At 50.4% G+C, this 144,179-nt stretch overlaps 3 protein-coding genes, 1 long non-coding RNA gene and 1 pseudogene across 11 annotated transcripts; 3 read left to right on the top strand and 2 right to left on the bottom strand.

Moving 5' to 3' along the window:
- The first annotated feature begins 33,077 nt into the window (after positions 1-33,077).
- On the top strand, positions 33,078-82,493 carry DENND3 (DENN domain containing 3). Of its 7 annotated transcripts, none has more exons than XM_061569284.1 (28): positions 33,078-33,299; positions 45,137-45,253; positions 48,690-48,835; positions 52,830-52,999; positions 53,994-54,109; positions 56,496-56,650; positions 57,607-57,718; positions 60,565-60,684; positions 62,060-62,278; positions 63,190-63,305; positions 64,090-64,245; positions 64,530-64,626; positions 65,674-65,777; positions 66,435-66,610; positions 68,790-68,948; positions 69,400-69,761; positions 70,315-70,480; positions 72,008-72,144; positions 72,526-72,648; positions 73,191-73,367; positions 74,417-74,546; positions 75,747-75,854; positions 76,211-76,353; positions 77,025-77,185; positions 78,192-78,328; positions 78,698-78,804; positions 79,811-79,948; positions 81,376-82,493. In XM_061569284.1, exons 2-28 carry the CDS (start codon positions 45,164-45,166, stop codon positions 81,580-81,582), a joined length of 4,032 nt encoding a protein of 1,343 aa, XP_061425268.1. In that variant the 5' UTR covers positions 33,078-33,299; positions 45,137-45,163; the 3' UTR covers positions 81,583-82,493. The 7 variants fall into 7 exon arrangements, with proteins under 7 accessions (XP_061425268.1, XP_061425266.1, XP_061425265.1 ...); XM_061569282.1 differs by lacking the exon at positions 33,078-33,299 and adding an exon at positions 40,837-40,959 and having other exon boundaries at positions 70,318-70,480; XM_061569281.1 differs by lacking the exon at positions 33,078-33,299 and adding an exon at positions 40,837-40,959.
- On the bottom strand, positions 39,873-40,960 carry LOC133353214 (uncharacterized). Its single transcript, XR_009756349.1, has 3 exons — positions 40,894-40,960; positions 40,358-40,403; positions 39,873-39,989 (listed from the first exon to the last, which is right to left on the bottom strand). It is a non-coding gene; the product is annotated as an uncharacterized LOC133353214 (long non-coding RNA).
- A 6,984-nt stretch (positions 82,494-89,477) lies between the features above and the next one.
- LOC133353224 (elongation factor 1-alpha 1-like) lies at positions 89,478-100,057 on the top strand. The gene is given in 8 exon segments (XM_061569305.1): positions 89,478-89,621; positions 90,660-90,839; positions 94,499-94,678; positions 94,680-94,796; positions 95,538-95,688; positions 98,922-99,187; positions 99,189-99,406; positions 99,925-100,057. Coding segments are annotated over 8 exon segments (1,389 nt in total).
- A 2,640-nt stretch (positions 100,058-102,697) lies between these two features.
- Positions 102,698-110,105, bottom strand: LOC133353258 (D-beta-hydroxybutyrate dehydrogenase, mitochondrial-like; annotated as a pseudogene).
- A 7,556-nt stretch (positions 110,106-117,661) lies between these two features.
- On the top strand, positions 117,662-142,059 carry VCPIP1 (valosin containing protein interacting protein 1). 2 transcript variants are annotated; one of them, XM_061569650.1, is made up of 10 exons: positions 117,662-117,951; positions 126,704-127,021; positions 128,038-128,190; positions 128,648-128,891; positions 130,829-132,461; positions 133,470-133,771; positions 135,150-135,236; positions 136,178-136,370; positions 137,451-137,728; positions 138,168-142,059. In XM_061569650.1, exons 1-10 carry the CDS (start codon positions 117,772-117,774, stop codon positions 138,875-138,877), a joined length of 4,098 nt encoding a protein of 1,365 aa, XP_061425634.1. In that variant the 5' UTR covers positions 117,662-117,771; the 3' UTR covers positions 138,878-142,059. The 2 variants fall into 2 exon arrangements, with proteins under 2 accessions (XP_061425634.1, XP_061425633.1); XM_061569649.1 differs by having other exon boundaries at positions 126,701-127,021.
- The last annotated feature ends 2,120 nt before the right edge of the window (positions 142,060-144,179 follow it).

The raw sequence follows: 144,179 nt of genomic DNA, 5'->3' as shown, positions 1-144,179 counted from the left end.
CGCAGGAGACGAACAATAAATAATAATAAAATAAATATACCGTCCTTTTTTATTTAAAATGTTTTTGATTGCATTGGAAGGCAAGTGTGAATAGGCGCGTCTTGCACAGACCACGGAATTTGTAGATGCTCGACGCATTTCGGATGCCCCGGTGGCAGGCAGGCGGGGCAGCACTAGAGAAGGCTCGTCTACGGGCAAAGAGAGTTTGCAATTAAGTGCGCACCATTACGTACCGCAAGTATGCAATTCCACAGCGGTCTCTCTCTCTCTCGCTTCTATTTGTCTTCACGCTTGCTCAGCTCTCTGCCTCGCTGGTAGACCTCCGCTTGCAGAAGAGAAATGAAGGCAGCAGAACAGGAAGGCAGCTTTCGTGCGGTCAAAGTATTAGACAATTCTTGAATCATGAGACTAAAAAATACTGCCCGTCAATATGTCCGTGAATGTTCGCTCGTTTTTCGTCATTTGTTCGGTTTGTTCATTACTGTGAGAGTCGCAGTTGCGCTCTGAAAACCGGCAACAACCTGAGTTTGATCCCCAGCCACGGCTCACATCAGTGGGAGGAGGGATTTCTGAACCCATCCAGGGATTTCCAACTTCACCAGCCGACGCTGACGAGTGTGGTGAAGTATGGTCATTACATTATGAGACCTCCTTTGCCAGTATCAAGATATAGTAATAGGTGTTTACCCTTTTATCTGGCACCAACACTGACACCTTTATACAAGGGATTATGTTTGCAATAACCACAACACAAGCAGTCAAAATGCAAACGAAAAGAGGCAACTCTGATAATGATATGCACTGTCCTTGAAGTTGATTGGTCCACACCCGAGACGGCTTTTCTTAGAGCCTAGTCTCCACTGCTATTACTATTTCTTGCTACTGGCAAAGGAGGTCTCATAATGTAAATGCTTACCCCGAGCTCTCAATACTCTGATTGTGCGCTGTTTTTGAGTTGTACGCCTTTTGGCGTCATCTGGTCCAACACCAGTGGAGACTAGGCTCTAAGAAAAGCCGTCTCGGGTGTGGACCAATCAATTTCAAGGACAGTGCATATCATTATCAGAGTTGTTTCTTTTTGTTTGCATTTTGACTGCTTGTGTTGTGGTTATTGCAAACATGATCCCTTGAATAAAGGTGTCAGTTTTGGTGCCAGATAAAAGGATAAAACCTATTACTGAAGTATGGTCAACCAACCCCCATGACTGACAATACTTGGCAAGGCCTTTATCCAGTAGTGAGTGGATTTATATAGAGCTGTAAATGCTTATTATTCATTACTAACACTACTGCCATTTACAACAGGAAATCTTCATTGAGTCAAAATACTCTTAGCAGGTTATTGCATTGGTGTTGTTGTTTGGCAAATTCAATGATAGGAGCATCGCTTCGTGTGGGTAGAAACCGGAGACCCTGGATAAAACCGCCACGCAAACAAAGGGGTCAAGCTCAAGGGGTCAAGGTCAAGGGGTCAAACTCAAGGTCACCGCTTCCTGGCCACACCTCCCAGCATCCCGCACGCCTACACCCAATTAATCACGTTCTAATTGGCAACAACAAAATAGACCATTCTCTTTCTATTTGTACTTGCTCAGCTCTCCGTTGCGTTCATCTTTACGTAATGACTCATTCATTATTTATTCCCCCCACACATTTTGGCAATCCCCACCGTGCCATTAATCCGCGTCGTTTTCATCCCCTTGATTTTGTTGACACGGCGGCGGTGGTCGCTTGCCCGTACGAGCTCACGGGTGACTCATCGAGTCGATGCCACTGATTTGGCTGCATTGATACAAGAGAGAGAGCAGGTTCGCAATAATTGTTTGCACAATTACAGCATGAGTCACTCAGTCGCAATGGGGGGGGAGCCTTGTCTGGTATTTATATAATCAGCAGCATGGAGGCTGTTTGAAAAAATAGGTGCAGCTTTGTTTTACTTAATGCCAGTTCCTATGTTTGTCCATTAAAACAAATATCGACATTTTCCTACGAAACGTTTCGTTCGACTGTTTGTACCCTGCACCTTTTATATTTCACTGCCCAAATGTCTAAATAGTACTTGACTGCGGTCCGTGGTACATCGCAGCTGTGAAATGCTCGTGAAGTCTGTTTCCTCCGTTTACTACGAGCATCTCGCAAATGTGTGCGTTCATTTATATTCGTACACTGTTGAAAATATGCCCACAACGCCTGGGCATTGGAATATTAAGATATATATATTTTTCTCGCTAGCAAAAATAACGTCAGCTCCCCGAGTTCTCCCACAGAACAGCGTACGAAGAATGTTCGTTTTGGCATCCGTTCACAATTGTCTGTATATAAGTTGTCAATGCTGGTAAACTCACAAGCCTTTCGTCGAGTCTGAGTCGGACGTTCCAAAGTCTAGCCGCTGCACCCACTTGGCTGATTTTAAAATTAACGAACGTCGAATGCATATTTACGTGGTAGACATGCGTTCGCTCACTCACTGCTCACTGTGCCATGTCATTTGTGTCTGATTCGATATTTTTCACTCGAGCTGCCGTGGTCCCCACATTGCACGATAGTCACGGGAAATGCCTCGCGTTGACATTTCATGTTTTGCTTTGCTTGACGGGACGGTAATTTATTGAGCTGGCTTAGCGGTGATTAAATGCCACATGGGCCGACCGACGTTTCGCTTCTGAAAACGCGCGGAGCTCCGTCGCCTCTCCCCTGAAAAGCCCTCTGTACCAGCGTGGACGGAACCCTCGTGTTCACCTTCTCAATCGCTCGCTCGTCACCGTGGCGTGCGCGATGACCACCCACCACCACGTGACTTTCCTTTCGTGTTGTGCTCGCTGCATTTAGCACCACAGCGCGTGGATTTATAGCGTTTATTTATTTGCAGGTGACTTTGTGTATTTCATATCGGAATCGCCTCCAGTGCTGTTGCTGCTGGCGGCAATAAAATTGTTTAATAGTCAAAGTCTGTGCTCGTCGAGATCGAAGTGAAATGTTGTGCCACACGAATCAGAGATCGTGGTGGGACATCTTGAATACGCGCGTGGCCCGGACGAGAAATCTGCGAGTTAAACACGGCTCGGACAGACCCACTAGAAAGTGTATACGTTGTGGTTTTACTCTCCCACACGCCGTTGTGCTGTACTAGTGACGAATTGGCACGTTTTGTTAGCGTGACAACCCTTACTAATTGGGCTATGTCGCGTGGTGGCGGGTTTAACGACGTATTTATATTCACGCGCTCTAATACAAGAAACGTTTATTATGAATAATATTGGTCGCGAAAGCCTACTACGTGTTAAACCCACCCAAAGAGTGAGCCTCTTATAAGCAACCTCGTGGTTTAACTACGGGTCCATGTAAATGCGGTGCAGGTGGTTTTTGCTTCGGTGCGATATTTCTTGGAGTTACATCAGAGTTATTTGAATGTAACAACCACGCTGTTCTGCCAAGGGTTGGAAATTATATCATCATTAGCAAACACTCCATTTGAAACTGCAAGATACACAAAACGGACATTTCTAATGACGACAACGGTTGATTGTATTCAGCCGTGCCTTCCTACACCACTGCCAATAACGGTTTGATGAAATGCTATTTAGATTTGGTAATTATGTTATTTTATAAAGCTTCATTGGAGCAAATTGCATCTCAAAATCGTTGAACACTGCGAGCGGGCATATTAGTGTAAGGACAGTACTGGGGTGATGTAGGACAGTACGGCTCCCCGTAGCAATGGTTACTAATATATATTTAAACTGTTTTTTTGGTACTGTCCGCTAACATTGCATAAATGTGTAATGACGACTTGACACACTTCTCTTGAGATGGCTCTTTACTGAAGACACGTTCACTTGACATCAGGCAGAGACCCCCACTGCAACAGCCCCGAGTCTCCCGCGCATCTCTCTTTTATATACCGACACGAGGCCACGCCCCCCTTCCCGAACCTTCTCACTGACTCTGGACGCTCGCTCCACTGGCAGACTCCACCGTCCTCTTCCGTCACCTGACCATGCTCCCTTCTCGATCATTCCCGTAGCCACCAGTCCCTTCACACTCACAACTGACTCTCCTGTCATTACCTCCCGTAGCCACCAGGCCCTTCGCACTCACAGCTGACACCCCTGTAATTACCTCCCATGGTCACCAGTCCCTTCACACTCACAACTGACTCCCCTGTCATTACCTCCCATAGCCACCAGTCCCTTCGTACTCACAGCTGACACCCCTGCCATTACCTCCCGTGGCCACTAGTCCATTCGCACTGCAGGCGAACTCCCCTATCATTACCTCCCGTGGCCACCACTAGTCCACTCACACCGTAGGCTGACTCCCCTGTCATTACCTCCCGTGGCCACCAGTGCATTCGCACTGTAGGCTGACTCCCCTGTCATTACCTCTCGTGGCCACTAGTCCACTCACGCCGCAGGTAGACTCTACTGTCATTACAAATGGAACATGCATTCTAGAATAAAGTGACTGTGATGATGAAAATCATCAACATTACGCTTATGAGAACAATGATGATGTTGATGCAAAAAGTTGGAACGTATTTATTATATCCTTGACATCGTAAACAGTTCCACGAACCACGTGTGAAACAAAACCAAGCGCATTTGGCATGTGTGCATGTCGATCGGTCATTGACGAATCGTCCAGTTAACAACCAGGTGCCAGCCCCAAAGAAGACCATCACAGAGTTTCCATTGAGAAGCCGGAGAAGTCAACCAACCACCTCGAATCTCAATGACCACATATTCATTTTAATAAGCCGAGCAACCAAACAGCTCCTTCAAGACGGAATTGCTTCTCTTTGAACAGCCACGACCGCCCGTGTGTGATCTGAATAATGTGTTGTTTATATAGTTGGTGTATGTGTGTGTGTTTTTTTACCTTCGTTTTACCGTATTGTTTTACGGTATTATAATCGCTGTTATTGGACAGAATCTTTTATCCTACAGCGATCACCACACTCAATAATGCTAATTAATTATTAAGTAATAGTGTTTACAATTGATTGTGAAATAGAGATGTGCAATGACAAAATGTAACCTTATGTGGGTATGTGGGTATACTTGGGCTGTTTTTATATATAGTATAAATTGATTATCTTTCATTTAATTTTATTTTTATTTTCTTGTTTTATTTAATTTAAATTTATGAATGATGCCCTGACTGGTGAGCATTTTAAATTTCGTTGTACTGGTGACAATGACAATAAACGATCTATCTATCTATCTACTTGGACGTAATATCCATTTACCACAACCTCAATGCGCTTATTAAACAACGTAAACAACGCACACATTATAAAGCTGTTGGAGATAATGATATGTTTTTTTTTAATATAGCAGAGCGTATGCAGCCGTATCCATGGGGATGAAAAATAAGAAAAGGTTTGACCCTTTCTGGTGATAAAACAGGAGGTGTGAGGATGTTGGAAACGCCAATAAATACCTTCTGCAAGGTATCAAGTCTGCGTTAATCACACATACTTGTGGCAAAAACGTGCCTTTAGGCGTTCTCTGGTCTAACACTGGTGAGACTAGGCCATAAAGAAGGCTGTCTCTGATGTAGGACAATCAGTTTCAAAGACAATGCATATATTATGAGTGGTGTTTGGTTGCATGTTTTGCCACATGTACCTGTGGTTAATGCAGACTTGATGCCTTGCAAAAGGTTCCTATTTGGTGTTTGACCATCTAAATACCTTCTGTTTAATTCCTATAAAGGGCAAGCCTTTTCTTATTTTTTTATCATCTTGGATACTGGCAACAAAAAAAAGGTCCCATAGCCGTATATCCGTCTGATTCATATTCAAATACATGACGCTTATTTTTTTTAAATAAACCATCGAATTAATAACTCGGCGCGTACGTTGCTTTTCATGGCAAAAAAAACAACGATTGCAAACGCGTGTGTCTACAAATACGCACCACTTCTTCGCACGCCTCCATCCGTGCTTGGGGCATGAATGCTGCGGCATTCATGCAGATTCCGTCTTGCCCTCAGTAGTGCATGGGGTTTTTTTGGTTGTTGTTGTTGTTATGATTTGTCTCCCACGTTTTTCTTGTGCGGCAGAGTTAAACGTTTTGACATAATTCTTACATTCTCATGTTCTGTTTGATTTTAAGGCAACGTCGGGGAGGGGGGGGGGGTGTCTCTCTGTGCACCGACAAACATCCACGGTCCTGTGCGCATCTTCATTCGCGGCCCTGGGACCCGGTGGTGGAGATTCCACATTCCGTTGGTCAGGGCCAATCTACCTTTAACATGACCACTGTTTGCTTTACATAATCGAGCTAATAATAATAATAAATAATGGTGATACGCTTAATGCCCATGATGTTTCCAAAGGATAAAATACCGTGACTCTGAGATGCGAGGCCAAGTTCAATGTCACTGATAAGCCAGGCGAAATCGGTCGGGGGCTTTAAATGTCTCTTAAAAGTCAGCGCGAATTGAATGTTGCTGCGCCTGTACAGCAGCAGCAGTAGCTCCGGCGCGGGCGCGAATGGACTTCAGACGGTGGAGGCAGCAACGGAGAAACGATACACGGCAGTGATGATCCTTGGTCTTTCGTGCAGAGAGGAAGGAAGTTGTGAGCAGCTGCTGCAGCTGTTGCGAAGAGTTTTACCGTGGGGGCTGTACGTGACCATCTGTGTCGGGTTACCTCTATAATCTTGTACGGGGGATGCGGGGCTGGGAGACACCGCGGCGGGAGCGTTCCACTCGTGGCACTCACGGAAGGGAAGACGGATTTCGTGAGTTTAATTCGCATTTTTTTTTCGGATTTCTTCCTGTGTGTCAGAGCAGCACGTGCAAGGTGATAGCACACAGCTACTTCTGAGATCTCGGGCGCTGCACTTTCCACGTGCAAAACAAGGTTTCATCGTGTGGAGTGTAAACTGATGTTTTTCATTCTCAGCTTTGGAATGTTGACAAGATAAGTGTAAATACGAACTTAGCACGGTGCAAACTTAATTTGGCAGATTTCGTGACTGCAGGAATTACTCTTTGGTTCTTTCGGTAAAGTCACGTATAAAGAGAAAATAATAAATTAAATACTACCATACGACGTTTCGATTGCAACACAAGCAATCATCATCAGGTATAAATGAAATAGAAACGCAAATATAGTATACTTCGAAATGTAATGTAATACAACAGAGAGTCGGATAACATAACAGTCAACAACCTACCTGGTTGATTACGTTCTTCCCGAGAATGCTAAATTTGAGAGAGAGATAAAACACAGAACCAGAGACATATAGACAGACATATAAGCAGCACGGTGCGTTTTTTGTGTGTGTGTGTGCAGTTATTGGTTCACTGGACAGAGTCCGCTCATATAAGCAGCGCGTTGCAGTCTACGTTGATGCATCCATGGCTCGGGAATTGGACACCAAGCAAACGCGTTGTTCCTCATCAGGCCATGCACACGAGCCAGCAGTTGTAGGGATTCATGCTCGGGGACCTCACTTCAGAGATGGCCCAATCGAAGACTGTGGGTGGGGGGGGGGGTGGAGGAATTGAGCAGTGCGGTGTGGGCCGATGTGGAGTCTATTGGTCACCGTGGCAGATATGTGAAAGCTTGCGTACTTGACCACGCGTCGCTGTACTCATTGACATGTTAATTTTTTCTATAACCCCTCCCTCTCTCCGCCTCCGCCCCTATGTCTATTTAAGGCCTCGCCACAGAGACGATCTCTCTCTCTGTGCCTATGTGTTACTCTCTCTCTCTATGTATCTTGGTGATATCTGTCTGCTTATATGTCTGTCTATAGTTTTCTGGTTAGATTTTTGTTGCTATTTCATTTATAACCTGATGATGATTGCTTGTGTTGCAATCGAAACGTCGTATGCTATTATTTAATTTATTATTTTATCTTTATACGTGACTTTACCGAAAAAACCAAAGAGTAATTTTGATTAAGGACTGTCACGTAACCCACCCGTGGTCCTCGCTTCGTCAAGTCGTCTAGTTATCTCCACCAACCGCGTGATACTGAAGGCGACAACAACACGAACAACAACAACAACAGCTCGACATCAATAGTCCCCGAGTGCTGGTTTGTGTTTGTTTTAGCCGGTCTCTTTTCTCATTACGATCACGGCGGGAGGAGAGAGGACCCACAGGACGAGGCGAATGCACCCCGGCCGTGGGAATTTCAACACCGAGGTCACTTACCCGGGTAGCCCCTGGAAAAAAAGAGAATTGAACTCACAACAACCTTCTTCCGCTGCCGAACGCGTCACCCACCCGTACACCCCCCCCCCACACCTTCCGTCCGTGCCTTTATATATTTATATATGTCAATACATTTGCCGCGGCCGAGAGCGGACGGAGGTCACGGCTAGGCCACGTTAAGTGCGCCGCAGGTGGAGCAGTTCTCACTCAGGATGTGTCACCACGGACCCCACCGCTCCCCCCCCACACACAGTGGCGCGTGACGCAAATCACGCCGGCTCCGTCAAGGGTGGGTGGGCTGGCGGACGGGCGGTTCGGCACGTTCCAACGTACATCATCGAGAGACCGGAAACTCGCGGGGATTGGGGCACCTGCCAGTGCCCTCGGCGCTCGTGCGGACGGGCGGCATACGAACGAACGAACGGGTGGGCGAGCGAGTGAGCGAGTGAGCAAGGGAGCGAGCGAGCGGACGGGTGGTTCGGTACGATCCACCCGACATCATCGAGAGGCCGGACGCTCGCGGAGAGCAGGGCACCTGCCAGTCTCCTCGGCAGCCGTGCGATTTAATGCTTTTGCGTGGCGCCTCACATGGACCATCGCGCTGTGAGGGAACGTGGTATTGATACTGCTGATGAATAGTGAGGTCGTGGTGGTGCCAGTGGCCCTGGAGGTCAGAATTCTGACCGCTTAGTGCAGAATTCAATGGGGTCAACTGCATCCACCTCAGCCTGCATCCCATCCGTCCTGCTCTGCCGCACCCCCCCCCCAACTCCCCTACACTCGCAATGAGCTGCGAGGGCATCGTTTTTTTATTTCTCCCTGTGTGTCATGGAGCAGCACATGGAAGGTGATATCACACGCCTACTTCTCAGATCTAGGGCGCTGAACTTTCCACGCGCAAAAAAAGGTTAATCGTCTGGAAATTAAACTGATATTTTTCATTCTCAGCTTTGGAATGTTGACAAAATAAATGTAAATTCTAACTTAGCACGGTGCGGTTTACTGTGTGTGTGTGTGCAGTTGTTGGTTTACTGGACAGAGTCCATTCACCCAAGGCACTTGGGAAACCCATGTTTAATCTAAGCTGCAACTTAGATTCGAACCTAGCTCAGAGTTCCTATCGTTGAGCTGCCTGGCAACCCCCAAGGGCATCGTTATAAATCATCAAAAGCGCCGAATGATAGATTGTGTCAAATGATCAACGATGTAAACAAAAAATACACAGAGCTGTGCCATAGACCTTGGAAAGCTTTCCACAGTGCGTTCAATAAATCATGCGCATAAGCACCGCGCATTGTTTCCTGATGCTCGACTTAATACCCACGCTGAGCTGTGGCAGATAAGGCTCCTGTAGACTAAACTGCCTCCGGGAAATACCTGGTTTATGAATCATGAATTTCTATGGAACGAGAATGCCTAGTTTTGAGCACCTGCAAATGTAGTTTAATTTATTTGGCCTTTTCTTCCGAAGTTGTTTGCATTGTGCCATCGGCATTACGTCGCGAGACAAGAATCGGCATATAAATCATGGAGAAGTAGTGCACATTCTTCTATGTCAGAGAAATGTCTACAGAAGAGATTTTACAAAGGACTTCTCCGCAAAAAGTTGTCCTATTATCCTTAAGGCAGTCGGAGTCACTGACAAACTTTAATTACAGGAGCAGTGTTATTTGTAATTCTCAGAACTGGAGTTCCACCAAATTAACTAGAGGTGATGAGTTGTGTGTGTGTGTGACCAAGCTGAGACCACCGTCAATTTGCTACTATTGGGAACACCGGAGCTGTCTCTGGGGCAAAACCGTAGAAAATAATTCGACAGCCTGAAATCTTCGGATGGTGGGGTTTGGGAATGGTGGGGGGAGGGATTGGGAGTTGAAGATTGAGGGCCCCCCCATCAAATATTCCATGGCAAATCAAGGCCGATCTACAAGTCAACCCAAATCGCTGCTTCAAGCATCTGGTTGGTCCCGGTTTTCCAATTCCCCTAATTTTGAATCATCGCTGCTTTGTCGACTATGGTTACCCCCTTTGGACTGGTACTGGTACTGGTAGGAAACTCCTGGCTACACCAGCCCACAGGGGTTTATTGTGTCCGTCCGTCGTGCAGGGAGGGGTTGGGTGGGGAGGGAGGGGCTGGGTGGGGAGGGGAGGGTGGGGAATGGCTGGGTGGGGAGGGTGGGGAGGGGCTGGGTGGGGAGGGTGGGGAGGGGCTGGGTGGGGAGGGTGGAGCTGGGTGGGGTAGGACTGGTACTGGAGGAACCTCCTGGTTACACTAGCCCACAGGGGATTATTGTGTCAGTCCGTCGTGCAGTGAGGGGCTGGGTGGGGAGGGAGGGGCTGGGTGGGGTGGGGAGGGTGGGGAGGGGCTGGGTGGGGAGGGTGGGGAAGGGCTGGGTGGGGAGGGTGGGGAGGGGCTGGGTGGGGAGGGTGGAGCTGGGTGGGGTAGGACTGGTACTGGTAGGAATCTCCTGGTTACACTAGCCCACAGGGGATTATTGTGTCCGTCCGTCGTGCAGGGAGGGGTTGGGTAGGGAGGGAGGGGCTGGGTGGGGAGGGGAGGGTGGGGAGGGGCTGGGTGTGGAGGGTGGGGAAGGGCTGGGTGGGGAGGGTGGGGAGGGGCTGGGTGGGGAGGGTGGAGCTGGGTGGGGTAGGACTGGTACTGGAGGAACCTCCTGGTTACACCAGCCCACAGGGGATTATTGTGTCAGTCCGTCGTGCAGTGAGGGGCTGGGTGGGGAGGGAGGGGCTGGGTGGGGAGGGGAGGGTGGGGAATGGCTGGGTGGGGAGGGTGGGGAGGGGCTGGGTGGGGAGGGTGGGGAGGGGCTGGGTGGGGAGGGTGGAGCTGGGTGGGGTAGGACTGGTACTGGAGGAACCTCCTGGTTACACTAGCCCACAGGGGATTATTGTGTCCGTCCGTCGTGCAGGGAGGGGCTGGGTGGGGAGGGGAGATGGGGAGGGGCTGAGTGGGGAGGGTGGGGCTGGGTGGGGGGTGGGAGGGGTGGGGCTGGGTGGGGAGGGGCTGGTCACCCCGTGGTGCCCTTATAAAACTCAACGTTTAACCTACTCACGCCGGCTTGTGCCCGCCCTCACAGTCGGGCATATTTGAGGAATACACCACGCCGCCGTTGGCCCTGGCCATTGACCGAGCACCCAACGTTTCTACCAGCTCCCTCCGCAGGAATGTGTTTATCTGCCACTGTCTCTGAAGAGGCATATGTGTCGGACTAATCTTTGTCTTTGATGCAGTTATAAGTACATTACCGATGAGTCAACGCATCCTTGCTCTCTCTCAACGCAAAGTGGGCGCCACGGTGGCGAGATGTTAACTGCCTCGCCTGGTACACAGGAGGCCGTGGGTTCTATACCAACCCCGACGCCTGCTGTATATTTGGAGTTTGCGTGTCTCTCTCTCTGTGGTCGCGTGGATTTTTCTCCGGGTATTCCGGTGTTTCCCTCCTCGTTTAGAAACACGCGTTTAGAGTATTTGGCTGCTGTAAATTTCCACATCATAATCCACTTTGTTGAGCTATCATTTGTGGCCAGGTCGCTTCTGAAAAATAACTATATAGCTCAGTGGGTATTAGCCGGTAAAATAAAAAAAATTTGTTTAGTTTTTAAATCTACATAGCTCGAGACGTAAACTATCATGCCAAGTTTCCTACAAAAATGATAAATTATGAAATATATACTTCAAGCACTCGCCCAAGTGTCTCAGCGGTCGAGCTGGCGGCTCTCAATCGGAATGTCGAGAGTTCACATCCCTGGATGTGGGGGGAGGTTGGGGGGGATTGTGCTCAGCCCCACAATCTTTGTGGTTGTCCTATGGATACACTCGTCCCCGTCATAGCAATGTGGAATTGCTACGACAGGCTCAGAGCTGCAAACGGGAAGTGAGCACTGCCACAATGTTTATTTTTAACCAAATATTATTTTGATATCATATTAGAAGATTTTCCTTACGAAGGCACACGATATTGCGTCTGGGATACACTTTAAAACCCGTACCGTCAGCGTCAGTTTTTAACGCACGCCAATGTACTGACGACTCTGACGGTGCGAATATAAATGCTTTTACAATTTCCTTAGCCACATTTTTATTTTGTAAGTTATAATAATACCGTTATTTATTCTTCCCATTTTTAATTGTGACATATTGCTGCCGGTCTAAATTGTTATGCGTCATTCCCGTTTTTTGTATTGTTCAACACTGATCGTGCCACTGGTTTAATGTGAGCGATGTCGAATAATTCTAGATTTGAAGCTTTCGTGACTGCACGGATTCATACTCTTAGTTCTTTCGGTAAAGTCACGTAGGTAAAAAATGAAATTAATAAAAAATAAAACAATAAAAATTACGACGCTTCGGAGGCAACACAAGTCTCCGTCCAGCCAGATTTGCTGCATCAAGGCTGTGACGGTCCCACCTGATGACGGAGACTTGTGTTGCCTCCGAAGCGTCGTGATTTTTATTGTTTTATTTTTTATTAATTTCATTTTTTACCTACGTGACTTTACCGAAAGAACTAAGATGTCGAATAACTTTTCTTTGTCACCGTTTAGATGTTTCCGTTTCGAGCGCGTGATTGAGTTCGTCCATTTCCCCGATCTACTTCGTAATTGGCACTGAGATTCTCAATGGGCTCTTACCTGGGTTAGCGAACGGACAATCAGTTACTCTCTCTCTCTCTCGTCTATTTGTATCACCCTAGGCGTTATGTTTCCCCTCTATGCCACTGATATAGTCCACGCTTAGATGCTCAATGAATCCAAAATCTGTTTACAGCCCTGAGCCCTCCCCGTCATCATCATCATCAGCCAGGGTCAATCCACTGCTGGATGAAGTCCCCCCCCTGCCCCCGCCCCCCATCAAGCCGCTGCCACTTCTCAAGATCCCACGATGTAAAGATCCACCCAGCGGTCGCACACAAACTAATTTCATGAGTACGACGTTTCGCCAGTAGCTAGTTGTAATTACTGTACTGGCGAAACGTCGTACTCGGATTGTATATGTCGTGGCTTGGCTCTCCAACACACCGGTGATGCTGTACTAGTGATGAATTGGCCACGTTTTGTTTACGTGATAACCCTCTCAAGACGCTCTTCGCCCCCTCCATCCCAGCTTAAATAGTCGCTCCAAGCCTGGGGCTTGTCTTTCAGACTCTGTCTCCTCGACAGACCTGTTCTCCACCTGAGGACGGCTGCTTGCGTTGTGGCCGAAACGTCGTGAGAATTATTTTATTATGTTTTATTTGTATTATTTTATTATTTCCATTCTACGTGACTTTACCGAAAGAACCAAGAAGTTGAACCCTGACTAGTTGGCTGTGTCGGGTGGTGGCGGGTTTTAACGACACATTCATATATTTACGCGATCTAACCCCAAAAAAAACCTCTATTATGGATCATTGTGCTAATTTGTCTGCCTCTCAGTGCAATTCCAGTGTACAATTCCAAGCACGCAGCTCTCCACGCTTCTTTGTGCCGGTGTTTGAAATTCCACATTCCTATGGCAGGGGTTGAGAAGGGAAATACTAAATTCCTCTTGATATGCAAATTATTTTGTCAAGTCGCCCTTTCCCCCCCCCCCTTCCAACCCAGCTTATATATATATGCTCCAAGCACGTGTGCTGTTTCATTCAGACACTGTCGCCTCGACAGACCTGGTTTTCACCTGAGGACGGCTGCTTGCGTTGTGGCCGAAACGTCGTGATAATTATTTTTTTATGTTTTATTTTTATTATTTTATTACTTCCCTTCTACGTGACTTTACCGAAAGAACCAAGAAGAAAAAAAAACCGGCACTATTTGGAAACATATATAGGATGGGAAACAGGAGGCAAATTTAATGTTTGCTTTTCAGAAAAACGGAAGGAACCGGAAAAAGAGGAAAGACCTCACAGAGAGAATGGCTTGACAACGACATCGTAAGAGATTGGTGCCGGAAAGACGTAGCCACTACTCGAGCCATATCGGCACACAAGACAGAGAGTGAAGTGGAAACAAAGTGACGAACTGTGCAGCGGACACCTATGGGGCTATCTGCCCCATGGATCGTGATGATGATGGCAGGGGTAAGTAGATCGATAGCACACCCAACTGAGATGAATTCCCACAAAGTGTCGCTCGTGCGTTGTGGGCTGTGCACAGCCTACGGGTTTAGCGGTGCGTGGATTAGTGATACACAATACAACCAGTATATATACAAGGACTGTTTTCTTGGAATTTCTCTTACTTGATACATCTATCGTGCTGTGACGGTTCCATCTGAAGACGGAAGCTTGTGTTGCCTCCGAAACGTCGTGATTTTTATTTTATTTTACTTTTATTAATTAACATTTTTTTATCTACGTGACTTTACCGAAAAAACCTAAGAATATGAATAGCATTTAGGAGATGAATGGCATTCCGTCGAGTAGCATCATCCGTACCCTGAGTTGGCGAAGTGAATGCGTGTCCCTGGACCGGCTCAGATGTCACCTCGCCACTCACATTGGGTGGTCAGGTTTATTGTTTCAGCTCGGTTTAAACCGTGTGTGTATGTTGAACTTGCTTTGCACCGTACATAACCAACCGTGCTAATCGAAGGAGCGGGGGGATGGACAACAAAACTGAACACAAAATAATAATAATAGTTCAATTTGTAACGCGCGCAAATTTGCAGACGTAGTGGCCGCAACTCAGAGGCGCGGATTTCAAAGTGCATCGCTCCAGTGTATTCCTAATATTCGAAGGGAAATCGTTCAGATATTACATCACAGCTCACATTGGCTGTGGCCGGAATCAAACTCGATTGCTCGGGTTTAATCTGCAGCGCGGCTCGACACTGAGCTGCAGCTCCCCACCGGAATAACACTGAATGGGATTGGAAGCAGAGAGTTATAAATGAATCAAATACGATATGGCTTTGCTAATTTTCCATTTCAAGTGGTGCAGGCGAAGGTGCCAATAATAATATAAAGGATTGAAAATTCATCTCACGCTGAATTGACTTGATTTTAATATCCTCCCCACCTGCTCGGTGAATATTTTGAGGTGTTCCTTTATGGAATATTTTAATCGCGGCTTTAATAAGTCACTTCAAACGGAATATAAAATTGCGTTTATTGAGCCATCAAACCGTACTATGTTTTGTTCGTATATCATGAATGTGCCTTCTGATACCGTGACTCGATTGCGTCTTGAGCGTTTGCGCAGAATTGCGTCTGTGTACATACGGAGCCATGGCGTGGTGGTTAGCGCGCTGCGCTACGAACCCGGCCACCTAAGTTAGACTATGGCCGTGGCCAACAATGACTTAGCCTCATATTCGTTGGGTCTTTCGATAAAGTCACGTAGATGGTTCAAAGTAAATAAATAAAAAACTACGACGTTTCGATCACAACACGATCGCTTGTGTTGTGATCGAAACGCCGTAGTTTTTTGTTTGTTATTTTCTTTGAACAATCTACGTGACTTTACCGAAAGACCCAAAGAATATGAATTCCTGCAGTCACGAAAGCTTTAAGTCAAGATGATTTTAGCCTCCCCGAGGTCGATTCGGCCTCAACTTAGGACTTGGTTGTGGTGTGTCAACATCAGCACTGGAGAGACAAAGACGGCCGGGCGTGGTGCTGCGCTCACCACCCCCCTCGTGTGCCGTGCCGGCCTTCGCAGGCGCTCGCTACTCGCTATACGGGGGGGTGGAGGCGTTTTTGTCATTGTCTCCGTTCGTGTGCGCGCTCAAGATCGACGGACGGTGCATTCCTCAAACGAGCGGCCGCATGGCGCCAGCAAAACGTCCGCACGTCGGGATTCGCACGTAGCATGCTTCCCCAGCCTTCGAGGCGACTACGGCGGGCGACATCTGGCCCGTCGTCTCGTTCGGCGAGCCGAGAGCTGCCCGCTTCTGAAATCACGGGAGCCTGCAGAAAGCCACGCCGGGTGGCGTTGCATGTCGCGAGCACGCGTGGCCTGCAAAACTTTGTTCTCCAGTGACACGAGGTTTTTATTTCATCGCGGCTGAGATGCAGTTGGCTCCAATGATTTTGCGGGCGAAAGGAATTCGCTCGCTCGACGACGGCACTGGGTGCACGTGGCCAAGTGTGAGCGAATGTTTTTAGACGCGTATTGAACTTATTTCGCAACTGTACGTAGCCAATTGTGCTCACCGGAGGTTGCGGGGGAAGGAAGACAAACTAAACGCAACAAGCAGTTCTAAAGGAATTCGTTTTCATTCTAGGTTTTACAGTGCACAGCTCCAGTAATATAGGAAGGAAGAGCGTTCCAGACGGCCCCAGAAGCGAATCTGAAAGCACGCCATGCAGTAACCGTCTGTGTTAGATTGTTTGCAAATGCCGCTGCAAGGATGACCGGAGTTCGCGTGATGGTGTATGCTCCGTGACGAGGTTAACGAGGTGTTGTGGTTCGTGTGTTGCATGCGCTCTGTGTGTAATGAGCGCAGCCTTACAGCGTGTTCGTTCGGCACCCAGAAGCCATTGCGGCTTGGCGAGCACCGGGCGGACACGGTCGGTCGGACCTTGCAGTGCACGTCACGACACGCGCCAGAGAATTGTGTTACACGCTGCAGCTTAATACATATTAGATTGTTTAAAATAACACAAAGACAGGATAGAAGGGACACTTAAGCAATGAAGAATACAATAATTAGACGGCGCGATGAACCTAGTAACCTGAGTTCAATTCCTGGCCATGGCATAACATCAGCAGAGAGCGATATCTAACACCAGTCCTGGGTTGGACCGGTTCAAATACCTGACCTCGCCACTCATGTTAGAGGCGGCTTGAAATGGGACTCGGGTCACCGGGTTTACAGCGCGGTGTGCTCACCACTGCACCACCACTCGGTACAGAGAAACAATTCAATTGCGTTTAAAACGTAATAAAACAGTAGCTCAGCGTGTTCATATTAAAACAGGACAACCATGAGTTACATCACTTTCCGCATTTCTCCTACTGTGGAGTGGAAACCCAACGTCTGCCAGATTCAATGCTCCCCCGACAACAGGAAAATCGTACACCTAAGGCATCTAGGAACTGATTTACATCTGGGCCAAATATCCAAAACACATTGGCCTGGCGACGAGCCCTATCGGGGTTTTTTTTTTTTACCGGAGGCATCGGCACGGCTCAAGCCAAGATGTGGAGCACCACGTGCGTGAGCCGACACGCGTGTCCGGCCGTGTCAGTGTTCATCTGGGCAACATGCACAACAAGCCACTTGTTTCGAGGCTGAGTTGATCCAGGCGGATGCCCTTAATGTGTTTATTTCCAATGTCCTGCGGATGTTAGCCGTGGCCGGGAATCGAACTCGCTTCGCAAGGTTTCAATATTTCACAATTAAAACGTGTGGCCGTTTTAATCGCGTTTGCGGGCTACTCTTTCATCACAGATCTTGTGATGGCGCGTTGACAGCAAGCACACAGAGCAAGACACTCAGCACATTCGACCCGGATTGATCATCATCAGCAGCCATGCTCAATCTACTGCTGGACGAAGGCCTACCCAATCGAGAACAATCTCTCGATGCAGCGATCCATCTAGCTCCTGCACACACGTCGAGTTCCTTGCTGGGATTCATTGCTCCATCTCCGCAGTGAATGTCCTCTATAGCCAGTTTCCCCCTGCAAGGAAGGCTTTGGCTCCCTGTCACTATTGAAGTCCCAGGCTCAAAACTTCCCTTTTCTCTTGCACCCATGACTGTCGGTCCCTTTCGCCACGACACCCACAACCACTGTCTTGTGCAGCATCTCCGAATCCAGTTGCATTTCGATTCCTCAAGGATCCGAATGGTGTATTGTATTGCACTGCACTGATGTGCACGAGACGATACAGTTTGGTAATTCCCAGCATAATGAATTGCTTGGAAATGCATTCTCGTTTTTTTCTCTCAACAATAAATCATAAAAATGCCTCTTGCCACCCACCCATCAATAGCCTGAAAAAACAACGTCAGTTCGTCCCGATGGGACAACATCTACTTACACCCAATCTCACGGGGTCGCCGCAATGACCTGCTATTACCATTCGTCAGAAACAGCCAGAGAGCCAAAGCAATTCTTTTTGAGCGGAACAGAGGAGTTCTCAAATTGCTCCCGTTTTTTGACAGCCTCTTCCCCCGACTGGAAGAAACTCAAAGGAAACGATCACCAGGGCAAACCCCTTCCGACACAAGCACCAGATCAACAAAACAAAAATCAATTCGCAGCAGAAGCTCAGCGCTGCTGCCCGCTCACTAATGAAACGACAAAGCCGGGCCGGCGCTCACATGGACACAATGATCGTTTGGTGGGCCACGTTGATATTCACTTTTCGGATGTGAACGTGACGTTTGTGTCGTTGGGGGGTGGTGGTGGTGGTGGTGGGGGAGTCTCTGCAAGAGCAAGATCTCCACTTCGCACTGCATTACTTCTACATTTGAAGCTTTCGTGACTGCAAGGATTCATGCATTACTGCCTCGGTTTCCTCCTCCGTTCGTCGATGCGACGTTTTGACTTTGCCGAACGACATTGAGGCGCTCGTGCGATTTAACATCTCTAGCCCGAGCGACGCACACAATATGCGTTTATACCCACGTGACGGTGCTCAGATTAACAAGCTCGACGTCAGCATTATTCCCTTTGGGATTTTTCTCCGGCACGGCGTCCGTTAAAATGGAATACCTCATGCAATCACCGGGAAGTGCCCCTCGGCAGACACTTCCTTCAATCGGTCAGGATCTATATGGGCCCCATCAGTGGCGTCTTTTTTTTTCAACTCGCTTTGACGCGCCCCTCGCTCTCTCTCTCTCTCTTTCTTTTTTTGACGGCTGCCCCGCGCTCGGGACGGGAGAAGGCTCCGGTCGGATCGACGGCTGGGACATAAATCGGCCGCTCTGCGCTTGAAAGTTAGAGAGACGCACGGCCAACCGGGCATGGGAGGCTCAGGAAACATTTCAATTTAAAAGGGGAGGGTTGGAGGGCTGGCAAGAGCTAAAACAGTCGTTGTCGAGAAGAAAGTGATTCTTGCGGACGTGGAGACAAAACATACAGAAAAACCTGAAACTCAAGATAAACCCCCCCTCCCCCAGGTGGATGAATGGCTGAGACGGATTAATGTTTCAATCTTTTTTTTTTGTTTAATTTAACTCCCAGTACCGGCTCCTTATCACACTTTTCCTTTACATTCTCTGCGCCCCCAGCTGATAAAAAAAAAAACTTTTCTTCTACCCCGCCCCGCTCCCCACACTGACACCATCTTCACCTTGGCTTTGTTCTTCAGACAGGACTTTGTTTTTAACGAGTCATTAAATTAATATGTATGATATCTGTCTTCTCATCGCACCATCAATCACTCAAGGGGATGCACACATTTTTTTTCGTCCATTGATCCATTTATTTAGCTAGTCATTGATTCACGAGGCTCGCACACATTTGGACAGCATCGTCATTAACAAACGCTGCCTTTTAACCTCGGCATAATGTGCACCGCGCTATGCCAACATTAAGGGCAGTGGCTATTGATTCATGCAATGCATCGTGGGCTCACATGCACCCGTAGGTTACGTTATTATTTTCATGCAAATATATTTTAGATGCAGAACCCTCCTCCACCGCTCTTAAGCGCAAGGTCACCCTGTGCACCTGCGAAGCCTTGGCAAGTTGGCCAACATTCGTACATTTTGGGGCAGTCGTTCAAAAAAAATCACACTCATGCACAACGCGATTTAGAACATGCGTCGACATTAGACATACACGTCCGCGAAATTTCCGCGAGAGTCCCTTCTGAGAATGCGTTACACAGGCAATCACAGTATGCAGCTCGATCACGTGGACGATCTGACTCCGTGTACACATCACCACGTGCCACGCATGCCTAAAACAATCTGTACATGTGTTGCGTCCCCGTTTATCTTCATTGCTTTCGCACACTCTCCGCTACGCTGGTGAGATGTTAAATACCTCGCTTGGTATACAGGAAGACGTGGGTTCGACCCCGACCTTAACGCCTGTATATTTAAAGTCTGCACATTCTCCCAGTGGTGGCGCAGATTTTTCTTCGGGTCCTCCGGTTTTTCCCTCCACATTTAGAATCAACGTGCGTTTAGAGTCCTGGATATCGCTGCAAGCGTCTGGTTCGGCCGCAATCCTTCCACATGTGAATGCAAAGACGCCTTCTCGGCGTCCGATGGTTCATCTTTATCAGAAACGCCACTGTTGCATCTGCGACTGACTCTATCCTCTCGGCGATAGCGAGGCTCAGTCCGAGGGAGACGGCTGCCACTTTGACCAGTCTCGAAGCGCAAACTCCGGCAAACCGCCCACTCCAGTTGGCGCGTCGACGATCGAAGTGGACGACTGCGACACCCTCTGAAGACCGGCGCCGCCTCCGCTGTCGCCCCCGTGACGCGTGGGTCAACCGCATCGCTCGAAGACACCAGTACTGGATGGCAGCGAGGGCAGTTCGTGCGAATGCCGTCGCGAGAGGTCACACGTTTGGCGCAACGGTCCTTCGCTCACGGTCCGTGATGAATGAATGTATGAATGGGTCAGAGCTTCGAGTTTTGTCTGAGCCCGGCACTCGTTCGATGCTGAGTCCACCTTAAGCAGGACGATGCATCTCGACCAAGCTCTGACTTTCACCTTTCTTTTACCACAAAAGAAAATGCACGCGGTAGAGTTTTCCACATTCTCTTGCGCCATTGTTTCTGACGGCTGTCAGTGCGCGCCGAGTAGACGGTTGTTTGTTTTTTATTTGAACCTGGCGCAGGGGCCCAGGACAGGTTCGCTTCAGAATTGCGTCGCATCGCCCAGTGATTGAACCCGGGGATTGAACCCAGAGATTGAACCCAGTCCAACGCGGCGAGCACACACACACAACGCCTCCTTTGGGGGAGGGGGGGAATGAAAGCTTTGAGGGTTGGGTTACCCATGCTCGCCAGTATGTCGTAATAAGCACGCTGCATGCATGTTATTGCAAATGTCACGTTATGCCCTCGTTCCTATTCATCACGTCTAACATTGCTCTGGTAAACGCCGCTCAGTAATAAAGATGAAGCTCCAGGCATCACGGCGAGTTTCGCCGTGTCGCCAATCCTTAAGAGGCAATTATCCATTTACATCCGCGCACTCAGAAATCAACGCCTACGATCTACGATCTCATTGCCCAGTGACACATTATATCCACAAATTACAGTCAATCCACTGCTGGGGATGTTTGAGCACACCCCCGCCACAATGGTGAGTTTTTGTTGGCTCAGAACCCATTCAGGTATCACTTTCCACTGGTGCTGGCTATGGCTGGGATTTGAACTCATGTCTCACTGGGTTCACAGTGAAGGCTGCACGGTCCCAACTACTACCCTCCCACCTCTCCTATATTCCCACCTCCCCTCCCCCTCATCCACTTCCCAAATTAGCCAAAGCTACGCACATTTATTTTCCTTTTTGTAAAGTGAACACTCATTAAATTTGGATCTCTATCATTTTTTGGGTGTCATTTTACGTGAATTAGCAACGTGTAGATTACTCTCTAATTTAGCCATATACACGGAACTTTTTCTAAAGAATTCTCTTCCAACGGTTCTTGTAATTGTTTTGGAAACACATAGCACCCGTGGGACCCCATTATAAGAAGTGGGTTATTTTTGGCACAGTCTGCAAGGTTTTTCAAGGGCCTTGCACTGGGAGAGTGGCATAAACTGTGTGGAAGAAATCTTTTATATTACGACTGATACAATTAAATTTTAGCATTGATAGACAAATGGATGAAAGATGTATGTATGGATAGATAGATAGGTAGATGGATGAATGATGAATTTATGGTGGTTGGGTGGATGAATTGATGGTTAAATGCATGGATGAGTGGGGCGGTAAATGCTTGTATGAGATATTAATTGATGGATTGATAGATACATGGGAGGATGGATTGATGGGTAGCTAGATGAATGGATTAATAGATGTATGGGTGGATAAGTGATCAGATAATGGATGGGAGGATGGATTACGGAATGATGGGTGGGTAGATTGATTGAATGGATTAATGAAGAGATGGATGGATGAATGGATGGATTAGTGTACAGATGATGGACAGGTGGATGGTTGATAGGTGGGTGGATAAGTGAATGAATGATGGATATATTAATTAAAAGTGGATTGATGAATGAGTAACGTGGGTGGTTTGGTGGGTGGATGTATGGGTGAATGGAGGTAAGTATACATTCATGGGTTCGTTAGTTGGGTGGATTGGTGGGTGCGACAATGATTGGGCCGTTGGGTAGATGGACAGATGGATGAGTGAGCGGTTGGGTAGATTAATGCCATATATGGCCAGGCAAAGGCCCCTTTTAGACCATATATTTTTAATCAAGCAAATGAACCTGAGTCGTCGGGTCTTCTTCCCCCGTATCACTGCGATTGGCAGCCAGCGCAGAATCTGTCTCCTGGGGTATCGCCACAGACCCATAGGGCAACGGAGGCCTCGTTAGTCGGGGCGGGCACGCCGTCCTCCTGCCTCCGTCTCCACAGCACCGTCACAATTTTCGTCGGCAGTTTGGGTTCCAAATCTCGTGGGCCCTTGCAGTGCCCCCGCCCCCCCGGTGTGCCAGCGTGCCCAGCGGCCGCCTTCTTCCGGTCCACTACGCCACTCGGTGGCCAGGACCTTACCTCTTGCAGTGCTGCCCCGGTCTACGACGGTCGCCTGTTCACCAACTGCGAGAGGCTACGCAGGTGATAGCGACAATTTTACTATTTATGTATAAACATTTTTTTAAATGTATTTTACCGGGTAAGGCCCACTGAGCTATGTGGCTCTTTTTTCAGAAGCGAGCTGGCCACAAATGATAGCCCAACGAAGTGGCTTATCCACGGGGAAATTTAGAGCAGCCAAATACTTTCAATGTGGAGGTCAAATAAACTGGAGGATACGGAGAAAAATCCACCCGATGACGGGAAGAACATGAAAACTCCAAATGTACAGGTATAACGGTCGGGATTAAACCCACGACCTCCTGTATACCAGGCAATGTAGTTAACATCGCCCGTGGTGCCCTCAAGCGATGAGAAGGATGATGGGATGATGGTGATGACAATGATGTTGGGATGATGATGGATGAGTACGATGGTGATAGTAGAACAATGGTGGTAATGAGAACGATGATGACTATGGTGATGACGATCATGAAGACGACGTTGACTTTGACATTATTAAAGTTGCCGGCATTAATGCGGCACAATGAGTGCGAGGCGTGTTACTGAGTCACACGGAGCCTGGCGCGATGACGCATGCCTTATTAATCTCGCCTAGTAGCCCATTTCTGCCTCGGCTGTGGACGGCTGGGATTAATCATTCCTCGGGATGAATTCTCACACAGACCGACAGAGCAGCGCCTGGGCACGCATCTATTAGTGCTGCTGCATGGGAAGCCAGCAGTGGACACGCACTTCAATCATATTTAGGATCCCATGCGCACCGTTCTCGTCGATGGAAATGCTCAGACGGGTGGGATGTTTCATGAAGGTGTCGGCGCAGCGGACACTTTGAGACGAAGGTTAATGACGCGTATCCAAATTCATAAAAGTGCCTCCAAATGTGGTTCACACCGCGAGTGCGTTAATGGGGAGTGGCAGCGCTGCACTGCGCGAGGAATCCGGCGACCCGGGTTCGATTCCCGCTCACGGCCAACACCATTGACGAATATCTGAACCGGTCCCGGGCCTCTCCTAGGTCGATTCCGTCTCAAATGAGTACCTGGTGCGGTGTGTAAACATTTCCACTGCGGAGACAAAGGCGGTCGGGCGTGTTGCTGGTCACCCACCCCCTCGTGTGCCGTGCCGGCCTTCATAGGTGCTGGCTAACAGCACTTGCCCCAACAGTCTGTTACAGGCTATACGGGGGGGATATTTGCCTTTGTTTTGTACTAACCGTAAAAATATGCGACCGTCTGTTTAAAGAATCCGATGACGCCATTCGCGAGTGTAGGCCATCGTGTGCCGGTGTCATTGTCCAAAGTTGAGACGGGAAATACTCAGTTGGAATCAGACACGGCAATCGTCGCCCCCTGCTACCACACTAATCGATGTATGCTGTACGTATGTTCAACTTCTTTCGCACCGTACGTAGCCAACCGTGCCAATCGGAGGCGTCCACTCGCAGGCCGGCGCTGTCACCTTGTGCCACGCGGTGCCCATAAAATGTTGGTGACGAGATGTGATGTAATAATATTAATAATGCAATTGATAACGCGCGCAAATTTGCGAACGCAACGGCCGCAACTCAGAGGCGCGGAGCCAAGCTCAGAGTCGCTCGAAAGAACGTGATTGTAGAGGTGAGTTTTTAAGTCTCTCTTGAAGGAGGCGATTGAGGTGATGCTGCGAATGTGCAGAGGGATATCGTTCCAGACTGTTGGGGCTGCCACCGAGAAGCGGCGCATAGACACGATGACCATCCTGGATCTTGGTATCAAGAGGAGGTGGTGAGTCGCGCTGCGCAGGCATCTGCCGTGTGCTGAGCTGCAAGTCGTCAATAATGAAGAAAGTTACGGCGGACAGGTGAGGCGGTAACACCAAATACATTATCGTAGAGTCTGTTCACGTACAACACGTGGTGTTTTCACTACGCGAATTAGAATGTTAGGCGATGAATGCATTGGGCAACACGGTTTGTGTCACTGAGGATGCGAATTGGATATAACGCGACTGAGTGAACGGAGCGACCTCGCGCGAGCCGTACGGCAGCCTCGGCGAAGCATCGTGGCACAAGGGGGGGGGGGGGGGGATGCTGCTGGATGCTTCTGGATGACACCCACGCGCCTCAGTCTTTGTTCGGCCAGCGTTCGCCGATCGCGTGTGTATCGTGGACTGTGCTTTACCCCCGTATATTATATATCACGACGTGATTTTTCCACAATGCGGTGTTGTTCAGGAAGGCAACTACCGCGTTACAGGGGGACGGACTTGCGTTCATTCGTAACATTTCCTTTTATTTCAACCAGGCGAGAGCTCGCTGAGATTGCAAGGTCTCTTTTTTTAAAGCACGCCTGGGATGACGCGGTGAAAATTACACATTCAGATGGCGAGGTCCAGTTCATACAAACAAAGGGAAATTACTATTTACCCTAACCCACAAAGCGATACTTAGTTTATTGATCCTGGAGGGCCGATGGGTTGATTTGACCCCTAACCTAGCCGGACCTTCGTATCGTGACTCAAAGACAGTGATCACACGTGTGGCCTTAACAGACTGCCGGGGCAAGCGCTGACAGCGATCGCCTATGATCGGCACGGCACACGAGGGGGTGGGTGGTCAGCACCACACCCGATCGCCTTTGTCTCCCCGGTGGCGATGTTTACATACTGCAACAGGTACTCATTCGAGGCTGAGTCGACCTAGGGGATGCCCAGGAACTCTCCAGGCAATCGTCACCGGTGTTGGTAGCCGTGAGTAGGAATCGAATTTCTCAGGTCGCTGGGTTCGTAGCGCCGCGCTAACCACGACACGACCACTCGGGCACTGTGACATAACACACCACTTGGCCAGGCATAGACATTTTAAAGAATGCATGTACAATAATTTTCAGCGGGGGCGAAGAAGTACCCTATTTATATCTGCGTTGTCCGTTCAGACGAACAACCACGCGGTTCAATAGCGTTCACTCTGTGCCGCATGCAAAAATCATCACATTTCCTCGATATAATGAATCGGTTTCACTTGACGCGGGGAAGCCCAAAACAAATTAATGCGAATGATGTTTCGTGTCTCGCCGCGCGCATAAATCAATCGCGAGCAAGCTGTGTGAAGGGGAAAGCGTGTTTTGCATGCCGCCGTAAAGCAATCGGCGGAACTGCTGCGGTGGTAACGCACGTGTCTGCTCGTAACCCAACACTCCGGAGGCAGCGAGGGCTGATGGTGGATCACCGCCTCAAATGTTGTGACATTTGAGGCACCATTTCCTGATTCGAGTTGCCATACCTCCATACCCCGTGGCTTGCCAGGAGAATGCAGTACGGCAAAGTGCGGACAAATATACTCTGTTCTGTAAGTATGGGGATCGAGTGTGGCTCCCTCGCACACGCGGATTGTCTTCGGGTTCTCCGGGTTCAAACAAGTGATAAATAAGCATAAACACAAACTTGCGTTTCGATTTAAAGCTTTCGTGACTGCAGGGATTCATATTCTTGGTTCTTTAGGTAAAGTCACGTAGAAGGGAAATAATAAAATAATCAAAATAAAACATAATAAAATGAAATTCTCACGATGTTTCAGCCACAACGCAAGCAGCCGTCCTCATGTGAAGAAACAGAGCTGTCGGAAAGACAGCTGTCTTCATTGTATTATGTTTTATTTTTATTATTTTATTATTTCCCTTCTACGTGACTTTACCGAAAGAACCAAGACTACAAACTTGCGTCTTTGCTATAAACTAACGGTTATCCAGCATGTTCTTTCATTCTGTTGCGTTGGATTTTTCTTGTCAATTATAGATGTGATGCTCCGGCTTCAACTCCTGCAAGTATACACATCTTAATATATAGAGGACCACAGACCTTGGGCAATTGTTGGTAGTGCCGGCTCACAAGCCTGACTGCCGCCTTCCCGCTGCTTTATGGCTACTCAGCGATTGTGAACGATGCAATTTTCATGAACGACACTATTGTATGCCACTAAAACATACCCACGTGTATATATATATTAGCTTCCAAGAGGGTGAGATTGTTGGGAATTTGTAGAGAGGGTGAAAAAAACCCGAAACGCAATCCCATCGAGCTCACAGAAAAACACAAACTGATTTCCCAACAGACCTCCCCGTGATAACCGCAATTTCGAATTTGCGACGGGCGCTGTCAGGATGCCCGACCTTGCGGACGTCTTGAAAACGTTGCGATTCGATTTTTCCTGGCGAAAAATAAAAGCGTGGAAAACCTCGCGATTGCCTGGCTCACGATCGGCGTTCACAACGGGGACTATGTCGCTTGCGAGGCGGACGCAGCACGCTCGTCGCTCGCTACCATGGCCACGGACATCACCGTCAATCCACTATTAGACGAAGGCCTCCACGAACTGCTGCTGCCTTCGCTCACCGTTTTGTTTTTGCAATGATGCAACAATCCTGCGATTGCTCGGTGGGGGTGACGCACACGTCTGTAATCCGGCGGATCGCAACAAATGTTGGGGACCTCCCGTCTTTCCGTGGGCGTTGGGTTGCCGTGCCCTGGCTCGCCAGGAGAAGGCGGTACAGCAAATGTGGACTCCAGCTGTTCCGTCTGTATGGGATAGAGCGTTGCGCCCTCGCACGCGTAGCGTTCCTCCGGGCGCTCGGATTTCCTCCAATATATAAACATTCATTAATAGGCTGAAAACATCGTAATATATAGGGGACAGCGGAGCTTGGGAAATTTTTTTGGCACCGGCTCATCGCCTGTCTGCCTTCCTACTTGTCTGTGATTCCTCATGCCTCTGAGTCATGCGCGTTTCAAGAGTATGTATGCACATATATGTTCAACTTCTTTCGCACCGTACGTAGCCAACCATGCTCGTCGGAGGTGCGCGGGTAGGACAACGAGCCAAACACAAAAAAACACTTCTAAGGAAATGAGTTTTCCATTTAGATTTAAAAGTGCACATCTCCAGCGGCTTCCTAAGATCGGAAGCAAGAGCGTTCCAGACGGCCGCGGAAGCGCGCCGGAAAGCGCGCGGTGCGGCGACCCCTTTGGTTCGATGGCCAGCCCAGCGTGAGCGAATACCGTGCAGCGCGCTACGAGTTGAAATGTTTTTTTGTTAGCCGCCTCGCTCCTGCGCACGAACAGATCACAGCGCTCCATCTCTGCGCCGGTCGTCTCCTTCTGCGTGTTCCCCCGCTGCCATTCCGTTCACATCCATGAGCCACCATCCCTTCTCGTGACGAGTCAAGCCGATTTGCTTTTCTTAAGTCGACATGACGTCCACATTTGCATTTGTATCCCCTGATAGATCGGTACAGGTTCATTTAAGGTAAACAAATAAGTGTTAACCGGCTATAACGTTGATTTATACTTTTAATTTGCAAGAGTTGTATGGCCTCGTAAGCGTAATGTAGCCATTCAGAGACGCGCACGTGTCCGTAATTTATGAGTTATCGTTGAATATTCACCCCGCCCAGTCCACCGTCGTAAATTGCTGCGAGAATGAACACAAACGCATCATCTGTTTCTGGGGGGGGGGGGGGGGGTAATGGAAAGGCTCTTTTGTCTTCTCGCACATCTTCTTTGTGCAATAATTCATGCAGGCTTCCTTCCACAAGCCGCGCGACGCGTGTGGGTTTGTTTTCTGACGAGGACTCAGTTTATACATTCGTTTAAACAAATATATACCCACCGTTCCATATTACTCGAAGGACGGAGCAGATGGCATGACAAATAAACAACCCGTTTTCGACAGTTGTCCATTTTGCTGTCGTCTCGTGTTTCCGTGGACTGGGGTTGTGTTAAGAAAGAGACAGAGATCGAAAAATAAAAATAAAAGCGGAGAACATATTCACAGTTGGGAGACGTTGCTGACGACGTGATCATTAGAACAACACATTAATGATTACGGTTCAGGAAGTTATTGAAGAACCTAATAAGGAAGGGCGCAAAGTTTGGGCTCAAGATACATTTGAGCGGAACAAGAGTATTGGACAAAAATGGTCAAACACATCAGGATATATTTAGAGTGCAATCGTTGTGGAGAGCATAAATGACAAATAGATACGCAGTCGATGTCTCGTTAGAAAAACAAATATCCCACTTATAAACAAAGTAATCAATCATTATAAAAGTTTGCGGCCTTTGGTATGTACACTGTCGGATGATGGTCTTCCCATGCCATACCTCACCATGCTAGTCAGCGTGGGTTGGTGAATGTGACGGTGGGGAAGAGGGGTGGTCAGGATTGATTTAGATGCTAACTACCTCACCTGGTGTGCGGGAGGTCGTGGATTCGATCCCGACCCTGACGCCTGCTGTATATTTAGAGTTTGCGTGCTCTCCCCGTGGTCGCGTGGATTTTTCTCCGGGTCCTCTGGATTTTCCCTCCACATTTAGAAACACGCCTTTAGAGTATTTGGCTGCTATACATTTTTATATTCTTACATTTCCACACGATGAGCCGCTTCGTTGAGCAATCATCTGTGGCCAGGTCGCTTCTGATGAAGAGCTATATAGCTCAGTGAGCTTTACCTGGTAAAATAAAATAAATTAATAGTTTTATCATGTATAGATGTCATCCGCCACTTATGTTAACTGCTGCTGGAAATCTAACCCAGATCACCGGATGTATGGTACAGTGTGCTAACCACTGCGCCACCATTCCCTGCCAGCAACAGATGTTTATAGTTTTTTATTATTATTTTGTGACTTATTTTCCAACAAATGCATTCCGAATTACAGTGGATGGGGAGAGATTTTTTTTTATTCACATTTGCCAGTTTTGGATTTGTGTTTCTGTCGTGAGGTTTAAATCTACGCGTTTAACTTGCTCCCTGCGGGGACTGTCACTGTTATGGAGTTTCATGTCATCGCTTGTAGGTGGAAAACCAGAACGGACACACGCACACGGTGTAAAATGAAACTGGCACGCGTGCGTATTATTTGGTTGAAGTTGCATTGGTTATTTTCATTTGGTGACGTGAAGGGTCATGGTAGTTTGATAAATTAATATGATGGGGAACAATGAGAATTAAAAAAACACGTTGGCCACTAACACTCTGGTATTTCAATAAAAATATGTAATTAGCGACGTTTCGGGACATGGAATTTCTCCAGAGCAAATAGAGAGGTCGGAGAGGTATTAGACAATAATAGTTGGAGAGTGCACTTGACACCTCGGGGCCTATAATGATATATTTTGTAATGTTTTTTTCTTTTGGCCAGTGTTTTAATTGGCGTATGAATAGTTACCGAATATTAGTTATCGAGTAACAGATACATCCTTCAACAACAATATTAATCAATAATCATAATCAGTCAATGATAAATAAATAAATGTGGAGATAAATGTGGGGGGGTGGGTAGGGGTAAGAGCCGAGGGCAACAGGGGGGAGGGGCCAGGGACGGGGTGGGGGGTCAAACGAGAGCCCCCCACTTTGGGACAGCGCCTAGAATCGGATGGGGTGACTCTGGACAGGTTTGCGTTCATCGTATAATTATAATTTTTAGCTCGGAGTATCATAACATACACATTGCACGTGGACACGTGTGCTATTGCAATGCACTTATTTAGCCACGTCTTCCTTGAAAGAGACACTCACAGCCTCAACTGATAGGCAAGGTCCATGTATTGTGCCGCAGGAATTATTTCTGATAATTGTCTGTGATTGTAAACGTAGGGATATGCTGCTACCCGTGGACTCGTCATCCAGTTTCGGCAGTTTCAACGCTGTGGACGAGCTTCCTGCACGGCCAGGAGCTGAAACGGGGGGTCACGTGGGGTGGGGTAAAGTGCGGGCTGCTCTCACCATCTTCCAAGATGTCTAGGCAGCGTGGAAGAGCAAGCCAAATGCAAGCAACTGCAGGCCTTCGCCTTGATCTATTGCGAACCTCAGTTTAAAACGCAGGATTTCGCGACCAATATTACCAATAACGGAGCTTTTTGTGTTAGATCGCGTAACTATACATTTTCTTGGTTCTTTCGGTAAAGTCACGTAGAAGGGAAATAATAGAATAAAAATAAAACATAATAAAATAATTCTCACGACGTTTCGGCCACAACGCAAGCAGACCTGGTCTTCACCTGAGAACGGCTGCTTGCGTTGTGGCCGAAACGTCGTGAGAATTAATTTATTATGTTTTATTTTTTATTATTTTATTATTTCCCTTCTACGTGACTTTACCGAAAGAACCAAGAAGATGAATCCCTGCAGTCACGAAAGCTTTAAATCGAAAAATATTAATTTGTCGGTAAACCCGCCACCACACAAATCTGGCCGTCGCCTGATGATGCTGGTTGTAATTACTGGCGAATCGTCGAACTCGAATTGCAAATGTTGTGGGTTTACTCTCCAACTTAGTCGGTGTGCTGTACTAGTAAGGAATCGGGGTGTTTTGTTCACGTGACAACCCTTCAATTTCGATTTAAAGCTTTCGTGACTGCAGGGATTCATATTCTTGGTTCTTTCTGTAAAGTCACGTAGAAGGGAAATAATAAAATAATAACAATTTTACAATAAAATTCTCACGACGTTTCGATTACAACACAAGCAATCATCATATGATCATCATCATATGAGCATCATCTGATGATGATTGCTTGTGTTGCAATCGAAACGTCGTGAGAATTGTATCGTTTTATTTTTATTATTGTATTATTTCCCTTCTACGTGACTTTACGGAAAGAACCAATAATGTGACAACCCTTACTAATTGGCTGTGTCGGATGGTGGCGGGTTTAACGACACAACGCGATCTAACCCAAAAACCTCTCTTGTGGATATTGTGATGGTCCTGAATGAGTCTAACTGCCGATTGAAAACGCTTACACCTAGCATCCTCTGGTGGCCAATCTGATAACTGCATTTAATTTATATCAAATTACTGCGGTGATTAAACTAAGCTACTTCCTCACCGAAAGTTCTTTTCACAATTGCTCCTTCTCAAACTTAACGTCTAAAACATAAATTATTTGCCATTTTAGAGTTATTTTCTCCTGTAAATAGTGCTAATATATGTTTCAAAAAGCTGTATACAAATGTTCGACGGCTTCCCCGGCTCAAACCAGCAAGGGGCGCTATCTGCAACCATCAACAGAGATATGCCATCCATAAGAGGTTTTTTTTAATGTTAGATCACGTAATGTCGTGAAACCCGCAACCACCCGACACAGCCAATTCGTAAGGGTTGTCACGTAAACAAAACGTGGCCAATTCGTCACTAGTACAGCACTAACCGGTGTGTTGGAGAGCAAAACCCAAAACATTTATAATCTGAGCACGACGTTTCGCCAGTAATTACAACCAGCTTCATCAGGCGGAACAGCCAGATTAGTGGAGAAATCCTCCCGTTTCGTGCCTTAAATAGAGGCGTAGATGTGTGCCCTTCTTGCACGAATTGGGGGGAGGTGGGGGGTTAATGAATGCCTAATAATGACTATGTGGATCCGATTGCCGTTTGGGTTATTTACATGCGACTCAACGTGCATTATGCAAGCACATCGTTCTTGTACCTCCTGTCGATTGCGTGCACCAAAAATAGCCGTAACCAACGGTTATCCTTATTGAAGTATGGTGACCTGCATAGGCAGGCATGCATTTAAACAACGTGTTACTTTTTTATTTAAAGCTTTCGTGACTGCAGGGATTCATATTCACGTAGAAGGGAAACAATACAATTATATTGATTGTTTCCCTTCTACGTGACTTTACCGAAAGAACCAAGAAAAAATTATTATTTGATGATTATTTGATGAGTTACCTATTTAGTAGCTGAGTATCTATATTAGCAGCTGAGTTTCTATGTTAATAGCTGAATTTCTATGCAGGTTGACGGCTCACGTAACAGCTTCGCCCTCGGCCAATGGGTTCCAAAGGCAGCCCCCTGAATGAACTTCCACTGAACTCCTCCTCCTCCACCATCCGTCCTCCTTTCCTCCCTCCTTCATCCCTCCTGCCCATCCCTCCTCCTCCTACCCCTCCCTCCTCCTCAATCCTTCTTCCCGCCTCCATCCTTCTCCTCCATCCCTCCTGCCCCTCCCTCCTCCTCCTCCATCCTTCCTCCTACCCCTCCCTCCTCCTCCCCTCCTCCATCCCTCCTCTCGCCCCTCCCTCCTTCATCCCTCCTACCCCTCCTCCTCCTCCCCTCGCCTCCCCCCCTTGGCTCTCGCCGCGAGGAACGCGGAAGGCGCGCGCCGCCGCGACTCCTCTGCTGGAGAGCGCTGCGCGTCCAACCCCCGCGGACTCCACTCTTGTGCGGGTTCGGTGGGTGTGCGCACACAGGTGTGGAGGCAGACTTCACTTGGGATTCCGCCCCCCGCCGCCGCCGTCGCCGCCGCACTCCTGACTCGCATCGTCACACAGCCGCTCCAAGTGGACTTGACGATTCGAAGCGCTCACCCCTTTGCTCGCGACAAGGTGACCCGTCATCCCGCCGAGCAGCAAGCAGCACCTGTGTGTCTGCCCTTGCGCCCCGTCACCTGTGCACAGGTGAGAGCTCCCTCACCTGGTTTGTTTTTGCCCGAGAGGTGGGTGTTTGTGCCAGAGTGAGAGAGAGATGTGGGTTTGGTGGGCTGCAGCGATGTTTTGATGTTACCGTACAGAAGAAGTCGTTTGTTTGGGGAACGGTTAATTAACCCGTGGTGACACATCCTCTGCTGCTCTTTGAATTCGATGCTTTGGTTGTTGCTACTTTCCCGAAGGTAATTTCAGTAAACGCAAGCGAGTTGATGCGTTGTATTCGTTTATAAATGGGATAGCAGTCGGTGCGCTTCGAGTGTTTGGCGCACGCCCCTTACGGGACCTTGGCAAACCTGAGTTCAATATCCCAGCCAGGGTTCACATCAGTCCGAGGACCCCAGTGCCCAAGTCCTCACTTTCACCAAGTCACACTGACTCGTGGCGTGAAGAATCGTGGCAGTCGACAATGTGTCCTACATACACCGCCGGCTGGAGCCCTTCCTACCGGCAGTGGTTTGACCAAGCGCTGAAACGAACCACAAGCCACTGTGAAATGTCCATCATGTGCCAAGACTGCATTTATTCGGCATCCTAAAAGTTGCTGATCAGTTTGGCCGGGGATACCGTTGCATAAGTGACCACAGATTGGGTTGTTTACTTTGAAATGTGAATTGCAATAACCGGTTTTGATGTAACGCATGCATAATCTCGCAAAGCCATGCCCTGCAAGGAATTGCCACATCTATTCACCGAGAGGAGTTGCGAGGTGGCCAGAATATGGCATCTCAACGGTTGATTCCTGAATCAATCTGTGCGGAGTTGTTAGTGTCATCCCACCCCCGCCCATCATGCACGTGGTGGGTTGTTTCCCTGGCACGTCAGTCTACTCTTCTATAACGCGCGTTTTCACAACGCGAATTGGATATAACGCGATGATTGAAATGGGCAACACATTTCTGTTTGTCTCCATATATATAAAAAGCTAAGTTGTGAATGTGTGTCTGTTCAAAATGTTTAGCGTATTTCCCGACATGCAACAAACTTGAAATTTGCCATGTGGGTACTTTCCAGACTTTACACCATGCTAAAATTATAAAAATACACTTTTTTAGGGGGGGAGCTCAATAACGCATATATTTTTTGCACGGCAAGTGAGCTGTGACGTCAAATCTGTCACGTGACCCGCGCATGTGGAAGCGTAACGCAATGTCGATTAGCGGTTAGCGCGCTGCGCTACGAACCCGGCGAACCGAGTTCAATTCCCGCTCACGGCCACCACCGGTGACGTTTATTTCAACGGGTCCTGGTCGACTCAGCCTCAAACGAGTAACTGGTGTGGTGTGTGTGAACATCGCCACTGGGGAGACAAAGGCGACCGGGCGTGGTGGATCCAAGTCCCGGGTAGTACAGCTAGTTATGTATATAACGCGGATGGCATTTGGATATGCCACGATCGAGGGAACGGAACTGCGGAGCCGTCGCACCAGGCGGGATGCTGCTGGATTCTTCTCGAAGCTGCCAACGAGCCCCCCGCGGTCTTTGTTTTTAGCCTGCGTGCTGCTCATCTCACGTGTTATCGCGGACTGCGCTTCACCCTGCATTGCACATTATTCATTCGAACGCGATTTTTCCACAACGCGCCATTCTCCGCGAATGCAACTACCGCAGCCAGACACATTTGATTCGGCCGAAACGTTTAAATTTAGGGCCTTCCCGAAAAAAAAGTCTTCGGATTCATCGAGACTTTCCTGGGTTAATAGCGAAGGTCATCGTCGATTGTGATACCGGGCAGAGCTCAAGCGTGAAGCATTGGCCCAGGGATTAAAAGTAAACACAAGAGGATATATTTTTAGCCCTTTGGGTTTCCTCTTTGTGAGATCGCTATCAGCAAGCTTCTGTTAAAGACTTCGCTTAACGCATTGTGCACTGTATTTCTACGCGCAAAACATTGACACGCAACTTACTTTTTTCTGCTGCGAGACTGCACACCGTATTAACTCCAAACTGTGTGACCTAATGACCCCATCAGTGCACTCGAAGCTTATTCAGGGTTGAGCCGCCTGGTTATAAGGGCTCGGAATTGAAGTCCACTTTGGAATGCCAAGTTTTGTAAGCTTGGGCTGCAAGAGTGGCAAGTAGATGGTGGTATGGCAATGGATACTGGAATCTATCTGTGCGGCACTCTTGAGTGTTAACCCTCGTATGATTGGGTACTCCGGCCCACCTCCACGACCTCACAGAGACCCATAGACTCACACAAAGACCAATAAACTCACCCAAAGGCCCATAGACACAGAGAGACCCATAGCCTCACACAGAGGCCCACAGACTCGCACAGAGACCTATAGACTCACACAGACTCACTCACACAAACTCATAGCCTGACATAGAGGCCCATAGACTCACACAAAGACCAATACACTCACCCAAAGGCCCATAGCCTCACAAAGAGACCCATAGCCTCAAACAGAGGCCCACGGACTCACAGAGACCTATAGACTCACACAGACTCACTCACACAAACTCATAGCCTGACATAGAGGCACACAGACTCACACAAAGACAAACAAACTCACCCAAAGGCCCATAGCCTCACAAAGAGACCCATAGACTCACACATAGGCCCATCGGCCCAGAGTGTACACGAGTTGGCAAAGTGCTGAACTATTTGCTGCGGATGATTATTTTATATCAGATTTGTGAGGAAGGCAATTGCACCTGCCCTGTAATGCAGCCCACTGCTAGAGTGTGCAGTATAAGCATTGTACTCAAGCCTTGGGGGTGGCATTTTCAAGCCAGACTTGGTACCGTCGTGTTGAATTTATGCCTAAGGTGTGACTGAAAATGACTCAACCACACGCCGTGTCACCCATTAACTTGCCCGCAGAGCTGATGAATGTAAGAAACACACATTGACAGTTTTACGATGCTTTTTTAGGAACCGTCTTAGCATGTAGTTCGTGAAAATAAACCTAATCCCACATTCTCAGGATTATACGATGCATTTTTTCTACAGTTGTTTTTATTCAGAGTTGGGTGGGTGCCCCTTATATTCCAGTAGGTGTTTGTGTGCGACCAGATCTTGATAACTTTATTGACACCCGGGCACAATTATGGGTTTGAATCTTACTTTCTGCAGCCTCTTAAAATTCTGAGAATACGGTAATAATTTCGGCAGTTCGGAGAATCGTTTGTTGGGGAGTACGGTGGAGTGAATCATTGCTGCCCTAGCTTTTACCCGTGCAGGTCACGTGGGATGGAAGAGGCCATGAGTCCCAAACTTTTACCCAAATCGTGAGCAGCACGCTTGCCTTGGTTTCACGGCAGCAGCTGAAGCGTCGCCCCCGTTCCTCTCCGTGTATCAATTCAGCCATGTGGCGATTCTTTTCTCAGATGTTTTCGCGTTTTATAAAACGCCACTAATTTTCACCCGCTCGTTGCGTTCACGTCAAACGTTCGTCATGGCATTCGAAGAACTGTGACTCAAAGTTTCGTATGCAAAAGCAATATTTTTGAACGGGAACATATTTGTATTGTTTTTTTTTTATGAAACAAACGTAACCTTTCAATTTGTACCGTCCATTCCAAGCACATTAGTTTCACGTGCAATAAATAAGGGCACGTAAATGTCACCTATTTGAAACAAATTTTAATCTCTTAAAAGACCACAGTGTTGGTGACGTTTCTTGTTGAGTTGTCTTGGTCAATTGTGCTTGTGCACCGCTGCCAATGCAGCCTTGTCGTCGATTAACCTTTTCTCGTGCCGTCCGTAGCGTCGCCTCCGTAAGCGTGGACTGGACGTATCTTGTCCAGGGGAAAATTATATTTCTGCGGCTAAATTGCAGATCGCGATCAATAAAATTGCAACGGTTTGTATCAACAGCGTGGGTGGAAATGTTCATACGGGAGAAAACCTCGCCCAAGTCGGCTCTGTCGGAATGGGTGTGCATCATGGTGATTTTATTCTTCACAATGTACTAGAGTATATTGTGCGTATATACAGTACTGTATTCTTGGTTCTGTCGGTAAAGTCATGTAGATATAATATATATAAATGAATGTAAAATAATAAAAGCAAAAAACACACAATAAAAAAGTAAAATTTGAATAGTCAAATAAATTATTAATTTAAAATTTAAACAATATATATTATTTTCAATTTAATTTTAATGTGTTTTTTTATTATTTTAAATTTATAAAAATTTTTATTTTATTTCATAATTATTTTTTTCTATCTACGTGACTTTACCGAAAGTACCAAGAATACGAATTCCTGCAGTCACGAAAGTTTTAAGTCAAAATACAGTACCGTGTAACGATGTTAATAATTCACTGCCTTTCGTCCATCCATTGCTGCCATGAACAGCCACCGATGTTAGCCGGTTCGCGGGCTCACATCGGAGGCGGGTGACATCTGACCTGGCGCTGTGGGTCCTGGTCCCCACACTCACTCACCAATCCACTCTGGCCAGCATTGGCGAAGTAGAACAGAGAGGAGAAGGCAAAACAAACACTTACGCTCCACTGTACTTCGCTACGCTGGCCAGAGTGGGTTGGCGAATGTCGGGGCCAGGAACAGCGCCAGTTCAGGTGTCACCCGGCCACCGACTGCGAGCCATGGACGGGAAAATTATGGCCAGGTTCGTTGCGCAACGCGCAAACCATTGTTAGGCAGTACGCGAATCATTGTTAGGCAGTACGCAAACCATTGTTAGGCAGTACGCAAACCATTGTTAGGCAGTACGCAAACCATTGTTACGCAGTACGCAAGGCATTGTTACGCAGTATGCAAACCATTGTTAGGCAGTACGCAAGCCATTGTTACGCAGTACGCAAGCCATTGTTACGTAGTACGCATGCTATCTATTTATCTCAAACTGCTGTGTTAAAAATGTTACATTTAATAATGCGTGATGCCTCTATGCACACTCTGCACAAATACAGAAACGCATTCAGCACATTTGTAAAAATTTTGACCAAAAAATACCAACTCACTATTTGCCGAGGCATCGATTGAATGAAAGTCAATTCGTTGCTACTAAGGACTGCGACTCGTTGTCGTTTTCGCCCGTGTCAGAAATTTCCAATCCTCCGTTACACCGCGCGCCTGTACAGTTGACAAAACCGCTTTAGCAGAAAACCGCACCACGCAGTTTCCTAGTTTTACCGCAAGCACAAAGTCGTCCAAGACAATAATAACACCACCACGAAAATGATTTTGCATTCATGCCCGCTCCCACCACCCCACCCCGAACAGAGAAGACACACACTCGTGTCACCTAGTAACGCAATGGACGGGCTTGCCAGCGGTGAAGCGTTACAGCGGCTGTGTTGTGTTGTTTGTGCTCACGCAAGCGACGGCGTGTCAGCCAGACGAACCCTGGGCATTTCTGCGCCATGGCATCGGGGCACTTGGCAGGCGTGGTCCGTTGGAAAAAATAAAAATCTCTAAAACTGGCAGTAAAATCCAGATATTTTAGCTTGGCACAACGTTGTCTCTGCCTTCCCACGTTTGTCACTCCAAGTGGAAGATCAAAGCACGTATTTTTTTTTTACAAATTCCTGCGTGGCAGCATGGCCTGCTTGCAGTATATCTGTTCAGCAGAGCTGGTATAATCCAAGCAGCTCTGGACCGGTTTTCTCTAAACTGTATATGGGAGCACGCCTCTAATCCGTGGTGATACGGGAGGACCGGTATCACGGATCCTGTTATCCGCGCGGTTGTCCGCGATTGTAAAAATTGTTATCCGTGATTGTGGACTGGAGCTGTGGTGCAGGGAGACAGGAGCTGTGGTGCAGGGTGACAGGAGCTGTGGTGCAGGGTGACAGGAGCTGTGGTGCAGGGAGACAGGAGCTGTAGTGCAGGGTGACAGGAGCTGTAGTGCAGGGTGACAGGAGCTGTGGTGCAGGGTGACAGGTGTTGTAGTGCAGGGGGACAGGAGCTGTGGTGCAGGTGACAGAAGCTGTGGTGCAGGGTGACAGGAGCTGTAGTGCAGGGGGACAGGGGCTGTAGTGCAGGGTGACAGGAGCTGTAGCGCAGGGTAACAGGAGCTGTAGTGCAGGAGGATTGGAACTGTAGTGAAGTTGGGACAGGAGCTGTAGTGCAGGGTGACAGGTGTTGTAGTGCAGGGGGACAGGAGCTGTGGTGCAGGTGACAGGAGCTGTAGTGCAGGGTGACAGGAGCTGTAGTGCAGGGTGACAGCAGCTGTGGTGCAGGGTGACAGGAGCTGTGGTGCAGGGTGACAGGGGCTGTAGTGCAGGGTGACAGGAGCTGTAGTGCAGGGTGACAGGGGCTGTAGTGCAGGGTGACAGGAGCTGTAGTGCAGGGTGACAGGAGCTGTAGTGCAGGGTGACAGCAGCTGTGGTGCAGGGTGACAGGGGCTGTAGTGCAGGGTGACAGGAGCTGTAGTGCAGGGTGACAGGAGCTGTAGTGCAGGGTGACAGCAGCTGTGGTGCAGGGTGACAGGAGCTGTGGTGCAGGGTGACAGGGGCTGTAGTGCAGGGTGACAGGAGCTGTAGTGCAGGGTAACAGGAGCTGTAGTGCAGGAGGATTGGAGCTGTAGTGAAGTTGGGACAGGAGCTGTAGTACATTGGACAACCAAAGGTAAAGGTGTGGTGCCACAGGCAGCAGGTGACTTTGTAGCCAACCCTCCTGGCGATGGGAAGCCAGTGGAGGGAGTTGAGAGTAGCTGATGGAATCCAGCCAAGGATGACAGGCGCCTAGGGACAGCATGGGCGAGATGGTTTTTCAGCTGTTTAAACTAATGCTTCAAACTAACAGGCTGCTTATTGCAGAGATTCGCAGTTCCTGCACAGCCGACACCCTGGTTAATGCTGTGGGTCTATTAAGGCCAGAACACTCTGCGTCTGCTTCCGAGTGATCTTTAGAGATTTTCTCTGACGTTATTCAAAGATGAGTATGCCAAGTGTCCCGGTGTCACAGTCCAACATATTTTATTGGTCGTAGTTGCAAATTTAGCTTAAACCACAAAGTAACGTTGCCCCCGATTGCGAAACTTTTGGAGGGTGTAAATCATGCGTGAAACAGAGCGCCTTGGTGACAGCGTTGCATGGGCAGCCACGTGTACCTTACGATGTTGTTGACGTGCCTCGAGAGGAATGTTCTGTGGAGTCCTGAACACGTGGTGAAGCCAAAATCACACCTCGTACCCCAGTGTCCAGCTGCTGCCCAACGTCTACGGTTCAAATTTGTGTGCTCTGGGGTCAGACGAGGTCTGAGATTGCATCTTCATAACAAAACAGTTTAACACGTGAGGCTTTCGCGACCAATATCATCCATAATACAAGGTTGTTTCTTTGGGTTAGATCGTGTAAATATATAAATGTGTCGTTAAACCACCACCACCCGACACAGCCAACTTGTAAGGGTCGTCACGTAAACAGAACGTGCCAGTTCGTCACTAGTACAGCACTAGCGTGTAGTGTATAGTGTAGTGTACTAGTACAGCAACACCAGTGTGTTAGAGAGCCAAGCCACAACAGTTACAATCTGTGTACGACGTTTCGGCAGTAATTACAGCGAGCTTCATCACGTGGTGCGGGACGCTGCGGCTGTTTCTGGCCGTTTAGTCAGGTTCGAACCGTGGCACGTCTTGACTCTGACCTCAGAATGGCGGCGACGTGGTCGGGCGGTCACGCGTTTTGTTCCAGCTTGCTGCAGAGGTTTGCGGTTCGTATTCACCACCCCCCCCGCCCCCCCTGCCCCCCCTGCCCCCCGGTTAACGCTGCGGTCAAAATATCGCACGCCGCCCGCTACGCAAGCGGACGTTAAAGGTCACGTGGTGTCATTTTTTAAATCCTTTATATTAAGTTCACTTGCTTGCTTAGGACCGTGCAAATCTTTCGGTCGTTTTTTAACCCACTTCCCGTGATCCAATCGAGCTGACATTTTGCACACAGACTCGTTGTGCGTGACAATGCATTTTCGTGAATTTTTTCCCCCAAAATTTTACACTGTTTAGGGAAAACCAAATAATTATTAAATTACCAATTGCTTAATACTGGCAGACAATCATCTGACCCATAGGTGGCAGCCATCTCAAGCCAGAGGACGAGAGGACTCTAGCCGCCCCGATGCCACGCATATAAAGGATTTATAGTGAAAAACTTTGTTTTTACGGGTTAATTTTTAAGAGTAGGCCACTGTGTGCCAGCATCGTGGTCCAACGTTTCCCCGCGCCAATATACACCATGGTACTGTCTCCCCATGTCATCTCGGTGTGGCTGTTGCCAATTTTGTTTTCATCATTATTTCTGCCTCTGTTATTGATTGTATTTATTCAGGCCTAGGATCGTGAGTGCCTAAATGGGTGACCCGAGTCAAATTCCAATGAGTCATTTGCCTTTGCAAACCTGCAAAAGGCGCAGCATAATGGCATTTGATAGTGTTCGTAGTTTCCAGAGATGGTAGAGATTCCCCTCCTGTGTTTGGTTGGCTGGCCTACCCTACATTTCCTTAATTCTGTTCCCATAGACCTTTGCGGCATTCACAGATATTTTCCAAACGTTTGCAAACGGAGAGATACAGGTCATGAGTACGAATGGCAAAAGTGGCGATCGTGGCAGATCTGCTGACGGCATCATCGTGGTCAATGGCTTTTTGAGCCGCGGAAAGTGATTGAAAAAGTCCGAAAAGGAGGATGCAAAGTCCGGATGCAGATAAATATGAGCGAAACGAGCCCAAGTTGTATTCCTGGCCAGAGCTAACTAACATCCAGCGCTCAGCGATATTTGTGAGCTGGTCTTGTCCGTTACCCCCCCCATCCACTCACACCACCACCTTCACCAAACGACCAACGTGGTGAAGTATGGTCAAACAAGCCTCGTTACCGACACGGCACGCAGCGGATTGACAGAAGGGAGGAAAATGTTCCGAGTAATTTTTACAAAATTCGTAACTTCTACATTTGGTGTCGTGTAACTCATACCAACTGCCGAATGTTTCCATGGGTCAGAAAACCCACACTGAGGCCATTGACTGCCTGTACAGTTGTTGACGTTGGCTCTCGGGAGCGAGGGATGGTTAATAAGTGCACCACGCAACGGCTGCGCGAGCGCTCATAAGGAAGCCGTTGACGAAGTTGGTGTGATGCGTGGAACACGAACTCAGGTGACGCAGCGTGGCTCAGCGGTGACGTGCACGCCCACAGAGACCCAGCCCCCCACAGAGACCCAGCCCCCCACAGAGATCCCCCCACAGAGATCCCCCCCCACAGAGATCCCCCCCCCCACAGAGCCCCCCCCACAGAGCCCCCCCCACAGAGCCCCCCCCACAGACCCCCCCCCCACACAGACCCCCCCCCCCACACACACAGACCTCCCCCCCCCACACAGACCTCCCCCCCCCCACACACAGACCTCCCCCCCCCCACACACAGACCTCCCCCCCCCCACACACAGACCTCCCCCCCCCACACACAGACCTCCCCCCCCCCACACAGACCTCCCCCCCCCACACAGACCCCCCCCACCCCACAGACCCCCCCCCCCACCCCACAGACCCCCCCCCACCCTACAGACCCCCACAGACAGCCCCCACCCTACAGACTCCCCCCCCCCACACAGACCCCCCCCCACCCCACAGACCCCCCCCACCCCACAGAGCCCCCCACCCCACAGACCCCCCCCACCCCACAGACTCCCCACCCCACAGACCCCCCCCCACACAGACCCCCCCCCCCCACAGAGACACCCCCCCCCCCCCACAGAGACACCCCCCCCCCCCACAGAGACACCCCCCCCACACAGACCCCTCCCCCCACAGAGACCCCCCCCCACCACGCGCCGAACATCGGAGCTCCCCGGCCTCCTGTGTTCACGCCACGCGCTCCAAACTTGCGTCGCGTTCCCACCGGGCCACGCGTTTCTGTGCCGCGGAGTCTATCCCCGGGGGTTCTGTCCGGAGACGGCTTCCAAGGCAGGGTTCTCTCCACCACTTCGCTTCTCTCCAACTCCCCGCACACCCTGCCTCGTTGGATGTCGTCTCCAGCATCGTCCCCTCTTTTTCTTCCTCTCGGCCTTCTCTCACGACACGATCTTCCCTCGAGCACCTCATTCCCCCTCACTCCCACCACCTGCCCAACCAGCTCCTTTAGTTCATTCCCCCTCACTCCCACCACCTGCCCAATCAGCTCCTTCAGTTCATTCCCTCTCACTCCCAGCACCTGCCCAATCATCTCCTTCACCTCATTCCCTCTCACTCCCACCACCTGCCCAATCAGCTCCTTCAGCTCATTCCCTCTCACTCCCACCACCTGCCCAACCAGCTCCTTCAACTCATTCCCTCTCACTCCCACCACCTGCCCAACCAGCTCCTTCAACTCATTCCCTCTCACTCCCACCACCTGCCCAATCAGCTCCTTCAGCTCATTCCCTCTCACTCCCAGCACCTGCCCAATCACCTCCTTCACCTCATTCCCTCTCACTCCCACCACCTGCCCAACCAGCTCCTTCAACTCATTCCCTCTCACTCCCACCACCTGCCCAATCAGCTCCTTCAGCTCATTCCCTCTCACTCCCAGCACCTGCCCAATCACCTCCTTCACCTCATTCCCTCTCACTCCCACCACCTGCCCAATCACATCCTTCAGCTCCTTCACGCATGTGCATGACTCCTGTACCGCATGCTCACGTGCGATTTGTCTTCGGAAGTGTTCTGTTCGCAGCACGGAAGCTGACTGTGCAGATCTTCCACCGCAGTTGTGTGTTTGCAAATTGTCCCCCACCCCCCAACTTTGCTCTGGATTGTGTCTCAAGGTTTAGGTCGACCCTTTGACGAAGTTGTCCATGCACGTGTGTGTTGTGTGTGCGTGTGTGTGCGTGTGCGCGCGTGTGTTGTGTGTGGTGCATGTGTGTGTGTTGTGTGTGCACGTGTGTGTCGTGTGTGTGTTGTGTGTGCGTGGTGTGTGTGTGTGCGCGCGTGTGTTGTGTGTGGTGCATGTGTGTGTTGTGTGTGCACGTGTGTGTTGTGTGTGTGTTGTGTGTGCGTGGTGTGTGTGTGTGCGCGCGTGTGTTGTGTGTGGTGCATGTGTGTGTGTTGTGTGTGTTGTGTGTGCACGTGTGTGTGTTGTGTGTGCGCGTGTGTGTGTTGTGTGTGTTGTGTGTGCACGTGTGTGTGTTGTGTGTGCACGTGTGTTGTGTGTGTTGTGTGCACGTGTGTGTGTGCATGTGTGTGTTGTGTGTGTGTGTTGTGTGTGCACGTGTTGTGTGTGCACGTGTGTGCACGTGTGTGTGTTGTGTGTGCACGTGTGTGTTGTGTGCGCGTGTGTGTTGTGTGCACGTGTGTGTGTTGTGTGTGCACGTGTGTGTGTTGTGTGTGCGCGTTGTGTGCGTGTTGTGTGTGGCGTGTGTGTGTGTTGTGTGTGCGCGTGTGTGTGTGTGCGCGTGTGTGTGTTGTGTGTGCGCGTGTGTTGTGTGTGCACGTGTTGTGTGTGCACGTGTGTGCGCGTGTGTGTGTTGTGTGTGCGCGTGTGTTGTGTGTGCACGTGTGTTGTGTGTGCACGTGTGTTGTGTATGCACGTGTGTGTGCGCGTTGTGTGTGGCGTGTGCGCGTTGTGTGTACAGCGTTTAGCGCGCTGCGCTGCGAACCCGGTGTCCCGAGTTCGATTCCCGTGTGACGAATGTCTGAACCCGACCCTGTGCCTCCCCGAGGTCGACTCGATGAGTACGCGGCACGGTGCGTAAAGCATCAGCAATGGGCAAACAAAGGTGGCTGCGCGCCGTGTTGCCCCCCACCCCCCCAGCAGCCTCTGTAGTTGCTCGCTCACAGCACTTGCCCTCCAACAGTCTGTTAAAGTCTACACTGGGGGGGGGGGGGCCCTTTGTCTTCTGTGTGCACGTGCCGCTAGGCCGGAGGCGTCGCGCCGCTTGCCCCCATGGCGGACGTCTTCCCCTGCGGTCTCCTGGAGGCCCTCGTGGTGGTGGGGGCCAGCGAAGACTCGCTCTCACAGTGCCTGCGTGCCCAGGTCAGTGAGTGCCAGCGTGCCCAGGGCAGTGAGTGCCTGCGTGCCCAGGTCAGTGAGTGCCAGCGTGCCCAGGGCAGTGAGTGCCAGCGTGCCCAGGGCAGTGAGTGCCAGCGTGCCCAGGTCAGTGAGTGCCAGCGTGCCCAGGGCAGTGAGTGCCTGCGTGCCCAGGTCAGTGAGTGCCAGCGTGCCCAGGGCAGTGAGTGCCTGCGTGCCCGGGTCAGTGAGTGCCTGCGTGCCCAGGTCAGTGAGTGCCTGCGTGCCCAGGGCAGTGAGTGCCTGCGTGCCCAGGTCAGTGAGTGCCAGCGTGCCCAGGGCAGTGAGTGCCTGCGTGCCCGGGTCAGTGAGTGCCTGCGTGCCCAGGTCAGTGAGTGCCTGCGTGCCCAGGTCAGTGAGTGCCTGCGTGCCCAGGTCAGTGAGTGCCTGCGTGTCCAGGTCAGTGAGTGCCTGCGTGCCCAGGTCAGTGAGTGCCTGCGTGCCCAGGTCAGTGAGTGCCTGCGTGTCCAGGTCAGTGAGTGCCTGCGTGCCCAGGTCAGTGCCTGCGTGCCCAGGTCAGTGCCTGCGTGCCCAGGTCAGTGAGTGCCTGCGTGCCCAGGTCAGTGCCTGCGTGCCCAGGTCAGTGAGTGCCTGCGTGCCCAGGTCAGTGCCTGCGTGCCCAGGTCAGTGAGTGCCTGCGTGCCCAGGTCAGTGCCTGCGTGCCCAGGTCAGTGCCTGCGTGCCCAGGTCAGTGAGTGCCTGCGTGCCCAGGTCAGTGAGTGCCTGCGTGCCCAGGTCAGTGCCTGCGTGCCCAGGTCAGTGAGTGCCTGCGTGCCCAGGTCAGTGCCTGCGTGCCCAGGTCAGTGCCTGCGTGCCCAGGTCAGTGAGTGCCTGCGTGCCCAGGTCAGTGCCTGCGTGCCCAGGTCAGTGAGTGCCTGCGTGCCCAGGTCAGTGCCTGCGTGCCCAGGTCAGTGCCTGCGTGCCCAGGTCAGTGAGTGCCTGCGTGCCCAGGTGAGGGTCGGTAGTGGTTTGGGGGGGGGGGGCTGGCTGGGCCCGTGTCAGTGAACAGGGGAGGGGTTGACTTTGTCACGTGATCGTGGCACACTGCATCGAACGCCGATGATGCATCCCCACACACGTGTTCATCGCCTCCCGATTAGAAGCGAGACCATACACACATTTGCGTACATACACACACCTACGTACGTACACACGCCTACGTACATACACACACGCACCTACGTACACACGTACGTATATACACGTACGTACATCCATAACGCGCCTACGTACACACACGTACGTACATACACACGCGCACGTACACACGCGTACGTACGTGCACACACACCTACATAGTTAGATCGCGTAGATATATAAATGTGTAGTTAAACCCACCACCACCCGACACAGCCAATTAGTAAGCTTTGTCACGTAAACAGAACGTGCCGATTCGTTACGAGTATAGTGTGTTGGAGAGCCAAGCAACAACATTTATTATCTGAGTACGACGTTTCGCCAGTAATTACAACTAAGCCTCATCAGGCGGACAGACAGATTTGTGGAGAAGTCCACCTGTTTCGTTCCTTAGAGAGAGGCGTAGGTGCAATGCCAACACTTGTGCGTTTTTCTTGCGCCAAGTGGGGGCGGCGGTGGGTTAATGAATCAACGTACATTATGCATTCTCGTTGTGCGAGCCCATTGACCCTGTACTTTGCACTCGACTCTGAGATCCCACTCCGGCTTATTACAGCAGAACGCAGCTTCTCATCTGTAGCCCTGGTGGCCTGAAACAATCTCTGCCAAGTGAAGTCCGTTCAGCCATGACAATCGATGGTATGGCCGGACTAAAATTATTTATTTTCTATTTTGTCTCGTTTTATTTAGCAGCATTTTCTCTGCACCATCCATGCTTCCATCTAATCTTTTTAGCGAATACGGCCGCCTTAAAAATCTTTGATTGATTGAAGAGCGGGGGGGGGGGGGGGCCTGCATTGGGATGTTTGACCAATGCCATGACTGTTTGTTTGGCTTTCGAGAGAAAGCCAGAGAGAGACCCCCCATTGTGTATGATTCTAGATTTACCTGCCCAGTCACATTCCTTGCGCTCTGTGAAAACCCAGAGGAAGCCATCTTTTCTTTGTTTAGGACCAGGTAGAGGGGGGGGGGGATAAAAAGCCACCTTCATTTATTTATTTATAATGACAACTATTTCAAATGTTTTTTTTTTACCAGGTAAGGCCCACTGAGCTATATATAGCTCTATTTTAGAAGTGACCTTGCTATCTTCTTGGTTCTTTCGGTAAAGTCACGTAGAAGGGAAGTAATAAAATAATTAAAATAAACATAATAAAATAATTCTCACGACGTTTCGTTTTATTTTTATTACTTCCCTTCTACGTGACTTTACCGAAAGAACCAAGAAGATGAATCCCTGCAGTCACGAAAGCTTTAAATTGACCTCGCTATCACAAATGAAAGCTCAGCGAAGTGGCTTATCATCTCATGGAAATCTTTAGCAGCCAAAGAGTCTAAAACGCATGTTGATGCTGAATGTGGAGGGAACAGCCGGAGGACCCAGAGAACAATTCCACGCGACCACGGGGTGAACATTCAAATTCCAAATATACATGCGATCAAACCCACGACCTCCTGTGTACCGGGAGAGGTAGTCAACATCTCGCCACCATGCCGAACTCAACGGGTGCAAATATCCTTTTGCTTATAACGGGCAACGCAGCAGTTTTAGTTTTGGTGGGCCTGACTACTGATGAGGCTCTGATAACTCAAAACCAGTTCAGAGTTTGTACTTTATCAACAAAACATTCGGTCTGGAATTTCAAACCAAAATATTTGTACTCATACACCGATAGTTTATTTACGTGTGCATGACCAAGATATGGACTCGTCAGTGGTCGGTTATTGTTGCGAGTTTTAGCCATTTGAATGCAGAATGCACAGCGGCACCGGGGTCAGCCAATGAGGAGTCGTCGTCACGCTTGACGATGACTGTCCGCACCCCCCCCCGCCCCTCACAATCATCGATCGAGATCAAAAACGACGACGACTCGACTACGAAAGGCACCACGGTGACAAACTGTTAACTACCTCGCCTGGTATACAGGAGGGCATGGGTTTGACCCCGACCCTGATGTCCTGCTGTATATTTGGAGTTTGCATGTTCTCCCCGTGGTCGCGTGGATTTTTCTGCGGGTCCTCCGGTTTTTTTCCCTCCGCATTTAGAAACAACATCACGCGTTTCGCGTATTTGGCTGCTATAAATGCCCACGTGATAAGCCACTTCATTGAGCTTCATTTGTGGCCTGGTCGCTTCTGAAAAAGAACTACGTAGCTCAGTGGGGTCTTACCTGGTCAAATAAAAAAAATTTGCTTGAAAAAATATATAGTTTAAAAGTCTTCGCCTCTGAATGTTTTGCCCCGCGCGCGCGCGTGACTGACGCAGGCGGCGGCTGGCGGCAACTCGGCCCTGCGGCAGCACCCGGAGCCGGTCATCCTCAACATCCTCGCTCCGCCCTTCGTCGCCAAGGAGGCGGCGGCGCCCCGGCTGGCGACGGCACCGCCCTTGCAGCGGAGCGCCGGCTTCACGAGGTGCGTGCGTGCGTGCGCTCGCAAAACGCGTCGCGGCGCGTTTTCGGCAAGATCCGACCGCGTGTCCATCCAGTGCTCGCCGAGCCGCGTCATGGCTTTCGGTTTTAGCCCAACGATTGCGTCGTGAGGCCGCGCTCGTTGCACACAAAGTGCTTGCCGCACATGAACCACGGTACCTTGCTGATCTCATCGAGGAGCGTGAACCGTCGCACGATCTCTGCTCATCCTCGCAGCGGCTTTTGGCTGGCCATCGGACAAAGACGGTGGCCGCACTGCGCGCTTTCCGGCGTGCTTCTGCGGCCGTCTGGAATGCTCTGCCTTCCGAAATTAGGAAGCCACTGGAACTGTGCACTTTTAAATCTATGTTGAAAACTAATTTCTTTAGAACGGATTTGTATTTTTAGTTTGTTGTCCTTCTCCCGCACGTCCAATTAGCACGGTCGGCTACGTACTGTGTGAAAGAAGTTCAAAATATACACATTCATACAAACGCAAACGCAGGACTGATCTCCCACTGGTGCTAGCAACACAATGACACTCATGGCTGGCTCACGACTGGTACAATAACACTGAAGACAAATATTGAATCTACCACTGGTGCTTCTAATAACTGATAGAATACAAAGATCCCACCAGATAGCTTTTTACAGACTGTTGGGGCAAGTGCTGTTAGCGAGCACCTATTAAGGTCAGCACGGCACAATGAGGGCATGGGTGGCCATCACATAGTCACTTTAAGATGTTTTCTTGTTCATGTTTTTGTTTTTTGTTTGTTGTGGTTGCACCTGATTCAAGAGCTGAATGGCTCACAGGGCTATACCTAATAAATGAAACTCAAAAACTGAAAGCACCACGCCAGGCCGCCTCTGCGTCGTCCCATTGCTGATGTTTACACACTGCACCAGGTACTCATTTAAGGCTGAGTAACCCTAGGGAAGGCCCAGGTCCGGTTCAGATAATCGTCAGTGACAGACGGACAGACAAAGCTAATGCATTAACAATTTAATTTACATCGACGGTAACAGTGCCCCATTGTGTGTCCATGTAACCGCGCAAATTACAAGTTTGCAGATCGTTTCCAAAAACCTAACAATCGCGTGGCCAGTAAACCCTTCTGTCACGTGTTAAACAAAACAAGCTGCCCTGTACATTTCAAGTGTGAGCTTAAGTCTACCGATACACAATAAAAACAATTTGCTTGCCGGGGTTTTTTTATTTTTAAACAAGCAACTCCTGGTCACTTTGAGTGTGCAATCAAACTTTTGATTGGCACCACTTAGGAATGTGGCAGCTGTTTGTTGTCAAACGGCCAGCTCCCCGGCCCCGTGACCCTTGCACCCTGCGCTCCGCACTCATTCGCGAAAAGCCTCGGGGGAAAAAGCTGACGATTCGTAACAGCGGAGCGATCGCAATGGCACGCGACGGCAATGTGTGACTTTTATTTTTACACGAAAAGTCACGGTGTGTTTGTCAGGAGGTGTTTGAGTTTTTTTTATCGAAATTTGTTACACGGATGGTCCCGTTTAGCCCGTCACCTGGCTATTATGCATGGGCACAGCAGCAGCAGTAGGAACAATACAAAGACACAAAACGTAAACATAGCAGAGAATGAGGAAAGTGTCCTGAAGGAAGGAGGGTTGTGCCAAAATGGGTTTTATGCTAAAGATGTTCTCAGCCAATGCATGATAAGTGTTTACTACAAGGCCGTAGCCATGGAGTCAACATTGGGGGGGACCAAATCTTCCAGGGGGTTTGGGGGTCCCCCCCCCTCCCCCAGAATAACAATCTAAATTTTTTAACTAATTTCCTGCCTAAAATATAAAAAAATTCACTAACACATAGGATGGACTTTTTATTGATCTTATCACAATAATGTCTAATAGTGTATAGTATTAAATTGCTCTGTTTTTTCTTTTTTACCATTTCTTGTTTCATTGTATGTAATGGCAGAGCTTAGGGAGAAATATAGTACAACCATAACCACAATCATATAAACAGAAATCTATTTTATAGCAAGATATTGGGGGGGACATTTTGAGCATATTTGAATATCCGTGGTGGCGAGATGTTAACTACCTCGCCTGGTGTACAGGAGGTCGTGGGTTCGATCCTGACCCTGACGCCTGTTGTATATTTAGAGTTTGCATGTCTCCCTCTTTCATCATCATCATGGTAGGTAGGATATTTGAACTACCTCGCCTGGTGTACAGGAGGTCGTGGGTTCGCTCCCGACCCTTGACTCCTTCTGTATATTTGGAGTTTGCGTGTCTCTCTCTCTCATCATCATCACGGTGGCTAGGAGATGTTAACTACCTCGCCTGGTATACAGGAGGTCGTGGGTTCGCTCCCAACCCTGACGCCTGTTGTATATTTGGAGTTTGCCTGTGTGTCTCCCAGTGGTTGTGTGGATTTTTGTCTGGGCCCTCTGGTTTTTCCCTCCACATTTAGAATCAACGTGCATTTAGAGTATTGGGCTGCTATAAATTTCCACATGATAACCCACTTCATTGGGCCATCAATTGTCGCTTCTGACAAAGAGTTTTATAGCTCAGTGAGCCTTACCTGGTAAAATAAAATGTAGTTTTTATTCATTATCCTAGTACAGATAGAAAACATGTGGAGATTAGTCCGCACTTGCTATAGCTGTACCGCCCTCTCCTGGCGAGCCAGGGCATGTCACCCTCGACACTCGCATGAAGGGGGTATCCCAGCATTCTCGCTGTCATCCACCAACCCTCGCTGCCTCTACAGCGCTACGTCATAGGCAGACACGTGCACCGTAGCCACCACCGCTGCGTGCGCCACCGCACGTGGCTAAGTTTGGACACGTGGCTAAGTTTGGACACGTGGTGTCGGGCAGGGGGGGCAGCCCCGTAGCGTTGGGGCAAAGCCACACATTTCCCTGTGATGTTAAGTAGAGAAATAGCACCGTCCTCTGTGTCAGGACTTTGTCGCTGATGTGGCAGTGCTAGCGGTAGAACGACACATTGATGAATTGATTAATATTGATCCTGAATGCCGGTATCAGAAGGAATGGGTTTTTAGGTTCTTATTTGGTGTGTTTAAGGGCTTCCCGCGATCACTCCACCCGTTCACAATCACGTGTTGTTGTTGTTGTTAAACTTAACACGCAGGCTTTCAATAACCGATATTAGGATTCGTAATTAATGGTTGGGGGAGATCACGTAATAATTAAAATGTGTGTCATGCACCCTCCTCCAGTTTAACACGTAGGCTTTCGAGATCAATATCATCCATAATAGAGGGTTTTTTTTGGGGGGGGGTTAGATCGCGTAAATATATAAATGTGTCGTTAAAACCCGCTACCACCCTCCTCCAACCCGACACAGCCAGTGAATAAAGTCGTCACGTGAAGCAAACGTTGCCGATTGGGGTTCCCAGTTTTTTATTTCCAATAGTTTTTTTTTTGTATTACAACTCAACGCGAGACCCCGGTACAAAGCGCCGATCACAGAACGGAGGGGAGGGGGGGTGCACAACATTTCGGTGAACGGCAGCAGCAGACCGAGTTCGGCGCGGCAGAAATTAATGAAGTTGGGAGAATAGGGCTCACTGCCCCACCCAGTTGGGACCACTCACGGGGGGACATGAAAGTTTTCAGGGGAAAGGGGAAAAGATAACTAACATAGCGGGGGGGGGGGGGGGGGACAAGGGTGGTTACCCAAGCTAATTAAATGCTGTGGATTGCTCCCCAACACTGCCGGCGATGCTGTCGGAGCAGTGATACGTCGGCACTTTTCTCCACGTGACAACTTCACGAGCCGGCTCTGTCGGGTGAAGGAGCGGGCACGACGCACGTCATCGTGCTCCTTACGCGATCTCGCCCAGGAGTGGATGGTGAATCGTGCCACTGTCATCGTTGATATCGTCTTTGTCGTCGTTGTTGTTGTTGTTTGCCGTGTTGGTCACCGCTTCGTGCGTGCGTCATTCTCCCTCGTCTCGTACCTCCTGCCACCCCCCGTGCGTGTCGCAGGTCCCAGAAGCGCCGCTCGTTCCGCAAGCCCAAGAGCAGCCGCCTGTCGATGTCGGGCGGAGGGCCCGAGGCGGGCGGGCACGGGGGTGGCGGCGGCGCGAGCCACACCCAGCCGGTCAGCGTGCCCCGCGAGCTCGACTTCAACGGCCTCCCCTCGCTCTGCTTCCCAGGTTGGTCGCTCGCTCCCTCGGTCACTCGCTCGGTCACTCGCTTGGTCAGTCGCTCAGTCACTCGCTCGCTCAGTCGCTCAGTCGCTCGCTCGGTCACTCACTCAGTCACTCGCTCGCTCAGTTGCTCGGTCACTCGCTCAGTCACTCGCTCAGTCACTCGCTCGCTCAGTCGCTCAGTCGCTCGCTCAGTCACTCGCTCGCTCGGTCACTCGCTCGCTCAGTGGCTCGGTCACTCGGTCACTCGCTCAGTCACTCACTCACTCGGTCACTCGCTCAGTCACTCGCTCACTCGGTCACTCGCTCAGTCACTCGCTCACTCAGTCACTCGCTCAGTCACTTGCTCGGTCACTCGCTCAGTCACTCGCTCAGTCACTCGCTCGGTCACTCGCTCGGTCGCTCGCTCACTCGCTCACTCGGTCACTCGCTCACTCGGTCACTCGCTCAGTCACTCACTCACTCGCTCAGTCACTCGCTCACTCGCTCACTCGCTCAGTCACTCGTTCGGTCACTCGCTCGGTCACTCGCTCGGTCACTCAGTCACTCGCTCGCTTGCGGTGGTGTTGCTAGTGCGGCTGTACACAATTTTGGATCATTTTTCATGATCATCGCCAACATTAATATGTACTTGACTTAAAGCTTTCGTGACTGCAGGAATTATTTTTTTAGTCTTTCGGTAAAGTCCCCACCACCGTCGCGGTCGCTGCCCACCACTTACATTAACATTGACTGCTGACGTTTGGGCTACGCCCATTTCAAACCTTTATAAACAGTTTACCTTTAGAAGCTAACCCCCTCTTCCTGATGACGAACGCTTGTGTTGCGATCGAAACGTCGTAATTTTTTGTTATTTTTTTGTTATTTTTTGTTATTTTCTTTGAACCCATCTACGTGACTTTACCAAAAGACCCAGAGAACATTAACGTGTGCGTCGTACCGTATTCTCCGCGTTATAAGATGCTCCCTAAAAATGTGAAAACGAACCCCAAACTTGCAGAGGGCCTCCGCGTGCAGAGTGAGGAGGAGGAAGCCTCCTTCCACTACCTCGTCTTCACCGACATGAGCGGGAAGAGGACGCACGGCGTCGTGCTCACGCACTCACGGCGCCTACAGGTGCCTCCCCCTCTCCCCCCTCTCCCCCCTCTCCCTCCTCTCACTCCTCTCACTCTCCCTCCACTCCCCCTCTTCCTACTCCCGCATTTCCCTCTCCTCCCTCTTCCCGTCTCCCTCCTCCCTCCCCCTCCGCTTGCTCTCCCTCCGATCCCCCTCTCCACTCTCTTGCATTCTTCCCCCTCTCCCTACTCCCGCACGTTCCTCTCCCCCCTCTCCCCCCTCTCCACTCTCCCACCACTCCCCCTCTCCCTACTCCCACACGTTCCTCTCCTCCCTCTCCACTCTCTTGCATTCTTCCCCCTCTCCCTACTCCCGCACATCCCTCTCCCCCCTCTCCCCCCTCTCCACTCTCCCACCACTCCCCCTCTCCCTACTCCCACACGTTCCTCTCCTCCCTCTCCTCTCTCTTGCATTCTTCCCCCTCTCCCTACTCCCGCACGTCCCTCTCCCCCCTCTCCCCCCTCTCCACTCTCCCACCACTCCCCCTCTCCCTACTCCCACACGTTCCTCTCCTCCCTCTCCACTCTCTTGCATTCTTCCCCCTCTCCCTACTCCCGCACGTCCCTCTCCCCCCTCTCCCCCCTCTCCCCCCTCTCCACTCTCCCACCACTCCCCCTCTCCCTACTCCCACACGTTCCTCTCCTCCCTCTCCACTCTCTTGCATTCTTCCCCCTCTCCCTACTCCCGCACGTCCCTCTCCCCCCTCTCCCCCCTCTCCACTCTCCCACCACTCCCCCTCTCCCTACTCCCACACGTTCCTCTCCTCCCTCTCCACTCTCTTGCATTCTTCCCCCTCTCCCTACTCCCGCACGTCCCTCTCCCCCCTCTCCCCCCTCTCCACTCTCCCACCACTCCCCCTCTCCCTACTCCCACACGTTCCTCTCCTCCCTCTCCACTCTCTTGCATTCTTCCCCCTCTCCCTACTCCCGCACGTCCCTCTCCCCCATCTCCTCCCTCTCCACTCTCCCACCACTCCCCCTCTCCCTACTCCCACACGTTCCTCTCCTCCCTCTCCACTCTCTTGCATTCTTCCCCCTCTCCCTACTCCCGCACGTCCCTCTCCCCCCTCTCCCCCCTCTCCACTCTCCCACCACTCCCCCTCTCCCTACTCCCGCACGTTCCTCTCCCCCCTCTCCTCCCTCTCCCCCCTCTCCTCCCTCTCCACTCTCCCACCACTCCCCCTCTCCCTACTCCCACACGTCCCTCTCCCCCCTCTCCTCCCTCTCCCCCCTCTCCTCCCTCTCCACTCTCCCACCACTCCCCCTCTCCCTACTCCCACACGTTCCTCTCCTCCCTCTCCACTCTCTTGCATTCTTCCCCCTCTCCCTACTCCCGCACGTCCCTCTCCCCCCTCTCCCCCCTCTCCACTCTCCCACCACTCCCCCTCTCCCTACTCCCGCACGTTCCTCTCCCCCCTCTCCTCCCTCTCCCCCCTCTCCTCCCTCTCCACTCTCCCACCACTCCCCCTCTCCCTACTCCCACACGTCCCTCTCCCCCCTCTCCTCCCTCTCCCCCCTCTCCTCCCTCTCCACTCTCCCACCACTCCCCCTCTCCCTACTCCCACACGTTCCTCTCCTCCCTCTCTACTCTCTCACTTCCCTCTTTGCCCTCTCCCACCCCTCACCTCTCTCCCCACTCTGCCCCCTTCTCCTCCCTCTCGGCCTCCCCCCCTTCAGTCTCTGACCCCTCCCCCCGTTTGCACGATTGGCTACGTACGGGGTGATAAAAAAGTTCAACACACGCACACTCCTCACCCGTGTCTACGATCTAATCACAGTGCACATGTCTCTGCTGGGATCTCCGAAGCTAAGTAGGGTTGAACTTGGTTAGTAGTTGGATGGGCGGCTTTCTGCGAATATCAAGAGTTAGAGGCTTGGGCCATGAAAGTGCAGCAGAACTTTGATTGCTGCTATTCCTTCATGTGCATGGTTTTACTTGAATTCTACAGTTTCCTCCCACAGGGAAGTTTTTCTTTGAGCTGCACCGATCAACGTTACTCCGACTTCCCGGATTCTGTCCTGACGATGCGCGGCTCCGTTTCGCCCGTCGTGTCGAGTTCATCTGATCGCTCGACTAGGTTGTGAGAATTGTTCTTGAACTCACCGGTCCGCTGAACCCGTAATCATTTGTGCGGTAAATGCTTGGCGACTGACCGTGTTTGGCTGCGCGGGGTGGTGGAAAGGCTATCACGACACACCTCTAGCGAGATCATCACCACGTTGCCTCACCCGGACATCAACTGTGAATCGTAATCTCGGCTGCGCAAAAACTTACGCGCCGAGATTCTCATCATGGAACATTCATCGGTGAGCGGAGGCATCGTCACACATCGACCGCTGGCGATGCCCATCGTCCTGACCCTTGCCCCTCTTTTTGGTGCCACCAGGACACGGGGCCGCTGCCCTGGGCATCCAACGGCTCGCTCAGGCAACCGGGACAGAGACGGCTGGGCAGGCCCGGGAAAAGCCCCTACTTGCCATACGCCATCTGTGTCATCTCCAAGTCGCCTTACTACACGGTTCTCCGGGACTGCCTCTCCTGGTGAGGCTCGCGGGGGAGACTCCGCTCGCTCGTAACATGCAGCGTTCACACACGGCGGGCACGATCACCCCTCCAGTGGGGACGATCACCCCTCGCCCCACTCACTCGACCACCGACATACCCACTCACCCGCTCACCAACTCACTCAACCACCCACGTACCCACTCACCCACTGAATCACTCACTCACTCACTCACCCACTCAACCACTCATTCACTTACCCACTAACTCAGTCACTCACCCGCTTACCCACTCAACCACCCACACATCCACTCACACTTACCCATTAACTAAATCATCTACTCACCCACTCACTCACCCACTGACTTACTCACCCACTCACTCAACCACTTATTCACTCACTCATTCACTGACTGACTCATCCACTTACTCATTCCAGTAGAGATGACAGCCACTCAACTGTCCACTTACTCACCCCCTCACGCATTCAACAAGTCACGTATTCAGCCCTCTCACTCATTCACCCACACGCTCACTCACCCATTCACTCACCCATTCACTCACCCATTCACTCACCCATTCACTCACCCATTCACTCACCCATTCACTCACCCATTCACTCACCCATTCACTCACCCATTCACTCACCCATTCACTCACCCATTCACTCAACCACTCACTCAACCACTCACTCAGTGGAGGGAGGAAACCGGAATATCTGAAGTAAACTCATTTGTTAAACCTAAACTTGGCGGTGCTGCGTTTTATAATCCGGTACGTGTGAGCGTGTGTGTGTGTGCGCGTGAGCGGATTTGTATAACTTTATTGGCACCGGGCATAAGTTCAGTGCGGTGCGTCTTAGTCCTCCGGAGCGTCTCGGACTGTAACCAGGAGAATACGTAAACGCTCGGTGAGAATCTGCGTGCGCTTGCGGCCTCGTCCGGGACGTGGCGCGGGCGACCTGAGAGTGCGCGCGACCCCGCCTCTCTCCGCAGCCTGCTCATGGAGCTGCAGTCCACCAAGGACTCGCTGTTTGATGACCGGATCGCTGACTTTGCAGCGACGCTGGCTCTGGTGCCCTGCCCGCCCCCGGGAGTTCTTCACGTGGTAATGCCGCCCCCCCCTACCCCCCCAACCACGGTCCCCCCCCTACCCCCCTCCACCCTGCCCCTCCCCCCACCGCTGCTGCCGTGTTTACGTGAAATTCCCTCTTCTCAGGGTGGCCGGGTGGCTCGGGTTCGTTGAGCGCTGAGCCCCGGCACCACTGACATGCGGCCACCTACGACTGCACACAAAACCGCACTCCGCAATTAAACTCTAAAACTGTGTAAACTGTTCTTATTTCATATATAGATACTGCTAATTCTGCATTATGCACGGGCATAATATGACTTTGAAACCTCCCGCCCACCTCCTACGCATTTCACAAGTAGTGCTAATCACATACCTGCATTTCCCATAAATATGCTAAATTCCTCTTGATATGCAAATTATTTTGTCAAGGCGCCCTTCCCCCCTTCCAACCCAGCTTAAATATACGCTCCAAGCGTGGTGGTGTTTCATTCAGACGCTGTCTCCCCGACAGACCTGGTCTTCACCTGAGGACGGCTGCTTGCGTTGTGGCCTAAACGTCGTGAGAATTATTTTATTATGTTTTATTTTTATTATTATATTACTTCCCTTCTACGTGACTTTACCGAAAAAACCAAGAAGACAGGCTGGGTCCGCTGAGCCCTTTTTTGGAATCGACCTGGCCACAAATGATGGCTCGACAAAGTGGCTTATCACGTGGACGAATGTAGCAGCCACATTACTCCAATCGCATGTTGATGCCGAATGTGGAGGGGGGGAAACTGGAAGACCTGGAGAAAAATCCATGCAACCACGGGGAGAATGTACAGCAGGCGTCGGGTTCGGGATCAAACCCATGACCTCCCGCATGCCGCTGTCGCACGGAGAATAATTACCAATCCACGACCGGAGTGATCTGTTTTCCTTCCCCCGCACTGTGTCGGCCACGGGAGTTGTTTCGCCACGCTTCACCACGCTGGTCAGTGCGAGTTGGGAGAAGGGGTGGGGGGGAGGTTGGGAGTAATCGCTCGCCACTGATGTTAGCCGCGGTCAGGTCAGCGAGTTCGGAACGACTGGCACTATTGCGTCACCCTTTTACAATACACTTTGACTGCGTTGTGAAGCTCTGAGAATTGGACAAATAACGGTTTAAACACATTCCTTGCGGAGGGAGCTGGTAGGAACGTTGGGTTGCTCGGTCAATGTCCAGGGTCAACGGCGGCGTGGTGTATTCCGCAAATATGGCCGACTGTGAGGGCGGGTACAAGCCGGCGTGAGTAGGTTAAACGTTGAGTTTTATAAGGGCACCACGGGGTGAACAACCCCTCCCCACCCAGCCCCTCCCCACCCTCCCCTCCCCACCCAGCCCCTCCCCACCCTCCCCACCCAGCCCCTCCCCACCCTCCCCTCTCCACCCAGCCCCACCCCTCCCATTTTTGGATGCACGACGGACGTACGGACACAATTATCCCCTGTGGGCTGGTGTAACCAGGAGGTTCCTACCAGTACTAATATTTTACCCCTGGCAAGGCATGCGGGAAGTGTGTGGCGTCCCCTTCTGGTTATGGGATTTTAAAAAACGTCACTCAAAGGGATCTCAAGAGGAGTCACGCAAAGTCTCTTTATGCTGGGCATTCTCTGACGCAAGGTGGTATCAGAATCATGATTAGTGAACAGTTTGCCTTTAGAAGCGAACCCGCTTTTCCTGATGACGACCGCTTGCGTTTCTATCGAAACGTCGTAGTTTTTTTTGTTATTTTCTTTGAACCTATCTACGTGACTTTACCGAAAGACCCAAAGAATCAGAATTTGTATTTTGACTGGACGAATCCGATGAGCTATGAAGCTCTTATTTTCACAGATGCCAAGTAGTGCAATGTGTAATCATCAGCAGTGGGGAGACAAAGACGGCCGGGCATGGTGCTGCCCCCCACCCCCTCGTATTCTGTGCGAGCCTTTTCTTCAGATATGAAGGATTCCTGTCTCCACTGATTGAGTGGATGAGTGAATGTGTGAGTGAGTGTGTGAGTGGGTGGGTGGGTGGGTGAGTGGTGAAGTGGGTGGGTGAGTGGCTAAGTGGGTAAGTGAGTGAGTGAGTGCGTGAGTGAGTGAGTGCGTGAGTGGGTGGGTGGGTGAGTGGTGAAGTGGGTAAGTGAGTGAGTGAGTGCGTGAGTGAGTGAGTGCGTGAGTGGGTGGGTGGGTGAGTGGTGAAGTGGGTAAGTGGGCGGATGAGTGAGTGTGTGAGTGAGTGAGTGAGTGCGTGAGTGGGTGGGTGAGTGAGTGGGTGGGTGAGTGTGTGAGTGAGTGCGTGAGTGGGTGGGTGAGTGAGTGGGTGGGTGGGTGGGTGAGTGGTGAAGTGGGTGGGTGAGTGGCTAAGTGGGTAAGTGAGTTAGTGAGTGTGAGTGAGTGAGTGAGTGCGTGAGTGGGTGGGTGAGTGGCGAAGTGGGTAAGTGTGTGGATGAGTGAGTGAGTGGGTGGGTGAGTGGCTAAGTGGCTAAGTGGGTGGATGAGTGAGTGTGTGTGTGTGTGAGTGAGTGGGTGAGTGAGTGTGTGAGTGAGTGTGTGAGTGAGTGAGTGCGTGAGTGGGTGGGTGAGTGGCGAAGTGGGTAAGTGCGTGGATGAGTGAGTGAGTGGGTGAGTGGCTAAGTGGCTAAGTGGGTGGATGAGTGAGTGAGTGTGTGTGTGAGTGAGTGGGTGAGTGAGTGTGTGAGTGAGTGTGTGAGTGAGTGCGTGAGTGGGTGGGTGGGTGAGTGGCTAAGTGGGTGGATGAGTGAGTGGGTGTGTGGGTGCGTGAGCGCGTGTTGTCGTGACCTGCAGTAGCGTGGTGGTTAAACGCCGTACAGATGAGATGACACTCAGTTTGGTGTTGCCGCCGCGTGCAGAGCCTGATGCTGCGGCCGCTGCAGATGATCCTCACTCCGCCCTCCGAGCCGGGGGAACCAGCGATCGACGTGGACCTCCGTCTTCCCTTCCTGTGTTTCAGTCCCAGCCAGGTGTTGCAGGTACCCGCCCGCCCGCGTAGCAGGGGCAACACAATGCCGGATTAACCTAGTGTGGGGCCTGTAGCACATGTTATAAAGGGGCCCTAATTTTTTTTAAAAGACGTGAAACTTTACGTGGGTTAATATTTTACTTGCATAGTAAAGTAATTGTATTTTTCATTTGCTATACAGCCAGATAATACGACAAATCGCTAACCCTAAACACCCAGTTTTTCATAAAAGTTGAAGGCAGTATAGTACTATAGTAATAGAGCAAAGTGCAGAATCACTGAACCGGAATTGATAGCTTGAAAGCATTTAGCGTGGGGCCCTTGAAAGTGCGGGGCCCGTAGCTACTACACATGTAGTAGTAGTAGCTACTACACATGTAGTAGTAGTAGCTACTACACGTGTAGTAGCTACTTTTGCTCCTCGGATAATCCGACACTGGGGCAACATCGGGATTCAGTTCGCTCTGTGGCAGCAGCGAAAACTCGTGGGCATGAAAGGTCCAACAACGACAACAACAACGACAACAACAACGACAACAACAATGACAACAACAACGATGATAGCAACGGCGACCATTCGCCACTAAGTGGTGCCAGGCTAAGTGCACACCAAGGCAACAAAAGCCCCCCCACGCCCCCCTCCCCCGCCCCACCCCCACCCAAAAAATCAATGGGATGTATGCAAAACTTAAATAAGGTAGCAAAACTTAAATCGCAGATAGTTGCTTAAAGTGGCCAATGCAAGTGAATTACAGGATTACCGCGCTCGTTATATAATTCGCTGTTAAATGGCCACATAAGGAAATTGGAAATGGTAAAATTATGCATTGAGAAGATGCGGAAGATTTGTATTTGCAAGGGATAGGATCATGATATCAAGACTTGAATGCGGAAGCAACAGAAGATGGAGATAGCTCGCCGAAGTGAAATAAGATAGAAGAGGTATCAATAAGAAATAGAAGTTTATGCGCGAGAGCTTTAAGACATCGATATGGGCGAGTGACATATTTTCAGAAGACAGAGAAGAGACAGTTCAACACGTGGGCTTTCGCAACCGATATTCAGGTTTTTTTGCTTTAGAACCTAAAAACCACCAAAAACCTGCATTGTGGAGAGAAGAGATAATTGATGGAAACAAAGAGTGACTCGAACTTGATATTCCGTGATTCGACGGTCCCCATTTCCGATCTGTCTGCCGGTCGCCAAACAATTCACGCGCGTTGTAACACTCCAACAACGCGAGCGAATCGACGGACGCGTTCCGTACGTCGCGGGCGGGCGGGTGGGGGGGGAGGGCCGGTTTCGAATCCGCGTAGAATCGGGGGGGGGGGGGCGGTCATGTGCGCCCGCACCCCCACGAACTGCCGCCCCGTTCGCGCGCCCAGATCCTGACGTGCCTCCTCACGGAGCGGCGGGTGGTGCTGCTGTCGCCGGAGCTGTCCCTGCTGACGCCATTGGCGGAGAGCCTCCTGCACCTCCTGCGGCCGCTGTCCTGGCGGCACGCCTACGCGCCCGTGCTCTCGGCGGGCATGCTCGACTTCCTGGAGGCGCCCACTGTCTTCCTCATGGGCTGCCACTCCCGCCACCTCTCCACCGTCGACAGGGTTCGTGCCCAACCACCACCACCCCCGCATGCCCGCAGCTCACAATTAGCACCGCGGTCGGCTACGTACGGTGCGAGAGAAGTTCACTATACACTGCGTACATACGGACGAAGACAAAGATCCCCCCCCCGTTATAGCCTTAATGGGCTGTAGGGGCAAGTGCTGTTAGCGAGCACCTATGAAGGCGGGAAGGCACACGAGGGGGTGGGTGGCCAGCACCACGCCCGGCCGCCTTTGTTTCCCCAGTGGCGATGTTTACACACCGCACCGGGTACTTATTTGAGGGTAGGCCCGGGACCAGTTCAGATAATCGTCGCCGATGTTGGCCTTGAGCGGGAATCGAACTCGGGTCGCCGGGTACGTAGCGCGGCATGCCAACCGTGGCCACCACCGCTCCCCAACACGGACACACGCTCACTCGCTCCCCCTCTCTCGCTCTCTCTCTCAGGTATTCGCCGTCTGTCGGATGATGGCGAATACCAAATGTGCTAAATTTATATGATTATTATTGTCATCATTAATGTCCCCCTTGCAGGTCAGGTAGGTGCTGGGTTACCTTGTGGCTGCACAGGGACAGTTGCCACTGGGGGTGCCCTTTGAATGCATGAAGATTGTACACGACGAAGGGCGGCTCTTTTGAACACGAGCCATTATAATCTGCTGCGGTTTCAACAGGAGCGTGGGAGTGTAATGCGGTGATTATTTTTTTACACGAGGCGATTGATGTTTGCAGTGTTGACGGCGGTGATGATGGCGTACAAAACGGTGGCGGTGTCACGGTGGCAAGTTGACGACCTGCTGCTGGTGAACTCGATGATGACGATGGCGGTGGCGTTCACGACGGTGACCCCGACCATAGCCTCCGATTCGGCGCTGTGCGATGTTGACGTTGGCCGCGACCATTCTGCCAGGTGGAGGACCTGGTGCTGGTGAACGTGAGCACCCGGCGGATCTTGGCCTCGCAGGCAGACGCCCTCATCGACGTGCCCAACGCTCCCGGCGCTGCCCAGCAGCATTTCCTGTGCAGGTGACACGGGAGTGGTGGTCCCCTCCACAGCGGCGGTTTTCAACGCGTGGGTCGGACTTTGGGGGGAGGGGGGGCACAGGCTGCTGGAATGGCTACCGTGCAGGAGAAACGCATAACACGTGCGAGGAATATCCACGCAGCATGAACAGTATCGACGAGATGAGTGGACGTTCGATCTCTCTTTGTCGTGGCCTTATCGTCTGGGGGGGGGGGGGTGGGCATGGGGGCTGGGGGGGGAGGAGGCGTGGGAACTAGTGGCCTTGATTTGGGGGTCACCGCGGGGTAACGTCATCTCCCAGATGTAAGCGGCGACGACGCCAACCCGCAGTTGCCCGCCCCCGTGCCAGCCAGCCAGCCAGGCAGCAAAACTTTTTTCGACATTGAAGGAGAAACGCCGAAATTTTTCACGAAAATAATGGCCTTGGTGAGATGGTGGGAGAGTACTTGTGCTTGGGTGGTTGGTGTTGGTGGGTGGGCCGCGGTTAGTTTGTGGTGTTCACGGCGCGTCCCTGCGATGCCGCGTGCGTGTGGTGTCTCTTCTCTGCGGTGATGCGTCTGTGTAGTCCCGCGTCTGCACAGAACCGCGTCTGTGTGGTGACGCCGCGTCTGTCTGTGTGCTTCCGCGTCTGTGTTGTTCCACGTCTGTCTGTGTTGTTCCACGTCTGTCTGTGTGCTTCTTTGTCTGTCTGTGTGGTGATGCCGCGTCTGTCTGTGTGGTAACACCGCGTCTGTCTGTGTGGTTACGCGTCTGTGTTGTTCCACGTCTGTCTGTGTGGTTCCGCAGTGTGGAGGCGCTGAACCTGCACTACGACCTGGCGGGGCTGTCGCGCAGCGCCGGCGGCAGCCTGGCGGAGGCGCGCGAGCGGCGTCGCCTGTGGCAGCAGTCGCTGCACGCCGAGCTGCGACGCGCAGCCCTGCGCTACGTGGTCGACCTCTTCCGGTTCGCACGCTCGCCCCTCCGCGTGCCGTACGCACGCACGCGGAGAGACGGACACCATGGAGAGACGGGTTTGGACACAGAGACGGACACTGAGACAGAGATGGACAGAGAGACAAACGTGGACACGGAGTCAAAGACGCACACAGAGATGGACAGACAGACACACAGACGTGGATAACGATGGGGCGCTCGGTCAAAATCAAATCGTCACCTTTCTCAGCGACGTCACAAACTGCGGTCGGCACCACCTCGCCACGAACTCACGGAGCCCCGTTCCTCCCCAGGGACGTCAATCAGCACCTGAGCTACGAGCACCGCGTCTTCAACAGCGACGAGTTCCTCAAGTCGCAGGAGCTGATGGACCTTCCCTTCTACACCAAGGTGCCGCGACGCGCGCTCACTGCCGTCCAGACGTGTCGTTTCCATGACCCGCTCGAAAGCGATGGCGGCCCGCGGATAGAACCGGGCTGGAATCATCGCGCGGACTTCCAGACATCGTCGTCGCAGTAGTCGGCGGCTTTTGGTTGGCCATCGAACAAAGACGGTCTCTGCATCGCGCGCTTTTCAGATGCGCTTCTGCGGCCGTCTGGAACGCGCTCTGTTTCCGATATTAGAAAGCCACTGGAGAGATGCACTTTTAAGTCTTGATTGAAAACTCATTTCTTTAGAATTTGCCGGCCTTCCCCGACACCTCCGATCAGCACGGTTGGCTACATTCAACATGCGTACAAATCGAAGACATCCACGTCCACACAGCAGTAGCCTCTCTCCTAGAGTTCGATGCGATTGCGTGGCCACTTGTTGCTTTTTCCGCCCCCTCATTCAACCCGCTCTCTGTCCACCGCAAAGGAAAACAACGAATTGGGAGTGTGAACGTGAGGAGGTGGCGAGTGTTTGCCGGAGAGTAGGAGATGTGACGCTCGCATGTTGCGACGCTCTACCAAACCGCTTGCTGCAGGACAGGCGGCTTGCACAGCAGCAGCGACAACACTAAGTGGCAGTGACGGCTCCCCCCCCCCCTCACCTTCTATCGTGGTCACCCACTCCACAGCCCTTGCGACGAGGAGTGGGTGCCAGTTTATACCTTTACAAATTTTATTTTACGTGCCACGTTGAAAGGCACTCTATATATTTTAAAGAAGATGCAAGTTTTATTTTTTTTCCCACTCATTTACAACGGTCATGTGTTCACGCCGCCGAATTGCCAATCCAGCCAGTGGCGCGGACCTCTAACGGCACGGCGATTCGTGGCGGAAGGCGGCAGCAACCCACGACTCTCGCTGCGACGTCGTGAATTGGAGTGCAGCTCAAATGGTGGCGTTGCCTCCCCCCCCCCTCCCCCCTTCCCCCCCCTCCCCCCTTCCCCCCCTCCCCCCCTCCCCCCCCCTCCCCCCGTGTGCTGATGACGACGCGGATGAAATGCCACAGGTGCTGGAGACGGACATGTTCAAGTGCTTCCTGAAGGATCGACTCAGCAGGAAGATGGACGCTTTCTCCAGGCTTGAGCAGATCACCCGCTCGCACGCGCACAGGTGTGGAAGATCGCACCATTTACTCATTTGAGGCTGAGTCGACCTAGGGAAGGCCCAATAATGATTCGAATAATCGTAACTGGTGGTGGTTGTCAGCAGCAATCAAACTCAGGTGACCAGGTTCATTTCGGGCAATGCTACAGTGCCGCTCCACAATCGTGAAAGCACAAACGCGAACACACCAGTGCCTGAGTGTTATCCAGGGTGTGAACGCGTGATAACAAACAACATTTAGCTGTGAGTCATAACCCTCTGACAGCGATAACTTTTGTCATTTAATTGGGATGTCAGGCAAGAGCTCATTCTAACCGGGAAGATCCAGAGACCGATGGTATTGATGATGTATGATCTACGACCTTCACCTTAGCTCCGTATAACCACGACCGACATTTTATCACCGCGATAATCTTATGGGGTTCGTGAAATATGACAAACTTCGTTCTCATTCGTCATTTATTCATTTACAGTTCGGAAAATCATCTTTATTCTTTTATAATACATTTTTCCACGTGACGCGTAGAGGGGCAGAGCCTCTGGCAGAAAAGCGGTTACGACTTAAACCGTGACATTTTCACGGGAAACTTCGTGGTGAGCGTACGAGCTTGCGGGCGCGCTCGCCGGCACGCGATTGACACCGCCGCGCCCGTCGCGAGCCAGGCTGAAGCACGAGATGGTGGACGCCCCGCGCAAGCTGACCGTGGGCGAAGTGGCGAGCAAGAGCCAGCAGCTGAATCGGCGCGTGGCGATCAGCATGCCCAATCTGCGGGAGCCGCACGCGCAGAACCAGTACTTCTGGCGGGATGGCTCCGTGCGCTCCGCCTCCGCAACCTGTGGTACTCACGCGCGCACGGGCCCACACGCACTCACACGTACTCGCACGCACGCACGGGCCCACACGCACTCGCACGCACTCGCATGCACGCACGGGCCCACACGCACTCACACGTACTCGCACGCACGCACGGGCCCACACGCACTCACACGTACTCGCACGCATGCACGGGCCCACACGCACTCGCACGCACGAGCCCACACGCACTCGCACGCACTCGCACGCACGGGCCCACATGCACTCGCACGCACTCGCGCGCACGCACGGGCCCACACGCACTCGCACGTACTCGCACGCACGCACGGGCCCACACGCACTCGCACGTACTCGCACGCACGCACGGGCCCACACGCACTCGCACGTACTCGCACGCACGCACGGGCCCACACGCACTCGCACGCACTCGCGCGCACGCACGGGCCTACATGCACTCACACGCACGAGCCCACACTCACTCGCACGCACGCGCAAAGAACCCCTGTGTAGCCTACGAAGTTTGTTGGAGCAAATGCTGTTAAGTGAGCACTGGTAAAGGGCTGGCACGGCACACGAAGGGGTTGGCATTGATTCTAGATTTGAAGCTTTGGTGACTGCAAGGATTCATATTCTTAGGTTTTTTCGGTAAAGTCACGTAGGTTAAAAATAAAAATTTATAAAAGTAAAATAAAATTTAAAAAATCACGACACACGCACGGGCCTACACGCACTTGCCTCCGAAACGTCGTGATTTTTTATTTTATTTTTATAAATTTTTTATTTTTAACCTACGTGACTTTACCGAAAAGACCTAAGAATATGGGTTGGCATTGGTCGAAGCCACTCCCGGCCACCTTTGTCTCTCCATCCCCCTTGACTCCGGAGCTAAGGAGTGCCACCTTGGCGAGATGTTGACTACCTCGCCTGGTATGCAGGAGGTCGTGGGTTCGATCCCAACCCCGATGCCTGTATATTTTCAGTTTGCGTCTCTCTCCCCGCGGTCGCGAGGATTTTTCTCCGGGTCCTTCGGTTTTTCCCCTCCACATTTAGAATCGATGTTCGTTTTTGAGCATTTGGCCGCTGTACATTTCCACTGTCCACAGTGCCGTTGGGGGAAATAGGATGGCAGGACCGCTCATCTTTCCATCTCGCGGCAAGGAAGCCTTTTACCAGTTGCACTTTGATGTGCCTTCCCATCTTCACAAGCTGGCCGTTGCCCACAGCATGCAGTCCTCAGCCCAACGAGTGTCAGAAGACCCGCTTCTGCCCAAATTTTCGCCGCCCGCGTCAGCCAACTATTTTCCGGGTTCCTGTTGGGCCTCCGCACCTCGCGTAACGCCCCAGGCGGTGCTTCAGCCTCGGTACCGTCGCCCCTGACGGCGTAGCCTCAACAGGCAATCTCCTACTTTAGCCGTTCACCCCTTCGGCACGTTGAGGTGCGGGTCGGACCTTGACGGAGGCAGTGTCGAAGGATTGCCTCGTGCTGCGGCCAACCCTCGAGGATGGCCGAAGACGAGACAACGCATTGCCACGTGATGATAAGCCACTTGGTTAATCAACGTTTTTGGGTTTAGATCGCGTTATTTATAAATGTGTCGTAACCCTCCACCACCCGACACGGCCAATCAGTAAAAAAGTGTCACGTTGACAAAAGACAAATAGTTCACTGCTTTAGCCCACCGGTGTGTTGAAGCGTGAAACCACAACATTTACAATTTTTGAGTACGACGTTTAGCTGGTAATTGCATCCAGCATCATCGGGCAATTTTCCAATTCACCATTCTGGCGAATTGCTGGATGCAATTACCAGCGAAACGTCGTACTCAAAAACTGTAAATGTCGTGGATTCATTCTTCAACACACCGGTGGGCTAAAGCAGTGAACTATTTGTCTTTTGTCAACGTGACACTTTTTTACTGATTGGCCGTGTCGGGTGGTGGAGGGTTACGACACATTTATAAATAACGCGATCTAAACCAAAAAACGTTGATTATGAATAATATTGGTCGCGAAAGCCTACGTGTTAAACTCACTTGATTAAGAGTGACATAGTTCAGTGGGCTTTACCTGGTAAAATAAAAATTGCAGCTGCTGCTGCTGGAGCGAGCGATACCATCCGGGTCTCCGGTCTCGTTTGACGCCTCTGCCCGATCCCGACCGCCGCCGCCACCTCCCTCCCTTTTCGTCGCCCCTCCGCCCGCTAGAGACGGATGGCGCTCGGGGGGACATGAGGCGGTGCGAGCCGCCGCCGACGTTCTGCCTGCCGCCCTTCCCGAGCCGGCCGCAGCACGGCCCGGCCGTCGCCAGCTACTACGGCGAGTGCGCCGAGAAGCTCACCCTCGCCATCAACTTCACGCAGACCGGTGCGACGCTCAACGCCTTTAGGGCAGTGTTATCGTGTTGAGTGCAGTGTCATTGTCTTGAGGCCAGTGTTATCGTCTTTAAGCCAGTGTTATCGTTTTTAGGCCATTATCATCATCTTTACGTCAGTGTCATCATCTTTAGGGCAGTGTCATCTTCTTTAGGCCAGTATTATCATCTTTAGGGCGTTATCATCATCTTTATGGCAGTGTTATCATCTTTAGGCCAGTGTTATCTTTAGGCCAGTATCATTGTCTTTAGGCTAGTCTCATCTTTAGGGCAGTGTCATCGTCTTTAGGCCAGCCTCATCTTTAGGGCAGTGTTATCGTCTTTAGGCCAGTGTTATAATCTTCAGGCTCGTGTCACTGTCGAACGCGTCGGAGCCGTCGTTCTTCGCACGCCGCTCTCGCCACGTGCCCACGCGTCCGCCCGTCCTTCCGTCCGTCCTCGCAGGCGCCCAGGTGTCCGGCATCTCGTCTGCTCCGGCCGCACCGCCGCCGCCGGCGCCCCCTGCTCCTCCTCCGCCGCCGGCGGCGGCACCCGGGCGGGAGTTGCGCGCCCGCGGCGACAGCTCGGCGCTGCTCGCCTCCTACCACTACCTGCGCGGCTGCGTGTACGCCGCCGCAGGGCGGCCCGTGGACGCGCTGGCCGAGTTCGCGTCGCTGGCACGCTGCGACGTCGCCGTGCTGCCGCGCGCCGCCGCCGCCGAGCTGCTGGCGGCGTTGTCGGACGAGGAGAGGCGCCAGGCGGAGCGGCGGCCCGAGCTGCGCCGGCTGCTGCAGGAGCTGTCCGCCGTGGTGGCGGTGCGCAGCGTGGTGAGGGGCGTGCGGTGTGCTCACGTGAGCGCGGGTGCACATCTGCGTGGCGGAATGGATACCTGGCGTTGTGAGCCAAGACGTTTCTATCCCCTCCCTTTGATGCTGCTAATCCTGCATAATGCACGGGCATAATATGACTTTGAAACCCCCCGCCCACCTCCTACGCATTTCACAAGTAGTACTAATCACATACCTGCATTTCCCATAAATATGATAAATTCCTCTTGATATGCAAATTCTTTTTTTAAGGCGCCCTTCCAACCCAGCTTAAATATACGCTCCAAGCCTGGGGTGTTTCATTCAGACGCTGTCTCCCCGACAGACCTGGTCTTCACCTGAGGACGGCTGCTTGCGTTGTGGCCGAAACGTCGTGAGAATTGTTTTTATTATTGTATTACTTCCCTTCTACGTGACTTTACCGAAAGAACCAAGAAGAGCCAAGACGTTGTCGTAACCGCGGGGGGAACGAAATCCCTGTCGCGCGACGCAGTCGGCGTGTAAGAAACTTGTTGACCGTATCCGTGGTTGGGGGGTGGGGCCGTGGTGGCAGCAGGCCGCCGCGACGCTGTGGAGGCAAGAGAGTGAGGAGCGCGTCAAGAACTTCGCCCTGCCCAGCAAGCACCTGCAGGAGGAGGAGTTCGTGCGCTGCGTCCAGGAGTCGGGCATCGTGCGCGAGGAGGGAACCATACGCCGCCTCTTCCAAGCGCTCACGCTCAGTGAGACAACGTCGCACGCGAGCACACACGCACGCTCGGATCCGTGCTCTCAGTCACCGATCGGCTCTGGCCTGGCTCAGGCCTGGCTCACGCCTGGCTTTGGCGCGTACAAGCCGGCTCAAAGCCTCCAGGCTTAACCTGAGCCAGCTCTCGGCGTGGTTTCCCAGCCGTGCTCAGCCTGAGCCGAGCCATGGTTCAACCCGCACGTTCACATTTCGTACATCGGAAGCGATGGAGCGGCTCGGGCCTCAGCTCAACACGAAATTTCACCCATGAAAATGTCACCATTTAGGTCGTAACCGCTTTTCTGCCAGAGGCTCTGCCCTCTATGCGTCACGTGAAAAACTGAGCCAGAGTCGAGCCACGCCCTATGAATACGACGGCTTTTACTGCCGCGTCTTTGTGGCTTTAGTTCCAGTGATGGCGGAGTGCGGTCGGAGGGGGGTGGCGGTGATGGGTCGGTGGGGGGGTCACCGTGAAATTAAAAACTCCACCCCAGGTGTTACGGCTTCGCGTGACGAGTCCAGCGAAGTCCATGATCCACGAAATTAAGCAAAATTAATTGGTGATAACGAAAACAAGAAAACTCATCAACGACAGTGGCTTCAAAAGGAACAAAAATATAATCGGTGATGTTTCAAGCAATGGCCCTTCCCCACAGCCTACAGATAGGTCAGAGAGGCAGAGTGGATAACAGGTGGGAGACTGCAATTTATATACCATGGGACATGATACAAATTAAATAAAAACAATGTTTCCTGACTAAGACGGACAAAATACCCCACTGTGGTGACTTTTCCATTGTTTTTGTGTGTGAAAAATCTGGCCAAAGTAAATCATGTTAAATCATCTCAGTGAGTTAACCCGTAACACCTGAACCTGTCCCGTGACCTGCGAGCGAGCCTTTGGCACCTCAGTGCACCTAGCCTGGCACAAGCGCTGTGGTGACTTCACCGCCACTGAGTGGCGAATGGCAGCTATTGTTGTCCTTCTTGTGTGTACACGTGTGCGTGCTTGTGGAGCGGTAGTGTAGCGGTTAGCGGGCTGCACTATGAACCCGGCGGCACGAATTCAGACGTCGCTGGTGGCCACCACCAGTGATCATTATTGTAACCGGTTCTGGGCCTCTCCTAGGTCGGCTCAGCCTCAAATGGATACCTGATGCAGTGCGTAAACATCGCCATTAGAGAGACAAAGGTGGCCAGGCGTGGTGCTGGCCACCCACCCCCTCATGTGCCGTGCCGGCCTTCATAGGTGCTCGCTAACAGCACTTGCCCCAACAGTCCGTTAAATCTATATTGGGGATCTTTGTCATAAAATTAAATTGGCATGATGTGTGTACACGTAAGCTTCAAATCTAATGACGTGTACGTATGTTGAACTTCTTTTTCACCGTACGTAGCTAATCGTGCTAATTACGTCTTTGTACGTGTCTGTACGTGCGTTTGCGCGCGTGTGTACATGTGTACATGTGTGTGCGCGCGTGTGTACGTGCGCGCGTGTGTACGTGCACCCATGCACGTGCAGGTCAGCAGAAGCAGGTGGATCCGGACACTTTCGCCGCGTTCTACCAGGCGTGGAAGGAGACCGAGCAGGAGACCCTGGATCTGGATCTGCCCTCGGGCGTGGTGGAGCGGCTGGAGCGCAGCGAGTGCGTCTACAAGGTGAACGGATGTCCGTCGCTCGCACGTCCGGGTCCGCGTGAGTCCGTCGCGGCGACAATAATCTCAGTGGCGCTGCTCCCCCAGTGAGCGTCGCCCCTCAGCGTCCGTCCCGTGGGTGCCGCCCGCTATAAGCGTAACCACCATGACTGCCACCCGGCCCACGATGACTTCCACTGAACACGATCGCCACCGCCTTCTGAGTGCCCCCCGCCCACCATTGATACTGCCCCACCTTCTCCTTGTCCAGCCCCCAAGAGTGCCACCCCAGTATGGTGCCGCCCTCCCGTGCGTACCATCCTCCCTTTGTACCTCCCTCCACGAATGCCACCCTCCCCTATTAACACCCACGTGGTGTGCCGCCCCCTCTCTGCGCGTGCCAAGGTGTCGGCGTCAGTGAAGACGAGCATGGGGCAGGGCCGCCTCGCGATGACGCAGCGGCGACTCTTCCTCCTCGCCGAGGGCAAGAACACCTACCTGGAGGTCGGCGTCTTCCGGGACATCCAGGTGACACGACCGCCACAGCGCCGGAGCCGCACGTTCACGGCGTGCGTCCGTCCACACCGTCACTCGAACTCCGATCGTCCTCGCAGTGGCGGCGGCGGCTTTTGGCTGGCCGTCTGATTGCCCCCCACCCACCATTGATACTGCCCCCCCCATCACCCTCTCCTTGTATAGTCTCCAAGAGTGCCGGCTTTTGGCTGGCCGTCGAACAAAGACGGTGGTCACCGCGGCCGTCTGGAAAGCTCTTCCTTCAGATATTAGGAAGCCACTCGAGCTATGTATTTAAAAAAATCACAATTGCAAACCAATTTCTTTGGTACGGCGTTTTGTGTTCAGTTACAAAGCTGCGGACTGGCACCACAATGTGAGTCCCATGAAGATGCAGCCAGTGAAGGGGGGTTAGGTAGTGCAGGACCCGGTACCGATATCGCCGATGCTGTTTGCCGTGGTCGGGAACAGAACTCGGGTCGTCGCGTTCACTGCGCCACCGAGGGTAACCATCTTCCCCCCGCGGTGTCCCCCCCATACCCCCCCCCGCGTCCCAGGAGGTGGACTCGGTGGCCGTGACGTCGATCTTCCCTCCCAAGATCGCGGCGCTGCGCATCAGGACGACGTCGCGGCGGGACGAGCCCTTCGTGGCGAACCTCAAGGCGGAGCGCGACCTGTGGCAACTCATCGTGCAGGAGATGTGGCTCGGCAAGCGCATGGCTGACCACCACAAGGCGAGTGGCGTAGTCATCGCGTGAATCGCCGTCGCGATCTCGCGTGGCGACCGATGAAGAGCCGCCCTCCCCCTCGAGTAGCGGAGCGCTTTACTGTGCCGATGAGCTGTCGCTTGTGGCCAGCTCGGCGCCTCTGAAAAAGAGCTATGTAGCCCAGCGAGCCTTAACTGGTAAAATTAAAAATTAAAAATGTAAAAAAATTGCGTGCGGTTTTTAGTTTAGTTTTGATTCTCAGCACACTTGAAAGGGCACCCGCAGCGGCAGCCGTACCTGTGCGGCACAAAGTGAAGTCGGAATCGGAATCTTTCAATATCTTTACTCCTCCTGGAGACAATCCCATGAGCTGTGAAGCCATTTTTCACAGATGTCCAGTCGACTCAGCACCTGGCCTGCGGTCAGGCATTAGTCTGCCAGTGGGGGGGGGGGGGGGGGGGGCAGCGATGATTTCCCTATAATCTCGATTGAAAACGAATCTCTGCCTTGTGTAACCTCACAGCAGTGCGTCGCACCTGGCTCTAGCACTCATTCAAAATGCTCGCCGCCAATTTCAACAACAACAACAAGTTTCGATTTAAAGCTTTCGTGACTGCAGGGATTCATCTTCTTGGTTCTTTCGGTAAAGTCACGTGACTTTACCGAAAGAACCACGTGACTTTACCGAAAGAACCAAGAAGATGAATCCCTGCAGTCACGTGACTTTACCTTAAGTCCAAGAAGATGAATCCCTGCAGTCACGAAAGCTTTAAATCGAAATTTAACCACCACTACGGGGTGGGATTCCAAAAAACTTTCTCCAAGCGTGGTGATGTTTCATTCAGACGCTGTCTCCCCGACAGACCTGGTCTTCACCTGAGGACGGCTGCTTGCGTTGTGGCCGAAACGTCGTGAGAATTATTTTATTATGTTTTATTTTTATTACTTTATTATTTCCCTTCTACGTGACTTTACCGAAAGAACCAAGAAGAACAACAACGAGGTTAACACCGCGAGTGTGTTGCTCAAGACCCGCTGACCCCTGACCCTTGCTCGTCGACCTGCGACCCCCTCAGGACCCCCAGTACTTGCAGCAGGCGGCGACCAACGTGCTGCTCATGGACGCCGTTGTGCAGTGCCTGCACTCGCCCAAAGCCATCTTCGCTGCCTCGCGCCTCGCCTACTTCACCTTCGAATACAAGAACGGTGAGGCGGTGCCCCTCCGCCGCCCAGCCCCGTAGCGTCACCTCGTCTGGACACGGGGGGAAGCAAACTGGAGCCTCGAGGGGCAGTTGGGGGGGTGGATGCGGCATACGATACGACGGCGGTCAACGTCGGACGAGAGTTAAACCGGCGGTTCTCAACCCGTGCGTCGCGATGCCTGTCCTGCCCGCCCCCCCCACACTCCCCCCCCCTTTTTCACAGGGGGGTAAAAATGCGGTTGGGGGGGGGAGATGCACGCTGCAGCATGGATACTGTGCAGGGGAAATTGTCCAGTGTGTGCGGCGAGCGTCGGCGCCGCATTTCAGCGACAAAAGCCACCGGCTCGAGGCGTGGACATGTGGTCTCTTTGTCTCGTGGCCTTCGTAACCTGGGGGTGGGGGGGGGGGACATGTGGACATGGAGGCGGGTGGGGCATGGGGGGCACAGGGACCAGCGGGGGGGGGGGGGGGGGCATCGTACCAACAAGGTTGAGAACCAGCGCTGTGAACGGCCGTTAAACGCCGGACAGGGCGATCGTGCGGTCTGCTCTCGCGCCCGATGTACGACGACGATGACCCCAGACGCCCACCGGTCTGTGGAGGCTGATCGACTCCGATGAGAGTAAAAGCAGCTGCGATGCCTCGACGATGGTGACCTTAGAAGGGGCGGCTGCTTCAGCGGCCGAGGGGGCTAAGCCCCCTTCAACCATGCCCCCCACAACGCTACGCCGCTCATAATGGTCTCTACCTTGGGATCCTATCCAGCGGTCAATTGACGTGTTTGTCCGAGCACCTTTGTATTGCATCGGTGCAGTGACGTCACCGCTACATCGCTCGCTTTCAGATGCGCTTCTGCAGCCGTCTGGAACGCACTTCCTTCTGATACTAGGGAGCCACTGGAGCTATGCAAAACTAATTTTTTTAGAACTGCTTCTTGTGTTTGGTTTGTTGTCCTTCTCCCGTACCTCCGATTAGCACGGTTGGTTACGTATATATTCATGGCCAAGATCTTTCATTTGGCGTTAGAGATGACAAGCTCCCTATTCCAGTTGATTGGGCAGAAGAGCATCCTATTTAGGAAGTCACGAGTTTCAGTTCGTAGCCATCTTCATTGCCATCATCATCATCATCTCTCTGGGGTGGGTAAAGCGAGTACCACTTTGTGGAGGCCCGTGGTTGATCCGCGCTCTGACCGTGTCCCCAGTGTCTCAGACGATCCCCATCATGACGTCAGAGACGCTGAGACACAAGATCAACCCTTCGGCCGGACTCCCAGCGCCAGAGGCTGTGGATGCGCTGCTCTACACGCCCGGTATCCATTCATTCGCTCACTCACTCACTCATTCTCCCATTCATTCATTCAGTCACACACCAATTCGCTCACTCACGCACTCATGCACCCTTTGATTCATTCGCCCATTCATTCACTCAGTCATTCGTGCAGTCACTGATTCACTGACACGTTCAATGACTCATTAATTATCTTATTCGTTCAGTCATTCACTCATTCATTCATTAACTCTTTCATCTCTCCCCAACATCGCTCACTCTCGTCTCTCCCCACCGAGCCACCCCCGGGACTCTCATTTCTCCCTCCTCCTCCCTCCCTCTCCTCCGTCTCCCCCCGCCCGCCCGGCCCCCTCTGCTGCCCCCCACCTCCCCCCGTAGGGGTTCAGTTCCCGGGGGACGACCGGGACGACCAGGCGCACGGGACGCTGTGGTGCGCCGTCGGCTCTGGCCGCATCACCGCCTTCAACGCTACCTCCTGGGTCATCGAGCAGCACTGCATCCAGGCCGGGCGCGCGCGTGTGGTGAGATCGACGCGCACAAAAAAAACAAAGACAAAGATCCCCCGTATAGCCTGTAACAGACTGTAGGGGCAAGTGCTGTTAGCGAGCACCTATGAAGGCCGGCATGGCACACGAGGGGGTGGGTGGCCAGCACCATGCTCGGCCGCCTTTGTCTCCCCAGTGGCCATGTTTACACACTGCACCAGGTACTCATTTGAGGCTGAGTCGACCTAGGGGAGGCCCATGATCGGTTCAGATAATCGTCACTGGTGTTGGGCGTTAGCGGGAATGGAACCCGGGTTGCCGGGTTCGTAGGTTTGTAACGCAGCACACTCACCGCTGCACTGCTGCTCCCGACGCACAAGCACGCAAACACAAGCACGCACTCGTGCACATACGCGCGCTGACGCACGCACATACGCGCGCGCACACAGCATCTGCGAGGTGCAATTTGCACTGACGACGCTGCGCAAGCTAACCATTCCATTGCACACTGCGTTGCGCATCAAGTTCGGCGAGCGTGCGGAGGGGGCTCGTGACGGCCCGAATCCGCTGAGCAGTGCGAGGCGGCGTGTGTGCGTCGACTGCGCGGGGAGAGGGGGTGGGTGGGTGGGTGATCCCCGTCTGTGTGCGTCGACTGCGCAGGGAGCGGGTGGGTGGGTCGGTGATCCCCGTCTGTGTGCTGCGCGTAGAGCTGCATGCTGGACGTGGAGCGCAAGCAGGTGTGGGTGGGCTCGGTGGACAGCACCATCTACATCCTGGACATGCAGAGCCTATCCTGCAACAAGCAGCTGAGCGAGCACCGCGACCAGATCACTGACATGGCCCTGTCGCGGCCCGACCGCCGGCTCTCGTACGAACTCTCCCGCTCGCCCGTTCCCCCCCTCCCCTGCCCTTTCCCCTGCCCTTTCCCCTGCCCGCCCGCCCGCCCGCCCACACGCTCCGTCAATCACACGTTTCCCCAGCCGCTCGGTCACCTGTTCAATGCGTGTGTCCTCCTGCTTGCGCATTTGATAACCGGCCCACTTCCTCATCCCCAAACCCACACTCACTCACTCACCTACTCACTCATCCAGTTATTCGCTCAGCCGATCGCTTGATCCCACTTGCTCACCCACGCACTTACCGGCCTGCTCATCATCGCACCAAACCACCCACTCGCCCATTAAAACTACCCGCTCGCTGTCCCACTCACACACCCACCCGTTCACTTACACACCCACCCGTTCACTCACACACCCACCCGTTCACTCACACACCCACCCGTTCACTCACACACCCACCCGTTCACTTACACACCCACCCGTTCACTTACACACCCACCCATTCACTTACCCACCCACCCGTTCACTTACCTACCCACCCGATCACTTACACACCCACCCGTTCACTTACACACCCACCCGTTCACTTACCCACCCACCCGTTCACTTACACACCCACCCATTCACTTACCCACCCACCCGTTCACTTACACACCCACCCGTTCCCTTACCCACCCATCCGTTCACTTACACACCCACTCGTTCACTTACACACCCACCCGTTCACTTACACACCCACCCGTTCACTTACACACCCACCCGTTCACTTACACACCCATCCGTTCACTTACACACCCACCCGTTCACTTATCCATCTACCTGCTCACTATCCCACTCGCTCACCAACCTGCCCGATCGCCCGCTCAATAACTCTGCCCGCTCACTATCCCACTCACTCACCCACCAACCCACTCACTCGCAAACCAGCTCACTATCCAACTCACTCGCCCGTTCGTCGGCACGTCCACCCACGCGCTCGCCCGCTCGCTCTCCCGCTCGCTTTCGTCTCGCTGCCATCCATGTCCACCCCTCCAGGCAGGTGATCTCGAGCAGCCTCAACGGCCAGGTGGTGGTGTGGGACGTGGCGACGCTGCAGGTTCACAGCCAGTTCAAGATCCCCGACTGCAAGAGTCTGCTGTCCATCCAGCTCATCGAAGGCTCCCTCTGGTGCTGTGAGTGCCTCCTCCTGCCCACCGCCCCCCCCATCAGCACAGTCATCCCCCATGACGCACCTCCCCCCCCACAATTCAGCGTGGTTTGTAGCGGATATGCGTACGCACCTGGGGAGAGGTAGTGCAGCGGCGAGCGCGCTGCGCTGCGAACCCGGCGACCCGGGTTCGATTCCCGCTCACGGCCAAAGTCGGTGACGATTTTCTAAACCGGTCCTGGGCCTCCACTAGGTCGACTCGGGCTCAAATGAGCACCTGCTGTGCGGTGTGTAAACATCGCCACGAAGGGAGACGAACGCAGTCGGGCGTGCTCGCAAGCTACACGTGCCAGTTTCCGTAGGGGGGTCTTTGTCTTCGTGTTGGGGGTTGCAGGCCTGGGTCACAGTGTGCTCCAGACGAGGCTGGACGGGCATCGGCTGTTCAGCGTCACCGCCGAGGGACCATTGCAGTCGTTCAGCTGCTTCACAGTCTTCCCCGAGGTACAGCAAAACCACGGGGGGGGGGGGGGGGCAGAGATGTTGGTGGAGAGATCGAGGTGGTGGTGGTGGAGGGGAGTGTGGGCTGTGGTGATTGGTGATGAGATGGTGCTGGTGATGATGATGATGATCGTGGCGAATTATGATGGTGCTTGCGACGATGTCTGCGATGGGGATGATGATACTGATGGAGAGGTTCATGGCGTTCGCGATGGTGTTAGCGATGGTGTTAGCGATGGTGTTAGCGATGGTGTTAGCGATGGCGTTAGCGATGGCGTTAGTGATGGTGTTAGCGATGGCATTGGCGATGGCGTTAGTGATGGTGTTAGCGATGGTGTTAGCGATGGTGTTCGCGATGGTGTTAGCGATGGTGTTAGCGATGGTGTTAGCGATGGTGTTAGCGATGGTGTTAGCGATGGTGTTCGCGATGGTGTTAGCGATGGTGTTAGCGATGGTGTTAGCGATGGTGTTAGCGATGGTGTTCGCGATGGTGTTAGCGATGGTGTTAGCGATGGTGTTAGCGATGGTGTTAGCGATGGTGTTAGCGATGGTGTTAGCGATGGTGTTAGCGATGGTGTTAGCGATGGCGTTAGCGATGGTGTTAGCGATGGTGTTAGCGATGGTGGTGGCGTCAGTGATGGTGTTAGCGATGGTGTTAGCGATGGTGTTAGCGATGGTGTTAGCGATGGCATTGGCGATGGCGTTAGTGATGGTGTTAGCGATGGTGTTAGCGATGGCATTGGCGATGGTGGTGGCGTCAGTGATGGTGTTAGCGATGGTGTTAGCGATGGTGTTAGTGATGGCATTGGCGATGGCGTTGGCGTCAGTGATGGTGTTAGCGATGGTGAAGGTGTCAGTGATGGTGTTAGCAATGGTGAAGACGTCAGTGTTGGTGGTAGCGACGGTGAAGGCAGCAGCGATGGCGATAGCCGTGGCGTTGGCGATGATGAAGGTGCCAGGGATGGCGCTCACGGTGGCGTCACTGTCGACGGTGCCGGTGTGGACGCAGAGGCAGCAGCTGTGGACGGCGTCGAGCCGCCGCGGGGAGCTGCTCGTGTGGAGCACGGCCGGCGGCGCCGGGGAGAGCGACGCGCTGGCGCTCGCAGGGTGCACGGCCGTCTCCTGCATGCTGCGCATCAAGGAGCAGGTGCGCGCGCATGTGCGTGTGTGTTTAAGTCAAGCCTTAAATGAGTACCTGGTGCGGTGTGTAAACATCGCCACTGGGGAGACAAAGGCGGTCGGGCGTGGTGCTGGCCACCCACCCGCTCGTTCGTGTACCGTTCCGACCTTCATAGGTGCTCGCTAACAACAGTTGCCCCTACAGTCTGTTAAGGCTATACGGGGATCTTTGTCTTTGTGTGTGCGTGTGTCATGCCCTCCATTCTTTATGCTTGCGAAACGTGGACCCACCTTCCCCCCCCCCGTAATGGAACATCTTCGCCGGTTAGAAAACATTTAGGCTGGCCTGCCTACGATCCGTAATGGGTTTAACCAGGCTTGATTGAGTGAGGAACTCACAAATCCTCGACAGATCTGGACAAAGTCCCGTTGATGAGCTCCTCCGGCAGGCAATAATGCATTGGCTGGGTCACGTGGCCCGCAAGCCCAGCCACCGCATGCCTAAACAGCTTTTGTTCGGCCAGAGAGAGGGTGCTAAATGTGCGTTGCCCAGGCTAGAAAAGAGATGGAGTGATGTGATACAAGATAACGTGGAGCTGAGTGGACTTGCCGATGACTGGTACCAGCGGTGTCAAGATCGGCCTCTGTGGAGGAGACTCGTGAAGGACGCTACTACTGGGCAGTTGGAGGCAGTCGCCCTCCAGTGACAACGGAGGGTAGAGGAGCGGCGCTCACAACAATGAGCAGATTGCCGGGTGGCTAAAGCACAGCAAGTTGGCACAGTAGGGGGCACAGGTGTTGCATCAGCCAGTCATCTCAGTCAGTCAACCCATGGCACCTGGGTCTGCCCTGTGACCTCCTGCCAGCGGGCGTTCAACACTTCACGTGGCCTTAAAGTGCATATGGCCTGGCACAGGCGCCGTGGTGACGTCACCGCCACCTCGTGGCGAATGGCGTTTGTTGTTGTGTACACACGTGTACACATGCACATCCCATGTCTTAAAGACTGCTGAAGCAAGTGCTGTTAGCGATCACCTGTGAAGGCTTGCACGAGGGAGTGGGTGGTCGACACCACACCCAGCCACCTTTGTCTTCCTCGTGCAAATATTTACACATTCGTTTGAGGTTAAGTCGACCTAGGGAAGACCCAGGACCGGTTCAGACATAATCGTCACTGGTGTTGGCCGTGAGCAGGAATTCACCGCTCTACACCCACCCACACACCCACACACTCACACCTACCCACACACGCACACCCACACATGCACACCCACCCACACCCACCAACACCCACCCACACGCACACCCACCCACGCACACCCACCCACACATGTACACCCACACACGCACACCCACCCACACCCACCCACACCCACCCACACCCACCCAATCCCCACACACCCACCCACACACACGCACACCGCACGCGTGCACCCACCCCCTCCGCCTGGTCAGGTGTGGGTGGGCGGCGTTGGCGAGGCGCACGGCCGGAGCAGCGTGGGCAAGCTGTACGTGGTGGACACGCAGCGGGCCAGCGTGGAGCGCGAGCTGCTGGCACACTCGCTGGCGCCCGTGCGCTGCCTCTGCTCCGTGGAAGACCGCTACGTGCTCAGCGGCTCGGGCAAGGAGGACGGGAAGGTGGCCATCTGGCAGGTCATCTGACGGGGCCCGCTGCCAAGCCCGGCTCGCCGGCACCTGCGGCTGGAGACGGGACGGGAGACGGGAGGGGGGAGGGCCTGGAATGGGGGTTACACGGAACGAGGATTCATTAAACGACGCATTTCTGGATTTTTCATCCTCACAGCCAGCGGCTTTTGGCTCGCCATCGAACAAAGACGGTCACTTGCATCGCACGCTTTCAGATGGTTATCCACGGCCGTCTGGAACACTCATCCCTCCGATATTAAGAAGCCACTGGAGCTATGCACTTTTAAATCATTCAGATTGAAAACTCATTTCTTTAGAACTGCCTGTTGTGTTTAGTTTGTTGTCCTTCACCCCGCACCTCCGATGAGCATCGTTGGCTACGTTCGGTGTGAAAGAAGTTCAACATACATAATGGTTTAACACGTAGGCCGGAGAGAGCGGTGGCCAAGTGGTTAGCGCGCTGCGCTACAAACCCAACCACGGTGGAAAAACCAGTCCCGGGCCGACCCTATGTCGCGACTGGGCAGAGAGACAAAGGTGGCAGGAAATGGTGCTGTCCACCCCATTCCCTCGTGTGCCGTGCCAGCCTTCATAGGTGCTCGCTAACAGCATTTTTACCCCAACAGCATGTTATAGGCTACAGGGTGAACTTTTATATATATACGTGTGTGTATGCCTTTGAACACTGAAGGAAATTAAAGGGAAAGAAAACAAAACTATTCTTAAAATGTTAATAATTTATGCACTGGCCTCGGTCGAGGTCACAAAATGGAACAAAGCCTATTTATTATTCTGCGGTGTTGAGTCAAAAAATAATAATTTGTACATGCCCATGGTGTTGTTGTGTGAAAACAAGAAGGTTAATGAAGCCGTTGTGTTGCAAGTTCATGGAGTGCTCTTAATAAAGCGATGAAATGTGAAATACACCCAACTGCCGCGTCTAATTTCATGCCATCACATTGCGTAGCCTTCAGCCATACTGCGTTGTATGGACAACGATGATAAGCACGATAATATATTACATTATTAAAGCACCTCTCTACAAGATAATCGAGGCGAGAGACATTAAACACGTGTTTGGTTGGAGTTTAAACTGCACCGCAGCTGTCTCCGAACCACGACCAACACTGGGTTAGGAGCTCGGTCCACAGCCAGTGGGAGCAGCACAACACCGGGTAGGGAGCTTACTCAGCAGACAGTGGGAGCAGCACAACACCGGGAGGGAGCTCACTCAGCAGCCAGTGGGAGCAGCACAACACCGGGTAGGGAGCTCACTCAGCAGACAGTGGGAGCAGCACAACACCGGGAGGGAGCTCACTCAGCAGACAGTGGGAGCAGCACAACACCGGGTAGGGAGTTCACTCAGCAGCCAGTGGGAGCAGCACAACACCGGGAGGGAGCTCACTCAGCAGCCAGTGGGAGCAGCACAACACCGGGTAGGGAGCTCACTCTACAGACAGTGGGAGCAGCACAACACCGGGTAGGGAGCTCGGTCTACAGCCAGTGGGAGCAGCACAACACCGGGAGGGAGCTCACTCAACAGACAGTGGGAGCAGCACAACACCGGGTAGGGAGCTCGGTCTACAGCCAGTGGGAGCAGCACAACACCGGGTAGGGAGATCACTCCGCAGACAGTGCGAGCAGCACAACACCGGGAGGGAGCTCACTCAGCAGACAATGGGAGCAGCACAACACCGGGAGGGAGCTCACTCAACAGACAGTGGGAGCAGCACAACACCGGGTAGGGAGCTCACTCAGCAGACAGTGGGAGCAGCACAACACCGGGAGGGAGCTCACTCAGCAGACAATGGGAGCAGCACAACACCGGGAGGTAGCTCACTCAACAGACAGTGGGAGCAGCACAACACCGGGAGGGAGCTCACTCAGCAGACAGTGGGAGCAGCACAACACCGGGTAGGGAGCTCACTCAGCAGACAGTGGGAGCAGCACAACACCGGGTAGGGGGCTCACTCAGCAGCCAGTGGGAGCAGCACAACACCGGGTAGTGAGTTCACTCAGCAGCCAGTGGGAGCAGCACAACACCGGGAGGGAGCTCACTCAGCAGACAGTGGGAGCAGCACAACACCGGGAGGGAGCTCACTCAGCAGACAGTGGGAGCAGCACAACACCGGGAGGGAGCTCACTCAGCAGACAATGGGAGCAGCACAACACCGGGAGGGAGCTCACTCAGCAGACAGTGGGAGCAGCACAATACCGGGAGGGAGCTCACTCAGCAGACAGTGGGAGCAGCACAACACCGGGTAGGGAGCTCACTCAGCAGACAGTGGGAGCAGCACAACACCGGGAGGGAGCTCACTCAGCAGACAGTGGGAGCAGCACAACACCGGGTAGGGAGGTCACTCAGCAGACAGTGGGAGCAGCACAACACCGGGTAGGGAGCTCACTCCGCAGACAGTGGGAGCAGCACAACACCGGGTAGGGAGCTCACTCCGCAGACAGTGGGAGCAGCACAACACCGGGAGGGAGCTCACTCAGCAGACAGTGGGAGCAGCACAATACCGGGAGGGAGCTCACTCAGCAGACAGTGGGAGCAGCACAACACCGGGAGGGAGCTCACTCAGCAGACAATGGGAGCAGCACAACACCGGGAGGGAGCTCACTCAGCAGACAGTGGGAGCAGCACAATACCGGGAGGGAGCTCACTCAGCAGACAGTGGGAGCAGCACAACACCGGGAGGTAGCTCACTCAACAGACAGTGGGAGCAGCACAACACCGGGAGGGAGCTCACTCAGCAGACAGTGGGAGCAGCACAACACCGGGTAGGGAGCTCGGTCCACAGCCAATGGGAGCAGCACAACACTGGGAGGGAGCTCACTCAACAGCCAGTGGGAGCAGCACAATACCGGGTAGGGAGCTTGGTCCACAGCCAGTGGGAGCAGCACAACAGAAGGCGCTGTTTCCCGTTGTGCGGAGGAGCCGCGTCCAGGGAACGCAACAGAGGAGGTCACCGCCGGCCATCGAAGAAGGACGCCGCCTTGGGGGGTGGTCACAATACGGGGTCGGCAAATCTGCCCGCTCACTTTGGTTGTCCACTTTCGAAAGCCTTCTATGCCAGAAGGAGAGTGCTAAACTCCACGACCACCCAGTGTACACATGGAACGATGATGGCCAGCATTGTTCGAACGGTTCCAAGCACAATGATTGGAACGCGTACTGGGCAGGGTCAGTTTGAGTCGAATCTGTCAAGAGGCTGGCTGAGCTCCGGAAAATATTCCGCCATGCCCCCTCCACATTCCGAAAGCAGGTAAGGTGGCAGGGGCTTGTGATGCACCATAAAACATCCCATGCGAACACTATGAGACATCTCCTTTACCAGTGGCAAAATATAGTGGTAGGTTTTTACCCTTTCAACTGGTACAAAAAACTGACACCTTTATACAAGGCATCATGTTTGCAATAACCACAACACAAGCAGTCAAAACGCAAACAAAAAGAAACAACTCTGATGATAATAATGATATGCACTGTCCTTGAAGTTGATTGGTCCACACCCGAGACAGCTTTTCTTAGAGCCTAATCTCCATTGGTGTTGGACCAGATGACGCCAAAAGGCTATCCCATGAGAAGTTAAGTTGTGTGGTCAAGTAACTCGTTTAATTGGCAGAGACATCTGTTCCATGTGTGTAATTATCAGCCGATGGTAATCGTGCATCGATTCACGCATGTTCACAATATGTGTGTACGTAGTGAATCGCGCGTGTTAACAAATAAATATTTAGACGTGTGATGCAGGTTAACATGAGCCCTTCAGCCAATAGAGGAGCTCACATTCACAATGGAAAAAAATTAACCCGTAAAAACAAAGTGTTTCACTATAAATCCTTTATATGCGTGACATCGGTTTTATTTTATTATTCATTTCTGTTTTTCTTGAGTAAGAGTTTCATTTTTATCACATTGGTATTTTTAAATTATATGAAAAAAAAATTCCCTAAAAAGTGTCAAATTTTGGAGAAAAAAAATTCACGAAAATAAATTGTTACGCACAACGAGTCTGTGTGCAAAATGTCAGCTGGATTGGATCACGGGAAGTGGGTTAAAAACGACCGAAAGATTTGCACGGTCGTAAGCGCGCAAGCAAGCAAGCAAGTGAACTTAATATAAAGGATTTAAAAACGACCGAAAGATTTGCACGGTCGTAAGCGCGCAAGCAAGCAAGCAAGTGAACTTAATATAAAGGATTTTAAAAATGTCTTGTTCTTGAATCGAATCGTGACCTTAATTCATGGGCCCTGTATCTTCACCTACATGTTGTAACACCTCTGCTCGGCCCTTTCGTCTTGTGTCCCACAGTTGCCACGTGTTCAGTTTGCTTTTCCGTATTAGTTCACTCGCCCTTGGCGAGGATTCGAACGTGCTACTTTCAGACGCTAGGGTCGTCTCTCACCGGTCCACTCCGTGAGCTACCGCGCACACGTGGTCGAGTAAACACGCGGGGTGACGTCGTCACAACGGTTACAAAAATGTTTGTGCAATAAGTCAATAGTTTTGGGATCGTATGCGTGCGTGTTGAACTTCTTTCGCACCGTACGCAGCCAACCGCGCTCATTGGAGGTGCGGGGGAAGGACAACAAACTAAAACACGAAAATAAGTTTTCAAGAAATGAGTTTTCAATCTAGATGTGAAAGTGCATAGCTCCACTGGCTTCCTAGTGTCGTAGGGAAGAGCGTTCCAGACGGCCGCAGAAGCGCATCTGAAGCGGTTGGCTGCGTCAGAGAAAGTTAAGCTGCTCCACTCCATGACCTGTCCTTCTGGAATAAAATAAAGACTCATTGCTCGAGTCAATAAAATCATCAGATTGTTCCAAAATTATGTTTATATGTCTAATTAAACAAATGTTACAGCGTCCTTGTATTGCGTGTGACTTTATTTCACTTTCACAAACGATATACAAATAATGATTGGTGGGTTGGGGCCTGTGACCTCGTCACTCATAGAGCCATGCACACTCTCCACTTAGCGACAGGACGTTCTCGGTTTGAGTCTAAATCTCTTGATTCTAAATCTCTTGATTCTAAATCTCTCGATTCTAAATCTCGTGATTCTAAATCTCGTGATTCTAAATCTCGTGATTCTAAATCTCGTGATTCTAAATCTCTTGATTCTAAATCTCTTGATTCTAAATCTCTTGATTCTAAATCTCTCGATTCTAAATCTCTATTCTCAATCTCTCGATTATAAATCTCTATTCTAAATCTACTTTTTTCCCTCATTAAAATGCAAACAAATTTATAACATTTTTGACATGCGTTTTTCTGGATTTTGTTGTTGTTATTCTGTCTCTCACTGTTCAAATAAACCTACCATTAAAATTATAGACTGATCATTTCTTTGTCAGTGGGCAAACGTACAAAATCAGCAGGGGATTAAATGCTTTTTTCCCTCACTGTAGTAATGTGTAGTAGTGTATAGTAGTGTATAGTGTAGTGTATAGTGTAGTAGTGTATAGTGTAGTAGTGTATAGTGTAGTAGTATAGTGTAGTAGTGTATAGTATAGTAGTGTAAAGTGTAGTAGTATAGCGTAGTGTATAGTGTAGTAGTGTATAGTATAGTAGTGTATAGTGTAGTGTATAGTAGTGTATAGTAGTGTATAGTGTAGTGTATAGTGTAGTGTATAGTATAGTGTATAGTGTAGTAGTGCTGGAGTCTGTAGCCAGGTAAATGGAGGTGTGGGACCGCCGCGACTCAACTCGCTGCCGCCGCGACCCTCACCAGGACAAAGCGGACCGAGTCGCGAACGCACCGAACGAGCCGAGTCGACGAGCCCCGCGTGTGCGGCGCGTAGGCGCGTGGACGAGTTGACAATCAGCCCAACAAAGCGACAAGCAATGACGCTAGACAATGAAGCTAGACAATGAAATCGAGACAGGTGAAATGACCACCCCCCCCCTCCTCCTCCACAATCGTACCCAATCAATCCATCCAATCGCCGTGGGGTGGCGAATGCCCAACACGCACAATGCGTCTGCAGAAAGCGCCAATTGCTTAACTCTACTTGTCATTCATCGTTATGGAGGCACGTTGTTGAACTTCTTTCGCACCGTACGTAGCCAACCGCGCCGATCGGAGGGTGCTGGATCATGATACTGTATATCATTAGTAGCACACAAAGACAAATATCCCCCACCCGTATAGCCCTAACATACTGTTGGGGCAAGTGCTGTGAGCGAACATATATTTAGAACCGGGGGGAGCATTACGAGCCCGAGTGGCGACGTTTACACAACGCACCAGGTACTTATTTGAGGCTAAGTCGACCTAGTGGAGGCCCAAGACCGGTTCAGATAATCGTCACCGGCGTTGGCCGTGAGCGTATCCACTGCGCCAATGCTCCCCACAAACGCACACGTGCCTTCACAATTAAGTAAAAGTTACCAGCAATGTGGTCTCGTGACGTCGCTCATTAACTCGTTAGGCGGGCGCTGCCCGTGATTGTTAACAGGTGAGGATTTCTATTTAAGAGTCCAGGGACCGCGGCAGAGTGAGGTTTGTGCCGGAAACCTCTCTGCGCTGAAAGGTGAGTGGGCTTTTTTTGGAGGGGGTGTGAGGTTTACGCCGCTTGTGTTGTTCTGAGTGCAATAGTAAGGTCTTCCGAGCTACACCTTAAATCATAATCGTGGACATTTCTACGGCAACTAATTTCAAGACAAGCCATTTCAAGACATTTACATATTTGGCACAATTAAACAACCGGTCCCACTCGCTTTTCATTGTTGCATGGCTGATGGAGATAAACAACCCATGGTCTTTCGTTTTAGAGGTGTTTGAGCCAGACGATTGCGGTAGTAGTAGCAGCGTCACGATGCCTCCTCCTTCGTACGACGCCGGTAGTATCGGAGTTGTGTTACCACGGTCAATTCTGGGTGACCGCAGACGCACGAGTTTGATTATTTTCCATTCGTGCATCAAGTCCCACCTGGAGACGGTATGATTATTTTTTACTTGTCTATTTTGTAATCGATTTAAAACGGGCACTGGGATTTCATCCGAAATCGCCTGGAACTCTGCATTGGCAAGGCCACATCCATCCCAGAAGCCGACAACGATGGTCCCTTATCTTCACCTTTACACACCTCCTCCGTAGGCTTCTAGGGAAGATGTGGTACAATTTTAATGTACCGTAGCGTTATTTAACGTGTGCGCTGATAAAAAAAAAATTAAGCAAGCCGATAGCAGCGTTCCGAAAAACATCCGGGTGATAAATTAAGCCACCCCACCCTACCTTTGGACGCAGCAATGTAACGAGGATGTACTCGTTGTTATTCGTGTGAGATGAGTTAATTTGTCCTGCTCGTAGATTTCTGACTTGGTCGATTGTGTTGGGGCTTTCCCGTGTGGCGGATTTTCTTGACCCAGAAGGACCTGCACCTCCCATACTGGTTTAAGATTACTATTATCCATCTTCGATCACTGTTTTATAGATTATTAACTTTTCCCGGAAATTTTAATAAGGCAACAGAGTAGCAGACTCGTTAGCCATGGTCGAGCCACTGTTAGATGTCTCAATGGGCTGTCCCAGTCTGCCACCGTGTTGCATTCCTTTCGTGCTGCTCTAAATTGACTTATTGGATGTGCGCACACACGTAATGCAATCACTTTAATAACAATACAGCCTTTAAAGGAAAAAAAATGTGTAACAGGCGACGTTTCTGGCACTGGCCCTTCATGTTCTCTGAAGAATGATCTATTGCCTGAAACGTCAACCATCATATGTATATGAAACAAATACGGCCACAGTCTTAATCACGAATTTTGTTGTCATTCCAAATGTTTCGCCAAAGGACTCTGAAAAGAGCCCTCCATCCATAGCGAGTCGTAGCTACTACACCCGCCGAGAGCAGCAAGTAAACCCCTTTCTGTGAAACTTTCGAGTGACCTGACCGAGCGATGGGGAAGGAAAAGATTCACATCAACATCGTGGTGATCGGCCACGTGGACTCGGGCAAGTCCACGAGCACCGGCCACCTGATCTACAAATGCGGAGGCATTGACAAGAGGACCATCGAGAAGTTTGAAAAGGAGGCTGCGGAGGTGAGCTACGGAGCCACGCCACGCATTTGTGTTGGTTCGTCCTCTGCTTTAAGTCGGGGTGGCTGTGTATGTACGGTGAACGTGTTAATGCGCGCACCGTACGGAGCCAACCGCGCTAATCGAAGGTGCGGGGGGAAGGACAAAAAACTTAACGCAAAGCAGGTATAACTTCGATTTAAAGCTTTCGTGACTGCAGGGATTCATCTTCTTGGTTCTTTCGGTAAAGCCACGTAGAAGGGAAATAATAAAATAATAAAAATAAAACATTAAAAAATATATATAAAATAATGCGATAATATAAATGTGTATTTTGTTGTGTTTTATTTTTATTATTATTATAATAATATAAAATAATGAAATAATATACTCGTATATTGTATTATGTTTTATTTTTATTCTTTTATTATTTCCCTTCTACGTGACTTTACCGAAAGAACCAAGAAGACGGGTATAACTTTTTTAAAAAGTGCATATCTCCAGTGGCGCGATTGCGGAAGAGGAACGCTCGCAACAATGAATGGAGCGCGGTGCGACTTAAACACGGGGCACTGTGGCAGTGGGGAGCACGGGTGGTGCATCTGTCGGTCCGCACGTGTGACCGGTTCTGTCCCGTGATGACTTCCTTTTGTCGGCAAGAAATCCACAATTTGAAGTTGGTTATGATCGCCGGCGGAAACTGCGTACTAATATTGCGAATGTTTTGGGTTCACTCGCAAACGCCCACAATCGGGGTGCTGTAATAAATAATTGGCACGTTTTGTCTGTGACAAACAGCATTAATTAGCTGTGTATGGTGGCGGTGGTTATATTTACGCGACCTAACCCCAAAAAAACCGCTTGCTAATAAGAATCACGAAAGCCGCCTACGTTTTTAAACCGAGCAATCCACACTTCACAATCGCACGCTACCACCACGACGTTGTGTTACCTGGTGCGGCGTGTACGATTGTAATGGTACACACAGCGGTTGCTTTGAGGCTTGGAATTTGGGTGGGGCCCTGAACAAACAAGGCCCCCTATGCCCTGCTGATGTTGCAGATGGGTAAGGGCTCGTTCAAGTACGCGTGGGTGCTGGACAAGCTGAAGGCGGAGCGCGAACGAGGCATCACCATCGACATCTCCCTCTGGAAGTTCGAGACGTCCAAATATTACGTGACCATCATCGATGCCCCGGGTCACCGCGACTTCATCAAAAACATGATCACCGGTACCTCGCAGGTGCGCTGCCACGGGATGGAATCGCAACGACGCATTAAATCTACCTGTGCGGAGTTTTAAATAGTCTGGTCTTGTCCACGTTGGGGTTTCTCCAGGCACACTCGGTGTTTCTCTCGCATGCCAGTTAATGGTATTTGGCTAAATCATCCCAACGCAGAGTTCCCTTGCTTGGACGCATTGAGGGCATGACTGTTGGACTTAAGTGGTTGGTGTTCATGGCCATATGTGGTGCTGGCCACCCACAACCCGCGTGTGCTGTGCCGGCCTTCGTACGTGTTCGTTAACAGCACCTTGCCCCAACAGTCTGGTAAAATTCTATTGGGGCTATTGGGTATCTCTTTTCCTCCTGTCATAAAAATACAACTGGCATAATGCCCCCCCCCCCCCCCCCCCCCAAAACGAGCCTGTTAATCAATGACTCGAAAGTTGAGGTTTTGACGCATCGCCTCATCTCCTGCAGTTTAAACCCAACGACCTAATGTTGTTTCCCCGGATCACGTCGGTGACGAGTTGATGGGTGAACTGGTTCTGGCTACCTCTCTAACCCCTCCCCCTTCAGAAACTCTTGCTGACCAGCATGGTCAACTATGGTCTTCTTCTTCTTTAGTGCTGCCTAACGGCGTGTGCGACTTCACGATGATATTGGTCCCGGTCTAGCACGGCGTGTAGAGTTTGTGCTGTTAATTGTAGCCATGTTTTGATGTTACTGAGCCATGTCGTTTTTGGCCGTCCTGGTCGTTTTTTTCCTTCGATTTTTCCTTCCAGGATTTGCTTTAATAGCTGGTATTTGTGGTCGTTTCGGGCAATGTGGCCTAGGTAGTAACACTTCCTGCTAATGATGGCCTTCAGCAGTTGCCTGTCAGTGCCCATATCTTGCAGAACTTGTGTATTGGTGGTTTTGGCTGTCCATGGGATTTTCAGCATCCTTCGATACAGCCACATTTCGAAAGCTTCGAACTATGGTCGAACCACCTCTAATGAGCTAGCTTTGGGGGGGTGGGAGGGAGGAGCTCTTTATTTGCAAGTTTTTCTATTTACAATTTCATTATTAATCGTACAAGATTCCGTAGCCCGAATTGGCTACACAGCCCTGTTACCTATGAGTGAAAGGTGGTTTGTAAGTGTAAGTAATGTATTTCTAGAGGGCCCATGAGCCAAGTCGGCACTACCTAGGGTGTCACCAAAGGCAGTCTTACCAGGGGCAAATTTTTTTGCCATTTTGTACACTTCATATTTATCGCCACTATTCTTTGGATGTTTCCTAAAACATTAATTTTTCGCAAAACTACATTAACCAGCAATGTCACTACCGTTACACTTCGTCGATCTTTTTATATTAAACGTCTACAACGGTGACGGCTATCGTACATATTGCTAGTCTAGAGACCAAATGTTAAACCATTTTTGGGATTTTTGTTAAGCCAATGGCTCAAAATTAAGTGGTGGTCTGTCGTAATAGGCCATGCTTCTACCACTACACGGGATCCACTTTTTGTTTAATTTATTTGGGAAGCTTGAAGTAACTGGCTCGAGACCGGTGTGATTTCTGAGAGGGTAGAACCTCCTCCACCAGAACTTTGCTTCATGCCGTGCCACTCGCAATCGAACCGTGAATGTACAACCCTCTTGTCGATCCACTGCTGGATGATTGGCGGTGGGAAAATTCAAAATTTCCGCACATTTGCGGCCAGGTCGCTCATGAAGGTGGAGCTAAAAAAACTCGGTCGGCTTTTTACCTGGTGAGATTAAAAAAAATAAGTTTGGTATTTGGAGATTAACTTCCCTAATACTATGCAACTCCCATCGTGTTGTGCCGTTTTATAAGTTGTAATGTGCCAACCCGCCCCTACTGGACATCTGAGAAAAGAGCTTCATAGCGAATTGGATTGCCCCTCCCGGTTACAAATAGTCCAATTCTGATCTGTCTTCAATCAATCGAGTGTATTCTAGAGCACTGACGTGCAAAAATGCAATTCGGTGCTGTACAAATAAAATAAAACATGGTGAAAAGACTAGGTCGGAGCAACAATTAAAGCATTTTCCATGCAAAACAGAAGTGCATTATAATAAATTGTTCATACAGGGGTTTTTGGTTGGATCGCATAAATAGATGTGTCGTTAAAGCCGCTGACACGTGCAACTCGTAAGAGTCGTCACGTAAACGGAACATGCCAATTCGTCACTAGTACAGCACACCGGTGTGTTGGAGAGCCAAGCCACAACATTTACAATCGGAGTGGTTTAGCCATGTTTGTTTAAGGACAGAGTTGGCCTGAACTTTAATCTAAATTGTCTTATGGTTATTGTTTGCCTTGCATACCACTGGGATTTTTGCGCACAGCTTTGATATACCGGTTATTTTTTTCTGGAAGACCTTACTTTTTTCCTGGATTTTTCTGTTGCACGTCGTCACTAAGATGTTCTTTATTCGTGTTTTTGCGGTTGCACCCGAGTCAAGAGCCGCATGGCTCACGGGGCTATACCTAAATGAAACGGAGTACGACGTTTCGCCAGTAATTGCAAAACGCTTCATCAGGCGACAGCCATATTTGTGGAGAATTCCACCTGATTCGTTCCAAATCCTAATAAATTGCTATCGAAGGCATATTAAAAAACGCACTTAAATAATCTTAAGTAAAACCAAGTGAGAAAAAAACTATATTTTATTAAATCCTTTATATTAAGTTCACTTGCTTGCTTAGGACCGTGCAAATCTTTCGGTCGTTTTTTAACCCACTTCCCGTGATCCAATAGAGCTGACATTTTCCACACAGACTCGTTGTGCGTGACAATTAATGTTCGTGAAATTTTTTTTCCAAAATTTTACACTTTGTAGGACAAAAATATTATATTTAATTACCAATTGCTTAATGGTGCAATGCAATCATCTGACCCATAGGTGGCAGCCATCTCAAGCCAGAGGACGAGCGGACTCTAGCCGCCACGCATATAAAGGATGTATAGTGAAAAACTTTGTTTTTACTGGTTATACTTATTCCTCGATTTTTCAGTTCCACGTCTTCACCTGAGATGTTCTTTATTCGTGTTTTTTGCGGTTGCACACGAGTTGAGAGCCGCATGGCTCACGGGGCTATACCTAAACGAGTACCACGTTTTGCCAGTAGTTACAAAAAGCTTCATCAGGCGACAGCCATATTTGTGAAGTCCACCCGATTCGTTCCAAATCTAATAAATTGCTATCGAAGGCATATTAAAAAACGCACTTAAATAATCTTAAGTAAAACCAAGTGAGAAAAAAAAATTAACCCGTAAAAACAAAGTTTATCACTAAATCCTTTATATGCGTGGCATCGGGGCAGCTAGAGTCCTCTCGTCCTCTGGCTTGAGATGGCTGCCACCTATGGGTCAGATGATTGTCTGGCAGCATTAAACAATTGGTAATTAAATATTTTTAAAAAATTTCCCTAAACAGTGTAAAATTTTGGAAAAATTTTCACAAATGCATTGTCACGCACAACGAGTCTGTGTGCAAAATATCAGCTCGATTGGATCACGGGAAGGGGGTTAAAAAACGACCAAAAGATTTGCACGGTCCTAAGCAAGCAAGCGAACTTAATATAAAGGATAAAAAAAAAAACTACGTATTTTATATTTTACTTAAAATTGCTCGCGGTGCGCGCCCCCTCGCGAGGCGGCAGGCGGACTGCGCGGTGCTCGTTGTGGCTGCCGGCGTGGGCGAGTTCGAGGCGGGCATCTCCAAGAACGGTCAGACGCGCGAACACGCGCTGCTCGCCTTCACGCTCGGGGTGAAGCAGCTCATCGTGGGAGTCAACAAGATGGACTCGACGGAGCCGCCGTTCAGCAGCGGGCGCTTCGACTGAGATCGTCAAGGAAGTGAGCTCGTACATCAAGAAGATCGGCTACAACCCGGCGGCGGTCGCCTTCGTGCCCATCTCCGGCTGGCACGGTGACAACATGCTGGAGTCGAGCAAGAACGTACGTGGTGTGGTGGGGGGAAGGGGGGATGGGTGGGGAGCCGTTTTGTGGAAGGAGGTAGTGGTGGTACTGTGGCGGACCAATGGGAGATGGGGGGGGGGGGGGGGGGCCTTAACGGCAATTGAAATGAAGTGTTTTTAGGGGGCAAAATGGAAGGAACCAGAAACAGGAAAACCGAACCGATTGGCTTGACTTGTATATAAGACTGATCACAGGAAGGATGTAGACGACTTGAGCATGTTGGCATGAGACTTGCAGACTTGATTCCTTGCAGAAGGTTTCTAATTTGGTGTTTGGAACATCATCATAACACCTATTTTTACTTCCAGAAAGGGGGTAAACCCTATTCAAATTAAAATAATAATTTAACGTTACAAAGTGCCCTTCAACAATCCTTCTCGAAGCGTGCTATGCATGTCAATGTGGAAAATGGTGAACAACCAATTAAAGAATTGACACTGATACCTAAAAATAGCCATTTTTTTAAACGGATACGTTTTTAGTCTTAGTTTAAAGATTTGTAAGTCTCGAACGCCTGACCTGGAAGGACAACGACTTCCAGAGTTTAGGTGCCGCAATTGCGAAAGGTGGCACGGTTGACCCTGAGCGTGACGCTCCAGACCGTGGCACGGTGAGCAATGCAGAATGTAAAGATCTTGATGAATTTGACGGATAAGGTGTCCCCCCCCCCCACCACCCCTCTTCCCCCCCGGTGCCTGCCCATCACCGGCTTGCGCGCAGATGCCCTGGTTCAAGGGCTGGAAGGTAACACGTAAGGAGGGCAACGCGACCGGCACCACCCTGCTGGAAGCCCTCGACTCCATCCTGCCCCCGTCGCGTCCCACCGACAAACCTCTGCGCCTGCCACTGCAGGACGTCTACAAGATCGGCGGTGGGTGGCGTGGGTTTATTTGGGGGATCGGGCGAGCTGGGTTGGGAGAGGTGTGGTGAACTCGCTTGTACGTATGGGAGTGTGAATTCGTTGTCTGTAACCTCAAGTAATTATTCTAACTGGTGTGTCAACGTCGGCACTGGGGAGACAGGCGGAGATGCGATGCTGCCCCCCTGCCCACCATCGCCACCTCGTGTACCGTGCAGACCTTCATAGGCGTTTGCTAACGGCACTTTCCCCAAAAGTCTCTGGCTATATGGGAGATGCTGTTTGGTTCTTTCGGTAAAGTCACGTAGGTAGAAAAATAAAAATCAGAAATAATAAATCACGACGTTTCGATCGCAACACAAGCGGTCGTCCACGGGTGGAATTTTTTTTATCCATCAGTGGAACTGCTTCCTGGTTCAGCAGTTCTACTGCTGGATGGTTTTTCTGCCCGAGGACGACTGCTTGTTGAGATCGAAACGTCGTGATTTTTTTTTCTACCTACTTAACATAACCAAACAGTCTGGATTCCTGCAGTCACGAAAGCTTCAAATGAAGATTATATGCATATATGGGAGATCTTTGTCTTGTTTTTTCTAATTAGTGGTGAGCATTGTGTGGGAGATTGGGAGTCGCGTTGTGGTGATGAGACTGCAAGAGGTGAACCTTGGCAGCACTGGCGGAGCCAGTGCCCCCCCCCCCCCCATGATCTGATCGAAATGCCTAATTTCGATCGGATCATTAGTTTCTTAGTAATAAATCGGCATTTTGCGACCCCCCCCCCCCACTGCCACTGTAGCATTATTATGTGCCAGGGACTGAGACGGGACAATAGTCTGAGTCCATAATTGGCAATAAGTAACGGCAAGGGAGTTTATAAGTGACTCAGAATTGTGCGCAGTTGTGTATACAGTACACGACTTCCCTGAAGGCATTCACCTTCAGCGAGCGCGATGCCGATCACACAACGTGGTTCGAATTCGACCCTCGATCGATGGCTGCACCATCACCGCACACGCGTCGAATAAAAAGCAAGGGACAACTCCTTGCTAACAACTCCATCATTTTTCATTGCTGGAGGGGTTGCCCCCCCCTCTACCTGAAAATCCTGGCTCCGCCATTGCTTGGCGGTCATGGCAATTGGCACCACTAAGATTATTTGTTTCACGAACTTTGCACCTTTACTCGGCAAATGTCCAAGAAGTTCTATGAGACTACTGATTTTATGCTTGACCCACTGCTCATCATTGTGCTAGTGGGAGAGGCGGGGGGGGGGGCGTTGTTGAGTGACCGTAACTTCACGCTGGTCAGTGTGGGTCTAAATGGGCTTGCCAAAAACCACTTCATTGCTCTCGCCACTGTCTTGTGTGGCCAAAAATTGTTTAATTATAATTAAACTTTCAGATATTCGTGGCGACAACTGCACCAATTTGCCCACTACCCCAATGTTATCTAATGTTGCACAATTCAAGTAGCGTTTTGCCTCTGGTATTTACTGCTCTTGGCTGCTATCCACTTTTTATTATGCCTTTTTTAAGCCTTTATGCTTGGTTTACATTTTTTTAAGTTGTGAAACAGCTGTAGTGCTTATCGGTGGCAATGAAGCTATGGGGAAGGGGGGTGGTGTTGTTTTTAACACTTGCTCCCGCTCTTAATAGTTACTCGGAAAATGTTTACGACCAATTTTGGCACCTGGTGGTATCATCGGCGTAGAATTGTCTACGGCTGACTTTTGGAGAGACTGCCAGTAGACAAATTACTTCGCCGCTGCAGTGTTCAGACGCTGCTGCCCAGGGGTGTAATTGCGGTATGCAGCATATGCGACGCATGAGGGGGGGCCCAAATCGACAGATAAACAATTGAAACATTTTGAGAATTTATTTTTTAAGTGTATTCAGTAAAAGGTGCCTGTCTACCATGGCCCAATCACGACTAACGCATCTGGCTGTTGTATCAATAGCTCGGCATCAAGTTGCGTGTTTTCCCCCCACGCCCTTTGGGTAAATCCTAGGCCAATGGGTCGGCATGAAAGCAAGATGCACTGATAACTTGAGGTGTTGTTGTTGTACCATATTTATTATTGCTACTGTCACCCGAGACTGGTTTCCTCCTAAACCAGTGGTTCTCAACATTTTCCACAGACTTGAATCCCTTGGTTTCTCAATTGTAAAAAAAAAATGTAATGTGATCAGAAACATACGCTTCATTTAAAGTAGTTGTACTTTCGTACCCGTGCTTTGTTTCGATTTGCCGTCTATAAAGTCTGGCGTGTCTCGCACCCCCCGGAGGGTGCGAGACATGTCGGGTTAGGAACCCACTGCTCAAAATCCAATTTACGGTGCAACCAAAAAAATCTAGTAGCCTACCACAGAGTGCGTGTTTTAAAAACATCCTCCGCACATGTCGGCAAAGTGAGTTGGGAGACGGGAAGTGGGGGGGCACCGTTGTCTCGTGCATAGCCCCCCCCACCACTTCCCGTTGAATACGGTCGTGCCCCTGCTGCGGCTTGGCGCTACTTGAGCAACTTTCATCGTCCTAGAAATGATGGCAGTTCGGGTTGCGGTGGGGGGGAGGCTTATTCCAGTAAATACGCGTTCCGACGTTGGGCAGTAACTTTAAAGTTTGACATCTTACGAGTGGTCGGGACCACTATCTTACACGACCTGAAGAGCTTTATGCCAACTATGATGCATTGGACTATTCTTCCTGGCATGTGATTGCCTGACCCAGTCAGTGCTTGATCTCAGCATTTTTTTATTTTGACTTGATGTTATTTAACTGTAGTCGGGATCCTACACTAAATTGTGTTGCCCGACGTTGTGATGAACATCACGTGATGTTTATCGGTGCTGGACCTTTTCCCCATCAGCTTCATGATGCATTTTAAAATGTCTCCGGTTCACTCTTAAATATCTCTTGGTTTTTCTTACATGGCCATCGTCCCTTGTAATAAAATACATCTCATGTTCATCTTCTTGGTTCTTTCGGCAAACATCAGACGCTGTCTTTCTGACAGACCTGTTCTTCACCCTGAGGACGGCTGCTTGCGTTGTGGCCGAAGCGTCGTAAGAATTGTGTTTTTATTATGTGTCCCTTCTACGTGACTTCACCGAAAGAACCAAGAAGATGAATCCCTGCAGTCACGACAGCTTTAAATCGAAAAACCCCATGTTGTGCAAGGCTCGAGTACTTCTCGTCTGGAAAAATATTAAAACTCCTCTCAATTCCTGGGTTCCCCTCCGCCCCAGGTATCGGCACGGTGCCCGTGGGCCGCGTGGAGACCGGCATCCTCAAGCCCGGCATGGTGGTGACGTTCGCACCGACCACCCTGACCACGGAGGTCAAGTCCGTGGAAATGCACCACGAGGCCCTGACCGAGGCCTTCCCCGGGGATAACGTGGGCTTCAACGTGAAAAACGTCTCCGTCAAGGAAATCCGACGTGGCAACGTTGCCGGCGACAGCAAGACCGACCCGCCGCGCGGCTGCGACAGCTTCACGGCGCAGGTCATCGTGCCTCAACCACCCGGGCCAGATCCAGGCCGGCTATTCGCCCGTCGTCGACTGCCACACGGCGCACATCGCCTGCAAGTTCTCGGAGCTCAAGGAGAAGATCGACCGTCGCTCGGGCAAGAAGCTCGAGGACTCTCCCAAGTTCCTCAAGTCTGGGGACGCGGCGATGATCGAGATGATGCCCGGCAAGCCGATGTGCGTGGAGAGCTTCTCGCAGTATCCCACCGCTCGGTGAGTTACTGTGGCAGGGAAGCAAAAGTAGCTACACGTGCTACGGGCCAGGCTTTAAATGCTTTCAAGCTACCAATTCCGGTTCGGTGATTCTGCACTTGCTCTACTATAGTACTATACCGCCGTCAACTTTAATGACCGACTGCGTATTTAATGTTAGCGATTTGTCGTTTTTTATCTGGCCATATAGCAAATAAGAATACAATAACTTTACTATGCAAGTAAAAACGTTTGTTTAAATATTTATGATTTTCTTTTTTTAATTTAGAACCTCTTTTTATAACACCCAACAGGCCCCGCACTAGCTTTATCCGGCACTGCTTGCACCCCAGGAAAAAATGCATCTCGCACCCCATGTTAAGAATCACCTGGTCGAAGTGATGCATTCGCCAATCTCAAGTCCCCCACTCTCCGCAAACTGACCAATCGCTGACGTGAAGGGGGCAACTAAATTAAATGCGTGTGGCTTGTGCATCTGCAAGCTCATAAGCTATTGTCCCCCCCTCCCTCCCCCCAGGGCGCTTTGCGGTGCGGGACATGAGGCAGACGGTGGCCGTGGGCGTCATCAAGGCCGTGACCAAGAAGGTGGGCGAATCGGCCAAGGTGACCAAGTCTGCAAGCAAGGCCATGAAGGGCAAGTGAGGGGGGAGGGGGAGAGCGGACGGGAGTGTCGCTTCCTTGTCCCCGACAACGACGAAAGGAGGTCGCCCCGCGTGCTTCTCCCATCAACGTCGGTGCTGACGTGAATCCCACCCCCCCCCGGCGCCTCCTGTACTGTCAGTGCCATTTATTGAGTTGTGTGAAAAGTTAACACATTTTGTGGGATGGGGTTTTTGGTTTGGTTTTGCTAAAGTGGTTTTATTTTTCCCTTGTGACGCAAGTGTAAGATGACGCCCGAATAAAGATTACTGCTGCAATTTTTTCCTGCTTTTTTTAATGAATGTGCTTCGAGTGTTTCTGGTGTCTAATTTGAACAAACGTTGTAATCCGTGTGTATAGGATGCTAAGCGGGTTTTTCAGGATGGGGGGGACTAAACGAACCTGGGCTCTTCAATGAATGAATAGAAGGAGGGTAATTTATTTAAATTATCTGCTCTAAGCCATGAGGACTGACAACCTGAGCTTGCCGTGTGCTTCAACGCAACAGCGTTGTCGCCACGTGTCCCGAAACAACTTTGATCTCGCTATGGTTTTAATGAACCATTTAAACCTACTGGCTGATTCTGCATGTGACCTTGGTGAGACTTCCCTGGATAAAAATTGTAATTAATAATTAGAGGACACTACCTAGACCCGTCGGGTACTGCCGTTTGACCACCTTGCTTGCCCCGTTGCGCTGCAACTCCTGATGGTCACCCCAAATTACCAACCAGCGGGAAGCCCAGCCGCGCTGCTGCAATCTGGAGATTGGGTGCACTGTGTGGTGGTTGCTGGTGGTCACGGCAAATGTTTATTTGCTTGTTTGCACGGATACAATGGTGCTTGTTTGCCGCACTAAACGCTGGTTGTGGCAAAGGTCGGCGGGATGGGTGCCTTTGGGGGTCAAGGCTACCCCCACCCTGCTTGGTTTGAACATCTGGCACGTGGCCTTGGCAGTGGTCCTCGTTTCAACCCGCCACGTGTCTACGTCACACCAGCCCACACTCCATGCCGCATTCGTCGTTCATGGCGTCGTGTGGTGGACGCGTGCAAGAAGGTATGCTACAAATAACAGCTCGAAAGGTCTCTACGGCAGGGTCGAACCTTTGTTTTGACGGCAGGTGTGTATTTAGTAGAGCTGATCTGCGCGTCTTGGTTCTTTCGGTAAAGTCACGTAGAATGGAAATAATAAAATAATAACAATAAAACATAATAATATAAATTCTCACGACGTTTCGGCCACAACGCAAGCAGCCCGTCCTCAGGTCCTCAGGTGGACGTGTTCTCCACCTGAGGATGGCTGCTTGCGTTGTGGCCGAAACGTCGTGAGAATTTATTTTATTATGTTTTATTTTTATTATTTTATTATTTCTATTCTACGTGACTTTACCCGAATAACCAAGAAGATGAATCCCTGCAGTCACGAAAGCTTTAAATCGAAATTTGATCTGCGCGTGTTTATCACTAATGCCCACGGTAGCGGCTGAAACACGCTGACAAGTACGTTATTAATGGACAACAATTTGGCTAGTTGAAATGTGTGCAGGGTCACCCGAATTAACCTATTGGGACACGTGCATATTCCAGTTCGTTCCAACGTCTGCGCCAATTGTGCTGGTGCTACACTTTGTTTTACGGATGGGCCCGTAAAGCAGTTTTTTACAAGGGTGCTCTGTGGTGCATGAGCACAGGAGATGGACAAACGGAACCTATTTTAATGGCGGTATCTGCCAGGTGGGTACTGCTGAGGTCATGGGTCCAAATCCAGTCAAGCCGCCTGTCAACCCTGGGTTCTCTTGATTGCTGCAATTACTTAACCCAGCAGGCTGTCGCCGAAAGCTGAAACCTTGTCGGATGGAGGGGGGGGGCGAGACGCCGGTGTAGATACTGGATTTGGGAGGGGGGCATGTGACAAAAGTTGAACAGCTGATTTTGTGTTTCTAGAAGATGTACAAGTGGTGTTCTGATGGTCCCACGAATGGAAGCGACGGTGCCTTCGTGGCTGTTCCCTTAAAAAAACCGCAAGTGCCGCAATCTACTTTACAACCTCGACTCCTGTAAAACAACGTTGCGCCTTCCACGCTATGCAAGCTCGCGACCCGGGAACTAAAGTTCATGTAACGTGTTTGCACCCGGCTGTTAACGATTAACCAGCCCCCATGGCATGTCGCAACGCGCAGCATCTGCAATCGACTTGCACAGTGTTCACGTTGTGGGTTGCCTTTTAAAAGTCGACGCAACTTTCTAGAACGTTTCATCGAGGAATTGTTGAACTTTTTTTGTTACAATGCAGTCACATTCACATTGACCCCCTAGACCGCAGAGTCGAACACAAAATTACCAGCGGTTCCATTTCATCAACTTGTAAAACGGCAACGTTGTTGGCCATGTAGAACCGGTGTTTGCATCGGCAGCAACATTTGTGAAAACAAGACACCATTCTGGACTGGTTGACCTTTTGGAGTCTCCATCGGCAAGTTGAGACCCGTTAAAGAAATTCAACTTCGCTGGATGTTAGTGGTTAAAAAAAAAGTTTCTGCAAATGCTTGAAAAACCCACATAGAGCAACATTCTAGCATGTGGAATGAAGCGTTATTGTAAGCGGCCAAATGGACTTGTGTTGCAATCGACCCAGACGACACATTATGTACAAATGTTTTATTGGTGCGGTGTACCCATAGGCAGGAACTACAGCGCCATTTCCAAGAAAAAACGCGAATAGAAAAAGTGGCCTGCATTTGGAGAAACCGTGGTTAACGAAAAAATATTTGTCAAACGAAGGCGATGGGGTGTGGAATTGATGGACGTACACCAACATTCACGAAATGTGCTCCAGGATGCGAGTTGTGGGTATAAACAATAATGCTTAAGAGGTTTCACAAAGTGAGCTTGTACCCGACATCATTTTCTCAGGCCTCTGGTATCGATCTTTGGTCATCCTGGAGGAATCTTATGAGATGTAAAGCTCACATCCAGGAGTTTTCACAGCTCTGAATCTCGAGTATATGATTGAACCTGGAGAGGGCTGTAATGGGTGACCACCAGGCATGGCAGGTTGGTAGGCTGTGAGGCTTCGATATTTCTAGTGGAGTCTAGCAACATCCTTTATTGGACTACTTTAATACATGTCTATGCACCTCTCCATCTCACATTTAATCTGAATTATGATCCAACATCTATGACTGGCTCTGCATGGGTAGGCCTTCAACATTCGAATAATAAATGGCTGTAAAATTATATAAGGCATGTGGAATGTCCACCTGGTGCAATTTTGTGAAGGTTTATTACCCGTGTAAACTCCCACTGAGCTATGCCGCTCTTGTCAATGCCCGAGTAGCCAGCAGACGGACCTTGCAGCAGAGTACAGAGAAGATGTGTGCCCGTCCTTGCACGAGCTGGAAAGCACCAATTATTTGTTTTGATGTACTTTGAATACTAAATGGAGGCGGCATTGTGATTACTGAATAAAATATGAGTGCGTACTTATAGTTGTGCTCGCGACCCAGACTCAAATATTCACGACAAGGTCCCTTCCTCTGGCCAATGTCCCATTTCTTTCTCTCAAGACAGCCTCGCCGCACCCTTTAGTCCCCCTTCCCCACTCCACCTTGCTTGAGCAGGTCCGGAATAATTATCTGCGGACCCCCGGCCCTCGCCGGGCTCGTGAACAGCCGGTCGGCAACAACCGCCGGCAGCGCGGAAAAGAGTGCCACGGCGAAAGCGCTCTGAGCGTGAGGCCGGGAGGTAGCGGCGTCGCGGCCACCTGGACGTCACGGCGTGGCGCAGGGAGCCGATGACTGGGCTCACGTCGGTGCTGCTGTTGCGCTCGAGGTTGAGCCGCAGCTGAGACGCGAACGCGGCCACGTACTCGCGGCCGTAGTCGCGCTGCAACGGCTCGGGCAGCGCGTTCCAGAAGCGGTCTACGCCGGACGTGTCGCCCACCAGGTTGGTGTGCAGGGTGTAGTTGCCCGGCTCGATGAGGCTCACCTGCGGGCATTGCAGGGTGGGTGGGAAGTTGGAAGGGATGTTCACGAAGCGGCACGTGCAATGTTGTTAGGCCAACGTGGGCATGTGGTTGCCACCATTTGGCCAATGTTCTGGGGAGGGGTTTCTGGGTTATGGTTGGGTCGAGGGAGGGTCACCAGAGTCTGCGGGTTGTGGATTACGATGCAGCCAGTGGTGATGTGGCCTGTCTGATGATCACTGTGAAGTTTAGTGGGACCACCCGACCTCCCTGACACGTGAAACGGATGAAATATAATGAGTCGAAGAAAAATGGACAAGATGGGGTTAGATGAGAAATGCAGACAATATAAAATGCGATATTTTGAAACTGTTTTTGGCCGTTTTATGTTCGTTCAGATTTGCATTTGAACTGATCTGCCATCGCCTGCCTGTCGCAGCTGTTAGTGGTGACACCAGTAGTTCGTGTTGGGGGTAGTGTTGGTGTTGTGTTTTCCCGTACCTGCACGCCCCACTTGTGCATCTCCAGGCGCAGGGCATCCGAGAAGCTTTCCAGAGCCACCTTGGTGATGGCGTAGGCACAATTGTTGAAGCTCGAAGTCCGTGCGGCGATGCTGGACATGTTGACGATGCGTCCTGAACGCACATACACACACGAAGACAAAGAGCCCCCATATAGCCTTTAACAGACTGTTGGGGCAAGTGCTGCTAGCCGGCACGGCACGGCACGGCACACGAGGGGGTGAGTGACCAGCACCATGCCCGGCCGCCTTTGTATCCCATAGTAGCGATGTTTACACACTGCACCAGGTACTCATTTGAGCCTGAGTCGACCTCGGGGAGGCCCCTGACCAGTTCAGATAATCGTCAGCGGCGTTGGCCCGTGAGCGGGAATCGAATTCTGGTCGCCGAGTTCGTAGCGCAGTGCGCTAACTAGTGTGCTAATCAGTGCGCTAACCAGTGCGCTAACCAGTGCGCCGTACACGCACACACACACACGCAAGCAGTACGTCGGGGATGAGTTTCGGATTTGCGGATTTCAGATTGCTGAGAACAATTTCGGATTTTTTTGTCCAAGTATTGCATCGCTTGCGCAGACGTGACGGAATAAAAGTGGTGTGATTTCGCGTGCAGTCATACTTTCTGATGAATCCAATATTTTCAGTTATTTCCGAAAAGTGAATATCTGGGTTAGATTATTGTTTTGGATTTAATATGAAGATGGGGAACGTAACCCTGCACGGTTATGTACAGATAGAATAACTTTATTTGTAACAAGGCAATAACCCAATGAGATGAAAGTGTGTTTTTTTTTCTCGAAAAGATCTTCATCCTGACAAGAGGGCTGAAAATGAATGAATGAGATAGAAATTTGAGACGGGTTGCATTGTGAAGTGTTGCCAATTAGGTCTTCTTGCTCAATCGATGACATTGGCTGAATCCACACGCTATATACACACATACACATTGCATTGAAAGCCACCACATTTCAGATGGAATGCCCTGGTGTGTGCAATACCAATGTATAATATACTTTAACAAGCGTGTATATATCAAATAAAACCTCTTGGAGTCTCATAACGCGAGTTAGGCACATTTTGGTGGACACATGAAGATGGCTACCAAGCGAAAGAAAATCCAATAAAACATGGACAGGTGGCCACCCTGATTACTAAACTTAAACTAACCAATTGTTTATTTTTACTAGGTAAGGTCCACTGAACTGTACAGCTCTTTTTCAGAAGCAGCCTGGCCACAAATGATAGCCCAATTAAGTGGTGTAGCATATGGAAATGCATAGCAGCCAAATACTCTTAAACCTCATGTTTCTAAATGCGGAGAGGAAAACCCGGAGGACCAGGAGAAAAATCTTCACGACCATGGGAAGAGAGAACATTGCAACGCTCCAAATATACAGCAGCAGGCGTCAGGGTCGAGAATGAAACCACGACCTCCTGTATACCAGGCGAGGCAGTTAACATCTCACCACTGCGGTGGTATGGCACAGCAGCTGCCGTTGCTGCTGCTTTTTAAATCCTTTATATTAAGTTCGCTTGCTTGCGTGCTTGCTTGCTTGCTTACGACCGTGCAAATCTTTCGGTCGTTTTTTAACCCACTTCCCGTGATCCAATCGAGCTACATTTTGCACACAGATTCGTCGTGCGTGACAATTTATTTTCGTGAAATAGTTTTTCCAAAATGTTCAACATTTTAGGATTTTTTTTTATATTTAATTCACCAATTGCTTAATGGTGGCAGGCAATCATCTGACCCATAGGTGGCCGCCATCTCAAGCCAGAGGACGAGAGGACTCTAGCCGCCCGTTTCAAAGGACCAATGTGGGCTGGGTTGTGGCCCATTGAACACGTAACTGTAATTTATTTGCCACGCATATAAAGGATTTATAGTGAAAAACTTTGTTTTTACGGGTGAATTTTTTGCCGTCAAAGTCGTCACCTCTGGAGCGGCGCAGGAGTGGTAGGAAGGCTTTGGTGATGCGCACTGCACCCCACAGGTTCACCTCGGCGACCATCCTGAAGGAGCTCATGCTCGTCCACTCGATCTCGCCCATGCAGCCTAGGCCCGCGTTGTTCACGATGCACCACAGCTCTGCGGGGAGAGGCAAAGAAGAATACGAGTCGTGATGTCCATTTAATCAACAACTTTTGTTTTGTACGGTGTCATTTAAACGTGCCTTTTTAACGGCGTCGCATTTTTTTCCGCCTAGCGGGTCTATGGGGAATGATAACGTGGTACATCGCAGTTAAAGGGCTTCCGCGGCCGTCTGGAACGCTCTTCCTACCAATATTAGGAAGCCACGGAAGCTATGCAATTTCCAATCTAGATTGAAAACTCATTCTTTAGAACTGCTTTTTTGTGTTTAATGTATCGTTCTTCACCCGCACCGCCGATTAGCACGTTCGGCTACGTACGCTGCCTTCTTAGCAAAAGCAAAGCGAGAGATCTTTTGTTGTTGTTGTTGTTTGTTGTTGTTTTTGATGATGATGGTGGTGGTGGTCGGTTCGACCTCGTGGTAACTCACCGAGCCCATTGTCAGTGACGATCCCTCGTGCCACTCGGAGCACCTCCTCTAACGTTTTCGTCGCTCGTCACGTCCAGTGCCAGCACGTGCATGCGGGGCGAGTTGAGTGCGGCCAGTTCGCTTGCCCCAGGACTCTTGGTCTGCAGGCAGCCGGCCAGCACCGTCATGCCCAGCCCGTGCAGCTCGCGTGCGAACTGCAGTCCGAAGCCTGCGTTGGAAAGAGTTGGCGTAAGCGTGACCGTGTGCGCCTGTGGGTGAGGTGTGGGGAGCCGTAGGGTAGCGGTTAGCGCACTGCTACCAACTCGCCAACCCTAGTTTGATGCCCGCTCGTGGCCAACACCAGTGACGGTTATCTGAACCGGTCATGGGCCTCCCCTAGGTCGACTCAGCCTCAAATGAGTGCCTGGTGCAGTGTGTTAGCATCGCCTACTGGGGAGACAAAGGCGGCCGAGCGTGGTGTTGGCCACTCACCCCCTCGTGTGCCGTGCCGGACTTCATAGGTGCTCGCTAACAGCACTTGTCCCGTTGCAACCGGAACAAACTCCCACTCCACATCAGACTCTCATCCTCGCTTTCCACCTTTCGCTTCTTGTCTTCCACTGCCTCCACCACACTTAAGAGGCAACCACCTCTCTCTAACCTACTCCCAACCCCCCCCCCCCCCCCCCCCCCCAGTCATCTTCCTCCGACGACCCTAATTCCTGACCCCTCGTTGTCTGTGTGCACCTGGCCAGATCTCTTCCCCAGCCCTCCACTGCGCTCCTCCATCAGCTCAACTTCCACGGCCACTAGACCTCTAACCCCTACCACCCTCCACCAATCCTCATCCGTGCCCATTTCACAACTTCATGCGTTCGGACGCTGTCTTTCCGACAGACCTGTTCTTCAGCTGAGGACGGCTGCTTGCGTTGTGGCCGAAACGTCGTGAGAATTAATTTAATTATGTTTTATTTTTATTATTTTATTATTTCCCTTCTACGTGACTTTACCGAAAGAACCAAGAAGAATTTCACGCGTGACGCCGCCGTTGACCCTGGCCATTGACCGAGCAACCCAACGTTCCTACCAGCTCCCTCCGCAGGAATGTGTTAGATCACGTTTCGATCGCAACGCAAGCAATCGTCATTAGGCGATTGCTTGCGTTGCGATCAAAACGTCGTGATCTATTATTTTTTCTACCTACGTGACTTTACCGAAAGAACCAAAGAGTATGGATTCCTACAGTCACGAAAGCTTCAAATCAACAATGTATAAACACAATTATCGATTCATTTTTGTTGTTCGTGGTAAGCGCGCTGCGCTACGAACCCAGCGAGCCGAGTTGGATTCTCGCTCAAAGGCCAACATCGTTGACGAATATCTGAACCGGTCCTTGGCCTCCCCTAGGTCGACTCAGCCTTAGATGAGAACTTGTTGTGATGTGCAAAAATCTACGGCCGGATGTGGTGTTGGCCACTCAGTGACAGACACTGCCATCAAGTTAACTGCAGTTATCAGAATGATCAAATATCATCGTGGTGAGTTATCCGAATTATCAATCAAACGGCAGCAGAATCATGACTACGCCACCACCGCTCCCCACTCCACGCACATGACGACAAAGCGATGTGTGTGAACGAGCACCTATTATTTACGTTGAACTTCGTTCGCACCGTACACAGCCCAACCGTGCTAACCGGAGGTGCGGGAAGACAACACACTAAACACAAAAAGCAGTTGTGAAGAAATTCGTTTTCACACTAGATTTAAAAGTGCATAGCTCCAGTGGCTTAATATCACCGCACCAGATACTCTTTCATGGTTGAGTTGACCTATGTGAGACACAGTACAAAGACACACAACCCCCGTATAGCCTTAACAGACAGTTAGGGCAAGTACTGTTAGCAAGCACCCATGAATGCCGGAACGGCACACGAGGGGGTAGGTGGCCAGTAGTGATTTTTACACACCGTTCCAGGTACTCATTTGAGGCTGAGTCGACCTAGGGGAGGCCTAGAACCGGTTAAAATAATCGTCACCGGTGCTGTCCGTGAGCGGGAATCGAATTCTGGTCGCCGGGTTCGTAGCTCGGCGCGCTAACCACTACACCACCACACACAGAGAGAGAGAGAATTCTAGATTTGAAGCTTTCGTGACTGCAATGATTCATACTCTTAGTTCGTTCGGTAAAGTCACGTCGGTAAAAAATGAAATAAAAAATAATAAAAATAAAACAATAAAAAATCACGTTTCGGAGGCAACACAAGTCTCCGTCATCAAGTGGGACCGTCAACACCAAAGATTTGCTGCATCAAGCAGCCAGATTTGCTGCATCAAGCAAATCTGGCTGTGACGGTCCCACCTGATGACGGAGACTTGTGTTGCCTCCGAAACGTCGTGATTTTTTTTATTTTTTATTGTTTCATTTTTATAAATTTAAATTTCATTTTTTACCTACGTGACTTTACCGAAAGAACTAAGAGAGAGAGAGAGAGAGAGAAGCCAACGCACCTGAGTCACAGCCCGTAACGAGCACAGCCTTCTTGTGCAGCGTGTCCACTCGCTTGGTGTCCTCCTGCCACGACTGCAGGTAAAGCACCGTGAGGCCGAGCAGTGTCCCCAGGGCCCCTACGAGGCCAGCGAGGCTCATAAGAGACCCCAGGAGCCCCCAGCCCACCCGGAGCAGGGATCCGGGGTAGACGAACAGAGCGAGCCCCAACACCAACGCCAGCAGACACATCAGCTGAGCTCTACCGCCCATCGTCGAAGTCATCGCTAACTCTCAATAATGTGGGCGAAAGCAGTTGAGGCAGCCTCCCGATATAGAACGGACTCGCAACCTTTACACTCACAGACCTACGGTCTAACTCGGTGACTCACACGTGACGGCACGTGCCCGCGTAAAATGATTTTCTTTGCTCCTGTTCACTGGCGGTGAGCTGAATTCCCAGCAGCTCGAGTGACCCTTATATACCCGGGGAGCAATATACGGTCACAGCCGCCCACCCGACCTTATCCGAGTTGACAATCAACCGCTTCCTGTGTGTATGCAACGTGAAACGGAGAGCCTTGACCCACCCTCTGCCTCACCGCAGAATGAAGTCACGTCTGATGACTCAAGTGGCCTGTATCCCTCTGTGTAATCTGACGAAACACCTCAATTTATAAATCTGTTTCTCTGTCATAAAAAAATGAAAATTTTTTTTTTTACACAACTCAACGGTCCCTTTAACACTTCTCGGAGTCCATAGTTTCAGCAGCATTGCTTCATTACAAGCAAACTCTGGGACTGGGTTTGACCACAGTGTCTCATCAGCAAAGTCGGGTTTGCTTGAACCACTGCCGGCAAAACTGCTAGATGTTATAGGCGAGCACCCTCTCTGTTAGATGAGTCCTGTTTTGAAGCAAAATTAGAAGATAACACATCATCGGCGTCGTTGTGAGCAGACCATACCTCTTACTATTTTTATTATTTGTGTTTTGAATGTAGAGTGTATACCTACGGGCGATGTGCCTATGGATCGTGATGATAATGGTGATCACTGTGACTTTGTCTGTATTCAGTGTACGGGATTTTCCATTGCGATTGGCCTCTTCGTGATGCAAAGGGTACATTACCAAGAAACGGTATCGCTCAACAGTTTTATACCCAAGTTCTGCAGTCCTCTATATAGTAATGCGGTTTCGTCAGATTATATATCATTACGTTACCTTAAACGTAATTTCAAATGATTGTTCACGTCAAACATAAACCTACACGCATAACACACGACTTACATGTACGCATTACACACGACTGTGGGTTCTGCATGTAAGTGGATGGAAAGCAATCCCAGGGTCAATGACATTTCACTCATTGAGACCGTGAGTCAGATCAAACAGAGCCTTATGGACGCAATAAAAACAGAGGTTGCGCTATTACTGTCTGGAACATTGGGTATCTTGACCCTGCTGAGCTTTTGTGTAAGTAAAACATGAAATCAATCTAGATTTGAAGTTTTCGTGACTTTATTTTTATTTTTCAATTTATTTTATTTTATACGTGACTTTACCGAATAGAACCAAAGAGTATAAAACATGAAACCCTATCACTTGACTAGCATCACTTCACATGAGCGATGCTTGAGACTTGTGTTTAATAGCTGTGGTACCAGGCACTGCTCACATCTGAGATGTATTTTTTGATTATGCTGCAGTTTGATGTTGAGAAATTCCTCCTTATATCATAAATATTCAGCCATTACTTCACAAGAGGGGGAGGGGGGGGGGCTTTCTCGAGCGATCCGTCTGGTGCAGCCCCTCCTGCCAGCGGTGGCGTGGGCAAGAAATTGCAGGGCTGCGCTTTTACCTATGTTTTGTCATTTAGCAAATAGATCTGATAATGTTGTTTCAACAGCTGGTCCTGCTGCGTTCATGACGTCCATCTCGTTCAGCGTTTCCTTTAAGAACCTCCTCTTCATCTGAACAATCACTTGTGTCCTGCAGTGTTTTAATTACTTATTTTGCATCTTCTTGGTTCTTGCGGTAAAGTCACGTAGAAGGGAAATAATAAAATAAAATAAAACATAACAAAATAATTCTCACGACGTTTCAGCCACAACGCAAGCAGCCGTCCTCAGGTGAAGAACAGGTCTGTCGGAAAGACAGCGTCTGATCGAAACACCACCAGGCTCGGAGCGTATATTTAAGCTGGGTTGGAGGGGGGAAGAGCGCCTTGACAAAAGAATTTGCATATCAAGAGGAATGTAGCATATGTATGGGAAATGCAGATATGGGATTAGTCATTACTTGTGGAATGCGTAGGAGGTTGGTGGGGGGTTTCAAAGCCATAATATGTTTAAGAGATCTGCACAATGTTCTAATATTATCATTTACGTTGACTCTGGTTTACCCGGGGAAAGCCTTGCTGAGTCTCGTGACTCTTTCAAGAGAGTCCTCTCAAGTTTTGACAGCAGGGGGCGATGTTGCCCCTCCGTGTAATCCCAATTGAGTAACTTGGAAATATCATTGTGCGTTGGCATGTTTAGCCAAGACCAGTTACATTGTGTCACGTTTTTAGCTCTGGGGGGAAACTGGAGAACCCAGACGACACAGACATACAGTGTCTCATTGGCAGACGGCCTTCGATTGTTGGGGCGCCACGGTGCCAAGATGTCAACTACCTCGCCTGGTATACAGGAAGTCGTGGGTTCGCCGAGACCTACGCCTGCTGTATATTTTGAGTTTGCGTGTCTCTCTCTCTCCCCGTGATGGTGTGGATTTTCTCTGGGTCCTCCGGCTTTTAATTCCACAATTAGAAACACGCGTTTTAAGTATTTGGCTGATATACACTTCCACGTAATAAGCCACTTCGTTGAGCTATCATTTGTGACCGGGTCGCTTCTGAAAAAGAGAGAAATAGCTCAGTGAGCCTTATCTGGCGAAATAAAATAAATATTCACGAGTTAAGTTTTTAGCTTGAATAAATGCTGGTGAATTATGCACTTCCAGAAGGCTGTGCTGTAGATGGGATGTATAAAATACGTGTTTTGTTTTAATGTGGAAATACAGATATATGAAGGGGACGTATTGTCTGCCTATATATTTTGTTCGTGATATTCCGTTCAACTTCTCTTCCCAATGAACTGTATTAACTCACACCCTCGTCACATTTGTTGGTCTGCAAAAAACAAACCTTTACAAGCAGCCATATTTGTACGTTTCGCAGAATAGCGGAAATTTAGCCAGAACAGACATTACGAGACACACCATAAAAAACTACATTCCAGTGCGACTACATTCTAGTTTCATACGGATAAGAGTTTAAAACTTCAGATTTAAAAAAATGCCACATTTTGGTTTCTCATTCAAGGACTCAAGGGCTGCTGTAATGTTGCGGTGTTTGTTTTAATCTGTTGTAAAATATTATTCATAAAAAAGTTTAATTTTTCGGACTATGCTCTCCACTCTCGCAAATGTGGAAGTCTGGAGATCTTCAATTTAGTGGTTTGGGAAGCAATGACAAAAAGATTGCCGGCAGTCCCGCAAAGCACGACGTTTTGTTACTGGTAGGAACCTCCTGGTGACACCAGCCCACATGGGATTATTGTGTCCGTCGTGCAGGGAGGGGCTGGGTGGGGAGGGGAGGGTGGGGAGGGGCTGTGTGGGGAGGGTGGGGCTGGGTGGGGAGGGGAGGGTGGGGAGGGGCTGGGTGGGGAGGGTGGGGAGGGGCTGGGATGGGAGGGTGGGGCTGAGTGGGGATGGGAGGGTGGGGCTGGGTGGGGAGGGGCTGTGTGGGGAGGGGCTGGGTGGGGAGGGGCTGGTCACCCCGTGGTGCCCTTATAAAACTCAACGTTTAACCTACTCACGCCGGCTTGTGCCCGCCCTCACAGTCGGGCATATTTGCGGAATACACCACGCCGCCGTTGACCCTGGCCATTGACCGAGCAACCCAACGTTCATACCAGCTCCCTCCGCAGGAATGTGTTGCTGTGTACTCTACTGACATCTAGTGATTAAACAACGTAAGTGGAATACATTGCAACCATTCCAATCACGCAGTTCAAACTAATTACAGTAAAACCTTGGACTGCGAGTAACATTGGTCTGCGAGTGTTTTGCAAGACGAGCAAATTTTTTGAAATAAATATTAATTTGATAAACGAGCGAGGTCTTGCAATGCGAGTAGTACGTGTATACGCTTTGTCTTCCGAGCGTCACGTGATCACAACTGATATACGAGTGCTTTGGATTACAAACACGTTTCCGGAACGAATTATGCTCGCAAATCAAGGTTTTACTGTATATTTATACTACATCGTAACTAGTCGAGAACCCGTGTGTATTGTGAGTGTTTTGTTTGATATTGTCGGATTTAAAGAATGTTCTGGCTAAAATATGATATTAACAGAAGCAGAAATTGGAAACGTTCGAGCAGTTTCGAATGAACCGTGATAGTCTTCTGTGTTCGTTCCTCTTCGGTGTCGCTATCAGCAGCCAGACAGGAAACGCGATGCAAAGATTCGTTTTAAGAGTGGCACACAGTGGCGGAGTAACGACATTCTCAGCTCAGGGGGCGCGGACATCGGTAGAGGTGGGACGTGGAACGTCAATGAAAGCATGAGTTGAAACCTCGTTTTAAATGTGCGTTCTTGTTCTTTTACACCAGGGGTGGGGAACGTCCGGCCCGCGGGCCTTATACGGCCCGCGGGCCGTATAAGGCCCGCGAAATCATTTGGTGTGGCCCTGCCAAGGCAACCGCAGGCGGGACTCGAAATTCAATAAATCCAGGAGCAAACCTGGAAAAGCAGTTGCGAGTAGCAACATCATCAATACCAGCTAACATCACACGCCTCGCCAAAGAGAAGCAGTTCCAGCCATCACATTAGGGGTGAGTTAATTAAATGTTTGACCAAATATAACGGGCTCATTTTTAAGTTGATAATTGTGTATGGCCCGCGAATGATGGTATAAATATCCAAATGGCCCTTGGCGGAAAAAAGGCTCCCCACCCCCTGGTTTACCACTGTTGTTGAAAACACATCTCACGGTGGTTGTCAAGGGGTCCCCAACTCCTAGCTTTGGCCACCAGGGGGTGAAGTCAACGCACCCCCTGCCCCCACGCTCGTTAATCTAATGGAAGGTAGCATGATACTGGTAGGAACCTCCTGGTTACACCAGCCCACAGGGGATTATTGTGTCCGTCCGTCCGTCGTGCAGGGAGGGGCTGGGTGGGGAGGGGAGGGTGGGGAGGGGCTGTGTGGGGAGGAGCTGGGTGGGGAGGGTGGGGCTGGGTGGGGGAAGGGAGGGGTGGGGCTGGGTGGGGAGGGGCTGGTCACCCCGTGGTGCCCTTATAAAACTCAACGTTCAACCTACTCACGCAGGCTTGTGCCCACCCTCACAGTCGGGCAAATTTTTGTAATACACCACGCTGACCATGGCCATTGACCGAGCAACCCAACGTTCCTACCAGCTCCCTCCACATGAATGTGTTATACAAGCCTTTGTCAATCCTCTGCTTTGATTAAATGCCGCGTCGTTCTCCAGAGCCGGCGTCAGGATCAACGGGGCGGTCACGTGCAGAGCACGCGGCGTGTGGGAAAGTAGGGGCCTAGCTGAGACCAAACGGAAGGGGTGGATAGGCCGGGCTCAGATGCCCTCCCACGGGGCCACCACCACCACGGGGAGCCGAGACGTCCCGGGGTTGACCTGCGGGAAGACACCGAGGAGTCGGGCGAGTCTGGCTCAGACGCTGACACCGTCTGGCTCACAATGCAGTGGATCGATCGCCATCACGAGTGTCCTCGTGCGGTTTGTCGATCATGGTGGGACTTTGAACAGACTTCCCGCTGGCCAATCCAGTTGTCTCTCGCCATTGATGTTGGTCATGTGCAGAAATACAACTCTAGATCGTCAGGTGGTTATTGGGGTTCCTCTAACCCACGGAACCACCAGTCCACCCCGAAACATTGACTGAAGCCACTAGCGGAGCCGATCGAAATTCATAATTTCCATCGGATCATTGGGGTTTATTAGTAATACATCGGAATTTAGCGAACCCCCACTGCCACTGTGTAACACATTATTAGGTGCCAGGGACTCTATGAGATGATAGGACAATAGTCTGAGTCCATAATGGGCAATAAGTAACGGAAAAGCAGTTATAAGTGACTCGCAGAATTGTCCGCATTTGTGTATACAGCACATGAGCGCGATGTTGATCACACGCGGTTCGAATTCGACCCTCGATCGATGGCCGCGTCATCGCCGCACACGCGTCGAATAAAAAGCAAGGGACAAGTCCTGACTTACGAACAACTCCATCATTTTTCATTGCTGGAGGGGTTGCTCCCCCCCTACCTGAAAATCCTGGCTCCGCCATTGACTGATGCCTAATTTAAAGGTCGACATGGAACGTGGTAGGAAAGCGCAGCCGAATGTAATGAGGTTGTGAAGGAGTAGAGAAGGACGGGCTACCGAGACAGACATTGGAGTGGCACCAAGAGGTCGGTAAACAAGAGAAAAAAACCTCGATTGGTGGTGGTGGTGGTGGTGATGATAGGAGAACATTTGGCATTTGCGCCATTATATATAGTGCAAGGCTCTCATGAAGGCGCTGTTTCACAGACACACGATGTTCAACTTCCTTCGCACCGCACGTAGCCAACCGCGCAAAGCGGAGGTCGACGGGGAAGGCAACAAACAAACTTAAAACACGAACATCAGTTCTAAAGACATGCCGCCGGCACACAATGGCCGACTCCCTTCGCACGAAGCCACGTGACCCGCAACGTTCACTGCGAAGAGAACGACGCGGACGATTGCAGCGATAACCAGGGCCGCCCGTCGGAGTCGAACCGCGAAAAGTGCGCTCCCGTTGGGCAATGCCACGACTCCCTAATGGGGCCGTGGGTGCGGTCTGAGCAGGGAGGATGTTATGTGGTTGGTGGAGGAGTTGTGATGAGCGCCAGAAATCCATGGATGTCAACGGAATGCGGTGACATCACTGGAATTGTTAATTAAGCCACCCCTTTAACTTTTCCTTGTACTGTGAATGCGCCATCAGAAGAGTCAATTGCAGGAAAAGAAACGTGAATATTCTTACAATATAAACACACCTTAAAATAAACGTGAATATAATTATAATATAAACACCTTAAACGAAAAGTTAATATTCTTACAATATAAACACACCTTAAACAAATGTGAATATTGTTACAATATAAACACACCTTAAAGAAATATTAATATTATTACAATATAAACACACCTTAAAAGAATCATGAATATTTGTACAATATAAACACACCTTAAAAGAATCATGAATATTTGTACAATATAAACACACCTTAAAAGAATCATGAATATTTGTACAATATAAATACACCTTAAATAAACGTGAATATTCTCACAATATAAACACACCTTAAAGAAACATTAATATTCTTACAATATAAATACACCTTAAAAGAAACGTTTATATTCTTACAATATAAACACACCTTAAATAAACGTGAAAATTCTTACAATATAAACACACCTTAAATAAACTTTAATATTCTTACAATATAAACACACCTTAAGAGAAACGTAAATATTCTTACAATATAAATACACCTTAAATAAACTTTAATATTCTTACAATATAAACACACCTTAAATAAACGTGAATATTCTTACATGCCCGCATGCCCAGCACCTAGCCTGGCACAACAGCTGCGGCCACATCGGACCGGGTCAACGTCAAAACGTCAAGCTCTTTGTGACGTCACACCCCAGTGCCGCACAAGTCACCGCGATGACGTTCACACGACGTCACGCCTCATGAATCGCGCTCCCCAACGTTCGAATGAGGTCATCGCGTCGCCGCAGCCGGTGACGTCAAATTCCCGGCAACGCTGACGGAGTCAATCGGAAGGCAAATCGTCAACATCGCGGTGACGCGTGACGTCATCGCGCGTTGGTTCCAGAGTTGACGTCACGCTCGGGCCTTCCCCCCACCTACACCGCGTGACGTCATCACGCGTCGGTTCCAGGGTGACGTCACGCCCGGGGCCTTCCCCCCACCTACACCGCGTGACGTCATCGCGCGTCGGTTCCAGGGTGACGTCACGCCCGGGGCCTTTCCCGCACCTTCACGGCCGCCGACGCCGCCGCCGCTGCTTCTTGTTACCGCTGCCTCCTCACGACTGAACCGCGGGAACAACAACAACAATAACAACAACAACAACAGCAGCAGCCCCCACAGAGAGCCATGCTGCCCGGCAGCAAGAAGGCCAAGGACGGGCCCAGGCTGCTGTCCGCGAGCTGCCCGGACGAGCGCTGCGGTGCCCGCCTGCTGCTGCCCGCGGCAGGAGGCACAGCGCAGTGCTCCGCCTGCGGCCGCAGCTTCGAGGTGGAGGCCGCCCGGGGCCCCGCGGGCCTCTCCCGCGAGGTTCGACACGCACAGCAGCAGCCGCAGCAGCAGATCCTTACACTCACTCACACTAACCACCATCCCCTCACGAAAGCGTCTCTTCCCCTCCACCCCCGCCATCTCTCTCTTCTCTTCTCTGCGAGTCTCCCGAATTACTCACGCGAGGTGCGACACGCGCTGCCCCCCCCACCTCTCGTGCCCCCACCACCTCTCGTGCCCCCCACCCACCTCTCGTGCCCCCCACCCACCTCTCGTGCCCCCCACCCACCTCTCGTGCCCCCCACCCACCTCTCGTGCCCCCCACCCACCTCTCGTGCCCCCCACCCACCTCTCGTGCCCCCCACCCACCTCTCGTGCCCCCCTCCCCCCCACCTATCGTGCCCCCCCCACCACCTCTCGTGCCCCCCCCGCCTCTCGTGCCCCCCCCCGCCTCTCGTGCCCCCCGCCTCTCGTGCCCCCCCACCTCGCGTGCCCCCCCCACCTCTCGTGCCCCCCCCACCTCTCGTGCCCCCCCCACCTCTCGTGCCCCCCCCCACCTCTCGTGCCCTCCCCCCCACCTCTCGTGCCCCCCCCCCCACCTCTCGTGCCCCCCCCCCCACCTCTCGTGCCCCCCTCAGTCGCTCAGTCTCTTCGCGTCTTCTCACGCATTGGGCTCGGCGTTAGAGCGGCCTCTCGCCCCCTTCCCCCCCCCACCTTAACCCCCCCCCACCTTAACCCCCCCCCCCCACCTTAACCCCCCCCCCACCTTGACCCTCCCCCCCCCCCACCTTGACCCTCACCCCCCCAACCTTAACCCCCCCCCACCGTAACCCCGGCTCTTGTGTGTGTGTGTGCCTTGAGCTCGGCTTCGGCACGTTCACTACACGTCGGGGTCCCGTGTGTGGGTGACGGTGTGGTGCGGGTGTGTGGGGGGTGATGGTGTGTGGGTGATGGTGTGGGGGGTGATGGTGTGGTGCGAGTGTGGGGGGTGATGGTGTGGTGCGGTTGTGTGGGTGATGGTGTGTGGGTGACGGTGTGGTGCGGGTGTGTGGGTGACGGTGTGGTGCGGGTGTGGGGGTGATGGTGTGGTGCGAGTGTGGGGGGTGATGGTGTGGTCCGGTTGTGTGGGTTATGGTGTGTGGGTGACGGTGTGGTGGCGGGTGTGTGGGTGACGGTGTGGTGCGGGTGTGGGGGTGACGGTGTGGTGTGGGTGTGTGGGTGATGGTGTGGTGCGAGTGTGTGGGTTATGGTGTGTGGGTGACGGTGTGGTGTGGGGGTGACGGTGTGGTGCGGGTGTGTGGGTGACGGTGTGGTGCGTGGGTGATGGTGTGGGTGTTTCCACCCTCTCCGTCTCCTGCAGAAGTCTCTCTCCACACACTCGCAGGGCGTGAGAGCGTCTTACGCGTCGAGGGCGTGAGACTTGTTATTGAGGTTTTGTTTCCGATGTGTGTGTGGGGGTGTGTGTGTGTGTGTATGCGCATACTCGCGTGTTTCCTGTGCGGTGCGTGAGAGGGCGGTACTCTTGTGTATTTCACAAACCCCGTACAGTACACACACACATATCTGTACTATAGATATGTATTCAGTGGAGCAAAACTATCCATAGCCCACCCCACCCCTCCACCGGTCAACCTGAACACGACCGACAATTTTTGTCCAGCTTTCACTCATCCAGAGTCGCGCCGATGTCGCCCAGCTGCCATTTGCCAACACTATCCACGCCGCAGATGTGTCACTCGCGCGCATTGCCCATCTCACGCACGCGTCGTGGGAGAATTGTCTTCAATGTGTGGAGGAGCAAACTGGGGGTGGGGGTCATTTAAGCCATGCCTAGTAGTCATGGGGGGAGGGGGGTTGAGGTTTCGTGTCAAGTCACCAAATGAAAATCATGTCCAGTGTCAGAATTGTTACTTAGACTGGAGGAATCCGATGAGCTATGAAGCGTTTTCACAGATGCCCAGTATGGGCGGGTCAGAAAGTAGCCATTGGATCCCACGTCAAGTAGCCATTGGAACCAATATCAAGGTAGCTATGGGGTCTTATATCTAATAGCCAATGGTACCCATGTCACGTTGCTAAGGGAGTTCATATCAAGTTACCAATGAGACAAATGTCAAGTAACCAAGATAGTTCTAACTTAAAATCTAAAGATTGCAAGTGCAAAATCCTTTTTGGCATTCTACTTGGCCCATCATTTCATTGGGGGTAAATAAAAGGAGCATTGTGTGAGACGTCAACAGTGTCTTGTGTTGTGAAAGATTTGCAATGGGAATGTAGAATTTTTCAAAGCTGGCTCTGGGCACCCAAATGAGATGCGTGGCCCCCCCCCCCCCCCCCCCGTGCTCGTTTGGTCGGTCACAATCTACTTGTTGACACTTTGATTTTCATTTTTCAAACTGTTTCCCTGCTCAAATGAGTTCTGGAAGGTGCTCGTGTCCCTTGGCAGCCTTGTGCCAGTATTGCACGTAACTCATGGGTATGGGAAATCATGAATTTTTCAGTTTGATAGGCTTGCTGGTTCACGATGTTTTGCCCATAACATTTCATGACAAGCGAGACAATGGTGTCTCGTTACATGATGAACTATGCTTATAACAACACGATCAATGCATCGTCTCGTTACTGTTCCTTCATATAATGTAGCATAATGTAGTGTCACTTAAATGTCTTGTTTGGGGACATCTCTAGCAACCCACGCTATTATTACAAAGCACCACAGCCCGTTCTAATATCACCCCACAATTATACCCTTACGTTGCATCACGTCAAGGTCTGCTTGATCTCAAGTGGATCCGAAGCACTTGTGTGGCAGTTTCATGGCATGTCATATATTCCCGTTCAAATGTGCATATAAACAGGGCAAAAGTGATGCGTTCATATTGAGAACTCTTCCTAAAGTTGATTGCTTTCTGGATTAACAAATCTACTCATCCAAAGTTGAGAGGGCATGCTTTTAAACAAACTGCCATATCACATTGCAATACAAACCATACGTATGATTTTCATTAATAATGACCTTTATATAGCCAGGAAAGCCTAATTGATTCCTCTTCTTGATAAGAGCCCTACATTATGAAGTTCAAATGTTTCCATTAGAGTTTGGCACGTGGAGCGAAACCAGAGTACTCAGAGAAGATCCATGCAAACGAAGGTATAACTCTTAACTGCTCCACACAGATTTAATAATCTATTGCTGTAATGTCATATCCTGGCCACTTCACAGTTCAAGTTTACTAAATGTGTTATTCACACGTAATATCCCATCCCAAGTACCAACCAGCTTAATGCTGTTTAGCTTCTAAGTTATGATGAGATTTGTCTCACTATGGTTGATTGGGTTGGATTTAAAAAAGGTGTGTTAACCTTTACATTGATTCCACATCCAGATTATTATAGTGAAGAAGTAGCTTGTTGGTCGTGGCCAGATGAATGTATGTGTTATTGTTTGTCTGTTGGAATGCGTACATGTGTTTTATGTGGGCTCGACTTGATTCAAACTTGCAATTAGGAGGAAAATTTAGTGAATATTTGTCAATGGATTGAGTCATGGTAAATGTGGCTTCATTCACAAACAAGAAATATTACATGGTTAGGAGAGGAAGTGAAATAATTGAATGCATAGTGTGGGTGGGAGGAAGTGATATGTACAGTTCTTCAGCATCAGAGTGCTTGTTTATGATGACTGTAACAAGAGTGGACAAACCGTGGCTTGCAGGTGACATGTGGCTCCCAGCCAGTTTAAGTGCATGCCACTTTATAGATACGCAGCCGATTTTTCACTTGTCAATTTCGGTTTGTTTAAAACAGCAAATCTCTTTGGAAGAGGGAGCAGCCCAGAGCACTTTCCCCCTGGGAGCTGAGCCAGCGATGACTACTCCCGAGGTGCTCCTGCAGATTTTAAAATTCGAAAACTCCACAGCCAAGCGGTCGTATGAACATTCCACACACGATCAACCCACGTGACCTACTCGGCACATGTCTTGTGCGACTCTCGGCCATATGAGGATTTTGGTTTGTGGCTCCTCGGGTGAGGTAGTTTGGTTGCCCCTCATATATAAGACGCGTTGGCGCTTCATAGACAAAACTTCAATGTTAACCATGGAAATAAAATTGTGATGAGGTGCGACATCGTGAGTGGTGACTGCACAATAGCACCATGCAGGCTCGGGTGTTAACGCTAGGTGACATCAGCATCTCTACTCGGGGTGTAACAATGCATAGATGAATATTGATTATGCTCGCACTGTATACATACACACACATCAACCTCATGCTATATACACCTGTAAGAATCGGTCTTTGTTCGACTAGTCTATGTTGTGTGCAGTGGATTGATGGTGGCTCCTTCCAACTTCTAGAGGCTACAACACACACCGCAGTGTTAATTAAAAGAGGAATTTACTCGTGAATAGAATTGTGAGCTCACATCATGGAGGTTAACACACCTAGTCTTTACGCGTATGAACCCTGACGTGACAAACTAGCTGAATGCATCTCTATACTGACAGTGGGTGTCATATGTCGAAGTCAAATATAAAAGGTGGATTAGAGAATCAGAATATTTAAAAGCTGCCCTTGATACTCTTTGGTTTTTTCGTAAAGTCACGTAGGTAAAAAATTAAAATAAATGAAATCACGACGTTTCGGGCGCAACACAAGCGTCCTTCTTCTGAAACGTCGTGATTTAATTTATTTTAATTTTTTACCTACGTGACTTTACCGAAAAAAACCAAAGAGTATGAATCCTTGCAGTCACGAAAACTTCAAATCTAGAATTATCTGCCCTTGGAATGCATTTAACTATATTTTATCCTGACCTTGGCTTTGTATGTCATAATTGTCTGACTTGTCCTTCATGAGGGAGCTATGATGCACTGAAGTACTCTAACATGGTTATGAATACTTTTGCTTTACTGCGGCTTGCCGGGCATCGATTGTTCCTCTTTGAAAGGCAGACCAAGTGCCAACCGTCTTAAATCGCTGTTGATGTGGAAAGAAAATGTCAACTACTCAATCAATGCTATTCGCGTATGTATAATTCAGTTTCTTTCCTTACATTTATCGATCTTCAAGGTGCACGTTGTCTAAATTGCTGTAAATGCGCCAATATCGTTAGAGCTCAGAAGTGCATTTGGGCCTGGTTAGCACTGAAATGGGTGACCACCGTGGCTTGCCAGGTGTAGTAGGTTGCGAGGTGGCCATAGTGTGGGAGTGGCAAGTATTACCTCCCCTGTTATGCTTTTGTGTTCTCTGGGTATCTCCGGTTTGCTACCACTTTAAAAAAAAAACACTCGTCAATAGAATGATCCAAGCATCCCAAGGTAGGGCCTGCCTATAAAACAGTCTTAAGACTCATTGAGTCTTTTCCTGGGTAAGTAATTGGTAATATTATTATATTCCTAGGAAGACGCATATTAAAAACACGTATTCATGTATCTGTATAAGCCATGAAAGATCAACTTCGTAATCTCACAACACTTTGTGCTTGTACCTTTTTCCTGCAGTGTCAACTTGTTAAGCCTGTTAGAAATTCTGACGTCGTGCCTAGTATGTGCGTTGTGTTTAAGTAGTCTTCCCTCCGTCATATAATTTTCAGGAAGGCATCAGTTGCAGGGTCCACCACACATTTGAAACCACTGGGGTTGACAGCATGGTGATGGGTGTTTTAACATTTGTATATTGTCGGGGGCCGCCAGTGGCCAGCGGGCGTTTTATTGAAGGACACTGGTCAAAAGTTATTGGCTTTCTGGGAGCTGAAGTTGTTCCCTTCACCAATGTGCAACACAGCAACATGTGTCCATGTGCCACCGAGCACACCAACACCTCACGAAAGGTAGTACATGTGAAAACCAAGGTTACATGTGCGTACACCACATGAATGCTTATTACCTATCCTGTATGTAGTTTTATTTGGTGTATTTATATTAAATGCTTCTTAGATAAGATTATTGAACATCATCCTCCATTCATTGTGTGTGGAGGATCTGACGTTTAGTACAGCTACTAGCCCTAATGCGTTGTTTAGTTTAATACATGTCTTAACCTCCACCACAGCCTGTGTGGAGAATATTATATTTAGTCCAGTTACCAAAACAGAGCTGGAACGGTTTGACTCCCTGCCGATGTGATATATTGTATCCAGTCTTGGTTTGCGATTCTACTGTGGAATCCAAAAGGTACTCCCAGTTATGGACAATGGAAATGTTGTTCATAATATGTGATGTTATGATATTCCACCCTCTCATCATCTCGTCTGGATTGAGAGGAGAGTACAGACTTAATATGTGCTTCCTGCTTTTGTAATGTCTTGTTGATACCTTCACCTTCTGTAAATTTTGTCTTTTTTTTGGTTACATTTTATTAATCTAATTCTGCGTCCATTACATTGTCTCCCTGTGCCATGTCGGTCCATGCAATGCTAAAATTAGAATATCATTAACGTTAGTTTTTGCATAGCCTAATAGTACATGTTTACGGCAAGCACTTGGCTTACGTATTGGTTTGGATCATATATCGATTTTCACCAATGCACAATTTCATTGTTCCAATTCTAATTAACATGCAGTGCCACTTCTGAAGTACTCCCTCATTATATCCTCAGGAAACCAGAGACCAGACCCTAATCCTCCCCTCGTCTTTATACCTTGATGTAATATTAAATGACGCGATCAACACCTGATGTATTAATTCTGTTTGGGCGGTGGTGGGGGGGGGGGGTATTATGAGAGTTATAATTTTCTAATTAGTTTTCACTTTTGACACGAATTTTCGAATGTTCGAGAAACCGTTTTCTGGCATTGCCAGGTGTCTGGAGTTTTTAAATCCTTTATATTAAGTTCACTTGCTTGCGCGCTTACGACCGTGTAAATCTTTCGGTCGTTTTTTAACCCACTTCCCGTGATCCAATCGAGCTGATATTTTTGCACACAGACTCGTTGTGCGTGACAATTTATTTTCGTGAAATTTTTTTTCGTAACTTTACACTTTTTAGGAAGAAAAAAAATTATATTTAATTACCAATTGCTTAATGGTGGCAGGCAATCATCTGACCCATAGGTGGCAGCCATCTCAAGCCAGAGGACGAGAGGACTCTAGCCGCCCGTTTCAAAGACCAATGTGGGCTGGGTTGTGGCCCATTGAACACGCATATAAAGGATTTATTGTGAAAAACTTTGTTTTTACGGGTAAATTTTTTATTCACCCAATCTGTATATAGTCTGGCTCAGTGGCAATCCAGTGGGTTGACTGGATTGCCACTGAGAAGCATTCGAGTCACCTTATATGGGCTTGCCCTGCACATGCTTTTTTGGTATGGATCACATGAGTGAATTATGGCTGCGCTGTGTGTGCGTATGTTCCTTCCCCGGCGGAGATGCGCTTGCGTAAGAAGAGCTAATTTTGTGTTTAATCTCAGACTGTATATGCTAGAAGAAGCTTGCAACAGATCTCTGCAAAAAAAAAAAACATTGACTTTATAACAAGCTACAATACAGTTCTAATCTTTAAGCAGGTGGTCTCCAATTGATGAATGTGTGAATACAAATCCTGGTCAAGTGTTGTCTTGGATCACCACCAACATCATCCTTCTGAAGATGGTAAAATGAGCACCACCTGCTGTTGAGGCTTACACCCCACTCGCATAGAAGTCAACAGTGGCTGTCCCAGGGATAGATTTCGGAATGTAGACTTTGCTCCACTTGTTCATCTCCACCAATGGAGATGAGCACCACTCATTGAGCATTTGAGAATGGAGGCACGGTTAATTTTTCACCCTCATCGTTATCATCATCATCAATTTTAGACTGTGTTCATCACATTCTCTTTTTCCACTTACCAACATCGATACTATTCAATTAATGAACAAAAAACCAAGGGTCATAATTATAATAAAAAAAACAGCAATCATTGTAACCAACGGTTTAGGCTTTTGATCGGACTTTTTTTTTTGTTTTTCACTCCATTTGTGAACACTGTCAGCGATTGACAAACAAACAGAAATAAAGGGCCAGGCATCATCATCATCATATTCAACAACATCTTTTCCACCAAGCTCCAGTATTACGGCGTTGTGTTCTTCACATTTTTTCTGTATATGCAAATTCGGAGAATGACTCAAATAAGCAAATATGAATGGCCAGTCATCATCATTCATAGGGTTGCTATGATATTGTTGTTCATGATTATTTATGAATGTTTATTTCAGGATGATGATGATTTCTACATCAGTTTCCCATCACCGTTTATTTAATTGTAAATATTTTTGTATCATTTTTGTGCTTTGCGGGATTACCAGTCATAATAAAGATGACTTAAAACGTTATTCAACTGCAGTTCACTAAATATCTTGTAACCATAAGTATTTGATCATCGCATCTCGACAATCTACAATGCTTATGGTACACATGCTATTAATAAAGCATTAAACGACTAAGTAATTACAGTGGCTCCTAAAATTAGTATGTCATATAACCACAGTGCCATCAGTTACTCTGAGAGACATTTAGAAAAAAAAGACAAATGGCCGATGGAATTTAATTTTGAACTTACAAGCATGATGCTTTAGTTATTCAATTATTTTGTGTAAGAAACTACAATATTGCAATCATAAAATATATGACAATCCCGATAGTGATATTTTGCAGAACAGCCGATACAGTTATCGTGGATTTTATATCGTACGATAAAGCGTAGTACTCTATCTCTATACCGTCGCTGCACCGTTAATTTGTCGTGGCCACCTTCGAGAGGCGACTCGCAATGAACACTCAGTGCCGCTCTCGCTCCACAGCAGGTCACCCTTCAGAACCTCCTCCGCAACTTCCTGCTGACGGGCGGCAGCGGCACGGGCGGACTGGGCGGCAGGAAGCCCATCGCCCCGCTCGCCCGCGTCGACGGCCTCTGCAACTACCAGTGCAAGCTGCTGTCGCCCATCCTGACGGTGCACGGCATGGACCGCGCGACGGGGCGCGCGCGCCTGCTCAGCGACATGGGCCAGGGCAGCACGTTCGACTGCGCCGTGCTCGGCGACCGCGGCTTCCGGATCGAGGCGGAGAACCTGGCCGTGGAGGGATACGGCAGGGACCGCTCCGGCAGCATGGTGTACCTACGTGTGCGTTGTCTCCCCCCCCCCCCCCACGGCCGCCAACACCGTCGCCCCCACCTCGACATCCTCGTAGTTTTCCGCAAGCGTGTGCCTCGTGTTAATGCTCGGACAGAGGTCGCAACTGGGTACCCGATACCCGTACCCTACCCGATAACCGGCTACCCGTACCCGGCCGGGTACGGGTACGGGTAGCCGTTTGAGACCCTGGTGCGGTCGGGTACGGGTAGGCCGTGAGTCACTGGTGAGTAACTGTTTGTCACTCATTTCCCAACATCTTGTCTCTTCTCACAATTCAAGTTCCTAGAATCAACCCACCCGCGCCTGCAACATGGCTTCATCCCAGAGGTTGCAATCAGGTACCCGATACCCGTACCCTACTCGGCCGGGTATGGGTAGGGTACGGGTACGGCCGGGTACGGGTACGGGTACCCGTTTGCGACCCTGGTGCGGCAGGGTACGGGTAAGGAATCAAAACCCGTTTGCGACCTCTGTGCTCTAAGTACGAGTACTTGGATGATATTGGTCTGGAAAGTCGATAGGCTGTTGAACTAAGATACAGAACTGAGTTCTGCTTCTATATGACTTAATCCATAATGCTTCCCAATAACGCTTGACTTTACAATGAAATGTTTTTTTAGCATTGATCAGGGCCCCATAGTTTAGATGTTTGCTCTTGTCAATAATAAATTGCAACCGAGAAGCGTTTGTTTAGCAAATCTGACTATCCATGAGACCCAGAAGGTTGAAACCGATCCAGAGTTTTCTTGCTTAAACAAATGCTGTTGGATAATGTTGGTCTAATAAGGCAATAAATAAAACTGTTGGATGAAGTATGTTTTGATTTAAACGTGGAGACACAGAAGGGAGTTGTGCTTGTGTAAAGTAGGAGCGTGCTCATTGTAGATGTTAACCATGTAATGATTTACCTCCCTCTGGGAATTCGATAAATCATCATGGTGAGAGTTTCCGTGTACCTTCTGAGTATACTTTCTAAGAGTGTACCCCCTCCCCCTCCCTTGCAGGAGACTCTTCGTTTGATCGCTGTTGCTAACGGGGACGAGGAGCGGCTGGTGCCCATCCACGCGGAGATGGACGGACACTGCCTGGTGCACGCAGTGTCACGTGCACTCGTCGGCTGGGAGCTCTTCTGGCACGCGCTCCGGCAGAACCTCAAGGTGAGCGTGCTGCTCTTAATTGTTTCCTCTTCTCTCTTTTCTTATCCTGTTCCAATTGTGCTGTCGGAATCTTCACCCCCCCCCCACTCTGAAGGCAAACAATACATTTCATATTTTTGCATCTTCAGAAATATGCAATCGAGAGTTGGCGCATCCCCAGCTCTCTCAGCCTCCCACTTCCAGCCCCCCCTACCCCCCTCCCTTGCCCCGCCCCCCTCTCTTACCTATATAACCTCTTACCACGGCATCTCTCTCCCACTGCAGCAAAACATTTTCTTGCTGTGGTTTTCCCACCTGATTATGATTGCTTGTGTTGCAATCGAAACGTCGTGATTAAATGTATTTTATTTTATACCTGCGTGACTTTACCGAAAGAACCAAAGAGTATGACTGTAGATTGATACCTTCATGGCGTTATCGCCTGTGACACCACGATGGGATGTGATGCCTCCGACAGGCGCACTTCAGGGACAACCTGGAGCGCTACAAGGAGCTGTTCCGCGAGTTTGTGGACATGTGCGAGTGGCAGGACATCGTGAGCGAGTGCGACCCGGCGTTTGTTCCGCCCGAGGGAGTGCCTCTGGGCCTGCGCAATATCCATATTTTTGGACTCGCAAACGTGTTGCGACGGCCGATACTTCTGCTCGACTCCTGGGAGGGCATGCAGAGCCCCGGGGACTACTCTGCCACCTTCCTGCCCGGTAATGCGCGCTTGCACAACGGCAACAACCACAACAGCCCACCGTGCGCCGCCAAGCGACGGTGATGTCACCGCAGTGCTTGTGCCAGGCTAGGCACACTTTGAGGCCACGTACAGTGCCGAAGGCTTGTTGGCAGAAGCTCACGGGACAGATGCAGGTGTTATGGATTAACTAACTGGCTAAGATGGTTGATGCTCCACATGTGCTCTGCACTAAACTAAACTTTGAACTAAATAATTTTTCTTTTACCAGATAACACCCACTGAGCTATATAGCTCTTTTTCAGAAGTTGCCTGGCCACAAATGATAGCTCAACGAAGTGGCTTATCACGTGGAAATTTATGGCATGTTTTTAAACGTGGAGGGGAAAAACTGGAGGACCCGGAGAAAAATCCACGCGACCACGGGGAGAACACGCAACCTCCACATATACAGGCGTCAGGGTCTGGATCGAACCTACAACCGCCTGGCGAGGTAGTTAACATCTCACCACCGTGATACACTGTCCCAGCTAGTTGTGTTTTAGCTGCCCGGCACTGTTAGTTGTGAGCATCGCTGCAATGCCAGCCTGCTTCTGGAGGGCAGTGGCATTATCTACGGGCCCCAGTGTCAAATGCAACGTTTTGAACATTAATTAATGGGAGATTGTATCTTTGTTCCTTTTATCATTATTAAAGTAGAAGGATTCATGATAAAAAATATATATATTGGCTTTTCGACGTATGTCCTAGCCTATTAAATGAACACAATCCCTAACTTCTCATCTTGATACACCAATGCTTGCTCTGACATACATTCCACATGTGGATGTCAGTGGTTACATTAACTTTAATCCCTACTATAAACAATAACACTAGCTTCTGCTTGAGCAGGGATTTTGCAAACACTGCAGTGTTGTGTCTACCGCAGAAAGGTACCTTACTCAAAGATCAAAACTTAAGACTCAACTTCTCATGACTCATAAAGCAAGTGCTGTTGACGAGCACCAGTTGAGACTGGCATGGCACAAGACCGCTTGGTTTGGCTCGGACAATGCCCGTCGACATTTAGTTACACCCTTTTACCAGATTCTCATTTAAGGAGCGGTCAGCTTAACCCTAAGGGAGGTGTGAGGTAGGTTTGGATACCCCGTGTCGCTGGTTTCGCCAGTTGCCTTTAAACCCCAGGTCACTAGGGTCTTGTCAACTGGTTCAGAGTGTGGTGCATTAACTACCACACAATTACTCTTCACAATACGCACACAGCTCAAAGATCACACGGTCTGTAGTCATGCAGACTCCTCGGGCAAGCGCTGTTAGTGAGCACCTATACTAAGGCACGAAAATTCATGAAACTATTTACACATCGTTGTATTTAAGCTTTGGACCCAGGTTACTGGGTTCAGAGTACAGTGCTGTAACCACTGCTCCACCAACACCCATCACAAGCCCATATATGCACATACGATAAAGGCATTTAAAAAAATTATTTTATGCTTATTCTATTATCTCTGTTAGATATTCTTTTCTGCCATTCTAGCCATAGTTGTCATATCCATGCCTGTTCCTAACCCACAGCTTATACCCTAGCCAATATTTATGTAGTTCAGTCACTTCCTCATCACTATTTTTATTGCTACTACCGTGGTCTTATTAACTTTATTTCTGGATACTTCCACCCATGTCAATGATGTGGTCTGACATACGTACTGTTTTGTTTTGTCTATGCTATGTTTAACTTTAATGTTTCAGGACGAAACATTCTCTTTTTATAGCACAGCTTTAAAGCATACTTTCCATTCCCTCATTTGCCAAGTTTCTATAACCTTGCTTAATTTAAGGTGTTACAGGAGTTTGGGCCTGTGTTTATCACCTTCCAATAAAAAAAACTCCCCCTCCTCCGACCTCAACCCTCCACTCTTCCGTCGTCATACCTCCCTCCCCCCTCTCGTCGTCCAGGCCTCGTCGAAGAGCGGCTGTGCCGTGGCCACGACGGCCGGCTGAACGAGCCGCTGTGCGTGGCGTGGAGCAGCGCCGACCGCAACCACTACATCCCGCTCGTGGGCGTGCTGGGCCGCCCGCCGCCCCGCCTGCCGGGCCTCGTCGTGCCCAAGGCGTGGGGCGTGCCGCAGGCCCTGCTGCGCCGCTACGTCGACTTCGACGAGGACGGCTCGTGCACCGTGGGCGGCAGCCGCCCTCTCCGGGGTCGCTACGTGCGTCGCCTCGTCGCCGCCATGGAGGAGGTGTACGCCAAGCGGCACGGAGGCCTCTGCCCGTCGCTCGTGGCCGACGCACGCCACTACGTGTACCGGCGGCCCGACGAGGCGGACGTGGCAGGAGCGACGGCGCTGGCGCTGCGCGAGCGCCGCCTCTACCGTTGCCTGTCGTGCGAGGCGCTGCTGGAGTTCGACGTCCCCGCGGAGTGGCTGGCGCCCGGCGGGCGGCTGTACGAGCTGGCGCGACGCTCGCACGGGCTGCTGCGCACCGACCGCTCCTACAGCTTTCCGCATTTCGGCGTCGTGTGCTCGTACGTGGACGGGGAGGGGGAGGGCGGCGGCTGCCTGGAAGCCGACTACGGCGAGAGCGAGCTGCCGCGCTGCGCCTGGTGCGGGGCCAGTGCCGTGCGCAAGGTGGTGTCGGGCGACGGTGCGGTGCTCTACAAGAACGGCGACCGCACGCGGACGACTTCCGGGGGCGGCACCGGCAGCGTGGGCCGCTGCGACTGCGGCTTCAAACACTTCTGGGACGGCGGCGAGTACGACAGGCTGCCTGAGGAGCTGCCCGTGACTCTGGAGTGGGGCGGAAGCACGGTGCACGAGATCGTCTACTGGTTCCAGCATGAGAGTGACGCGTCGCTGAACAGCAACGCCTACGCGGAGGCGACCAAGCTCGTGGCCAAGCACTTTCCCGGCGAGTTCGGCAGCGAGCTGCTCGTGCAGAAGGTTGTCAATGCCATCCTGCGGCAGACCGCCAAGAGGAACGCTGACGGGCAGCGGCGGCAGCCCGTGTCGCTGAGCGATGGTGGTGGTCAACGCAGCTGCGGGGCGGTGGGCGATGTCGGAGTGGAACGGACTGAGGATGGGCAGCCCGAGGAGGGCAGCATGGCCGTCAGCTGCGAGAGCCCTAGAGTGCAAGCGGATGCGGAGCAAGCACCGCCATCCAAGATCATCCTGACGGGGCCTAAGGGGCGGACGCTGCACCGGGAGGAGCTGACGATGAGCCAAGCGGAGCAGGACGTGGCCAGGAGGATATCGGACAAGGCTCCCTCCGCTCAGCGCAAAGCTACTGACCGTATCAAGCAGCAGCAGCAACAGCAGCAACAGCAGCAGAATCATCAGCAGCAAAAAGGCAAGGAGATTAAGGAGCCATTGCCCACGGAGGTCACGACCACGGCGGCGCTGGACGAAGCTCCTCATGGCGGTGCGAGTTCCGGAAAGACGGCGGTCCGCCCGGAACCGGAGAAGAAAATCCGGGCGGCCACGGCGGACGGGAGACAAGCGACGCTCACGCTGCTTCCCAGCACCACGTTCGCCGAGCTGCGCGCCAGCGTGGAGCGGGAGTTCGGCATCCCCGTGACGGAGCAGCGCATCCGGTGAGACTCCCAGCGAGGCGGCATTCAGCTTGAGGAGCACAGATTAAGGAAGTGATGGGCATTCTTTGACTGCCTAAGTATCATTCATAGAATACCGGTTTATTTCACGGGTGTTTAAAGATTCAAGGGATTCTAAATTTGAAGCTTTCGTGACTGCAAGGATTCATATTCTTAGGTTTTTTCGGTAAAGTCACGTAAAGTCATCGTGACTTTACCAAAAAAACCTAAGAATATTCAAGGGATTCCAAGCATTGCTAAAATGTCACGCTAACCCAGTTGGAAACTTTTTTGAGGGAATAGAAATTTTAACATGGCAATCTGCATCTGAGTGGTGATTCCTGCAGGTGGTGAAATTGTGAGATAAAGTGAATCAACGCCTTAAATGCGCTGGAGCTCATTGCATCTCGATAGATAACTGGGGTTGAGCCTGATTCGTAAGTGGATGGGTGACCACCAGTGCTTGACAAATGATATAGCTGTGAGGCTGTGAAGAGGGCCAGGAGCTGAAGGTGGTGAGTGTCACTCTCTTATGTGTGGTAGGTTTATTTAAAAAATGCATATATCATGAACACAAACTGGAAGACGTCTATGAAGGCAATACAAATGACAAGCCAACATCCTCTTGAGCTGAATAACAATACGCCAGGTAAAGCGGTGCTCACCTGTTAACCATGGCAAAGGATGATGGGTTGTGCAGAACTGTGAACTACCAAACCTTATGCCCTGTGAGCTGGCCAGTGGATGGCAGTATAGCAAGTGGGTTCATAAAAGCCATCCGTGCAGAACTTTACATGCCGAACCATTCGCATGCGTATATGCGCTCAGGATACTCCAGTTTCCTCCCACGTGACAGGTGCTCATTCGTGGAAATCATCAGACATCCCTCATGCAGAACGCCGGGTAAATAATTCTTAACGCGGAAGCGTGATGTTTTTGCAGGAATACACTCGCCAAAAAATGATGACGTTTCCCCACTCCCCCCCCTCCCCAATCCGTAACTGACCGCAGATTCGGTTTCCCGCCCCGCGAGCTGAGCGCGCCGGCTCCGGGCGACGAGGACAGGCCGCTGCCGCTGCAGCACGGCGAACGCATCTCCGTGGAGTCCCTCGCGCCGGCGGGAGACTCGCAGGGCCCCCGGGGCGGCCCCGTCGGGCAGCCCGAGCGGCGCGACCTCACCGCGGGCGGGGGCCCCGCTCGTCCGCCCTCGCCGGCCGGCAGGGCCAGGCCGGCTGCGTCGGCCGATGAGCTCGACGATCAGGAAAACATCGACCTGGAAATGTCGTCGTTGCACCTCCTCGTCACCCTCACCGGTGAGCTCCTGCGAGTTTTGCGGCGGCCACCAAAAGTGATAAGGCAAACGAAAGTGAAAAGGGTGGACAAGGCGAAGGGCCAGTGAGATCGTGAAGTTACGGGTCAGGCTTTGTTCTGATTAACGAGTATGGTAAGGAGTAGGACTGGCAACTGGGTCTGGTTGTCTTGTATGGTTATTTAGTTAGGACTTGCGGTAGGAATAGGGTCTGCTTGGCTAGTTTGGTTATGAGTAGGACTGGTGTCTCTTCTGCCAGTGCGGTTGGGGTTACGAGTTTGGTTGGCTGATGTATTCAGTTGTTTCGAGTCAGGGGTCAGGATAGTGTCTGGTTGACTAGTTTTGTTCGGGTTATGAATTTGGCAGGACACAAGACTTAGAAAGGTGATGATGGCTGATGGACGAGACTGGTGATGTAATGTCAGCCAAAGGAGAGAACACGCTTCATGGAGAGACTAGATCAGTGCATGTTCAGGAGCGATGTCGATTGTGGCATTACAAGACCATTATGGATGGTGATGGCATGGCGAGGACTTCATCACACGTGTGAGAGATCATTCTTGATTTGAAGCTTTAGTGACTGCAGGAATCCATACACTCTGGTTCTTTCGGTAAAGGCACGTAGATTGAAAACATAATAAAAGAACACGACGTTTCGGTCGCAACACAAGCGTCCGTCATCACCTAATGTCCGTCATCACCTGATGACGGACGCTTGTGTTGCGACCGAAACGTCTACGTGACTTTACCGCAAGAACCAGAGAGTGTGTGGGAGATCATGATTGAGGATGATGATTAATAGGAGTAGTGTCTGGTTGGCAAATGTGGTTGCTCATCAGGCTATGGTTGAAGTTAGTGGGTAGGGTCTGTTTGGCTAATGTGGTTAGAATAAGACGTGAGACTAGTGTTTGGTTGATGTGCTTTGGGTAGGGTGTTGGATATAGCTCACGTTTGATTGGCTAGTGTGACCATGGTTTTACGTCTACCTGTTTTATTTTCAAATGGGGCTGATGTGGTTTGGTTTGCTGTGTGCTCTGCCCTCTTGCTGTTTATTGAACCCCAGCCATTCCCAAGTATGTCATTCTCACATTCTCACTTTCCTTTATTTTTTCACTTCTGGTGTGTGCGGTACTTTGTAGATGAACCCTGTGGTCATGAACTCAGCGTCACTCCTTCTTTGCTGCTGAAACTCTTCCCCACCCCGGTCATCCACACTGCCGACTCCCCCTACCTCTGCACACAGTCTTTCATTCTATCCTCCCCCTCCAAAAAAACACATTTTAGTATTTAAATTGCCGAACATGGTTGGCGGGACATGTGCATTTACTCAATAATTGTTCTGCTCTTGCTGCTGCTGCTGCGGTTGCTGCTTTGTTTTACAGGGCAGGACATGTGGTCGTACGTGAAGAAGATGCCTTACCTCTTTCAGCAAGGAGGGGTTTTCTACAAGAAAGTGCGGAATGACATTGGTGCGTGCCCCGGTTGCCTGTGGCTGTTGTGCAGTCACGCACTGCAGTGGGAACGTGAATGTATAAGCTTAGTGATGAAACAAAGATGCTATTAGAATCTGAATATTTATACTGGAGGAATATGATTTGATTGAATGCTATTTTTCACAGATCTCCAGTAGGGGTGGGTAAGAACGATACAACAACAAACAATACAAAAAACATGATAGTAGTGCAGAATACAAGAAAGGTAAACAAATCACCCAAATACATACAAATAAAACTAAACCATCCCCATCCTACCAGGCAAAGTGGCAATGTTATGGTTAGTGGAGTGTGCCGTGAATCTGGTGACATAGTTGGATTCCCAGCCAGGGTTGATGTCAGTGGAAAATGATTTCTGAACTGATCCCCGGACCCCCGCACCCTCGGCAAACCAACACTGACCAGTGTAGTGAAGTATGGTCAAACAATCCTTATGCAGGATACGGCATGAGGAGGCCTTTATCTGGCAGTGCATTAACAAAGGGCTACTCATGTTTTTCAGGGGTATCCCTAGCAACTGCGAAATCATGCCCTTTTTAATGATTTTCAAAGAAATTTGAAAGCATTAATGCATTATGTTTGTCTGTAACATGGATTCCCGATGACTTTCGTAAAAGATGAGCCAAAATGAATTACACTTTAGCATAAAGGTGCGTCGTTGTTATGGACCTGCCCTTTAGAAAACCAGACAAATCCAATGCACCGTTTATTTGAATTCAATTAAAATCGATTCAGCGGTTGTGCTTTGATTAATTTGGCTGCCGTGCAACTCGAAAGGTAACATTTATTTTCGCTAATTAAACACCTCCGAGGACAAATGCACCCTGGGAATTCACACGTGCGTACGGGTTTTATTCCTCCCTTTTGGGGGCGGGAGTATGATGGACCCTTGACGCGAGCGGCGATAATGGCAACAGGGCTGGTCGATGGCAAGCACGTGACGCTGCCGGAGCTGCCGGGGCGGACCCTCGTGTACAACGGCGACGCCGACCGCCTGGAGCTATGCCTGGAGCCCGGCGGCCACTTCCCCGTGGGGCCCGAGCTGGATCGTGACGTCGCGGCCGCCCTGGAGACTCGAGCGCGCCACGACCGCACGCCCACGTGGAGCAGGCACGTTGCGCACCCCTCTGCGTACCGCAGAGGTCGCAATCGGGTACCCGATACCCGTACCCTACCCGATAACCAGCTACCCGTACCCGGCCGGGTATCGGGTACGGGTACCCGTTTGCGACCCTGGTGCGGCCGGGTACGGGTACGAGTAGGCCGTGAGTCACTGTTGAGTAACCGTTTGTCACTCATTTCCCAACGTCTTGTCTCTTCTCACAATTCAAGTTTCTAGAATCAACCCACCCGCGCCTGCAACATGGCTTCATCCCAGAGGTCGGTACCGATACCCGTACCCTACCCGATACCCGGCTACCCGTACCCGGCCGGGTATCAGGTACAGGTACCCGTTTGCGACCTGGGTACGGGTATGGGTAAGGAATCAAAACCCGTTTGCGACCTCTGGCGTGCCGCAACACATGGGGCACGATTGAGCGACGCGATTGACGATGCCCGGTTCTCACCCATTTGCTCCAGTGACTCGCTGGCTCGCTCACCGGCGGTCAGTCACCTTATTATCTTATTACTCTTCTTTTGCTACTAACATGGTTACTTTTCTCGTGTACTTCGCTCGTTGATTCTTCCACCGATGTTGAGGGCTCGGTCTACCGGGCTATTTCATCTTGTCCTCACCACACTGTAGGTCACAACAACACATTCACCCACTTATCACGCACCCACTTGCTCACCCATTCACTAACCCTCTCATTCACCCACCCACTCATCCACCCACTCACCAAACTGCAGGCACTTTCTGCTTCTTTGCTCGCACGATTTGATTTCAGAAAACGCTGAAGCAGACAATACCGCAAAAATACTGATACGAATTTGCGTGCAAGGTGGGAAGGCATAGACCTACATCATGACCTAGCAACATCATATGGAACTACATTTCTACGTGCAATCTGGTTTCCTTCCACACGGACAAATTATCACAAAGGAATTGACACGATAAATGTTATCAGCCGATAATGTGACACTCGCAGTGCCAGCTATTGTCTTCAAAGTCTTAACACCGCCTCCTCAAACCCCAATCTGTCCCACCCTCTGTCCACCACCGTGCAACTTCCTGTCACGAACCCTCAGGAGTCGCGAGGGTAGCCCTTCGCATCACGGAGGACAGGGCGGCGGGAGTAGCGGCGGCGGCGGCATGAAGCTTGGCAGCGGCGGAGCCATCGTTCGCCGCTCAGAGCAGCAGCACAACGTGCATGCGTTCCACGGCAAGGGGCACAGCCTGGTGTCGGGACCGGCGCATTCTCCCCCAGAGCGGTCGGGCACGATGCACCAAGCGTCCGGCGCGTCGTCGCCCAGAGCGACCGGCAGTGGGGGGGGCCCCTCATCCTCGTCATCGTCACCCGCGCGAGGTTTGTTTGGGACGATGCCGGGTGGCACGGGATGCTAATATTGTGGCGGACCACGGAGCAGAAGCCGGCACGTCTGAGACTCTCGGTATTAATTCAGGCATCGGCTCTTATTAAAAACTTGACTCTCAGGTGTCGCGATTGATGATCAAAACACAATCATGAGTCACTGTACAATATAAAATATACGTTGCTATTTGTTTAATTATGCCTTTATCCATCTGTGAGGACCAAACATTTTGGTTTGATTGACATGTAACGAACACTTTATCCGGATAAAAATGATAATTCTCTAATGCAGGGGAGATATCACCGCTTTCCGTATATACTTTGTTACATGATATGAAGCTGATCTACCACAATTGCAGTAAGGTTATGAAACGACAGCAAGAGGTATTGCTGAATTAATTCCACGCTTTTGTATTTTGTGTTTGTCGTTCAGCCCCAAGGGAGTCGGAGGGGCGCGCGGTCCGGGTCGGCCCAGGGTTCACAACGCACCACACCGACGCGACCTCACAAGCGGACGGTAGCGCCACGACCGGCAGCTCCATCTCCCAGGCCGCCATCGGGGAGCAGCGACAGCGCCTGCTCGAGATGGTCTCCGCGATCCAGGCGTCGGTAGAGAAGCACATGATGAACAGGGACGAGCAAATTCCACCGGGCTCTCGGCGGTCACCCTCTCCTCATTCTCCGGCCCAGGCTAGCGTGACCGGCGCTCCCCTCGGCAACAGCAGCGGCGGCGGTGGCGGCACGAGCGTGCGGCAGGAGCGCACGGAGCGAAAATCGGGAAACCTCGCCCAGCCGGAAGTTCTCAACAAACTGTCGGAGCCTTTGGGAAAAGCAGCCACTCAAGTTGGTGAAGATGAGGACGACCACGACGATAACGACGACGAAGTTACTGAGGTTGAAAGCGATGGTAAAGGTTGCAGCGACGGGCGAGACGGCGAAAGTTCGCTCGCCGGCGTGGCGGTGGAGACTCCGATGGAGGTGATGGACCCTCACCCGGCGGTGGCGGTGGCAGAGGAGGAGGAGGAGGTGGTGACAAGACCCAGGCAGACAGATCGGAAGATGGAGGCGGATGAGGAACCGGAAGAGATGGAGAGCCAGGAAGCAGGCAGTGCCGCTGTGCCAACGCACATGGAATTCACGTAAAAACGGAACACAAGCGAGCGACACGCATTATATATCTCTCTACTATACATATGCTATATATATGGAAAACAAAATTACAGCGCACGAGTGTGTGAGGTGGCTGTTGTGTTGGATGCTGTTAACAAGCGTGTATAGTGCAGTGAGTGCCTTCTGCATGACTTTAATCTTCCCGAGAATCTTGAGGATCAGAACCTTGCAGCTGGATAGCCATAGACTTCGATGCATTTTCATAATTTCCGAACGAGGCTTAAATACCAAGACGAGACTAGACCCGTCGCTGCTTGACTGACCGCTTCACTACCATTAAATCTCATTTAAATTTTGTAAATTAAGTGTTATTTTGGTTTACATAAATAAACTTGTATTTTTTTTTTTCATTACGTTTCTTTTTCCCCGATTGGTTTACTTTTGAATCACTAACTTATTTTGAGCTCTATCGTCCGATTTAGGAACTTGCACGGAGAAGTTGCTATTCGTTACGTTCCCGGCACTGCAGTGTGTTGGCGTGTCTCGTCATTTGGTGAGTTACAGGGTATGTGCGATTATCCCCCCCCCACCCTCCCATGCCTCCTCCCCAATCCTTCCCCCCATTCCTGCGCTTTGAATGCAAACGTTGCGGATGTTGCACATTATTTAAACGATCCTAAGTGCGCACTTTCACCCAAGCTTGCGTTGTGGTGCTCCGGACACTGTGCGCGATCTCTCCCGACATTGTTTTCTGCCGATTGCTTCACGTTTGTGGCCACGCGGGTTCTCACATGATGCAAGTTTGAACAGCCTCGGCCAGCTTTCACGACGCAGGTTCTGGGATGAGACGTTGCAATCGGAAGGTTACCCGTGAATTCATCATCATAGCCATCGACCTTTATAAATGGCACCTTGGTAACGTGTTGGAATTGAATTGCACACGCACGCTGATGCTATTCACTAAATCCGTTTTTTTTTGCCAAATCGCGAAGTTTCTTCTCGTCTTCCATTTACAGTGCTGAGCTTGGTGGTGGAAATTACACATCCCTATGTCAGGGGCAAGTCTATCCATAGGTCAACCACTCCGGATTTACCCTCCACATTTAGAAACATGCCTTTAGAATAATTGGCTGCTATAAATTTCCACGTGATGAGCCACTTCGTTGAGCTATCATTTGTGGCCAGGTCACGTCTGAAAAAGCTTTCTAGCTCAGTGGGCTTCACCTCGACAAAACAATGTTGTTTTTACTGTTGACTTCATCACTAAGTGCATAGCTATTGTTTTGATCCTGGGAGGACGATGGGCTGAGCCAACTGCTCACTAAGATTTGAACTCACAACCTTCCGATTGCAAGCCACTCGTATTTCCGCATGGCCATCTGGCCAACTTCACTGAGCAAATTTGGTAACCAAAACCATTTTCAATATTAGTTGTACGTTGGCTGAGAGAAGTAATAGCTTCCACCCTTGTGGCATGCCTCGTAATCATGGTCCAATTTGGACCTGCCAAAAGAAAATCTGCTTGCGTTAAACTGGCTTGGCCGTGCGAACCCCAAAAATGCCAAAATGTGTTGGTGTGCGACTTATTCTAACGAGTGTAATAAAGCGGACCTAAATGGAATAGCATATAATAAAATTGAATAACTGTAATTGCATACTTCTAGCACTTAATATTGCTGTTAAGGTGTTTTTGCTATTTACACTGAGTCATGCTCATCTGGGACAAGCGACTTCCACCTAGCCACATGACAAACCGGTGCAATGCATAGTCATGTGCTTTTTTTTTCCACATACGGGCTCTGGGATTTTTATTTTTGTGGACGTGCGACTTCCTGTCGAACTTACCTTTTTTAAACGCTAAAATAATTCCCCAGACACTTTCCCCATTGTCATTAACGAGTAAATGTTTAAGGCTCAAGTATTTGTAGCTTCCGGAAACATTTTGGTGTCTTAAGTTCAGAACATTATATTAAATACTTCCCAAACAGTTTATTGCGTGACTTCTGTGCCCATAAAAAAAACAACACTCAATGAAATGGGGGATAAGCACCAAGCAGTGAAATAATAACGATTGAGTTATGAAATATTAGCATGGTAAGACACATGTCCATCGTGAAACAAAAGCAACGTTTTGCAATTGATGCAGGGTCGATGTGGCTAACTGTGATTGCTGCTTGTCTGAGAGTAGATTTAAGCCGGTGTTGGTACGTGAAAATGAAGGCCATCAGTCTCGCCAACATTTCAGGCACTCATTTTCAAGGCACCTCCCAAAAGATTTCCTCATTTGTGTCATTAAAAAAGTCCCATTTTCCCCCCTGGTCCACCCATGACAACACTTTTCACGTCTTCCAACCTTTTTGTGCGCCAGATTTTGCAAAGGTACCTTTAATTTTGGTCGACCTGATGAGACACATTTGCATGAACCGCAGGAAAATTTTCTTTTCTCGTGAACTGGAGTGGCTGATCGCAAATCCAAGTGCCACCCAAGTGTTTATTTTTTGGTGCCTTCCAGAAGAGGGAGCCATTCATAAGGATAAACCTGGAGGATTTTTTCATTTCGCTGCCACATAGGCAAAAGTGACAAAGTTGTTCATGGCACAGCGTGGCAGATTTTTTTTAAAAGAGTGTACGGGACCGGTGGCATCGCGCGCACGCTGACTTGTGGAATACGATCGCTGGCACGAACTCGGCTTAAATAGAGTCGTGGGTGGTGGACACATTCAGTCTTCTGTGACATTAAAACTAAAAAAACAATGCTCACGGATGCGACGATGCTTTACTCCTTGCTGGCTCCTTGTGCGCTCCTTGTGTGTGATTTCAAAAGGCATGGTGTTTTCACAGCTACGCTTGTGCTTTGTCGGTGATTCTCCAATGTACTGTATCTCACTGTACTGTATATGCAATAAGAGGGTACATTTACCCCTTACTAAAATCTGAAACGTTTGCGTGGGAGAGTGCTGAAATTACTTTGCCTGGCGAGGAAATGTAAAAAATGCAGTGATATAACATTGTCTGTAAAAGTGATCATTTATTTGCAAAATGCACTGGGTTATTAATTTGAAACGATCAGAATACACACTGGTTTATCGGTGCCCGCAAGCAGCATTTGGCTGTATGACCAGATTGGTTCTATGTGAGATGCATGTTGTAACTTTCTCCGTTTGTCCACAGAATCTGTTTTACTAAGTGTGTACATAAATTATGCCCTGCCAAGATTTGTTCAAGGCTTTGTGATTAAGGATTAGTATTGAACTGTCCGAACTTAAAGTCCATTAACACGTGATACCATATGTAGCAAAGGCAACTTCATTGGGTCTACTATTAAGCGATGCAAACAATAAGCTTTTATTACATTGCTAAATAAGCAATGGATTCAATGCAATATATCTGTACATTTTGGCATTGAGAGCATCTGCATTAAAAGCAAATCTAGCATTGGAGGTGCACATTTGGTTTAAATCGAGAAAAGATCACCTTAGTTTCAGGTTGTTTTATATAAATGTTAACACAGCCATATAAGTGTGTTCAATATAAATATATGTTCTGTGCTGCATTATCATCACTGCACCTTCCAGTTCTATGGTATTTAAACACCATGAAACGCAGCTCCATTCCACCCTGGTGGTGCACTCATCCACTTGCTGGTGCTGCTTAAAAAGGGGACCTCCCCTCCTCATCCCCTCCTCCCCCCATCAAACAAAAATAAAACCAAGAGGCTCTCATCTTGTAGCGGCACACTTTGGTGCTGTGTGCCACAGGCAGCCCCATACGAATTGGACGCTGCTTTAATCGAAGGCTTCTTCACAGTTGCAGTCGGCAATGCCTTTGTTGTACCACTTCACACGCTATGAAATACTTTATTCCACTCATGTGAGTTTTTGATATTCACATCGCAGTTCCATGGGAAGGTGCTGGAAAGGGGGCGCCTGTACATGTAAACACTATTTAAGTGGTCGAAAACGCCTTGATATGTAGAGGACCGCGGAACTTCGAGGAGGAGGTGAATTTGGCGCTGGCTCGCCATGTGGCTGCTGCCTTTCCCGCTCGTCTGCGGTTCCTCGTCACGCCTCTGAGTCTTTCTCTCTCTCTCCCTTTGAAAGCAACGAGCAAATTTCTGTGCGGCAACGCGTTACAAGTTGAAATTATGATGATGATATTTACAAAATCATGCGGGCCTAAAACATTAATATTGCACGGCAGGGTCCTGCGTAGGTTTTTGTTTTGCAACGTGACTAATACGTGACAATTACGAAAGTGATGAAAATGGCTTGAAATGGGTATGAAATAAAGCGTCACCACATAGTTACAACATTCAGGCACAACAAAAAAGTTGGTATATAATTTTGAATCATGTAATAAGACTTTTAATGGCTCCTTAAATACCTGAGCTTTTGGAGTTATAATTAACACAGTACACTATGTTCTCTGGATTGTAAGGCAACACAAACCTTGTACCGGTGTCAAATCCTAGTCGTACACACGCCTGGATTTTGCGACGTAACCCCTACTTTTGTTTTAAAATATGGATGGGGTGTGGAGGGTGTGTATCTTATAATCCGAAGAATATCGTACATTTTAACTTGTCAATGAAATGGAACCCCCACCCGCGCAGCGGCGCACAAGCAACCTGGGTATGCGCGTGTGCGCGCGCATACAAGATGAGAGAGCTATTGGTGTTTGTTAGTTGTGTCTAATCGTGGATCGGAGGAGCGTGGAAGACAATTCATCTTGGCCGTTATAACGCGGAGCAAATCTTCCGCTTGTGCCAAGACGCCAGCACGAAAAGGTCTCAACGCAAAGTAAAAATCATCACGATCCCTTGTCCGCCTTCCAATGTCGGTGTCAGGCTTTTTCAACCCCGCGGTTTTCACGTCCCGCATTCGGCGAGAAAATGTGCGGTTCAAGCAATTTGACATTTGAGTGAAGGTCACTGGTAACAATTTCAGCCCCGTGGCGTGGTGCATTGTAGGATTAAAAAAACAACAACGTGTCATGAATTCGCAACCCAAATGATGAATAGCTGTAATATTGTACAGACACGCCGAGGCCGTGTTCCCTGGATTTTTCGATACGAGTTTGATGGTTCATTAATGAGAGAAAATAAAACAGGAATTATTAGGATTACTTTTCGTGGCATCACCAGTCCCCCTTTCATTTGGTCGTGATTTTATTGTATTTTTTTTCTCTTACAAATAACTGCTGCAAACTCTCATAGTACACCTCGGAACGCTGCATTTGTGCGTATCTACACGAGCAATTTCGTCTAAGACATTCTACATATTGCACGTATTATGCTGATTACCAGCACTACCAATTATACAATTTAACTCGTACC

The sequence above is a fragment of the Lethenteron reissneri genome, chromosome 43, assembly GCF_015708825.2.
Source record: "Lethenteron reissneri isolate LAM-NWPU_2019-01 chromosome 43, ASM1570882v1, whole genome shotgun sequence".
NCBI classification, from domain to species: Eukaryota; Metazoa; Chordata; class Hyperoartia; order Petromyzontiformes; family Petromyzontidae; genus Lethenteron; species Lethenteron reissneri.
The sequence above is the reverse complement of the archived record's forward strand: the minus strand, read 5'-3'. Positions and strand labels throughout refer to the sequence as shown.

Coding starts and splice junctions, on each gene's coding strand:
- VCPIP1 (XM_061569649.1), top strand. CDS start 117,772: ATGCTGCCCGGCAGCAAGAAGGCCAAGGACGGGCCCAGGCTGCTGTCC. Junction 132,462..133,469: donor GTGACGGAGCAGCGCATCCG/GTGAGACTCCCA, acceptor AACTGACCGCAG/ATTCGGTTTCCCGCCCCGCG. Junction 133,772..135,149: donor CCTCCTCGTCACCCTCACCG/GTGAGCTCCTGC, acceptor TTTGTTTTACAG/GGCAGGACATGTGGTCGTAC.
- DENND3 (XM_061569281.1), top strand. CDS start 40,900: ATGGCGGCGACGTGGTCGGGCGGTCACGCGTTTTGTTCCAGCTTGCTG. Junction 53,000..53,993: donor CCCCTCGCTCTGCTTCCCAG/GTTGGTCGCTCG, acceptor CCAAACTTGCAG/AGGGCCTCCGCGTGCAGAGT. Junction 57,719..60,564: donor CCCCGGGAGTTCTTCACGTG/GTAATGCCGCCC, acceptor CGCCGCGTGCAG/AGCCTGATGCTGCGGCCGCT.